Source organism: Arachis ipaensis, chromosome B5 (genome assembly GCF_059453495.1).
Source record: "Arachis ipaensis isolate K30076 ecotype BB chromosome B5, ASM5945349v1, whole genome shotgun sequence".
Classification (NCBI taxonomy): Eukaryota; Viridiplantae; Streptophyta; class Magnoliopsida; order Fabales; family Fabaceae; genus Arachis; species Arachis ipaensis.
The window spans coordinates 142,216,300-142,360,478 of NC_142440.1; the positions used below are offsets into that span (position 1 = coordinate 142,216,300).

General features: G+C 34.4%; 10 protein-coding genes, 1 non-coding gene and 1 pseudogene across 23 annotated transcripts in view; 1 reads left to right on the top strand and 11 right to left on the bottom strand.

Annotated features, from left to right (window-relative positions):
* The window catches only part of LOC107644195 (uncharacterized), a 10,407-nt gene extending 3,654 nt beyond the window's left edge, over nt 1-6,753 (bottom strand). The window contains exons 1-3 of one of the 2 annotated variants that reach the window (XM_088488041.1): nt 6,552-6,753; nt 4,917-6,438; nt 4,385-4,438 (exon numbers count right to left, since the gene is read on the bottom strand). In XM_088488041.1, coding sequence (XP_088344167.1) covers nt 4,919-6,418 — 1,500 coding nt within the window. In that variant the 5' untranslated portion in view covers nt 6,419-6,438; nt 6,552-6,753 and the 3' untranslated portion in view covers nt 4,385-4,438; nt 4,917-4,918. Of the gene's footprint in view, nt 1-4,384; nt 4,439-4,916 lie in introns of both variants that reach the window. The other variant, XM_088488040.1, reaches the window with a different exon arrangement.
* A 10,517-nt stretch (nt 6,754-17,270) lies between these two features.
* LOC107644199 (uncharacterized) lies at nt 17,271-20,574 on the bottom strand. 3 transcript variants are annotated; one of them, XR_015883478.1, is made up of 3 exons: nt 18,758-20,574; nt 18,121-18,267; nt 17,271-17,633 (listed from the first exon to the last, which is right to left on the bottom strand). XR_015883478.1 is itself a non-coding variant. In XM_088488039.1 (2 exons), exon 1 carries the CDS (start codon nt 20,450-20,452, stop codon nt 18,764-18,766), a length of 1,689 nt encoding a protein of 562 aa, XP_088344165.1. In that variant the 5' UTR covers nt 20,453-20,574; the 3' UTR covers nt 17,271-18,267; nt 18,758-18,763. The 3 variants fall into 3 exon arrangements, 1 of the variants encoding a protein (XP_088344165.1); XR_015883479.1 differs by having other exon boundaries at nt 18,121-20,302; nt 20,415-20,501; XM_088488039.1 differs by having other exon boundaries at nt 17,271-18,267.
* A 2,456-nt stretch (nt 20,575-23,030) lies between these two features.
* Nucleotides 23,031-27,279, bottom strand: LOC148566035 (uncharacterized). Of its 7 annotated transcripts, none has more exons than XM_088488045.1 (5): nt 25,445-27,279; nt 25,047-25,145; nt 24,544-24,630; nt 24,063-24,178; nt 23,031-23,478 (listed from the first exon to the last, which is right to left on the bottom strand). In XM_088488045.1, the coding sequence occupies exon 1, from the start codon at nt 27,171-27,173 to the stop codon at nt 25,506-25,508; it is 1,668 nt and encodes a 555-aa protein (XP_088344171.1). In that variant the 5' UTR covers nt 27,174-27,279; the 3' UTR covers nt 23,031-23,478; nt 24,063-24,178; nt 24,544-24,630; nt 25,047-25,145; nt 25,445-25,505. The 7 variants fall into 7 exon arrangements, with proteins under 7 accessions (XP_088344171.1, XP_088344169.1, XP_088344172.1 ...); XM_088488043.1 differs by adding an exon at nt 24,280-24,315 and having other exon boundaries at nt 23,031-24,178; XM_088488046.1 differs by adding an exon at nt 24,280-24,318 and having other exon boundaries at nt 23,031-24,178.
* Nucleotides 27,280-33,247: 5,968 nt separating this feature from the next.
* LOC148566036 (uncharacterized) lies at nt 33,248-34,914 on the bottom strand. The gene has a single exon (XM_088488049.1). The coding sequence runs from the start codon at nt 34,292-34,294 to the stop codon at nt 33,248-33,250; it is 1,047 nt and encodes a 348-aa protein (XP_088344175.1). The 5' UTR covers nt 34,295-34,914.
* Nucleotides 34,915-38,109: 3,195 nt separating this feature from the next.
* Nucleotides 38,110-40,397, bottom strand: LOC148566037 (uncharacterized). Of its 2 annotated transcripts, none has more exons than XM_088486102.1 (2): nt 39,735-40,397; nt 38,110-38,461 (listed from the first exon to the last, which is right to left on the bottom strand). In XM_088486102.1, the coding sequence occupies exon 1, from the start codon at nt 40,383-40,385 to the stop codon at nt 39,741-39,743; it is 645 nt and encodes a 214-aa protein (XP_088342228.1). In that variant the 5' UTR covers nt 40,386-40,397; the 3' UTR covers nt 38,110-38,461; nt 39,735-39,740. The 2 variants fall into 2 exon arrangements, with proteins under 2 accessions (XP_088342228.1, XP_088342227.1); XM_088486101.1 differs by having other exon boundaries at nt 38,110-38,952.
* Nucleotides 40,398-40,463: 66 nt separating this feature from the next.
* LOC148566038 (uncharacterized) lies at nt 40,464-41,404 on the bottom strand (annotated as a pseudogene).
* A 12,197-nt stretch (nt 41,405-53,601) lies between these two features.
* Nucleotides 53,602-55,426, bottom strand: LOC148566039 (uncharacterized). The gene is made up of 3 exons (XM_088487346.1): nt 55,160-55,426; nt 54,132-55,066; nt 53,602-54,019 (listed from the first exon to the last, which is right to left on the bottom strand). Exons 1-3 carry the CDS (start codon nt 55,424-55,426, stop codon nt 53,602-53,604), a joined length of 1,620 nt encoding a protein of 539 aa, XP_088343472.1.
* Nucleotides 55,427-59,084: 3,658 nt separating this feature from the next.
* LOC107644198 (translocon at the outer membrane of chloroplasts 64) lies at nt 59,085-67,541 on the bottom strand. 3 transcript variants are annotated; one of them, XR_015883531.1, is made up of 14 exons: nt 67,138-67,525; nt 66,352-66,504; nt 65,734-65,858; nt 64,521-64,646; nt 64,103-64,285; nt 63,795-63,939; nt 63,330-63,498; nt 63,117-63,251; nt 61,907-62,107; nt 61,535-61,662; nt 61,398-61,449; nt 60,910-60,979; nt 60,599-60,758; nt 59,085-59,199 (listed from the first exon to the last, which is right to left on the bottom strand). XR_015883531.1 is itself a non-coding variant. In XM_088488149.1 (13 exons), exons 1-13 carry the CDS (start codon nt 67,356-67,358, stop codon nt 60,676-60,678), a joined length of 1,791 nt encoding a protein of 596 aa, XP_088344275.1. In that variant the 5' UTR covers nt 67,359-67,541; the 3' UTR covers nt 60,233-60,675. The 3 variants fall into 3 exon arrangements, 1 of the variants encoding a protein (XP_088344275.1); XR_015883530.1 differs by lacking the exon at nt 59,085-59,199 and adding an exon at nt 60,233-60,427 and having other exon boundaries at nt 67,138-67,541; XM_088488149.1 differs by lacking the exon at nt 59,085-59,199 and having other exon boundaries at nt 60,233-60,758; nt 67,138-67,541.
* A 2,213-nt stretch (nt 67,542-69,754) lies between these two features.
* TRNAA-AGC (transfer RNA alanine (anticodon AGC)) lies at nt 69,755-69,827 on the bottom strand. Its single transcript has one exon. It is a non-coding gene; the product is annotated as a tRNA-Ala (tRNA).
* A 3,316-nt stretch (nt 69,828-73,143) lies between these two features.
* Nucleotides 73,144-77,717, bottom strand: LOC107644213 (uncharacterized). Its single transcript, XM_016348022.3, has 6 exons — nt 77,181-77,717; nt 76,224-76,358; nt 76,022-76,100; nt 75,081-75,175; nt 74,126-74,293; nt 73,144-73,652 (listed from the first exon to the last, which is right to left on the bottom strand). Exons 1-6 carry the CDS (start codon nt 77,506-77,508, stop codon nt 73,492-73,494), a joined length of 966 nt encoding a protein of 321 aa, XP_016203508.1. The 5' UTR covers nt 77,509-77,717; the 3' UTR covers nt 73,144-73,491.
* A 54,676-nt stretch (nt 77,718-132,393) lies between these two features.
* LOC107642089 (uncharacterized) lies at nt 132,394-134,375 on the top strand. Its single transcript, XM_088488437.1, has 2 exons — nt 132,394-132,563; nt 132,670-134,375. Exons 1-2 carry the CDS (start codon nt 132,456-132,458, stop codon nt 134,215-134,217), a joined length of 1,656 nt encoding a protein of 551 aa, XP_088344563.1. The 5' UTR covers nt 132,394-132,455; the 3' UTR covers nt 134,218-134,375.
* A 3,967-nt stretch (nt 134,376-138,342) lies between these two features.
* On the bottom strand, nt 138,343-143,210 carry LOC107644214 (zinc finger (Ran-binding) family protein). Its single transcript, XM_016348023.3, has 8 exons — nt 142,715-143,210; nt 142,199-142,316; nt 141,707-142,068; nt 141,113-141,229; nt 140,740-140,856; nt 139,203-139,295; nt 138,967-139,071; nt 138,343-138,689 (listed from the first exon to the last, which is right to left on the bottom strand). The coding sequence occupies exons 1-8, from the start codon at nt 143,077-143,079 to the stop codon at nt 138,575-138,577; spliced, it is 1,392 nt and encodes a 463-aa protein (XP_016203509.1). The 5' UTR covers nt 143,080-143,210; the 3' UTR covers nt 138,343-138,574.
* Between the last annotated feature and the right edge of the window lie 969 nt (nt 143,211-144,179).

Below are 144,179 nucleotides of genomic sequence, written 5' to 3' on the forward strand. Positions count from 1 at the left end.
CCCTACTTCTATATCAAGGCCATCAATCATCTTCTGCCTTACATGTTGCTCCTTTATGTATACCTGCATACGTCTCTCCACGGGCCTCCTCTTTCTGGTAGTTTCTGAGTTGACAGCAAATGATTTGGGTTCAAGCTATTATAGGAGCACACAATCTTCTTCCATAGGGGGCAGTCCTCCTTTGAGAAGCGCCACCACCATTTAAATAGTAAAGCCGCATTACGAATTACCGCATCACCCACGCCCGATCCTCCTAACTTCTTAGGTGCCTAGATCATCTCCCACTTCACAAGAGCCATTCCAGGTCGTCCATCCTCCTTTCCCCAGAAGAACCTCCTCTGTAGAGAGATGATTCTTCGAGTAGTAAAAACTCAAGTAGTAAACAGACAGACTATTGATTACCGACTTAATGAGTACCAGCTTCCCAGCCTTACTTAGAACCTTTACTTTCCATAAGCTGAGTTTCTCTTCTACCTTATATATAACCGGCTTCCAAGTTTTTACCAACCACGGGTTTGCTCCTAAACTAATACCAAGATACCTCACCAGTAGGGCCGCCTCCTGACAACCCAGTAGCTAACACATTCGTCTTATCCACTCCTGGCTGCAGTTCACTGGTATCAAGTTGGATTTCTCAAAGTTAATGTTCAAACCAGACATAATTTCAAAGCACCTCAACAGCCTCTAATAGTTCCTCACTGTCTCCTCCTTCGGCGGACAGAATAATATAGTGTCATCAGCGAATTGTAAGTGTGATAACTCTATATTATCTCTAGGGTTGGCAATGGGTAGGGTAGGGTAGGGTTTGGATAGGGTTTGGACCCTACCCTAACCATACCCGCGGGTTGAAAATTTCATTAAAACTCTACCCGCGGGTTGAGAATCTCTCAACTCTAACCTTACCCACACCCTAAAGTTCTAAATCCTACCCTACCCTACCTTACCCGCAGAAATATCAAATTTTTTCAACGTAAATATAAAATTCAATCATTTCGAATCTTATACATATTAATAACATAAAAAATAAAAAACTAATGCTTTGAATTACTAAATTAACTAACTAGTTTAATGGTTGTTCACTTATTGTAAGTCATTACATAAGGGAGGTTATGGATTCAACTCTCACTTCCTTCACTATATACCCAATTTTTATAAAATATGTGTTATATATGAGGTGCGGGTAGGGTAGGGTAGGGTACACCCTAAACCCGTGCCATATCCTACTAAACCCGTGCCCTAATTATCTCTACCAACTAAGAATGGAGATATTCGACCGCCTCCCCAATCATTCTGTTAAGCACATCCACCACCAGAACAAACAAAAACGATGATAATGGGTCACCTTGACGGAGTCCCCTCTCCATCTTAAAAGGTTTCAATGGTGACCCATTTACCAGAATCGAGATAGATGCAGATCTAATACACTCCCTGATCCATGCCCTCCAAGTTCTACCGAAGCCCATCTTCTCTAGCACAGTATCCACAAAGCACCATTTCACTCTATCATATAAAATTTGGTTTCTTATATAAAGTAACTTCTATTTTGTTTCTTTTTTGGATTCCTACATAGTATAATAAATTTATATAAGGTTGAATAATGTTTTCCCTTTTTGGTTTTTAAGGTTGGATCAATTGATGTAATTTTGCATCTGGCTTTCAAAAATTCTTTCGTGGCTCTGTAGTTTTGCATCATTATCATTGCATATATATATATATATATATCCATAAGTACTGGTAATTGTTGAGATCCAAGATGTGAAAAGTTCCTAAGCTTCAAAGAGAGTTCTAGCAACATTCCACTTTATAAAACCAAAGATTTTTTTTCTTCAAGCCATATTAAAAAGATTTAACATCAGATCTCTGTGTGTTTCATAAAGGGCAAGGAATTAATTAGTTCTATTAAGACACGAATTCAGAATATCCATATGCTACTATTCTGTTTTTCTTGATGAATAATTATGTTCTCTAACATTAAATGTGAACATAGTATTTAACTTGATGATTATGCCTTCTTATTTCCTCCATGTGAAATTAGATGATATAATAATTTTTAATTGTATCATATTGCAGTTACAATTTTTTTTGTATAGAAAATGAAGATGAGGCGGTTCTCTTTGGTGCTGAAGCCAAAGGCATTTGCTAGAGCAAGGCAGTTCTCCCAGGAGCTGAATCGGTTGTTGTGGAGTAATTCCAATATGGGTTTGTGTCAAATTTTTTAGCTTCTCTTTATGTTATCCCAATTTGAAACATTTTTATATAGTTGTGGTTGTTTGGAATATTGGATAATCATTAATAGTTCTGTTTTCATTGAACATGATTAGACCTTTAGTGAACCAAAATGGAAACTGGAAATAGTATCTGTGTTAAATACATGACTAAGGTAATCAGCAATTAGATTGTTTGAAAATTTACTTGCCTAACATTGTGTATTGTTACTTCTGAAATGAAGCTTCAACTGATAGTAAGCTAGAGGTTTCATAATCTCTATTTAATTTTGTTTATTTTATGCATAATTGTGGCCTTCTGGTCGGCAAATGGCTATCCTAATCATGCAACACTTGAAGTGGCTTTAAAATGCTTCTCAAATAAAGTTAGCACTGCAAGCGTTATTAAAAAAATGGTCCAAATGTAATGAAGTTTCTTTTGGCTTATGGTCTTCAGGTATCAGTCTTTAGTCAATGAATTGAAGCACCATATGTATTTTTTTAGTACATCTATTTTTCTTCTGTTTAATCAAAATGGTTGACTTAAATGTGCAAATGGAAAAGTTTACTATTGCAATATTACTTAATAAAAGCATTAAATCTGAGCAATTCATACTACCTATTCTCTTTTGTTTTTCTATAAATTTAACTGAGGGTATTTGTTTTCTGTTTCCAATTTAAAACATTGTGTAGGAAATTTTGGAAAAAGTGGAGACCCTTTTTGTCATCTTTCTATTTAAAATTTCAAAAACAAAAACTAAAAATATATCCTTTTGTTTTTCATGTTCTTGCACAATAAAATCGTTACCTTATTGATTATTTATGGATTCTGTCTTACATACAATTTGAATAACATTATAGGTGATGATGAATTCGATGAAGGTTACTTCCAACAGAAGTACATTGGAGGTAATTTTCCATTATAAATAAATAAATACATAATAAAATTGGATCTTCTAAGTTTCTCCCTCTTATATTCGTGTATTTTTTTGTTCTTACATGTAGATACCAATATCTTGCTCCTCTCTGTGTATGCTTATTAGGATGCTTTTTCTTTTTGTTGATTTTATATTATTGTGTTAAAATTTTATTTATGTAGTTGGTGCAATATTAATCATTTTATACTATTGCCTTTTCTATCTTTGAAGTCTGTAATACTATTACTTTAATTGACATCCACATCATGAAAGGACATACCACTAAACCCAGTTCAATTCAATCTAATCATGCTTGATTTTTTTAATTTTGATTATTTTATATAGGAGAGATTGGTGAAGGAGAATACTTTGCTTTCCAAAACTGTCAGGAAGCTTAGCAAAGATATCTATAAGGTGTAAATATTAGTATATAATTTTGTCTTTGAATGAATAATTCTTGGTTCCTTGGCTTCATTTAGTGATTTTATTAAAAGGTTTAGGACAAATATCCAATTCTAATTATTTTTCACTAAATTTTTAAGTTTTTACTATTTTTGTTTAAACAGTGTTTACCATAGATATATTCTTATTAAATTGTAGGTTTTGTATTCTCATTAAACTCCATGCTTTGTTATTTATGACGACAAATGAAGTATAGAGCATAATTGGGAGATATTGTGTTTCTGAAGTTCTGAATTTGTTGATATTTTTGAAAAAGCTAAGTAGTTTTTTGTTTCTGATTTATCACATTACATGCATGGGTTTGATGTGCTGATTTTAGGTTATTGTCAAGTCATTTTTTTTCTCTTTTTGATGTACTGATGAAAATTATGAACAACTTAAAAGGAAAAAATTTTAGGAGTATGATCCCTCTCAAGCATGGAAAATATCTCGGCGACTTAGCTGAAGGAAATGTAACACAGGAACATAACCTTTCCAAAGAAGATGAAAAGTGGAAGAAAACTATTACTCTAAATTGGCTTTTGCTACACTTTTCTCTTTTCTCAAGTTAATATTGGTTTAGTGCAGTTCACTAACATAAAAAATTTTTGTATGCATTGAGCGATATCCTAAATGCCATTACTTAATTACTTGATTCATGTAGTGAGTTTGCATACTCAAAAAATCTTTCCTTTGTTCCATTATATGCCAAATTGCCAATCAATAGTAGTTCAATCAAGCTTGGTTTTGTTACCCATGGATATTAGTACCTTGAATTAAAAGCAAAATTTGTTTACTCTATATAACAAGAAAATCAGTTACCTTCTTTGTCATGTTAATTGCTTTGGTACATTATGCCTCAGCCCTCAGGTATAACTGCATGAACACAGAAAAATGAGAAGATGTTTGCAAAATAACATTTGAGATTTCATCTAAAGCTACATCAGCCAGTTTGTGCTGCATGGGGGGAAATGAAAAGATTGTAAGACAATAAGAGTGCAGGGAAGCTTCACAACTAACACGTGATTCCCTTTCAATGATGAAATCAGAACCATTTCAGCTTAGTGCTAAATTAACATCAATGCATTTATATAATTACAGAAAAGAAAAAAAGAAATAATGATAGATACCCACAAGAAACGCATGACAACCATCTAGTCACTGCATAAAATAAGCAATGACAAAGAAAACGCTTAGGGTGGATAAAGCAGAATAAAGAGTAACAATCATGTCAAGCCCCAAAAGCATTAATATGTAATGGATAGATGATCCTGAAGAAGGTAACAAAACACAAGTTAAAAAGAAAGAGATACAAACAACATTTGTGATGTCTAACAAGAAGAATCTCATCTACCTTTATCCTTGCAATAGGCCTCTAGATATCATTTCACGAAGAAGTTTCTCAGCTTTATCATTTTCACCGTTTTCAAATAGAGCACAAATGATTGTTTCATAAGTCACAGCATCTGGTAAGCAACCACTGTCTTCCATTTTTGTCATGAGTGCCAATGCTTCGTGAAGCAGACCCTCTTTGCAAAGCCCATTGATCATAATGGTGTATGTCCGCACATTTGGACGATAGCCTTTAATGGAAAGATCTTGAAATATCTCTTCTGCCTTTTTAATTCTTCCACTTTTGCACAGGCCATCTATAAGTATGTTGTATGTATATATATCTGGATCAATGCCACTCTCTTTCATTTCTTTGAATAATATAAGTGCCTTGTCATGTTGTTTGATATTGAACAAAGCATCCAGCAAGGAACTGTAAGTGACTATATCAGCAGGTTGACCTCTATCATGCATCTTTTTAAGAAGCTCCACAGCACAAAGGATTCTCCTTGATTTTCCCAAGCCATCAATTAGAGTATTGTAAGTAACCATGTCCGGAACCAAGTTCCTGCAACGCATCTCTTCAAAGAGATTCAAGGCATCATCGACCATTTTACTTTTGCACAAACCATTAATCATGATATTGTAACTACAAACATTAGGCGACACACTACTTTGGGCCATTGTGTTGAATACATATTTTGCCTTATTTACCTCATTAACCAAACAATATCCATCCATTAAGCTATTATAAATATACACTTCTGGTTTCACACCTTGTTTCATCATGATAACAAACACACTCTTAGCATCTTTGACCCTTCCTTCCTTACATAGCCCATCAATCAAAATACTATAGGTACAAGCAGTTGGAGTAATGTTTTTCAGCATCATATGATTCAGTAAATCAATGGCTTCTTTTAGTTGACCCCCAAGGCACAATCCATAAATTAGAGTGCTGTACGTGATAACATTAGGATAAATTCCTTTAGCAAGCATTTCAGAATATAAATGAAAAGCTTCACTTAGAAGGGTAACCTTGCACAAGCTATCAATAATTGCGTTGTACATGATGACATTAGGAACAATTCCATGTCGTGGGATCTTTCTCAACACTTGAATAGCATCTGATGTGTGTCCGGTCTTACAGAGGCCATTGATCAAGGTCCCATAAGTGACTTGATTAAAGTGAAATCCATGAGCCAGCATTGTGGCATGAAAGTGCAGTGCTTTTTCAACATTACCACAGAGACAGAGGCCTTTCAGGATTGTTGTCAACGTTACGGCATCAGGCTGAAAACCCATCCTGAAAATCTTGGCCAATATAGAGAAAGCAAGCTTCATACGACCCATGCCACAGCAACAATTGATTAAGATATTCAAAGTAAATAAGTTGGGAGCAATTCCCCTGGCTTGCAATTGCTGAAAAAGGGAAATGGCGGTGGGGAAATGGTTGGTCTTGGCAAGAGATCCCAAAATCTTGGTGAATTGGATGATGGACGGAGGGCGACGCATAGAGAGCATGCGAGTGAAGGAATCAACAGCTTCATCAAGTGATTGGGGCAGAGAGTGAGAGTGAGAGTGTAGGGATGAAGTTGAAGGGAAGCAAAGACGGAGAGCGGAGAGGGAAACAGAATTTGGGAATTGAAAAGCATACCTTAATTTGATTGGTGAGGAAGAGAACAATGACAACATTCTTTTCTTGCAATCAAGTGGAGTATCGTAAAAGGGAATGCGTTGAACTGAACAGTGCTTCCACCTGAGAGAGTGAGAGCAGTATCAAGCTTATTTGATTCGTTTAAGTTGTGCGTCTTCTGCCTCATTAATCCTAGCTTTATTCTCATTTTCAATTGCTGAGCACTTTTCTTCAACTCTACTACTACTGTCTTTATTATCCGAAATTAAATGAATTACTTGTCATAGTATTAATTAAAGTTAATAGTCAAAATTAGTCTTTAAAAAATAAGATATTTTTTAAATTTATTTTAATTTTTTTTAAATTAAATTAGTCTTTAAAAAATTACGAATTAATCATATTTATCCTTAGGTCACTTTATTACCAATTTTTTCCAAAGATTGATATTATAAAACGTTAATTAATAATATATATAATACATGATATGTTTAATTGATATTGACCAAATTTATTTATGAAAAGTTATTAATTTAATCATTTTCTGCAATTACAAAAATTTTATTCCTAATATGATTTAATGACAAAATTAATAGATTTTTATAAACATATTTAATTAACATTTTACATCAATAATCGTTGAAAAAAATTATAAGTAGAATAATTGAATGACAGATATAATTAATTCGTAATTTTTAAATAATCAATTTAATTAAAAATATCTTCATAGGACGAATTTAAAAAATGACTTAAAAACAATGCATATATGCTGCTATTTGTTAGTAAATAGGTAGTTCATCCCGTTAATTGGTATATGGACCTTTGTCGTATTGTTTTTTCCTATTGAATTTTTTATTCTGACTTGTCATTTGAAGGTTTGATATTGCATTTAAAATTGTATTAGCATTTAGCAGTGTTTGCTATCTTAACACTGATATGTTTACTTAGATGAGGAATTTTTTATTTTTCTCCAAATAATCATCATTTCTATTCTATGATACATCATTTTATAATTTTTATTTTTTACATTTGTTTCTATTTTTTGTAATTTGAATTTCAAATGACAAATGTCATAACCTTATTCTTAAAACAAAAAAAGGGTTAAAACTTAAAAGTACACTCTTTTTTTTGAATTATACTATTTAAAAATATCATATAATTTTTTAGGTGAAAATTTTATTTGCAAAATATATTGGAACTTCTAGCTAAAATAATTCTTTGGTTTTTATCATTTCCCTTTTTGACAGTGAAATGTACCATTTTAAGACAGAAATATAGGCCCTTTCAACTCTTCACTTTAGTAACTCTAGCTTGGTATTATTTACAATAGGAACCTCTTTAATTACTATGGTACTTGCTCAATTGCTAATTTTGTTGCTTCTCTATTATAATTGCAGCATGGATTTCATCTTGCCGATCCTGTATTTTTTCTAAAGTGTCTTGTAATTTTGCAATCTCTTGTCTTTTAACTTCTTCAAGATCAATTAATATATTGAGAATGGTATAATATTCAATCATGATTGTTAATGAACTCTTATGATGTAAATCTCTTGACTAGACTAATTATTATATAAGTTCTTTGGTGTATTATGATGCGAAAGGAAAAGATGGATTATTTGCTGGATTATCAAGGTAGCAAATCACTGGTTTTATTTACAAAAAAAAAAAAAGAAAAAAAATTTCCACTATAGCATTGAAAGGGATTATTTGATTGTTCATGCTTTTGTTAAATCGCAATTCTATGCTGAAGTTTGAGTTCTTCAAAATTGTAGGAAGTGCAGTATACAGCAACTGAAGAAAAAGAAAGTGTTCGAAAATTTATCAAATTCATTGAGAAAAAGGACGCCGGTGCTTCATGAAAATGTTTCATTAGTTACCAAATGCGTGATGCATTTTCACATTCGTAGTTCGAGGGCTAGCATTCATGAAAGTAAAAACATTTTTATCAATGCCAATAAAGAACAGTTTAGTCTGTTTTGACCATAGTTTATGATTTATTAATTAAAATAGAAAAAAAAAACTCAGCTTGAATTGAAATTGATCCTTCTAAATACTCTCAAATAATTTAGAATTCAAAACCTATATTTTATATTGAATAGTCATGAGCAGAAATTTATCAGTATAATTTTGTGTTACATATTTATGAAGCAAAAAGAAAAAAAAAATGTAGAGGTAACGAGTAACGACACACGAGCTAAATGTTTTAACTAAGTAGGGACCAAAATTCAGATAAAATCCAAACAGGCAACATTATTACAAGTCATAACTCACAAGACATTCATATGGATCGAACATTCACTTATTATAACCGATACAGACGTAATATCAGTGGGTATTGTTAAGCATGATTCTACCATTGGTGATATGCTAATTATGTTGGTGTGGGTGGGTGTTTCATCATTTAGTTTCTTAACTAAAAGGTCAGTAGTTTAAATTCTACCTTAGACATGAAAAAAATTTTGTATTGAATTATGTTTTCAGTGTTTGTTTGGATGTCATTAAATTAAAAAATATTTTTTTATTTTTTATTTTTTTTGTTTCAATAAAATTTTAGTAATAAAAATAAAATAATAAAAAAAATAAAAATATATTTTTTAGAAGCAAAAATAAATTACATATTTTTTTAGAAGATCTTATAAAAAAAGATCATTTAAAAAAAGATATTTTCATAAAATCTTACTCAAATAAATCCTTAAGCAGATGACCATAGCAAAAAGATTAACAATTGAGTTTCATCCTCAAAAAACCAAAAAGAAAATAGTATTAGTTGGAGTGATCTGGAACATATGGTTGGAACGTAATGTCAGAATATTCAATAATAACATCGCCAGTATTGACTTTATTCACACAAAGACAGTGTCAAGCTACAATGAGTGGACTGGAGGTGATTCTTTAGGTGATTGATAGTATAGTTGGAGGTGCCAGGAGATTGTTTCTCGGTCTACAGGGGTCATGTTTTATGTTGTCTGTTTTATGTTCTGTGTTTTATGTTTGTGTGTTTTGCTTCACTGTAATGTGTTGAGCTTCCTATATTTCAAAAAAAAAAAAATAGTATTAGTAATTGTGTTTCAAACTTTTTTATATATAAATAAAAAAATCATATTAACTCTTTTAAGTATTATATGGTAATTTTGCAGGCAGAGACTATTTCGCAATCAATGACTACCAATAGAGAAAGAACGTTATTGCACAATCCATGCCAACGCAATAGAGGTAAAACAACTTCTCCACTATAGCTACGAAATAGTTGGAACCACTATATAACAACACACGCAATCTTTGCGCGTTACATTGCAGCCATTTGTTTAGTTTTGAGTTTGGAGAATTTCAAAGAAAATAGAGAGAGAATGACAGAGAAAAAAAAAAGAAAAAATAAAAGAGCTTTTGTCGCAATGATTCGGAGTAGCGACATCAACCGTTTGAATGAAGGTAGACATGTCACGCGCCACATTGATGATCAGGTTAGAATTTAAATTAATTTTTTTGTTTATTATATTATAGTTATTAGTTGGTTAATTAGTAGTTATAAGTTTAGGATTAGTTTAATATATTAGGGAATAGACATTTATAATATATAAATTAGGGAGACTTTTAAATTTAATGTAAAAATCTTTGGATTTAGACTACACATATTGTAAATTATTATGAATGAGATAAATGTTGATTTATGATTTTTTTTTTTTTTTTTACCAAAGATAGGAGACTCGAATCCGCAACCTCTTAATTGAGTATGGGGAGACTATGCCACTTGAGCTATTACTCATTGGCAAATATTGATTTATGATTGATAGAGTTTTAGAGATACTTTATATAATAGGTGTTATTAGTAGCATTGGTTAAAACTTAATGTAGAAATCTTTGAATTTAAGCTAATTATTGTAGTTTATTATAATTGAGATGAGTGGTGATTTGAATTGAACTTAATGTCGAATTACATAGAGTCAACAAGTCCTATTTCCAAGGAGGAATAGGGACTCAGGAGTGGAGAGACTGCTTGATGTATTGCTACGCTACTTAGAGGATGCTAGTTTTGCCCATGTAGCTCCAGTTATAGATTTTCACTTCGATAACTCGCTCCTGTTGGCATTTGTTGAGAGATGGCGTCTGAAGACCTATTCGTTCCACATGCCGTGGAATGAGTGTACCATCACCCTTCACGATGTCAGTTATTACCTTGGCTTGTAGACACATGGGGAGTCGGTAGGTGGTTGTAGTCGAGATTTTCAGACTTATCATGGTCGTGACACATGGGAGATGATTGAGGAGGCACTTGGAGCATAGTTAGGGGTGGCAAACGGGCCTAAACCCGCTAGACCAGCCCACGTAACCCGTCAAAAAAGATGGACCGGACTGGAAAATTGGAACCACCAAAGAGTAAAAGCTCGCCTAACTCGCACTACTTAAACCGCAAGCTTTGGCAGATTTTGGCGGGGCGAGGTGCGTTTTTTCGCCGGGCTTAGTTTTTTTTTTTTTTTTTTTGTAAGGGGGAATTTTTGCAATTTTTTTTGCCAAAATCCAACTTTTCCCAACCCAACTTACAAGAGTATGAAGATGAAAGTTGAGTGCTTTGGAATATGTTTATGTTTATGTTGCTTTGGAGACAATATTTATAATTATGTTTATTTTGTTTTGGAGACAATATTTATAATTATGTTTTGGATGAAAACTTAGTTTATAATTATGTTTATTAGATACTTATAATTACAAAGACTTTAATATTTGTGAATATAAAAAAATAATTTTATGTCTTTAGAAATTATAAATTTATTAATATGGTTGTGAAATTATATATATTATTTAGTAGTTAATAGTTACAAAAAAAAAAAAAAGATGAGCTTTGGCGGGATTAATCCGCAGTTAGGCGGGGTGGGGTGGAATTCTAGGATTGCCTCACTAGGCGGGGCGGGGCGGGGCGGGCTTCCTCGCTTGCTACCCCTAAGCATAGTCACTGCATCAAGAGCCGTGGCAGGGTGTGCGGTATGCCGAGCCTTTCGCCATTAAGATAACATGGTTGAAGGCTCGTCTGATACAGTTGCCTGCTGACGCTGCACCAGATGTACTCTGGCACTATGCACATTATTACATATTTAGATTGATCGGTGGGTTACCGATGACAGATAAATCTAGTGGCATCGTACATGCTAGATGGATCCTATTGATTGTTGATTTTGAGAGATGCATGCAGTACTCGTGGGGTTCTCCTATGCTCGCTTGGACCTACCACTCTTTATGCATGGCTATCAATGGGTGACTTAGCTTGATGCATCCCACTTATGCCATTTTAGAATTACCACAGATTTTCGGATTGATGCCCTCAAGGTAGGGACTTGGTGGATAATGAAGGTCAAATATCGGTTTAGAATTTTTTAAAAAGAATTGCCCCGTCAATAGTATAGTTCCAAATCAACAAATGACCCTAATCAAAGTTTAAATTATTGTCACAATTCAAATTAATAAAAATCGAAAGTTTTAAGTCCCGAATCGTTCTCCCATGGATAAAGTGAGGTGTGCGTATCATTGGATATGAGGGAAAAGGGGGGTGTAATAGCAATTGACAAAAAGTTAAATTGTAAAAAAATAAAGAAGCAATAAATGTTATTTAATTAAGAAAATGAAAGGAGATTCAAATGTTAAAAAAGGTCTTGACAAGGGTTGAGAGTCAAGGTTTTCTATCCTAGTCATTAACTATAAATATGACAATTATGAAGAGTTAATCTCACTTAGTCAACCTTAACATCAAGGGTAAGTCAAATAGGCATAATTGATCTTCTTCTCGAAATTCTAACCAACTCACTAATTAGCTTAGTGGAAACAAAATCAACTAACAACCTTAAATTACCAATCAATATTGGACATGAATGACTCAAGGTCACCTAAGTCCTTAATCCCAAGCCAAAAGTGTAAAATCAACTCTATAATTAAAAGAGATTTTATCAAACACTTGGAAAGAATAAAAGAAAAACATCATAAATTACATGAATCATAAAAGCTATAACTACCAAACTCAAGAAAGCAAAAACAACAATTCAATTAAGCATCAATAATATGAAAAATATCAAAATTGTATTAAAGGAAACAAAAATTTAACAAGAATTCATAAACTAAAGAGTAGCAAAATAGAGAAATTAACAAGAAAAACTAGACAAATTAAGATGCTAGAACATGAGAATGTAAAGAAAACTAAACTAAAACAAGATTAAAAGCTAAAACTAGAGAGAAATTAAGCTAAGAAACCCTAAATTTTAGAGAGAAGTTGGAGCTTCGCTTTCTAGAATCACCTAAAACATAATAAAAACCTCCACTATCACTCCTTGGTTCATCCCTCTTCAATCCTTGGTTCAATAGCATCAGAAATGAGTTCGATTGAGCCCAAAACGGGCTAGAAATCGCGGGTCATGTGCACAGTTAAATGAGGCATGTGCTCAAACGCGTGCGTACACACACAATGGTGTGTATGCACACTTAAACTCAATGTCCACTATAGACATATGCATATTATTTTGAAGCTCCAGATGTTAGCTTTCTAATGCCACTGAAACTGCTTTATTTGGACCTCTATAGCTCAAGTTATGATCAATTTAGTACAAAGAGGTCAGGATTGACAACTTTACAAATCCGTCATTTTTTCATGAATTCTTCCACTTTGCATACTTTTCCTCTATTTTTTCAAGTTATGCTTACCTTCAAAATCTTAAATCACTCAAAGAAACATATCAAGGCATCGAATGGGAGAAAAGTGAATTAAAAATTTGCAATTCTAAGCATAAAAAACATGTGATTCACAATTAAGCAATACTAGGAAGAGATTCACAAAAACATGCAATTTCAAAGAATAAATGCGAGGTAAGTTGATAAAATCCACTCTTTTCAAACAAAAAAAAATCATAAAATATGGATTTATCAGTGATTTTTCATTAGCTGCGAGGTCTATATGTTTACAATGCTTTTTCTTGTAGCTGCTATTTTTTTATTTTGTGATTGAACATATTGTTTTGTTTTGCATCTGTAGGTTGGTTGGGCCGCCACAACAATATAGAGATGACATGAGTTAGAGGCTATTGCAATGGAGGCAGCAATTGGACTTGGTCCTTTATGATAGGGTACTTAAGTTTACATATAGAGAACTTAGTAAATTATGTTTACTTATGCTCATTACTAATTTGACTTAAATATATATGTGTATGTTCTTTGTAGTTCTGGTGGACACCTTATGACATACAGCTGTTGTACGATATCATTCCTCAATGGGTGCGTAGTAACGAAGAAAAGCTGACACATACTACAGTAGTGTCTTTGATCTGTTTTCATTTTCTCAAGTTCTATCACCCAAATCGAGTTATTCGACAGTTCAGGGATGCACAACATATACCCGAGCTACTAGTAAACATTGATGGGCTACTTACCTTGACCCTCAGACTAAAGGATGAATGGTGGTCGACGGAGCTTGCATTGTGATATTCTTCATGGAGAGACCGTTTCGAGCCTCTGCGATAGACGATAGTGTTACCCACGACGGACCTACGACCTTCGCAAGCCTATTTTACATGGTAGTCCCAAATGTGTTGTAGTCATTTCTTGTCACGACGCAACAGTCACCTATTACATGTGTTGTTGGATGATGCTCCTCAAGAGGCCCCACGGGCATTAGCTTGCTCATTAGGGATAGGTGAAAACTACATTTCATATACCTTGAACAGGCTCTCCATGCGATATGCTAGATGAGCAAACATGGTCTAATCGAGTCTTGCAAAAGTACATGCCACTAGAGCATGATGGCATGGATAATGGATAGCCTGAAAGAGCTAGCAGTCGCAACTATTAGTGTCTAAATAAACCCTAAATGTGGATGGGTAAAATGCATCAACCAACTCCATTTCCTCGACATCAGAAAAGGAAGCAAAAAGATTACATTCACGGCCATCTTGGGAATAGCATCCATGTTTTTTTGAACATTTTTTATCAGGTAATATGAAAGCACGTTACCCCGACTAAGTTTAGCAAATGTTTGTCGGCCATTCCTAACAAACAAGTTTTGCAGCCACATATACGATTATACGTGGACTGAACAATGGTTGCGACGGGAAGGTTACACGTCCCCCTTAGCACAATATTGATGATTCACTTAGATAAGTTGGTAATCATGTGGCCAAATCTTCGGCCAGAATCACAGTGTGCCAGCCATACCTCTTTGCAAAACATATTTGTCCACGTTGCAAATTCCGATTCGAGATCTCTTAGTGCTCTCATGTATGCCAAGTATTGCTCCTCATTTGGGGAATATGCTGCATTAATCAAGGCTCGTTTTTCTTCTTTACACTTGAACTGATTCATGAAATTAGCATCCATATGACAGATACAATAAGCATGATATTCCCCTAGAGGATGCCATCCACTACCCTCTTCTTCCATTGCGGCATGTATGCCTTTAGCTCTATCAGATATGGCAAGACTATCTTCTTAGGGAGTCACATGCTGTCACAAATTCCTTATAAAGAATGACCAAGACTCTATTGACTCTGACTTAACCAATGCAAAAGCAATGGAAAGAATGTTTGAGTTGCCGTCTTGTGCAATGGCCATTAACAACCCTTTCGTATCGCCCATACAAAAGTGTGCCATCAATAGATACTAGAGGTTTAAAATACTTGAAGGCTTCAATGTAGGGAGAAAATGTCCAAAATACCTTATCAAACTGCATAGAACCAAAGTTTCGAAGCATGCCTTCATAATGTGGCACAAGCTTGATATCATGAACTAAACGAGGCAAACATTGCTCAATCACATTTAGCAACCTCGGAAGTTGGTTGTACAACTCTTCCTAATCCCCATTGATTTGAGCAATTGCTTTTTGCTTTGCCATATAAACTTTCCTGTACGACAGCTTAAATCTATAGCTCTATTCCATTATCCCTTGACCCATGTAGTACCCTAATCGGAACGGAAGGATTACTTAATTGATTAATATGTCAATTATTTTTAGAAATCTTACAACAATAACGTGATAAACATGTAACCATTCTTCCAAAAACATATGAAAAATTTTAAAAAATTTACTTTCTATCATGGAAAAGATAAGTCTGCAGATAAGGTTGCTGTTGAAATTTGAATGATCTTGAGAAATTGTTGACATCAAGCACGTGTGCATAGCCTCGTATTTATGAACATCCCAATAACCAAGATTTTATCAATATCCAATCCGAATGCTCCATCGACAACCTACAACATACTCTCTGCACTAACAATGATACTTCAAATAATCATATTCAACCACCTGATACTCTACACTCCAACAAATATTGTAGTTCTTGATGGCAAGGAGAACAGACTCTCTACTGTAAATCTATGGCCAACCCTCAGCTCCATGCTCCCATTTGTTTTATAGTCGTGACCGCCCCCTAACCAAAAGGCATCGGCTTCACTTATATAGCATCTAGGTCCAATGTCGAATAATGGCTTTGGAACTTGGGCTCGGCTAGGAAGTGGTAATGGTGGTGGCAATATATGTTGAGTTTCTGGGACAAACTCTATATCATTGCTATTACTATCAAAATCAGATTGGACTCACTCCTTGTCTTACTTGAACTCTTCAGAAACCAAATTAACATTAGATTCATCATTTGGAGAGAAGACTGAATTCTTGTGTGGAATTCGGTTCTTTCCACCTAACTTGTTCCTACTACACAATCTGTTGGGAGTTGGGACTGCTGCAAGTAAGGAAGAAGAACTATTGCCAACATCCACCAACTCAACGTAAAGTTTCATCACTTGTTCAATCATAATCTTTCCATGACAATCGAACATAACTCGCACATGATGATCATCATCTTTTAAGCACAATACCTTATATTGATTAATCCTTATGGCATCCAATGAAATGTACCGATACCCAATTTTTCGAACATGCTTAATTCCAAGAATTCCTATGTTGACTAATATCGAACTTTTAAGTTCTATCAACGAATGCAATCACCAAGTATGCATAACAATAGAATCACTGCATTCAAAATGTGCACCATCATCTTTACGTGATATTGTTGCATTCAGATAAACAACAACAACTATACATTCAGTAGTCATTTGGAGAATTTGTCTTTATGAGAAAGAAAGAAGAATAGATGAAAGACAATCCTTCGTGACAATTTCACACGCAATAGTAACATCTACCGCCATTGCTCAGTGTGTGCACTATAAGATTTTTAGGTTATACTGCAGTCCATGTCTATAATAAAGCTTGCTTACGAAATTGTTAGTGAATGTTTAAAACGGTAAAAAATTAAAAAAATATTTAAGAGTTAATATGATTTTATTTTATTAAAAAAATCCTTGTGTTTCACCATTTTAAAAAAAAATACCAAAAAGGAAATAGTATTCGTGATCTTACTAAGTTAATGGCACAATCGACTTGTTACATACCTTATTTTAAACGTAAGAACAAGATAGAAGCATAGCATACAAATTGTTAGGCTAGTGAAGACACTATTTAATATTCTTACTATTTCTTTATTTTTTTCATAGTCAAATTACTGAATCATTTCTCATTAATTTATTCAATAATTTATTTTTCTTAAATCAATTCATTTTTATTTTCTCTTTTTCCCCTATTATGCGAAATGTAGATCATTTTGAACCATACTTTTTAACTTCATTCATTTTCTGATTGAAAATATCAAATGTAATTTTTTTAATATATAACGTTTAAATGTTACTAAGATATATATATATAAACCGTACCAAATCATACTTAATCTCCAACATAATTCTTTAACTATAATTTTTTCACAAAAGAGCATTTCGCCTAATAAGCCATCGAGATGAGTGAAAAAGCATTACAAATACAAGAACCAATCAAAGCCGTTGCAGAGACACTACAGAAACACAATACACCTAACAACAACAAATTAAGGCAATGCATCGACTATGAATTATATGTCAATTCCAGCAGCAGCAGCATCAGCATGTGATGTTTAACACTCTTTCAATCTTTGATATCCACCAATGGATTCACATAAACTCCTCATCATTCCTCATCTTTAATGGCATCTGAATAAAATCCAATGGCTTTCTGCTACTCCTTCCCCTTGTAAACTAGTTATTTTCTATTTCCACCTTAAAAAAAATAAAAATAAAAAAAAGACAATGATAATTGATAAATGCCTTTTTTTTCAAAATTTTTAATGTCGATTTTTTTTGTGAAAAAAGAAAACAAACAAACAAATGGAACAATGTTTTTCATGATAATTTCAAGAATGTTTCAAATGAATCATTTGATCTATGGTAGAGCCAGCATAAAGATGAAAGTTATCAAGCCATCAACCTACAAGTTTAGCTCAGCTAACAAATGAAAATACTCTCTACTGAACAATTCCTATCGTATAAAATTACCATAATTGTTTCATTAAAACCAGATTTGATCACATAATTGTTTCTTAACACAATATTTTAACTTTAATGAGATTCGAACTTACAAGCCCGAATATACCACCAAAGTTTCTCATTTTAATTGTAAAGTTTATAGGTTTATTATTTTTCTTAACATGATTATATGGGAACATGCGATTCATGATAGAATATTCCAACTTTTTTGAGCATTAACCTGTGCAAATGTTTCTTGCTACTCTTTGGGGTGCTTGGAGATTGCGCAAGAGGCTAGTGTTTGATCAAAATCCTTTGGCTTTGAAGTTTGAATCAGTAACCTTTTTTATCAAGTTGATTGCTTTGGTACAATATGCTTCAGGTATAACTGCATGAACACAGAAAAAAGACAAGATGTTTGCAAAATAACATTTGAGATTTCATCTAAGGCTACATCAGCTAGTATGCTGCTGCATGGGAGTTTACTTTAAATATGGGGGAAATTAAAAGATCGAAAGACAATAAGAGTGCAGGGAAGCTTCACAACTAACAAGGATTCCCTTTGAATGATGAAAATCACAACCATGTCAGCTTAAGAATAAATTAACATCAATGCACATATATAATTACAAAAATAAAAAAGGAAATAATTATAGATCCGACAAGCCACATATAACAGCCATCTAGTCACCGAAAATGCCATAAAATAAGCAACAACAAAGAAAACACTTAGGTGTGGGTAAAGCAGAATAAAGAATCACAATCATGTGAAGATCTAAAAGCATTAATATGGAATCGAAAGATGATCGAGAACAAAACACAAGTTAAAAAGAAAGATACAAACAACATTTTGTGATGTCTGACAAGAAGAATCTCACCAACTTTTATCCTTGCAACAGGCCTTTAGATATCATTTCACGAAGAAGTTTTTCCGCGTTATCATTTTCACCTCTTTCAAACAGAGCACGAATGATTATTTCATAAGTCACAGCATTTGGTAAGCAACCATTGTCTTCCATTTTTGACAAGAAAGCCAATGCTTCAGGAAGTAGGCCCTGTTTGCAAAGCCCCTTTATCATAATAGTGTATGTCCTCACGTCTGGACGATAGCCTTTAATGGAAAGATCTTGAAAAATCTCTTTTGCATTTTTAAGTCTTCCACTTTTGCACAGGCCATCTATAAGTATGTTGTATGTATACATATCTGGTTCAATGCCACACTCTTTCATTTGATTGAATAACATAAGTGCCTTGTCATGTTGTTTGATATTGAACAAAGCATCCAGCAAAGAACTGTAAGTGACTATATCAGCAGGTTGACCTCCATCATGCATCTTTTCAAGAAGCTCCAAAGCACAAAGGATTCTCCTTGATTTTCCCAAGCCATCAACTAGAGTATTGTATGTTACCGTGTTAGGAACCAAGTTCTTGCGACGCATCTCTTCGAAGAGATTCAAGGCGTCATCGATCATTTTACTTTTGCAAAAGCCATTAATCATGATATTGTAACTCCAAACATTAGGACACACTCTACTCTCGGCCATTGTGTTGAATACATATTTTGCCTTATTTACCTGATTAACCAAACAAAATCCGTCCATGAAGCTGTTATAAGTAACCACATTTGGTTTCACACCATGTTTTGTCATCACAGCCAACACATTCTTGGCATCTTTGATCTTTCCTTCCTTGCATAGCCCATCGATCAAAATACTATAGGTACGAACATTTGGAGTAATGTTTATGAGAATCATATCATTTAGCAAATGAACGGCTTCCTTGAGTTGACCAGCAAGGCACAATCCATAAATTTGAGTGTTGTACGTGATAACATTGGGAGAAATTCCCTTAGCAAGCATTTCAGAGTATAAATGGAAAGCATCATTTACAAGTGTAACCTTGTAAAGGCTATCAATAATTGAGTTGTACATGAAGACATTAGGAACAATCCCATGCCGTGGGATCTTTCTCAGCACTTGAATAGCAGCAGATGTGTGTCCGGTCTTACAGAGCCCAGTAATCAAGGTCCCATAAGTGACTTGATTAAACTGAAATCCATGAACCAGCAGTCTGTCATGAAAGCGCACTGCTTTTTCAACACTACCACAGAGATAGAGACCTTTCAGGATTGTTGTCAATGTGACCGTATTAGGTTGATAATCCATTCTGAAAATCTTGGCCAATACAGAGAAAGCAAGCGTCATACGACCCATGCCGCAACAACAATTAATTACGATGCTCAAAGTAAATAAGTCGGGAGCGATTCCCCTGGCTTGCAATTGCTGAAAAAGGGAAATGGCGGTGGAGAAATGGTTGGTCTTGGCAAGAGATCCCAAAATCTTGGTGAATTGGATGATGGACGGAGGGTGACGCATAGAGAGCATGCGAGAAAAGGAATCAACAGCTTCATCAAGTGATTGGGGCTGAGAGTGAGAGTGAGAGTGAGAGTGTAGGGATGAAGTTGAAGGGAAGCAAAGACGGAGAGGGGAGTAGGGAACACAACAAGGAGAGGGATTTGGGATTTGAAGAGCATACCTTAACATGATTCGTGAGAATGAGAAGAATGACAACATTCTTGCAACCACCAACAGAGTGAGGGTAGAATCAAGCTTGTTCGAGGTTATTTACTTATTTATTTAATTGTTTCTACTTTTGTAGTTTTGTTATCTTATTTAGGCCACGGATTTTAGTAATTTCAAATTGAACCCTCTGTTTTCATTTTTTGTAATTCTACATTTACCCCTACGATTTTTAGTTTCCAAATTTCCCCTCTCCACCCTTAAACATAATTTGTGATTCTGCTAGGGTTCTTGACGTTTTCGGCAGTCTGTCTTCTTCCGTCGTCGCTGTTTGTGCAATGTGTGTCGCTGTCGTCGCCCTGTTTCTCTTTCTCGCCACCAACTCTGACTTTATTCCTTCTCCCTCCGCCTCTGCCTCTGCCACCTACTCCAAACGCATCAAGGTTCCATTCTTTTCGCTTTTTCTATGAAAACTACATGGAGTGTTGATGAAGTTCTTGTAGTTAAAAATTACGTCTTGTTTTTGACGATGTGGATAGGTAGTTGATCGATTGATTTCGTGGTGGCTATAACTAAATGACGATGATAAGTTATAAATTCATTTTGTGTTTGAGGAACAATAGATTCTTAGTTTGGTACATATTTGCATGTATGTAAATGTAGTAGGCAGATACTGAATTTGATATTGTTCATGTTGGATTGGAATTTATATTCTTCTGTAATTCTATTCTTCTGTAAATAATCATCAATTTTATTTAATGGGAAATCCTTTTATAATTTTCATTCCCCACATTTGCTTCTATTTTTTGTAATTTAAATTTCGAGTAACAAATGACATAACATTCTTCTTGGAAACAAAGTTAAAAGTATAATTCCTTTTTTAAATTATACTATTTAAAAATATAATATAATTTCTTGGGTGAAAATTTTATCTGCAAAATGTATTGGAACTTTAAGTTAAAATAATTTTTGTTGTTTTCACCGTTTCTCTCTGAAAATAAAACAAACCATTTTAAGACCGAAGTTTATACTTACCTCTAGCTCCTCACTTTTATTTACTAGCTAGTAACTCTAGCTTAGTATTGTCCAAAACAGAATCCTATTTAGTTACTGTAGTGCTTGCTCAATTGTTAGTTTTGTTGCCTTCATCTAGCTGACCTTGCATTTCTTCTAAAGTGTTTTATAATTTTGCAATATCTTGTCATTTAGCTTCTTCAAGGTCAATTAGTATATTGAGAATGACATAATATCAATTCGTGTTTATTAATGAATTGTTGATGTAAATTTCTTAGCTAGACTAATTGTTATGTAAGTTCTTCTGTGTATTATGATGCGAAAGGAAAAGATAGAGCATTTTCCGGATTAACAAAGTAGGAATTCACTACTTTTATTTACAAAATTCAATTCTTGTTTTATGATTTGTTTGTAACTTCCTATTTTCACTAGCATTAGTATAATTAGCCATCCATTTAGCCATTGCATTCTCTTTACTCAAAATTGAGTTGTGTCATTATTTTAGCTTTTCTGCCCGGTTATCATTTTTAATTCTTTCATTATCACAGCCTTGTGGTTGAATATGATATTTTTTATTTTTTTCTCATAAAGAATTAGAGGTGACAACCTGGATTAAGAATGACCTTACTCATTACAAGAAGTATAAACATACATATAACAATCCTACTCCTTTTTGGTTTTATGTTTTGGGGGGGGAGGGGGGATTGTTTATCAAATCAAGGAAAAGATTTATCATTCTTTGCTGAAATTCACTCAAGAGTGTTGCATATTAAGGTGATTGCTATGGTATTTAAAAGGTGGAGCTTAAATTGCTGAAAAAGGTTAAAAATTAATATTTAATTTGAAAAGTATATAAATAAATAATTTTTTAAAATTTATAATTTGATATAAAAGGCAAGTTTGACAAAAATTAAGTACCAATTTATAGGTGGGAGCCACTAAAATAATGAATCAAATGTTGAACTTGTCTAAATTAATATTATTTTTTATAAAAAATGACTACAATACTCTATTATAAAAAATGACTAAATACTTCTATTATATATATATTAATTTTGAGAATCCTAAATTCTAGTCTTTTATTTTTCTGTTGTCATAGGGTTTGGATTTAGAATGTTCAGAATTAATATATATATATAATAGGAGTATTTTAATCATTTTTTATAATAAGGGTATTGTAATTATTTTTTATAAAAAATAATATTAATTTAGACCAGTTCAAAATTTGATTTACCATTTTCTCGCTCAAATCAATTTGCCTAGTTTAATTTTAACAAAAATAACACGATTTAATCGATTATATGTGTTAAATTTTAATTATTAAAAACCATCTTTAAAAAAAGACATTTTAGTTGTCCTTATCCGAGTGACTCCCATTATGGGTACCATAAAATTCATCTTAAGATAAACTCAGAATTAAGAATTTGACGTTTGAAAAGGTGAATGTACAAGAGAGAATTTCCTCTCTAGCATTGAAGGATTATGATTGTTCATGCTTTTATTAACTGGTAAGTCTAGACTAAAGTTTTAGTCTTTAAAATTGCAGGAGGTGCAGTTTCATCCAGAGAGCATTGTATAACAACTGAAGAAATGGAATTGAGGAAAATGAGGCTGGTAGTTCACAAAAATATTTAATTAGAAACGAATGTTTATCCATTGTAACACTTGTATTTTGCGGGCTAACATACATGAAAGAAAAACATTTTTAGCAAAACCATTAAAGAACAGTTTATTCTATTTAGACCATAGCTTAGGATTTTATTAATTAAATAGTAGAAAACTCAAGATGATGTGAAATTGATCCTAGTGAATACCCCCAAATAATTTAGAATTAAAAGCCTATATTGATATTGAACAATCATGAGAGCCGTTAGATGATTTGACTGATTTGACTAAATTTTCATCTAAATATTGTCAGCTATCAACTTCACGTGAAGTCGATTGCATCTGAGTTTTCACCATGAATTATATGTCAATTGCAACAGCAGGAGCATGTGATGTTTAACACTCTTTCAATCTTTGATATCCACCAATGGATTCACATAAACTCCTCATCATTTCCTCACCTAAATGCACTTAAAATTGTCATTCAGCAACTATCATCATATTTATTAATCAATAAGTACAAAAATAAATGCAAGTGATGGATAAATTAACAATCTCAGCAATAAAGGGTACAAAGATATAAATAGAACGAAACCAAAAGTGCAAAGCTTGATCTTACACAAACAGCTGCACAACACCTGCCTCGAACTACCTTAACACCGCTCAAATGCATATGTGCATGCCAGGGAAATGAACTTGTGAACGTCAAGCCATTTCAAATTTTCAATCCAATATGAACAATAATATCCACATTTTGTGTAGTCTAACCCAGTAATATTCAGTATTTACCTACTACACTTGCATGCTTTCTTATATAGTTATACATAAAGACTAAGAATCTATTCCTCAAACACAAAATGAATTTATAATTTTATATACTGATCATCACCATTTAGTTATAGTCACCATGAAATCAAATAGGTTGAAAATAAAGGGTTTCAAATCATTATTTAAATCTACATAGCAAAAATTAAGCAAAGGGTATCAAATTATGGTATGCAAAGCCATACTAGCAGAATGAAGCAGAAAGGAAAAAGGAAGATACCCTAGATGCAGTTGCCGGATTAAAATAACTAGAGCTACAGCCACCAACTGCCACTTTAGGGAAATCATTGGTATCACATATGCATGTCCATAATGATTCACTACTATCTTCAGCATCTGCATAGTAGGTAAAGCATATATCATAAAGGTTGAACACATAAAAAGCATTGCATGCTTACTAGTCACAATTACAAACTTTCGGAAAGAAGAAAATCTACATTTCCACTTGTTTAGGCAAGTCTCGTTCGGTTCGTCTGCTAACAAAAACAAGAAGAAGCAACAACTAAGTAGAAAACCTATGTAAACTAATAAATCACTAAAACAATGCACTTTTTACTTCTTACTATATCAAAGACAAGTGCCTAAATATCATTAATAACAAGGTATCCTTCTAGTGACACAATTAGGGAGTAAATTACTAATCGGTTTACAAGTTATGATTACTAAACTAAACCAAATGTATTGTGGATGGTGCCACTAACCACAAAATGAGTGCTGAATCCAGAGCAACCTAATAGCAAGAACAGCAGCAACTTTGAGCTGAGACTTCATCAATTCCAACCCATACACTACAAGGAAAGTCCAAGAGTGTTTTAGCAAATCAGACTTCATAATCTAACAGGAAACTTTGAAATACTAGAGAGAAAAAAAAAGCTAAATCCATAAACATGTGTATCAGGTTCTTGCCTCTAATTCTGCATTTTTATCTATAAATGATAAGATGCAGTTATTAGATCCAAATAAATATAGAATAACCGGAATGTGAAAAAGTTAGATGGAGCTTCATATGAAGTGGACACATACTTCAAATATTAAAAAGCAAACTGTTTCATGTATGCCAATCAACAGTAGTTCAATCAAAGCTTAGATTTTCATTATCCATGTATATTTGGACCTTAGATTAAAAGAAAAATTCATTTACTCTATATGACAAGAAAATCAATATCTTGTTTTGTCAAAGTTAATCGCATTTGTATAGCCTTACACGCAACTGCATGAACACAGAAAATGCGAAGATGTTTGCGAAGTAACTTTGGAAACTTGATCCAAAATACATTAGATGGCTACATCACCAAGTATGTTTCTGCATGGGAAAATGAAAAGATTTGAAACACAATAACAAGACTGCAGGGAAGCTTAACAAGTGAGTCCCTTTGAATGATGAAATCAATATCAGTGCACAAATATAATAGAAAAGGATATAACAATAGATCCGCACAAGACACATGACAACCATCTAGACACCGAAAATGCCACAGAAAATATTTAAGTGTGGCTAAAGCAGAACAAAGAATCGCCATCATTTAAAGAAATAAACGCATCAATATGAAACGGATAGATGATCAAGTAGAAGGTAACAAAACACAAGTTAAAAAAAAGGACCTTCTAACACCGGGTAATAACCACATTTTGTGATGTCTAACAAGAAGGATCTCATCTACTTTTATCCTTGCAATAGGCCTCTAGATATCATTTCATGAAGAAGTTTCTCCGCTTTATCATTTTCACCATTTTCAAACAGAGTACGAATGGTTATTTCATAAGTCACCGCATCCGGTAAGCAACCATTATCTTCCATTTTTGACAAGAGTGCCAATGCTTCATGAAGCAAGCCCTCTTTGCAAAATCCATTGATCATAATAGTGTATGTCCACACGTTTGGACGATAGCCTTTCATAGAAAGATCTTGAAAAATCTCTTTTGCATTTTCGAATCTTCCACTTTTGCACAGGCCATCCATAAGTATGTTGTATGCACGTATATCTGGATCAATACCACACTCTTTCATTTGATTGAACAACATAAGTGCCTTGTCATGTTGTTGGTTTTTGAACATCCCATCCAACAAGGAACTGTAACTGACTACATCAGCAGGTTGACCTTTATCATGCATCTCGACAAGAAGCTCCAAAGCACAAGAGATTCTCTTTGATTTGCTCAAGCCATCAATAAGAGTGTTGTAAGTTACCGTGTTTGGAACCAGGTATTTACAACGCATTTCTTCAAAGAGATTCAAGGCTTCATCGACCATTTTACTTTTGCACAAGCCATTAATCATGATACTGTAACTTTGAACATTAAGTGACACTCTACCTTGGACCATTGTGTTGAATACAAATTTTGCCTTATTTACCTCATTAACCAAACAATGCCCATCCATTAAGCTGTTATAAGTAACCACATTTGGTTTCACACCATGTTTTGTCATCAAGCCCAACACATTCTTAGCATCTTTGATCTTTCCTTCCTTACATAGCCCATCGATCAAAGTATTATAGCTATGAACATCTGGAGTAATGTTTTTCAGCATCATATGATTTAGTAAATCAATGGCTTCCTTAAGTTGGCCGGCAAGGCACAATCCATAAATTAGAGTGTTGTACGTGATAACATCGGGAGAGATTCCCTTAGCAAGCATTTCAGAGTATAAATGAAAAGCATCACTTACAAGAGTAACCTTGCACAAGCTATCAATAATTGCGCTGTACATGAAGACATTAGGAGCAATCCCATACCGTGGGATCTTTCTCAACAGTTGAATAGCAGCAGATGTGTGTCCGGTCTTACAGAGTCCATTAATCAAGGTCCCATAAGTGACTTGATTAAACTGAAATCCATGAGCCAGCACTCTGTCATGATAGTGTAGTGCTTTTTCAACATTACCACATAGACAAAGACCTTTAATGAGTGTATTCAACGTTATGGTATCAGGCTGAAAACCCATCCTGAAAATCTTGGCCAATATAGAGAAAGCGAGAGTGATTCGACCCATGCCGCAGCAACAATTGATTAAAATATTCATAGTAAATATGCTGGGCGCAATTCCCCTGGCTTGCAATTGCTGAAAAAGGGAAATGGCGGTGGGGAAATGGTTGGTCTTGGCAAGAGATCCCAAAATCTTGTTAAATTGGATGATGGATGGAGGAGGGCGCATAGAGAGCATGCGAGTGAAGGAATCAACAGCTTCATCAAGTAATTGGGACTGAGAGGAAGAGTGTAGGGATGAAGTGGAAGGGAAGCAAAGACGGAGAGCGGAGTGGGGAACAGAATAAGGAGAGAGCCTTGGGATTTGAAGAGCACACCTTAACATGATTCGTGAGAATGACAACATTATAGCAATCAAAGAGGAGTATGGTGGTAAAATGGAATGCGGAGTTGAAGAGTGCTTCCACCTGAGAGAGTGAGCGTAGTATCAAAGCTTGTTCGAGGTTATTTGTTTAATTGTTTCCACTTTCCACTCTTTTTTGGAAGGATTGAGAATATAAAATGTTTTACGCAAGGATATTATTTTTTTTTAGATAACTATTTATGTAAATATGTTTAGATCTGAACTTTTTACAATGTGAAAAGAAAGGTTTTAGTGTAGAGTGTGGTTTAAACTTTAAAGAAGATTGTGTACCAAATAGATTTAACTATGATGCATGCATATACGGGATACGACACAATATGAGATATATCACATGCGAATTTTAAAATTTTAGATGATACGAGGACACGTATACATATAAAATATAAAGTATTTTTTAGATAAATCGTAATAATATTTTAATATTTTGTTAATATTAAAATATAAATTAAAATTTTTAATGTCTTATTTTAATTATATTAAGTATTTAAAATATTTTTTGTTTTAATAAATAATAATATATATTATATCTAAATTTATTTTAAGAATATATGTTAAGACTAGACAGGCTTATACGTGATGGTATTTAAGTGTGTGTAGGTGTGTCCAAAAAAAAATTTTTTATTTTTTATTAAGACACGTTTAAACACCGCAGACATACATGTCGGTGAGTGTTGTATCCGAAATATATTTAACACGCGAACACGACAACTCAACAAAATATCAGTGCTTCATAAGATTTAAAAAAAAGCATTTATTACGTTTCAAAGTGAGCCTGATGCTTCAAAAGACAGGGAAGATGGAGATCTAGTGGTGCGTAATCATAAAATACTTGGCAAGGAATAGAAGATTTATTTTAGTCTAGTATTTTCAGAGGAAAATAGGGTGAACGATCTGATAGCAAATCTCAGAGCTTCGAGTGAGTACTTTGAGTAGTTTGATCCTCTTCTAAATATTGTTGAAGTTCTTTTCCAAGATCAAAATGTTGTTTGAGTTATCGAGGTTTTCTATATGTCTTTCTTTTGTTATTTAGTTTTTTTAATTTTTGTTCAAACACCAAAAAGAATTGTGAAAATAAATTAATTTTAATGATGTATGTGTAAAATTTTATACTATTAAGACATAAAAAATTAAGGATGGATTTAGTTTGCGTTTTTATTTTTTGTTTTTATTTTTAATGTTTTTTATTTTTTGAATTTTGTAAAAAATAAAGTAAAAACAGAAAGTGAAAATAGAAAATAGAATTTTATTATTTTCATTATTTTTACTTTTTCTCTTCACAAAATCTAAAAAATAAAAAAATTACAAATAAAAATGCATACTAAACACAACTTTAAAATTTTCAAAGTTGCCAAATCATTAGTCTTCTATTATCTTATTTAGGCCACGGATTTTAGTAATAAGATCTCAAATCGAACCCTTTGCTTTTCATTTTTCGTAAGTTTATAATTCTATATTGAGTAAAATTCTATCTCGACCTCTAACTATTTTGCTAGCTCTTATTTCGTTCCTCATCAATTGAAAAATGACATTGTAGCCTCTAACGATTAACCCTTCACAGACACACCCTTTGACGCCATTGATCTTTTCTTGCTTCTTGATTCTCTCTCAATGAGCGTGTTTAATTGGACAAAATCAATTATTTTATTTTCATTAATCCATTCACAATTTCACATTTAAAATTAATGATTTAATTAATTTTAGATTCAAAAATCACAAATCACTAATAAGAAACATTCAAAATTAAAACATTGAAACAGACTCAACAGAACATAAAAGAAAACAGCTAAACAGTGTCACTAACTTTCTATTGGCAGCATGACGACGACGGCGAGACGACGAAGACACGACGGTGACATGACAGCGCAGTAGCTGGATGCCTCGAACAGCGAAGTCACCGGGGGAATGGACGACGTGCTGAGCTAGAAGAGAAGGTCTGGCCGTATGGGTTTGGGAGGAAGGAGGAGGCCACGGAGATGCCGACAACCGTGGACAGCGGCGGCAGTTCCATTGACGAAGCTGGGTTTTTGGTTTGGAAACTTTGGGGAACTTTAGGCTGCGTTTGTTTGCAGAGACAGGACACTAGACAGGGACATAGAAACACAAAATCGTGTTTGACAAAGGAGACATGGACAGAGACAATGTGTTCAGAGATACTGAATTAGTATATTTTGTGTGCATCCTGACAGTAAGGATACAGAGACACTAACAAGGGACACAACTTATTTTTCATTTTTCTTTCATTATTCTTGTTGATTTTTCATAATTATATTTTTTTATTATGATATTTTTCGTCATAAATTTTTTGAATGAAAAAATGTGAATAAATTGGATTTTCATAATTTGTTCTAATTTATTACCTAACAGAATACAAGAACACAAAATTTTGTGTCTATATCCTTTATGTTTTGTTCCCAATGTCTTGTCTTGTCCTGTTTTCATAAACAAATGCAACCTTAGGGCTTGCTGGTGAGTGTGTATTGAAGGAGGGGTGTGGGAGGGGGGGGAGGGGGTTAACCGGGTTAGGGACTCGCATGGGGTGGGGGATTTTGTTTTTTTGTTTTTTGAATAACAAAAACAATGCTGTTTCACAAGAACCAATCGGTTCTTGGTCCGGTCCAATCGACTGATTCAGCGATTTCTGAACAGTTTGGAGATTGGCAATTTTAGGAAAAAGATCAGACCATTTTTCACGTCGGTTTTTGGTTGAACTGGTTCGACCGACCAGTCCGATCCGATTTCTAGAACATTGCTATTATCTTATTTTAGGCCACAAATTTTAGTAGTAAGATTTCAAATTGTACTCTCTGCTTTTCATTTTCATAAGTTTGTAATTCTATATTGAGTAAAATCTCATCTCGACCTCCAACTATTTTGCTAACTCTCATTTGTCCCCTCGTCAATTGAAAAATGATATTGCGATCCCTAACGATTAATTCCGTCCGATATTATATTCCTTCTGTTAATGTGTCTGTCCAGAACTAACATATTTTGCCTACATATCACATTGGTTGATAGGGTATCAAAGAAACCATTTCAATAGAACACCCCTGCTGTCTCAACAATATGCTGCAGTAAAATAGGCCAATATCAATTAAGGCAATGCATCCACTATCAATTATATGTCAATTCCAGCACCAGCATGTGGGAAATGGATCCTCTCCAGTTTTTTCAACACTTGACAAAATACAGTGTAATTTCTCACCTTTGATTTTAATAGTGGGACCAAAAATAAATAAGAGAGAGAATGTGGTGAATGGTTAGATTAAACACTGCACACCATCCAGTTTTTTATTCACTGGAGAGGATCCGCTCCCCCAGCATGTGATGTCCACCAATGGATTCACATAAACACCTCATCATTCCCTCACCTAAATGCACTTAAAATTGTCATTCAGCAACTATCATCATATTTATTAATCAATCTTTAATTACAAAAATAAATGCCACTAATGGACAAATTAACAATCTCAGCAATAAAGGGTACAAAGATATAAATGGAACGAAACTAAAAGTGCAAAGCTTGATCTTACACAAACAGCTGCACAACACCTGCCTCCAACTACCTTAACACCGCTCAACTGCATATGTGCATGCTAGGGAAATGAACAATAATATCCTCATTTTGTGTACTCTAACCCAGTAATATTCAGTATTTACCTACTAAACTTACATGCTTTCTAATACATAAAAACTAAGAATTTATTGTTCCTCAAACACAAAATGAATTTATAACTAAATGATGTGGATAGGTAGTTGATCAATTGATTTCATGGTGACTATAACTAAATGATGATGAAAAGTATATAAATTCATTGTGTTTGAGAAACAATAGATTCTTAGTTTGGTACATATTTGTATGTATGTAAGTGTAGTAGGGTGATACTGAATTTGGAAATTTGAGATTCACAAGTTTGTTTCCCTGTGTCTGCATCAATTTATAATTTTTCTCTTGAAGTTGTGTTGCTTTTAGTTGTCCTTCTTCTGCTACTTTAATTCTAGCTTGATTCTCATTTTCAATTTCTGAGAACTTTTCTTCAAACTCTACTCTTGGTGAACTGGATGATGGATGGAGTACCACACATAGAGAGCATGCGAGTGAAGGAATCAATAGCTTCATCAAGTGATTGGGACTGCGAGTGAGAGTGTAGGGATGAAGTTGAAAGGAAGCAGAGACGGAAAGCAGAATGGGGAACAGAATTTGTGATTTGAAGAGCATACCTTAATTTGATTGGTGAGGATGAGAACAATGACAACATTCTTTTCTTGCAATCAATGGAGTATCACAAAAGGGAATGTGTTGAATTGAAGAGTGCTTCCACCTGAGAGAGTGAGAGTAGTATCAAGCTTATTCGATTTCTTTAATTGTTGATTTGTTTCTACTTGAAAAATTTGCCAAAACTAAAGATTTAGTAATCTTTTTATTATCTTATTTTCGGCCACGAATTTTAGTAATAATATTTCAAATTGAACCCTCTGTTTTCAGTTCTTTATATACTTTATTTTTTATTTTATAGAAAAACTAGTTATTTTCTATTCTACGTTAAAGAAAACCCCTCAAAAAACAAATGATAACTGCCTTTTTTTCAAAATTTTTAATGTCGATTTTTTTTTTCTGAAAAAAGAAAACAAACAAACAAATGGAACAATGTTTTTCATGATAACTTCAAGAACGTTTCAAATGAATCATTTGATCTATGGTAAAGCCAGCATAAAGATGAAAGTTATCAAGCTATCAACCTACAAGTTTAGCTCAGCTAACAAATGAAAATACTTTCTACTGAACAATTCCTATCATATAAAATTACCATGATAAAATCTAATAAGCCATTATTAATCTTGAAACATAATATGCGCATGCAACTTGTCTTTGTAAGATCAGTATGACAAAAAGAAGTGAATAAACTTCATTAAAATCAGATTGATTATATAATTGTTTCTTTACACAATATTTTAACTATAATGAGATTCGAACTTAAAAGCTCGAGTATATCACCAAAATTTCTCATTTTATTGTAAAGTTTATAGGTTTATTATTTTTCATAACATGACTATATGGGAACATGCAATTGATGATGAAGCGTTCCAACTTTTGTGAGCATTAACCTGTGCAAATGTTTCTTGCTACTCTTTGGGGTGCTTGGAGATTGTGCAAGAGGCTGGTGTTTGATCAAAATCCTTTGGCTTTGAAGTTTGAATCGCGGTTCCTTTATATGCATGCTTTCAGACAGGTCTGTTTGACTGCTATTGACCATCTCCTTCTACTTGGCAGGATGGCTGCCCTTTGTGGACGAAACTAAGCAGGTGGTCCCCCTGGCTGATGTGCTACCCTTCTTAGCTGGGGCTTGAGGAGAGCAATTGTTCTGCCTCTTCTTTCCTGTGTTCCATATATGCCAATCAATAGTAGTTCAATCAAGCTTGGTTTTGTTACCCACTGATATTTGCACCTTGAATTAAAAGCAAAATTTATTTACTCTATATAACAAGAAAATCAGTTACCTTTTTTGTCATGTTAATTGCTTTGCTACAATATGCCTCAGGTATAACTGCATGAACACAGAAAAATGAGAAGATGTTTGCAAAATAACATTTGAGATTTCATCTAAGGCTACATCAGCCAGTATGCAGCTGCATGGGAGTTTACTTTAAATGTGGGGGAAATGAAAAGATTGAAAGACAATAAGAGTGCAGGGAAGCTTCACAACTAACATGTGATTCCCTTTGAATGATGAAATCAGAACCATTTCAGCTTAGGGATAAATTACATCTATGCACATATATGATTACAAGAAAAAAAGAAGAAGAAGAAGGAAATAATGATAGATCCGACAAGCCACATATAACGGCCATCTAGTCACCGAAACTGCCACGAAAAAAGCAATGACAAAGAAAACACTTAGGTGTGGGTAGAGCAGAATAAAGATTCACAATCATGTGAAGATCTAAAAGCATTAATATGGAATCGAAAGATGATCGAGAAGATGGTAACAAAACACAAGTTAAAAAGAAAGAGATACAAACAACATTTTGTGGTCTAACAAGAAGAATCTCATCTACTTTTATCGTTGCAATAGGCCTCTAGATATCATTTCACGAAGAAGTTTCTCCGCTTTATCATTTTCACCGTTTTCAAATAAAGCACGAATCATTGTTTCATAAGTCACAGCATCTGGTAAGCAATCATCGTCTTCCATTTTTGCCATGAGTGCCAATGCTTCGTGAAGCAGACCCTCCTTGCAAAGCCCATTGATCATAATGTTGTATGTCCACACATTTGGAAGATAGCCTTTAATGTAAAGATCTTGAAATATCTCTTTTGCCTTTTTAATTCTTCCACTTTTGCACAGGCCATCTATAAGTATGTTGTATGTATATATATCCGGATCAATGCCACTCTCTTTCATTTGATTGAATAACATAAGTGCCTTGTCAAGTTGCTGGTTTTTAAACATCCCATCCAACAAGGAATTGTAAGTGATTACATTAGCAGGTTGACCTCTATCATGCATCTCAACAAGAAGCTCCAAAGCACAAGAGATTCTCTTTGATTTGCTCAAGCCATCAATAAGAGTGGTGTAAGTTACCGTATTTGGAACCAAGTACTCACGACACATTTCTTCAAAGAGATTCAAGGCTTCGTCAACCATTTTACTTTTGCACAAGCCATTAATCATGACACTGTAACTTTGAACATCAAGTGACACTCTACTTTGGACCATTGTGTTGAATACAAATTTTGCCTTATTTACTTCATTAACCAAACAATGCCCATCCATTAAGCTGTTATAAGTAACCACATTTGGTTTCACAGCATGTTTTGTCATCACAGCCAACACATTCTTAGCATCTTTGATCTTTCCTTCCTTGCATAGTCCATCGATCAAAGTATTATAGGTATGAACATCTGGAGTAATGTTTTCCAGCATCATATGATTTAGTAAATCAATGGCTCCCTTAAGTTGGCCCGCAAGGCACAATCCATAAATTAGAGTGTTGTAGGTGATAACATCGGGAGAAATTCCCTTAGCAAGCATTTCGGAGTATAAATGAAAAGCCGGACTTACAAGTTTAACCTTGCAGAGGCTATCAATAATTGCGCTGTACATTACGACATTAGGAACAATCCCATGCCGTGGGATCTTTCTGAACACTTGATGATTGTTGTCAATGTTACGGTATCAGGCTGAAAACCACTCCTGAAAATCTTTGCGAAAGCAAAGAAAGCAAGAGTGATCCAACCCATTCCGCAGCAACAATTGATTAAGATATTCAAAGTAAATAAGTTGCTGAAAAAGGGAAATGGCGGTGGGGAAATGGTTGGTCTTGGCAAGAGATCCCAAAATCTTGGTGAATTGAATGATGGATGGAGGGCGACGCATAGAGAGCATGCGAGTAAAGGAATCAACAGCTTCATCAAGTGATTGGGGCTGAGACTGAGAGTGTAGGGATGAAGTTGAAGGGAAGCAAAGACGGAGAGCGGAGTGGGGAACAGAATTTGGGATTTGAAGAAGAGCATACCTTAACATGATTCGTGAGAATGAGAACAGTGACAACATTCTTGCAATCAAGAGAAGTATGGTAAAATGGAATGCGATGAGTTGAAGAGTGGTCCCACCTGAGAGAGTGAGAATAGCATCAAGCTAGTTCGAGGTTGTTTGTGTCATGTTTCTACTTCTAAATTTTGAATTGGTAATGTTTAAAAATATTTGTAAGTTTATAATTCTACAATTACCCCCCAAGTTTTTACTTTCCAAAACCCTTAAAAGATAATTTGTGCATTGCCGCTCGCTGCGCCCCCTGTTGCCCTTCCTCGCCACCGAGTCAACCTCAGCCTCTTCTGTACTACATTGTGTTTTGGCTTTGCTACCCTGTTGTTTCTCGTCCGTGCCACTATCTTTTAGGGTGTTCAAATCTAAACCAATTTAAATTAAATCGCTCATCTAATTCGATTCAAACCGAAAACCGATTAAAACCGCATTAATTCGGATTTGATTGGATTTTATTTTTTGCAAATCGCTGGATTGGATCAGATTTCGGATCTACTTTTTATAACCGATCCAATCTAATCCAAACCGCACAATATGCTATAATATTATTATTTTATTATTATAGTTACTATTATACTTATAACATGTTCAATTTGTTATACATTTTTCTATTATTCATGTATTATTATTATTTAATAAATGTTTTATGTTGAAAATGTTATTTATTTATTTATTTTAACTAACCTATAATTTTATTTCTATTGTTATGTTATAGTTAGTTTTTTAAGATATTGTTAAGACTTGTTATGTCATTGTTGATTACTTAAAATTTGATGTTGAGACTTGTTATATGTAATTAATTTTTTTTATTTAAAAAACCGCAAATCCAAACCGATCCAAACCGCTTGTAATCGGATCGGATCGGATCGGATTTCCAAAAAAATTCATCCAATCCAAACCGCACCGCACATAAATTAAGCGTTCGGATCGGATGACTTTTTCTCTTAAAACCGAACCAAACCGCACTGCAAACACCCCTACTATCTCTGACTCCATTCCTTCTCCCTCCATCTCTGCCTTCTCTGCCACCAGCTCCAAAGGCATCAAGGTTCCATTCTTCTCGCTTTTTCTATGAAAACTACATGTGAGTTTTGATGAAGTTCTTAGGTAATTGATCGATTGATTTCATGGTGACTATAACTAAATGAGGATGATAAGTATATAAATTCATTTTGTATTTGAAGATTAATAGATTCTTAGTTTGGTACATATTAGCAAGTATGTGAGTATAGTAGGCAGATATTGAATTTATATTATTCATGTTTATCTCTGCGTCAATATATCATTTTTCTGTTTAAAAGTTGTGCTTCTTCTGCCTCTTTAATCCTACCTTAATTCTCATTTTCAATTGCTAAGCACTTTTCTTCAACTCTTCTACTTCAATCTGTGTTATCAGAAATTAAATGAATTGCTTCTCATAGATAATTATGAAATGAAAAACAATGAATATATGCTGCTATTTGTTAGTAACTGAGTAGTTCATCCCATTGGTATATGGACTTTTGACATAATGTTTTCTCCTGTTGAATTTTTTACTCTGACTTGTCACTTGATGGTTTGGCATTGCATCCAAAACTGTGTTAGCACTTAGTAGCATTTGCTATCTTAACACGGATAAGTCTATATGTTTGGTTAGATGACGAATTTTCTACTCTTTTTGTAAATAATCATTAATTCTATTTCATGAAGAATCACTTTATAATTTTTATTTCCCACATTTCTTTTTACTTTTTGTAATTTAAATTTCAAGTGACAGATGGCATAACATTATTCTTGAAACAAAAACAAAAAGGTAAAAGTACACTCCTTTTTTTGACTTGAATATTTAAAAATATCACATAATTTCCTGGGTGAAAATTTTATGTGCAAAATGTATTGGAACTTCTAGCTAAAGTAATTTCTTTTTTTTTTTCATGATTTCACTTTTGACAGTGAAATGTACTATTTTAAGACAAAAGTTTAGACCTACCTCCAGCTCCTCATTTTAGTAACTCTACCTTGGTGTTGTCTACAACATGAACGTCTTTAATTAATTACTATAGCACTTGCTCGATTGCTAGTTTTGTTGCTTCCCTATTATAATTGCAGCGTGGGCTTTATCTTGCTGACCCTAAACTGTTTTGTAGTTTTGCAATCTCTTGTCCTTTAGTTTCTTCAAGGTCAATTAGTATATTGAGAATAGTATAATATTCAATCACGGTTACTACTGAATTCTTATGATGTAAATTTTTTAGCTAGACTAATTATTATGAAAGTTCTTTGGTGTATTATGATGCGAAAGGAAAAAATGGATTATTAGATTATCAAATTAGGAATTCACTGGTTTTATTTACAAAATTCAATTGTTGTTTTATGATTTGTTTGTATTTTTCTATTTTCAGTAGCATTAGTATAGTTGCCCATCAGTTTAGCCACTGCATTCTCTTTACGCATAAAACTTTTTTTGTGTCATTATTTTAGCATCATTGGCCTGTTATTATTTCCAGTTCTTAGCTAGTAGATATCACAGCATTGTGATTAAAATGGAGAGTTTTCCTCATGAAGAACTTGAGGTGGCAGCTTGGATTGTGAATGGTCTTATAATGCCAGCTTGTCACAAGAAGTATAAATATCCACAGGTAACATTTCTATTATTCCTTTTGTGGAAATTTCTTTTCATCAAATAAGGAAAAGATTCATCATCCTTTTGCTTAAATTCAGGAAACATTCAAGAGTGCACATATTAAAATAACTCAGAATTAAGAATGTGATGTTTGAAAAGATGAATCTACAAATAAAGAATTTCCACTATGGTATTGAAGGGATTATTTTGATTGTTCATGCTTTTATTAAAGATGAAACTCCAATGAAGATTTTAAATTATCTTCATGTGAAAATGCTTCTTTTAGCCATTGGACAGTGATTGCAGGGTTTGATTTTAGTATGTTATAAAAGTGTTATCTTTTATTTAAAATGTGACTAAACATATAACTCAAAATTTAATCAAATATCTTTATGAGATGTTTTTGACATCTTTATAATAGGTGTCTTTATTAAATGGCAATTCTATACCAAAATTTGAGTTCTTCAAATTTGCAAAGATGCAGTTTCATCCAGAGCGCATTATATACTGAAGAAGCGAAAAGTGTTTGAAAATTTATCAAACTCATTGAGAAAAAAGACGTCAGTTGTTCATGAAGATGTTAGTACCGAATGCTTAATGCATTTTTAACATTCGTGTATGAGGGCCAACATTCATGAAAGGAAAAACATTTTTAGCAATATCAAATAAAGAACAGTTTATTCTATTTTGACTTTTGACCATGGCTTAGAATTTATTAATTAAATAAAAAAAACAGGTTGAAGTGAAATTGATCCTTGCAAATACTCCAAAATAATTCAGAATCCAAGGCCTATATTTGATATTTTGAACATTCATGCGCAAAAATTTATCAGTATAATTTTGTGTTACAAATTTATGACGAAAAAATACGTGGAGGTAACAAACACGAGCTAAATGCACTGTTTCAACTAAGTGGGTGTTGGAATTCAGATTTTAACCCAAACATTGTTACAAACCATAATTCACAAGACATTATATGGACAAGGCCTTCACTTGTTATAAGCAATGCATCGACTATCAATTATATGTCAATTCCAGCCGCAGCAAAAGCATGTGATGTATAACACTCCCTCAATCTTTGATATCCACCAATGCATTCACATAACTCCTCATCATTCCCTCACCTAAATGCACTTAAAATTGTCATTCAGCAAGTATCATCATATTTAATAATCAATCTTTAAGTACAAAAATAAATGCCAGTGATGGATAAATTAACAATCTCAACAATAAACAAAGATATAAATGGAACAAAACTAAAAGTGCAAAGCTTGATCTTACACAAACAGCTGCACAACACCTGCCTCGAACTACCTTAACACCGCTCAACTGCATATGTGCATGCCAGGAAAATGAACTTGTGAATGTCAAGCCATTTCAAATTTTCAATCCAATATGATCAATGTAATATCTATATCTCGTATAGTCTAAGCCAGTAATATTCAGTATCTACCTACTAGACTTAGATGCTTTCTAATACATAAAGCCTTAGATGCTTGGGCCCTATTACTGTGGTATATTGCATTCTTGCTGCTTAGTTTTATGGCTTCTGACTAAAATCCAATGGCTTTCTGCTACTGCTTGCCCTTGTAAACTAGTTATTTTCTATTTCCACCTTCAAAAAAGAAAAAAAAAACTCAAATAACAAATGATAACTGCCATTTTTTCAAAATTTTTAATGTCATTTTTTTTCTGAAAAAAAAAACAACAAACAAATGAACCAATGTTTTTCATGATAACTCCAGGAACGTTTCAAATAAATCAATTGATCTATAGTAGAGCCAGCATAAAGATGAAAGTTATCAAGCCATCAGCCTACAAGTTTAGCTCAGCTAACAAATGAAAATACTCTCTACTGAACAATTCCTATCATATAAAATTACCATGGTAAAATCTAATAAGCCATTATTAATCTTGTATGTGCATACAACTTATCTTTGAAAGATCAATATGACAAAAAACTCGTATATGACAAAAAGATTCCCACCTAACTTTAAATGTGGGGAAATGAACAGATTGAAAGACAATACGAGTGCAAGGAAGCTTTACAACTAACACGTGATTTCCTTTCAATGATGAAATCAGAACCATTTCAGCTTAGGGATAAATTAACATCAATGCACATATATAATTACAAAAAAGAAAAAAGGAAATAATGATAGATCCGCACGAGAAACATATGAAACCATCTAGTCACTGAAAATGCCATAAAATAAGCAACGACAAAGAAAACACTTAGGTGTGGGTAAAGCAGAATAAAGAATCACAATCATGTGAAGATCTAAAAGCATTAATACGGAATTGAAAGATGATCAAGAAGATGGTAACAAAACACAAGTTAAAATAAAGAAAGAGATACAAACAACATTTTGTGATGTCTAACAAGAAGAATCTCACCAACTTTTATCCTTGCAATAGGCCTCTAGATATCATTTCACGAAGAAGTTTCTCTGCGTTATCATTTTCACCTTTTTCAAACAGAGCACGAATGATTATTTCATAAGTCACAGCATTTGGTAAGCAACCATTGTCTTCCATTTTTGACAAGAAAGCCAATGCTTCATGAAGTAGGCCCTCTTTGCACAGCCCATTTATCATAATAGTGTATGTCCTCACGTCTGGACGATAGCCTTTAATGGAAAGATCTTGAAAAATCTCTTTTGCATTTTTAAGTCTTCCACTTTTGCACAGGCCATCTATAAGTATGTTGTATGTATATATATCTGGATCAATGCCACTCTCTTTCATTTGATTGAATAACATAAGTGCCTTGTCATGTTGTTTGATATTGAACAAAGCATCCATCAAGGAACTGTAAGTGACTATATTAGCAGGTTGACTTCGATCATGCATCTTTTCAAGAAGCTCCAAGGCACAAAGGATTCTCTTTGATTTTCCCAAGCCATCAATTAGAGTACTGTAAGTTATCGTGTTAGGAACCAAGTTTTTGCGACGCATCTCTTCAAAGAGATTCAAGGCATCATCCATCAATTTACTTTTGCACAGGCCATTAATAATAATATTGTAACTTTGGATATCAGGAGCCATTCCCACTGGGCCATTGTGTCAAATATACATTTTGCCTTGTTTAATTCGTTAACCAAGCAATACCCATCCATTAAACAATTATAAGTAACCACAGTTGGTTCCACAGCATCTTTTGTCATCACAGCCAACACACTCTTGGCATCTTTGATATTTCCCTCCTTACATAGTCCATCAATCAAAGTATTATAGGTACGAACATTTGGAGTAATGTTTTTCAGCATCATATGATTTAGTAAATCAATGGCTTCCTTGAGTTGACCCGCAAGGCACAATCCATAAATTAGAGTGTTGTACGTGATAACATTGGGAGAAATTCCCTTAGCAAGCATTTCAGAGAATAAATGAAAAGCATCATTTAAAAGTGTAACCTTGCAGAGGCTATCAATAATTGCATTGTACATGACGACATCAGGAACAATTCCATGCCGTGGGATCTTTCTCAACACTTGAATAGCAGCTGATGTGTGTCCGATCTTACAGAGCCCATTGATCAACGTCCCATAAGTAACTTGATTAAACTGAAATCCTTGAGCCAGCATTGTGTCGTGAAGGTGCAGTGCTTTTTCAACTTTACCACAGAGACAGAGACCTTTCAGGATTGTTGTCAATGTTACCGTATTAGGTTGATAATCCATTCTGAAAATCTTGGCCAATACAGAGAAAGCAAGCTTCATACGATCCATGCCGCAACAACAATTAATTACGATGCTCAAAGTATCTATGCTGGGCGCGATTCCCCTGACTTGCAATTGCTGAAAAAGGGAAACGGCGGCGTGGAAATGCTTCGTCTTGGAAAGGGATCCCAAAATCTTGTTAAATTGGATGATGGGAGGAGTACGACGCATAGAGAGCATGCGAGTGAAGGAATCAACAGCATCGTCAACTTCACGAAGGGATGGAGGCTCAGAATGAAAGTGAAGGCTTGTCCATGAACAGGAACAGGAAGGAGGGAGAGTAGAGAGTGGAACAAGATTAGGGATTTGACGAACAGAATACCTAAACCTTGTTGCATACAGCATTGTTGATTCTCCTTCTGAATTCTGAATAACAGCCACCTCCCAACTCTCAGAAATTTGCTACTGCATTTACATGTCTAGATTTTTATTACTTTTTATAAACTTTTTTTTTTACAGAATTATTTTTTATTTAGTAAAAATTCAATTGATAGTTGTTAAATAATTTAACTGATTTCATCTAACAGCTCTCAATTTTTAACTGTACTTAAATTTCTACACATAAGTACCCAACCACTTGAAAAATTAATACCTGATTACATATTTGACATAGAGGAGTGATATGGTGTAGAACTATAATTCTTTGTTCATATATAAATGTCATTTATGGAGATATAAAAGTGGTATGATATTACTTACGTATAAATGTGACGGAAGACGATTATTAAAATTGTAGGACCCAATACAGTTTAGGATGACAGTGTTACAACTTACAAGTAATCACATCGCTTTGTTTTAGTGCTTAGACATGATCAATAGATAATTAATAGAATAATTAAAAAGAGATTATAATTTAGTAATTTTTGAGAAAGGATTAACTAATATATTTTTAGAATTTTATTATATTTTGGACCTAGATTTTTATTACAATAAACACAAGTAATGGTTTAGTTCATAAAAGAAAGTTAGGGAAAGTTATCTAACAAAAATAAAAATTAGGGATACTCTCTCCAATAATACCAAAATTATGATCATTGTATTTAAATTTTGCGCTAGATTCAATTTAATTCTAAACAAAATATTTAAACTTTATATTTTAAAAACCAAAATTTCAAATTCAAAATTATTATTTTGCAACCCGTCACAAATAACAATCATGAATTTGGATTCTCTAAATTTTGAATTCTCACCTTAGAGGGTAAAGTGTGATCTCTCACCATTTATTTCATAGGTGGGATCAAGAGTAAATATGAGAGAGAAACTATTTAAGGGTAAAAGATCATACTTTACCTTCTAAAGTGAAATTCAAAATTTAGAGAATTCAAATCTAACAATCATAATCATGATGATAATCATAATTTATATTAGTAATGATAATGATAAATTGTATTACTCAATTAGTAGTTTATTGTCCTATTTTACACCTTTCTTAATTTTACATAATCTAAAATATATTTGAACAAATCTATAATATCTCCCCCAAAAAAATTATTCATGTCTATCATTAAATATGACCAATATAATATTTATCCCAATTAACTAATTAAATTAAATTTTAATCATATCGACTAAAAAAATTTACACCATAAACTATCTACATATTAAGTTATCAACAAATATGCAATCAAACAAAAAGTAAAATCTTAACAACACAATCTCAATTTTTAACTACGACAACATATCTCATCAAGTCAATCTTACTTTTTCTTTATTAGAAAAATCATCATCGGACACTACATACATTATCAAATGTCTTTAACTAATGATTTTGCAAGTTCATGGTAAAAAAAAAAAAAAAATTCCTTGCTTAAATAACTACTAGTACAATTTTGTCACTGAATTTTCGAAAAACCTTTGTTACATGAACGTGGGTTATTTTATCTTTATTTTAAAAACCAACCACATATGTTATTAACAATTTCAATTAATTAGAACTAATGTCGTCACGACATTTTTATTCTGATAATATTTTATTACCAACATTAGAAACTAATGCGAAAAAAATTATACAAACAATTTTACAATCTAACATTTCTACAATTAATTACAACCCAACTTAAAAGTAAAAAAAAATGTAAATTATATATTTCATTGTTTTAGCGGTATAATTACCACTTATATTTCACATTATTTTTAGGGATAAGTATGATTTTGGTTCCCAACGTAGGGGCCGAAAATTTATTTCGTCCCTCGTCTTTTTTTTGCTCCAAAATAGTCTCAGGTTTCAGTTTGTTTTAAAATCGTCTTTCGAACCAAAATACCCATATTCCTTCTTCCCCAAAATCATGCCCAGCAGAAACAGAAGCATAAGCACCCCCACCACCACCCACCACCTACCACCACCATCATCATCATCATAATGGAATCATAAGAACTCAGAACCAGAACCACCACCACCACCCCCCACCTACTGCCACTCCATCATCATCTGCATCACACCAACCAAAACTCAGAAAATGAACATCATCATCGTTATCCTCATCAGAACCCAGAACTCAGATCCAGAACTCAAACTCAGACAAACAAAAATTCAACTCAGAAAATCATCATCATCATCAAGAACCCAGAATCAACAACAATACTCCAAATTCAAATTTCAGCAACAACAATATTCCACAACAAATTTCACACAAAATTTACAAAAAATCCAATTCACAGAAGAATAAGAAGAAGAGGCGGTGCGGCGGTGGGGTCGGCGGTAAGAAGAAGAAGAAGCGGCGGGCGGCGGCGGGTGCGGCGGCGGGAAGAAACGGGCGGCGGTGGGAAGAAGAAGAAGAAAAAGAAGAAACGGGCGGCGGCAGAAGGAAGAAGCGGCGGGCGGCGGTGCGGCGGCATAGCGTCCCCCTTCTCTCCCCCCTTTCTCGCCCCCCTTCTCTGTATCCCCCTTTCTTTCTTTTTTTCTTTTTTTTTATTTATTTTATATTTATTTTATTTTATATTTTTTTTAATAAAGAGTAATTTGGTAATAAAAAATATAATTGGTAAAAAGGACGATTTTAAAATAAACTGAAACTTTGGAGACTATTTTGGAGCGAAAAAAGGCGAGGAACGAAATAAATTTTCAGCCCCTACGTTGGGGACCAAAATCATATTTATCCCTTATTTTTATTTCTCTTTTATGTATAATTTTTTTGTCTAAAGAATTGTTAATCACTTGTCTTTAATGTATTTATATTTCTTATCATCATACTTGTTTACTTATTTTCAGGGGTGTTCACAGATACGAATAATTCGATTATCCATTTAAAATTGATCCAACCCGATTATATTATTTCTGAATTTAATGGGTAATCAGGTATAATCGACTCAGACTCGATTAAATCCAACCTTAATTGATTCGGGTATTAGTCTTAAGATCGCATAATCCAAACCAATCCAATTAGTTTAATATTAATTAAAAAAATAAATCTAATAATATATATACATTTTTATTTATTAACCCAAAATTATTATTCTAAATACTACAAATATGTAACAACAACAACAACAACAACAACAACAACAACAATAATAATAATAATAATACATTATCAATTTAAACTTAAATAACTATCATAATTTTTCCTTTTGAAACAAAGGAGCTCAACACCAAAGTGAAAATAACTATCACAATTTAAAATAATTTTAGGTTAATAAATAAAAATGTATATATATTATTAGATTTTTTTTTTAATTAATATTAAATTAATTGGTTTGGTTCGAATTCAGCGATCCTAAAACCAATACTCAAACCAATTAAAGTCGGGTTTAATCGAGTCTGAGTTGATTGTACTCGATTACCCATTGAATTCAGAAACAATATAATTGGGTTGGATCAATTTAAATGGATAATCAAATTATCCGTATCCATAAACACCCCTGAAAACAAGTAAGATGATGAGAAATACAAATACATTAAGGGCAATTGGTTAATAATTTTTTGGGTTAAGTACGATTTTAGTCCCTAATGTAAAGGCTGAAAAACAACAACAATAATAATAATAATACATTATCAATTTAAACTTAAATAACTATCATAATTTTTCCTTTTGAAACAAAGGAGCTCAACACCAAAGTGAAAATAACTATCATAATTTAAAATAATTTTGGGTTAATAAATAAAAATGTATATATATTATTAGATTTTATTTTTTTAATTAATATTAAATTAATTGGTTTGGTTCGAATTCAGCGATCCTAAAACCAATACTCAAACCAATTAAAGTCGGGTTTAATCGAGTCTGAGAGCATCTCCAATGGTGAGTTCCTTTTTGACTTTTTTCTGACATATAGGAACTCTAACCATTGGAGGAGAGAAGGAGTGAGTTCCCGCACAAGGATCAAGGTAAGGGAGTCCCTCTAAGTAGGGACTCAAATTAACCAATAACAACTTGCCATTTGGCAAGTTATTATAAAAAAATAATAATATAAAATCTGAAATAATTAAATAATCAAATAATAATTAAATTAATAATAATTATAATAAAAATTATATTAAATAATTATATTTTTATTTAATTAATAATTTATATTAATTATTTAAATAATAATTAATTAAATAATTAATTAGATTAAATAATTAAGTTTTTATTTAATTAATTATTTATATTATAATTAATATTGAATATTATTTATATTATTATATTAAATTATAATTAATTAAATTTACTTACATTAAAAAATAAATTTAATTTTTATACCTTATAAAATAATTTTTAGTTGAGTTGGTTATTTTTATTTTTAAAATCTAAAATGCTAATGATATTATTAAAATTAGCAGTTGTAAACACAAAACTATAAATTAGTATAATCTTGAATTATATATTGTGTATTATTATTATATATGAATTTATTTAATATTAATATCTTTTAATAATGAATTATTTTTAAATTTATAAATTTAAATAATATTATTAAAAAAATTAATTATATTAATTTTAAATATTTTAATTAATTAATTAAGTGGGACCACAATAGGGACTAAAGTTAGTTCCTCCTAATGGAGAAGAGAGAGATGCTTTGAGTTCCTATTTATTGTTTATGACGCAAAAGCTGATGTGGAGTTACTTTTTATGACAGGTGGGCCATAAACAGGAACTGGAATGAGTTCCCTACTGGAGATGGTCTGAGTTGATTGTACTCGATTACCCATTGAATTCAGAAACAATATAATTGGGTTGGATCAATTTAAATGGATAATCAAATTATCCGTATCCATAAACACCCCTGAAAACAAGTAAGATGATGAGAAATACAAATACATTAAGGGCAATTGGTTAATAATTTTTTGGGTTAAGTACGATTTTAGTCCCTAACGTAAAGACTGAAAATTTATTTCGTCCCTAGCCTTTTTTTCGCTACAAAATTGTTCCAAATGTTTAACTTAGTTTTAGAATCATCCTTTGGACAAAAATATCATTCCCCCTTCTTCCCCAAAATCCACCGGAAGCCGAACCACCACCACCACCACCCTTACTCCCACCAAATTCCAATAATCAGATTCAAGATTATTCAAATGCAGAAATTAACATCAAATTCAGCCACAAAATTAACACACAACAACAATGAAATCAGAAAAATAACAAATTAAAATCAGAACAAAAAAACAGAATCAGAAGTTGAAGCAAAGCAGAAACAAAGCAGAAGCAGAAGCCGAAGCATATGCAGAAACGGCAAAACGGAGAGCGGAGCAGTGGCGGATCACAGGCGGTAGGGCGGCGTTGCAGTGGTGCGGTGGTGTGGCGGTGTGGCGGTGCGGCTTCCTTCCCCCCACTCCCCGATTCTCTTTCTGCAAAACGGCGAGCAGAGCAGTGGCGGATCACAGGCGGCGTTGCGGTGGTGCGGCAGTGCAACTTCCCCCCCCTTCCCCCTGGATTCTCTTTCTCACCTCTCATGGCCTTTCTTTTATTTTATTTTATTTTATAATTTTTTTAATGAGGGTAATTTGGTAATAAAAAAAATGAAATCGGTAAAAAAATGATTTTAAAACAAATTGAAACTTTTGGGACCATTTTGTAGCGAAAAAAAGGTCGGGGACAAAATAAATTTTCAGCCTCTACGTTAGGGACCAAAATCGTACTTAACTCTAATTCTTTAAACAAGAAAAATTATGTATAAAAGACAAATGAAAATAATATAAAATTTATTCGTAAGTGGTAGTTATAAAGCTAAGATAATAGAATATATAATTGACATTTTTTTTATTTTTAAGTTGGATTGTAATTAGATGTAGAAATGTTAAATTGTAAAATTATTCGTACATTTCTTTTCGCATTAGTTCCTAATGTTGGTAATAAGATGTTACCGGGGATGAATAAGTCTGATGACATTAGTTCTAATGAATTGAAATTGTTAGTAGCATACGTGATTGGTTTCTAAAATAAAGATGAAATAACCTCATGGTCATGTAATACGTTGTAAGGATTTTCAGAGAATTAAGTGACAAAATTGTACTAATAGTTGTTTCAGCAAGAGTTTTCTTTGTCACCATGAACTTGCAAAATCATTAGTTGAAGGCATTAGATAATGTTTGTAATGTCCGATGATAGTTTTCCTAATAGAAGAAAAGTAAGATTGATTCGATGAGATACATCTTCATGGTTGAAAATTGAGATTGTGTTATTAAGGTTTTGTTTTGTGTTTGATTGTATATTTGTTAATGATATATAGATGATTTATGGTGTAAACTTTTTTTAGTCGATATGATTAAATTTTAATTGGATTAGTTAATTGAAATTATATTGGTTATATTTAATGATAAACATGAATAATCATTTTTTTTTTTTGGAGATATTGTGGATTTGTTTAAATATATTTTAGATTATGTAAAATTAAAAAAAGTGCAAAATAGGACAATAAACTACTAATTGAGTAATAAAATTTATTATTATCATTACTAATATAAATTATAATTATGATCATGATTATCATTATCATTATTATTTGTGGCGGATTACAAAATAATAATTTTGGATTTGAAGTTTTGGTTTTTGAAATAGAACATCCACATATTTTGTTTAAAATTGAGTTGAATCTAACGTAAAATTTGAATAAAATGATCATGATCATCGTATTGTTAGAGAGACTATCCAATTTTTTTTTGTTAAATGACTTCCGCTAACCTTTTTTTAATAGACTAAACCACTACTTATGTTTATTGTAATTTAGGCCCAAAACATAATAACATTCTAAAAAAATATTAGTTAACCCCATCCAAAAATTTAGCAAATCATAATCTCTTTTCAATTATTTTACTGACTATCTCCTGATAATGTCTCTTAGCACTAAAGTAAAGCGACATCATTACTTACAACACTGCTATTTTAGAATGCATTGAATCACCTAACTCTAGTGATTATCTTCTGGTTCATACATAACATCATATCACTCTCATATCTCTACAGGTGACATCTACATGTGTAGAAAGAATCTTCATCCTACATCATAACATTCGCCTTTAATAAGTCCTCAACCCAAAATAAAACAAATAGATAAAATAGATGAAATTATAAATTGGGTTATTACAAGTTAGTGTGATAATCACAGAAAAGTATAATTCTTTTTATTTTTGATTTTTAAAGTAGAATTTGTTAATAATTTTATGAGTCATGCATTTTTTTAAAAAAGAAAAGGACAAATAAATTCTTGATCTTTTGATCTGTAGACATTTAAGTTCCTAACTTTTTCAAAACTTAGACATATCAATCTCTCATGTTTATTTGGGTGTGTCAGACCCAATAGAAAAATCAAACGAGACTCCCGTTGTACTGACCTGGTCGATACGGATGCACACGTGAGAGAGTTTTTAAAATGAGACAAATTAGACTCATGAATCGATGTGTCCAAATTTAAATGTATTTTTAAATCTTTGGAAACTTAAATGTCCACATACTAAAAAGTCAGAGATTAATTTATCTTTTTTCGTAAATCTTTAATCATCTGATACAAGAGAAAAGACATATGGCCTAAACTCACTTGACTCTAACAGCCTTTTGACATGGGTCCCACCGTTTGGCTGAACCTATTCTCTCACACACATCCCAATGGCAGCGCATCCACATCAGATCTAGATCTCTAGATGTCTCTCGCTATCTACACCATAGAACTCTCCAAAACAATTAACCACTAATCAATACTTTTTCTCAACCAAAAAAAAAAAAATCCTAAAGTCGTTGGTCCAATCAGACTATCTCATATATCGGTTTGTAATTACATTTAATGTTGAGTTAAATCTAACCATACTAACATCTTATGTCCTACAACAATTTAAACCATACATCAGGAATTTCTTACATAGTGCTTTAATGACCATAGACATTACCAATTTACCGAGTTAAATCTTAATTTGACCTCTGAAATTTGGTTCGAGACTTAGAATGATCCCTATAATTTCATTAGCCTCAATTAGAACCCCTAAATTTGCAATCGTAGCTCCGGCTTGTCCCTGCGATCATCTACGTCACCGGAAAGCTGATCTGGCACAGTGTCATGCACAGTGGACTATACTAAAACGACGATGTATGGCTTCGCGCCCAAAACCTATTGAAACTACGTTGTTTCACTTGTTTTGGTGGTTAAAACTCTCCCTCTTCTCACTACGACAATCATAAGTTGCATCTTCTTCTTCTTCAGGGGCGAAGCTACATTGTAGCAAACGGGGGCAATGGCTCCCCTAATTTTAATTTTTTACATGTAAATTATATGTAAATTTCAGTTTAGCCCCCCTTAAAATTTTATTTTAGTCTTATTTTATTATATAAATATTTTTGACCCCCCTCTAATCTTTTATCTAGCTCCGCCCCTTCTTCTCTTCTTCTTCGTTTTTCTTGATGCGTTGCTGTGAAATCCAAAGAAGCTCCTTCTAGCCATTCTGAAAATCTATGCAAACTTAGGGGTTTTGGCAAGAGTGAAGAAACCACAAGCACTAGTTCATACAGAGGTTAGTTACACAACCCATTGCTACCAATGCGCTATCTTCTACTTCTTTAACTTTGGTTGCTGATTATTCATGTATTTTGTGAATAAACTGTTGTGGTTAATGTGCACATGCAATGTAGGACTTAGGGTTTGATGTTTTTTTAGTTTGCTACAAAGTTAGTTTTGTTGATAAGTGACATATTGGTTGTTTGTGGGTCTAGGATTAATATTGTAATGGAAAGATTTAACAGTGGTGCTTTTAGGATGGTTTCCTATGAATGAGTATGCATAAAAATTAGTCTGAATTTGTTTGAAATTTCTTTGCAGATGGATGACCATATAACCATAGTATTTCACCATGGAGGTAGATTTGTTACCAAGGAGGATGGTAATGTAGTATATGTTAGAGACAACACTGGTGAGTTGGTTGGATTAGATGAAGACATGATGGATGTGTTTTCAATTAGGGACTACTACAAAGTGTTAAGATATGATAACATTGTGGAATGTTGGTGGCTGGCTCCTGGAAGACCTCTGGAGACTGGGTTAAGATTTCTTTCACAGGATTCTGAGTTGTTGGAGATGTGTTTTCATGCAAAGAATAACCAAGGAATTGTACATGTTTACTTTGAACATGGAGTATCCCAACCAAAATTTGATGATGAAGAAGAGTGTCCAAACTTGTGTGAGATTTCCCCCAACCCTATTTCCATTCCCACCCCAAACCCAAATACAAGTACCCCCCACACCACCACCAAACAATCCACTATTAAGTCAACACCCACAATCCCATTTCTAAGGCAACCACAAAATCAAATGTTGAGACTACTTCAATTACCGAACCCCACCTAATGCATCAGCTAATGCCCCAACAAAGTCAATAACCACCAATGAAGCTAAACCAACTACATCGAAACCCAACTCATCTAAGCTCACCACTGCCAAGCCCACTTCATCCAAGCCTAACTCATCTAAGTACACCACTGCTAATCCCACTACATCCAAGCCCAACCAATCTAAGCCCACCATTATGAAGCCCATTATCTCCAAGCCCAACTTATGTAAACCCACCATTGTCAAGCAAACCCAACCAAAGTCCCAGTCATCTAAGCCCACAACTAAAAAAGCCACACCAAATTCTAACAAGCCAAAAACTGTCAAAGCAACCACTGTCAAATCCACTCTCTCTGTGACCAGATCAGCTAGTAGATCAACACCTAAAGTTCAATAAAATGAACATAGCAATGAGGATGACAGTAGCAGTACCAGTGATTCATACGAGAGTGCTGAAGACTCTCTTTATAAGCCAGGGGCTATTGAAAGCTCAATTGAAATTGAGACTGATAGTGGAGGATTTAAAGTGACAAAGAAGAATCATAAATTGAAACATGCAGTTTGGAAGACAAATCCTCTCTACAGTTGGCCAGGATGCTAACAACTATGTCTACATCATTGCTTGGGCCATAATGGAGATAGAGAACAAAGAGAACTGGAGCTGATTTTTAGAGCTACTAGTTGATGATGTTGGTGAACCAAATCATGGATGGTGCATAATGTCAGACATGCAGAAGGTAAAAAAAATTCATTCATTTATTTAATTTTCCGAACTTGCTTAAGGGTTTAATAAAGTTCATTAAAATATTTGAGGGAGTCTTATTGAGTTCATTAATATATTTTGATGGGTCTGTTTGAAGCACGATATTAAAAAAATTGAATGATGCAGGGGCTTATACCAGCAGTACGGGAGGTAATGCCGACGGCCCACCACAGGTTCTGTGTCTGGCACTTATGGCGGAACTTTAATAAGAAATGGAAGGAGTCGGGACTTAGGGGTCTTTTATGGGAGTGTGCTAGAGAAAGTACAAGGCATGGATTTCAGCGGAAAATGGAAAGGATTCGGAATCGAAGTGAAGAAGCGTGGGCTTACTTGGACAAATGGCCTAAGGAATCATGGACCAAAGCATTCTTTAGGCATGACCCAAAAATTGATAACATCACAAATAATGCATGTAAGGTTTTTAACTCTAGGATTAAGGAGTATCGGGCAAAGCCAATTATAACACTTTTGGAGGAGGTTAGGATGTTTGTACTGAGATCAATTGCAAAGAACAAAGTGAAATTAGTCAATTACATAAGCAAGTTACCCCAGTTCAACATAGTAGGCTACAAAAGATCAGGAAAGAATCTGGAAAGTGGCTTCCTATTTGAAGTGGAGATGAACACTATGAAAGATTTGAAATTCATGGGTGGCCGACTAACATGGCAGTTGATTTGGGAAAGAGCATCTGTACGTACAGATTTTGGCAAATAACAGGTTCATCTTTCATTAATATATATTTGTTTATATTGTTGAGCTAACTTTAACTACTTTGGCAAATTTAATTAAGGGATAAGTATGATTTTGGTCCCTAGAGTAGGGGCCAAAAATTTATTTCGTCCCTCGGCTTTTTTTCGCAACAAAAAGGTCCCTTAGGTTCCGGTTTGTTTTAAAATCGTCCCTCTAACGATTTTACTCCTGTGGTTGTTGGATTTCATTACGACCGTTTTTAACGGATATGGGAAACGTTAATTAATATAAATAAATAATAATAGAAGGATTAAATCAAGAAAGTGAATGAAAATGAGGTGCAGTGGAGGGAGGAATAACGACGAGAGTTGCTGCTGAAGGTCGACGGCTAGGGTTTAGGAGTCAGTGGCGTCTATGGCTTCCCAGAGCTCAAGAGCCTCACGTTTTCGTTCAGATGCAAAGGAGTTGCTCTGTGGCCATGGTGAGAGGCCGGTTTTGCAAACTTCATCGACGAAGGATAACCCTGGACGAAGATTTTGGGGTTGTGTATACTATGAGGTAAAGTGTTCTTCCTATTTTGCTATTGTGGGTCTGAGAATTTGAGATTTCTTCATATGTTTCTGTGGCTTGTACTAGGTTCAGGAAGAGGTTGAATTTGCAAGAAATAGGAGAAAGATAACGAAATTAAAGGCAAGATTGAAAGAGTTGGAGACGAAGCTTTGGGTTGTGGCTGCTCTATGTTTTGCTGGGTGGGTGGGGTTTCTGTTCTTATTCCTGCAGAATCATTACAACTTGAAGCAGCCGAATGGAATGCACTTAGGTTATAGATGATTTGGTAGGGAATGTTATGAGGTTTACTGTGTTGTGTGGGTAGAGTTTGAGGGTATTCTTTGATGTTACAGTGGTTTAGGTTTGTAGCAACTTTGAAAATGTTTTTTTTTTTTTTGGTCTTCAACTTTGAAAGCGTTTGAACTAATGAAGAAAAGTGTTGTGTAATGTTGCCCAAATTGTCACTTTCTTTGATAGTGGACCTGTTTTATTTTGTAATGTAAAAGTAGTTTATGAGCAAAGCAGAAAAGCATTCAATAGAAGATCTGAAAATTCAGTAATTAGTAATGGAATATTTCATTTGATGACTAGTTAAAACATACACAAATATTTTGTCTTTGGCTCCACATGCCTAGTACCAAAAAATAGAGAAGCAACACTGTAAGTGTCCTCAGGCACTTAATACCAAAATACAGTACTCAAACCAATGTAACTAAGGTAAAGTTCTTAATGTAAATATCCAATACCAAAATTAAAAACACTTCTTGCAAAACATTAACACAAGAGTCACAAAAAATTTCACACTTAAATCCTAAAGATTTCCCCACTGAGATGGGGGTAACTTGGCCATCAACCTCAGCTTCTGCATGGGTAGATGAGGTGCACTGCATTGAATGATAGAAAAGGGCCTCTTCTTCACAGATGGCTGGCTAGGAGGCTGTTTGTTGCTGGTGGAGGTTGCAGAAGATGCAGCCTTGTTCTTGGGCTGGGCCAGGATGTTGGGCTGAGTGGAAGCTTTCTTGGGCTTGGTGGAAGCCTTCTTGGGCTGAGGTGCTTCTGTGGTGGGCCGGGCTTCACGTTTCTTGGGCCTTGTGGGGGGTTTTCCTGGTATGAGATGCTGGTAGATTGGATGGTGATGGTGTAGTAGTCCTCTTTCTCCCTCCCCAAGCTGTCTGACCAGGTGCCAGCTTAGCTGCATTCTTCTTAGCTCTGTTGGTTGAACTTTGGGCCTACAATAGTTATGTAAATCATATAGAAAGTAACACACATATCATATAGTAGTAAACTTATATAGTTGGCAATCATGATGCTAGTTGAACCCTAGAATAGCATATCACAAACCCTCTTACCCTCTTCTTAGGAAGGCTGCAGCCGCTTTTCTTGTGTCCAACTCCACCACAGTTGGAGCATCTTTGGACTTCTCCCCTCCGTGACATATGAGTCTGGCTTCTAATGTCTTCCTCTATAGCCCCTCTTTTCCTCTTCTTCACCGGTCTGTGGCTTGGCCTCCTATAAGGAGGTGGGATGACATCATCATATTGAGTCCTCTCCCATAGCTCCGAGCCGTTTACAGGGTGTATCACCGCCTCGTAGCACCTGATGTAAGCCTCCTTCTTGTAGCATTCATCCACATATGACTCCAAATTAAGGCCCTTGAAGGTGATGCAGCTGATGGCATGAGGACAAGGAATCCCACTAAGTTGCCAATTCCTGCAAGAACATTCACCAGCTGCCAGATCCACAACATACTTATCTAGACCACTCATAACCTCGTATTGGCTAGCAGATGACCAGTAAGGCCTCCAGTCCCTAGCTAAGCTTGCCCGTTTCTCTAATTTCTTACTAATCATTGGCATAATGTTTCCTGGATAATTAAGAACCCTTTCCCTATTTGCAGCCCATCTAGTCATCATGTAAATCCTAATATCCTCTAACATGCTCACAATTGGTTTCTCTCTTGCTTCTACTAACACAGAATTGAAACTCTCACTCATATTATTAACAAGATTGTCACATTTAGATAGGAAGGTAAACCTGGATCTTGACCAGAACCTTGGTGGAATGCCATTCAGATGTCTAAATGCTCCCTCATTCAGAAGTCGCAAAGTTTTCATTTCCTTCTCCCAGATCTGCCAATGACTTGCTTTAGCACACCTCCACATCTTGTTCTTTAGCTCTAAACCAGGAAACTTCTTCCTAAAGTTGCTGTAGAGATGCCTGACACAGAACCTGTTATCCACACCTGGAATGACCTCTTCAAACGCCGGCAATAAGCCCTGTTTACAGTTAGGTAAGATTTCAAATTGTTACTTCATTTATTAAAATAAATTCAAGGACAACTTGTGAAAGGCTGATATATTGTGAGTTACCTTTTGCTGATCGGACATAAACGTGCACTTTGCAACATTGTGTGGGCCTAAGTCATCGGACAGGTGACGCAGAAACCAGACCCAAGAGTCCTTAGTCTCCGCCTCCACAACCGCATACGCTAAGGGGAAAATCTGGTCATTTGGGTCTCTTCCGACTGCAGTCAACAGTTGTCCACCTTGGGGGGTTTTCAAGAAGCAACCGTCCAGCCCAATGAACCTTCTGCAGTGTTGAAAACCTTTCTTGCAAGCCTCAAAGCATACATACATTCTTTGGAAGACACAATAGTTCATCAGTTCTGCATTCTGTCTCTCTTGAGCAAAATCTGGTGATCTAATAACCTTGAGAATCACTGTGGAACCTGGGTTTGTTCTTAGGAGTTCATGGCAGTAGTCGTTTATTCGCTTGTACTGCTCCCTAAAGGCCCCCTATATCTGACTCAAAGCTTCCTGTTTTGTCTTAGCTGCCATTGCCTTGGTAACGGTCAAGTTCCATTTTTTGTGAGCCTTTGCAACTAGCTCCTTCACCTTGATCTTTGGGTTGGATTCAACTTTCTTCTTAAACTGGGTACCCAACCATTTGCTGTGCATAATCCCAACCCGGTGTGTCTGCATGCAGGTATGTTGGAGATTCATGCTTCTTAGTTGCCAAGTGGACTCCTCACCCACCCTGTGTGCATATAACCAAAATGGGCAGCCTTTCTGACAAACAGCTCGGACCCTCACCAAGTCGCACTTGCTGAATTTAATGTTTCTAGCTGTGTTGACTGCATAGGCCGCCACTGTGTCCTTGAACTCCTGCCGAGATTCATACAATGTGCTAACCTTCCATTGGTACTTTCCCATTTCCTTTTGTGTCTTATGCACTGGAAACCTCTGCCCCCCCTCCTCAGCATGATCCTCCCCATCATCATCACCCATCCCTACTCCTGCAATTACATAATCCTGCTCCAATTCATCACTGTCAACTGCATCCTCATCATCCAAATCACTTGTAACAACTTTTTTGCCCTTCTCCACATTGCAGTCCTTCGGCACAGCATTATCTTCACCAAATCCACTTTCATAGTCGTACACCTCATCACTGTCAGTGAAGTGGATGTCTTCCACACTGTTTTCCTCTTCATCAGATGGCAAGTATGTTGGGTCATCACTGTCTTCGCCACTGCTAGCATCATCACCATCCGCCTCATCTCCCTCTTGGCCTAATTCCACTCCACCATCCTTATTATCGCACTCTTGTTGATCTGCAACCCTAGCTCCATCACTGTTATCTACATTGCCTTCGAACAACACTAAATCCATACCACCACCTAAGGGTTTCTCATTCTGGCCACCAACCGTTTGTCCCCCCACGTCCAGAAAACCCACCTCCGGAAATCCCTCGGCATCCTCAACCTCATGCACCACAAACAGATCAACAAAGCCTCTCCTCCCTGCTATGGTACACATTTCAATTGCCTCTGTGTCACCTACCAATAGCCTCAAATGACGCTCATAATCATCCTTAGTTGGGTCTATGTACCATAACGCTGAAATGTTGGATTTCAGGTATCCAAGGTGTCTCAGTTCCTCGTATGCCTCAAACACACTCCACCGATCGCCGTCAATGTCCTCCATAACTGTAGATTGACCCTTCAAGTACCTCAGCACACCATTATCATATCCAAATAACCCACCATGGTGCACCCGCATGTTGAACAGCGCCATCTCCTTCCCGAAAAACCCTATTAATCAACATAGGGAGTTACTCAACCAACTATGAACAACAACAACTACAATCAGTTCAAACCCTACCCTTCCACACACCTTCGCACAATCCACATTAAGAAACGAGAAATTACGTTCACATAATGCTTACCTTGCCGAGGGATTTTTGTTGGAACGAAGCCAAGTTAACAAACCACGAAGTTTTCCGGCAACCTCTCTCAAGCTACCAACGCCGGACGTCGTAGGAAGGCCTTCCAAGGGTTTCGCACAATCGTTTCACACAAACGTTTCACTCTCTACTCCTATTCTCAGTCGAAGCGTTGCTTGGGAAAGGAAATTTGATCTCGCGGGAAGTAATACCAACCAACAAGGGCATTTTCGTATTAAAAATTTATTTTTGGAGGCAAAGGACGTTTTTAAAACAAACCGGAACCTAAGGGACCTTTTTGTTGCGAAAAAAAGCCGAGGGACGAAATAAATTTTTGGCCCCTACTTTAGGGACCAAAATCATACTTATCCCTTTAATTAATATATGTGTTTGTTTATGTCACGGTATAAATTTGATTAATATATATATAGAAAGTAAAGAGAAAGCCTGGAACTTTGAAAAAGAAGAGAAGAAAAGATACCGATAAAGAACCTTCAGGAAGTAAAAAGCAAAAAAGTACAACTAAGTTAAACAGAAAGTACAAGCAGCTTACTTGTACCTATTGTGGGACAAAAGGCCACACTAAAAGAAGCTGCAGTCATAGAAAGGCTGACGATGAAGCCATTGCTGAAGCTACTACTGCTGCTAAAGCTGCTACTGTTGAAGCTGCTGCTGTTGCAAATACTAGTGATGCTGCCGCCAATGTTGGTGCTGATGGACATAATGGGAATACTGCTAGCAATGATGGACATGTTGTTGCTAATGATATTGGAAATGATGCCGGTAATAATGCTAATAATGATACTGCAGTTTCAGAGGTTGAAATCACACAACCCATTTATTCACAACTATTGATTAATAAAGGAGTATGACTTCCCAACTCACTCCAAAACAATAAACAATAATTATTGCTTACACATTTCTACAGCAGAACTGACTCATTATCTTGCATTTATTCCACTTGTTCCAATTCAAATTACAAGGCCAAAGAAGTTGCTCCCAAAGAGAAAATCTCCTCAATACTCAACTGCTGCAAATATGGACCCAATGTAGAGAGCAAGTTCCAGGACAACAGCAAGATTGGCAGGGGTCATGAGGTTTGTCCCTACGCCAGGCTTCATACCCCAAGAAAGAAGTGATGAGAAGCTTTCTGTTTTGTAGTATTTAATTATGCTAAACTTGGGTTCATCTTGATAATTGTATTTTGGGATTAGTTTATGTACAAGTCAAAATCAATAAAATTGATATAGAATGTTTAAGTTTGGATTTGAATAGGTGGTTCTATTTTGAATGATTTTAATATTTTGTATAATGATAATACTAGATAGACATCAATGTTGATGACTGCTATAAATGTCAGTGCTAGTATCACCTTATTATCAATTTGGAAATGAAACTTGCCTATTAGTTACTATAATCATTTATCTTAAATTAGGTGTTGTTTTTAATTGTAATTTGATATGTGCACGTTGAAGACTCTGATAATATTTAACATCACCATGTTAGCCAAGTTGAAATTGAAACTTGCATATTATAATAATTTATGTTCAATTAGGTGCTGTTTTTTACTGCAACTTCATACCACTACATTGCAAAAATTGATAATATTCAACATTACCATATTAGCCAACTTGAAAATAAAACTGGCAAAAAGTGATGTTTAACATATCTATTGCTACAACAAAGCCATAACCAATACACAAAGCCACAATCGAAAATACAAACAAACTTAAAACACAGTTCCATATTTTTAAAATCCTAACATCAGCTTCCAAGTCCCTAATTGTCCAACTTAAATTCATTTTCCAATAGTCAACATTTTTTGCAGAATCAACTCTTCCAACAATGGCTTCATCCTCTTCATCTGCCCATACGAAAAGCCCGCACCATCTCTTTCCTGCGGTCTGCAACGATACCAGGAAAAAAAATTAACATAAAATACAATTAATAAGGAGGTTCCAATAAGCTCCTAGGATTCAACAACTCACATTGTAGTTTGGGCAACCAAAAAAATGTCGCTCAGGATTGGCGTCTGTACCAGATCAACGAAGAACAAGGCGCATCCCGCATCCACACCATTGAGGAAGCTTCCCTGCTCTGATGCGATTGGTAGTCCTCGCCCACGTTCCATGTGAACGTGACCTACTTGAGTTCCCTGAATCTTGACTGCTGCTCCTAATCATCCCTATGAAGACGATGATGAATTATCAGTTTAGGGGTTTTGAGCCATTGTCTAGGGATTTATTTCAATCGAAGGGACTAGATTGAGATATAAAATTCTATCTCCAGGTCATGTAACTATTAGCAATCCCATTCAGCACTTAACAGGCCACATGTAGTCCACTGTGTCATGACACTGTGCCAGATCAGCTTTCCGGTGGCGGAGATGATCGCAGAGACAAATCGGAGCCACGAATGTAAATTTGGAAATTCTAATTGAGGTTAATGAAATTATAGGGATCATTCTAAATCTCGAACAAAATTTTAGGGCCAAATTGAGATTTAACTCCCAATTTACCATGTCCTAAACTTACATTTTCGGAAAATCCTTCTAATCTGAAAAGAAATTGACCAAAAAGATTCATGAAAATTGCTATAGTGGAAAATGGATACTTAAGCGTGTATCAAAAGATTCAAAAGGCTAGATTCTCTTGATCTTCGCCATTTATCATATCCGTTTTCTATTTATAAGTTTATTTTTGTAACAAACTATTGCAAAATTGTTAGAACTTTGATAAGACTACTTCACTTAAAAAATTTTATAATATAAAATTTATTGTTATTACTGCTGAATTATAAGAATTCATAAAACAGATAATTTAATACCAAATTTTGTTAAAATTGGATATGAATAAATGTGTAATTGAACAAGTCAGTATATGTAAATTAATAAATTTCAAACAATTATATTTCATTGATTTTATTTATACTAGTGTATCCATTTTTTTTTATCTATAATAATAATAATAATAATAATAATAATAATAATAATAATAATAGCTAAAATTGGCTAAAATGATAAATACTTATATTCTAAATTCGAACTAAAGAGCTCAAGTTTTATAAACAGCACAAGGTATTTTTATGAATATATATGATAAAAGAGCCTTTTTTTTCTCCCCGGGGGGGGGGGGGGTACATCGTTTGCAATTCACATTATATATTCAAATGATTTTTAAATAGCATGACATTTTATAGAGACGTCTACAAGATCAAAATTAGTAAAATAAAAATGAGGTATTTGAGATCTTACCACAAGGTAGTAAGATACCTTCAGACACCAATGGTGAGTGCTTTTATTAGAAAATTCAAAGACCAATGATCCCAAAATCAAAATATTGAGCTTTAGTCATGACCACTATACCTCACAATCTCACATCACTTGTAGTACGTTACAATCGTAATGTATTTACCTAAAGCAAAATTGGACATTAAATTACTTTTGGCAGTAACACTAGTGATGTAGAACTTGAATAATACTAGCTTTCATTGCCTTAAAGGACAAAGAATAAGTATAATTTTGCTGACACCACCTAACACAATATTGTATGAATACTATAACAAGAAATGAGTAGGTTCAAAACCTTCATGTTTCTGGAACCCTTCGGCAGCCAGCGACGACTTATCGAAGCCATCACATATAGTGGACAGAATGATATATCTACTGGAATAGTTTCCTCAATCTTTCAGCAGCGGAGGATGCCATTTTGTTGGTTGGTTCAAGTACCAAGGCATGTTGAAAATCTGCAAAGAAAAATAGTTCACCTATGATTTGGAAAATTCTGAAACTTTCATATGAAAATGGAGCAACAATGAAACAAAGATGTACACAAGGAAATATAGTAGCATGCAGATACTTGTCGCACGCAAGTCTGAACTGAGTGAAAGATCCTACCATCGATTGCATCAGTATAGTAGCCAAGCATCTCTCTTGCTCTACCTCTTCGAAAATACGCTTTGACATTCTGCAGGGAAAAAGACTGGGAATTAATACCAATATATAATAAAATTCTGCACAGCTACTAGACTTTGACATTCTGCAGGAAAAAAGACAGGGAATTAATACCAATATATAATAAAATTTGCACAGCTACTAGATCCAAGGAAGTATAGAATATGCAAGAATAAACAAAGTGCTTCCCTTGAATAAGCCCAAGTCCAAGATCTAAAGAGGAGCCGAAGGGAGAAGGCTAATAGATTGACTTGCTTTTTACCTTTCGTATTTTGCGTGAACAAAGTTAGATAAAGTTTCATATGAAGTGGACTCATGATATTTGGACTTCGGATTGTAAGAAATAATTATTTGTCTGTACGTCAAGAAAATCAATCACACAGAACTTTTATTACTATCCAAGTTCAGGATTATTTATAGATGTAAATCACCTTTTTGTCAAGGCTAATTGCTTTTGTACAATCCGACTCAGCTTGGAGGTAACTGCATAAAAATAAAATAAAATAAAAAATTATGATGTTTGCTAAATAACTTTTGAGAAGTGAAACCATCAAGAATGATATGCTACCTTCCAAGTTCTAGAGATGCTTGGGCCCTATTACTGTAGTATGTTGCATTGTCGCTGCTCAGTTTTATGGCTTCCGAATAAAATCCAATGGCTTTCTGCCACTGCTTGTCTTTGTAAGCTTGATTTCCCTGACTCATTGAGTAACGAACCGGAAAAAAAATGGTTAAAAATAGTAACAATAATACAAGAAAAAGAAAGGAAGAAAGAAAGAAATCCAGTGTTTAATATACATGGATTCAAACGAAAGATAAGTATGGTTTATAGCAGCTGAGTTGTAGTCAAAGATGATGTCATAAAATGTGCAGGCCATGTTGCACAATGAAAGCAGAATTCATAAAGTGCTGAATTTATCTAACACAGTTGCAGAAATACCCTTTCTTTCGCAATTTCAGCAGCTTCTTCCTTAGTGACAACATTTCTTGGTGATTTACTTTTGGCAGCAATATCAACCTGCTCTTGGAGCGTAGAATACATGGTCTGTAGTGTGTCCAGTAGAAAGCAATCATTACCATGCCGAGCTATTAAGGACACCGAAACAGGACACTTTTCGTAAATTCCTAATGGTATTGTGACCTGAAAAGACAATCAGCAAAATGTGGATGAGAAAATAATCACAAGGGTGTGTATTTTTGCAATGCGACTCGCATTGCTACTTTTATAATCCACCCAAAGTAGCTTTTATTTAGCCACCAGTGGGATGAAATGATTATGTTGCTGTTAAGCCCATAACCATAAATAGAGAGCTCATTGGCAACTCTTAAAGCACCAAACACAACCATGCAAAATCCCAGAAGAAGCAAATCACTTTGCTCTCTGATTCAACACATTCTTCCCTTATATTCAATTGTGAGAATATTAAGTTTGTTTAAGTTTCTCTCCCTCATTTGTGACTTGTGAGGATAGTGTGTATACACTAGTGAGATAAATATTATAATGTATTTGGGATTCGGGTTTGAGTGAAGTGTTGCTATTTACCACTTTGTATCTCATCGGAAATTTGACTCGGCTAGTGTGGTTGTCCAAGTTGTATCTCTTTTTTAGTGTCACCTATCTTCTATCCTCTTCATATTTCACTGCAAAATTCATTGTTGTTACCTTTGTTGGTGGACATAGACTTTAAGCTAAACCACATTAATTCTTGTCTCATTTCTTATTACTCTTCCTCTCAGTTATTTCTGTTACTACATTACCCGGGGGCCCACCCATTTCCAAACAATATTGTGATTCCATTATTTACAATAATGTAATATTTTTTTTTTTTTTTTGCAAAAAAGTGCTATACATGTCTGTCTATGTGCTATATATTATTTTTCTTTTGCAAACAATTATTTCGTGTTGTATGAAGACTAGGAAAAGGAAAATTTGAGCCTGTTTGGTTTTTCATTTTTAATGTTTTCTAGTTTTAGGATTTTCTAAAGTAAAAAGCGAAAACAAGAAATAAAAACAGAAAACAGGAGTTCACTGTTTTCATTTTTCTCTTCGCAAAATCCTAAGGATGGATAACACTAAAAATAAAATAGAAACGAAACATGCACTAAAAGGAACGTGAGATACCAGTTTCCAGCAGGGGAGAGAACTATACCTGACAGCATCCTGATATGCTAGCAATACTTAGCAAACTAAATGCATGACTCCAATAGTCCTTTGATGAGATCTCTTTGCCACCCAACTTTGGAGGAGGATCAGCTCCAGTAGGAATAACCAATATTCCTTCATTCTTAAAAGCATAAACCGTATTAAAATTAATCAGAAAGATTTATGAGAGTTGAGATGCATAGTGATGCAAAATCATTACCTTCAAAAGAGATCTGACAGCAGCACGCATTTCATTTCTAATGGATTTGAAGTGTTCAACCTCTACATCAGATACCTCAAACTTTTCATATAAATCTGCTGAAACAGCTGGATGAAGATCAGGCTTTACTGTGTTTATCCACTCCTCATGCACAAGTCTAAATTCATGTCTGTTGACACAGGATAATAAAATAATCATTCTATATTATTAAAATTTGCATAGATGACGAGGATCAAGTCAAACTTAAAAGATAATGAACAAATTGCAGAATCGTTGAGGATTAAAACGAGAAAATTCAAAAGATAAAATAAACTATTTCCTGAAAGTTGTTTGATAATTGATGTAGCATGCTCAATTTGTGATAATGGCCTTTGCATGGCCGTCTAGGTGCGGGGAGCCCCATTCTGCCCAATACAATGTTATTGCATTGTATGACTTTTCAACATCAGAAAAAAATCAACTAACCTTTGTAGAAACTGCATAACATTTGCAAGTGATTTCAATGACGAAACTTTAAGTTCACCATTTGTTTTGAGACTGGAGAGCTCTTTCAAAGTAGGAACATTAGAACTTAAATAGTCCTCAAGATTTATATGCTTCAATACTTGCCCTGAAGAGTGAAGAAAATTGGTGTAGAGAACTCAAGAAAATAGCTAAGTAATATTCATTTACAAAAGAAAAGAATAATTAAAAAATATAGAAAGAAAAAGGACATGTTAACAATGACCTTAAGATGACATAATGGAAATTTAGCACATAGTAATAGAACATACTTCCAAAAAGCTTCTCAGCAGATTTGATGACCAACTGAGAACTTCTGTCGAGAGGGACATTTAGTTGCTGAAAACAATCATCAGCTATAATTATTTGTCGTGGATTGCGTTGAAATATATATGGTACTTGCATAAGTATATGCCCAACAAGTCGCAAAATATTAGGATCCCTTGCAAACCAGCCTGCAAAAGCCATTTCATTGTTAAAAGTTAAAAAGAACTTCAACAAAATGCATTTGATGACATAATACTAGCTTCCACAGAAAAATCATGATAATGGAGCCAGGGATTCAATTCTGGGGTCAAGCAGCCCCTAAAGGAACTTAGTGCCATTTGGGATAACGCTCTCATCATTGATCTTTTAGACTGAAGAAGTATACTAGTCAATAAAACAAATAACAAATCAAATCATGCATACCAATAGTGTCCAGGCTTTTTGAAACAGGTATGCTTCCAACATGAGAGACTGCCCCATATGAAGGTCGAAATCCTAAAATGCCACAAAATCCAGCAGGCACTCTTACCCCTCCAACGGTATCAACACCTGTTGTACATGATTATGGAAAGTGTGATTATATCAGAAACAAATTCACATATCAGCATATTATATTTGGTTAATTAATAAAAAACAATAAAATAAATAAATAAAAACACTAGCAAGAATTGGAATAGAACCATAAACTCCTAAAATGATAGAGCACAAGAGTTTGCCAAAACCAAAAAAAAAAAAGGTAAATATAAAAAATTCAACGATTTGAGTTAATACTATGCCTTCAAGATTTAAGTTTACATCAGCATTGTGTTGCCCATAAACTAAAGGCTTTGGTAGTTAATCCATCAAATGTCTAGATATGTCTTGAATCGGAAAATACAATTTTTGAATTTTGGTTTCAACTCCCAATCAATATAAACTTCACCAAAGCATGAGAAATCTCCATGAGAACGTTTCCGGGGACAGGGACAAGGACACAACTTTCCGTGTTTTGTCTCTCTCACAACATGCCCCTGGTGGCAACTATAGTAGCTAGAATTTCAATTATCCCTTATAATCTTCCGATATTAAAATTTTGAATGAGTTAACCGATTCTATAAAATTTTCATTGGGTCAGACGATTTTATAATTTAAATCTTGTTATGATTTCATGTTTTATTTATTTCATTTACTCTTCCAATTTTACGTAAAATCTCGATTTCCTCTGCCTTACTGGCAACAAGCATACCTCTCACCCCCATCCAATCAACCAACTATCCATTAGATGTCCTACATACCAAATTCATGATCCAGCATTTCCCATGTGGGAAAAAATTTATTTTATATATATAAAAAAGGGCCCAAATTGAGACAGGAATCAACTCTATTACTATAGGCTAATTATTGTACAACTCAACAATCTTCAATATGCAGAAGTCAAAACAAAGTCGCCTTTTCTATACAACATCATATTGGTCTTGTTATTTAGATATGAATAAACTCAAACACAAACACAAACACAAACACATACACTCTTCTTTTATAAATATGTCATCTAGAATGAAACTGAGCATGTCTTACAAAACAAGTATCGGCTATACCAAGAAAGCAAACAAGTAATGACTAGGATAAACTACTTTAAATGTATCATGATGCTCACCAAGGGCAAAATCAACCAAATTGGCAGCCACAGCAACAGCAGCACCGCTGGAGGAGCCGCCTGGTACTCGAGCAGGCAAAGCAGGATTGGTTGGCGTTCCATAATGTTTATTTTCACCACTAAGACTGCAAACCAGAGATTGCAAACAGAAAATGTATTTACTAAAAATCCAGAAGATAAAAAAATAGGAAAAGCTTTCATTCTAAAAATCCCCAAGTAAACTATTGAATATCATTTACTATCTACTACACCATATGATGGACATAAGGCAAAAATATATTCAGTCATTCTTTGATCTCCTTAGCCAAATCCCTAGACAGGAAGAAATTTTTAGGTCAACATGGTCTATAATATCATTTCTTAGACATTCAAATCATTTTTTAACTTATGTAAGATCATTCTCGATGACCCGCACATTTGTTACATTTCATTTTTTTTTTTTTTACTCATGGCCAGGTGCCTATTTTTCTATACTCCATTTGGTTAACATCATAATTCAGCATAACTTTCCTGAGTATATACCTAGTTAACAAAACCTAGCCCATATGTCCCCACCAAGACATGGCTGAGGGGAATCGAAAAGAAACAAATAAATAAACAATGGAATATGAAACCAACCCTAAAGCTAGTTCATCAACAACAGTAGTCCCAATGCAGGTTGCACCACCTTCGACCAGCGCAGATACCACAGGACATGTCTGAGAGGCAGCTTCGTGTGTCCTCGCCCACTCTGGATGCCCAAATGTAGTAACATGTCCATCTATGTCAAATCTGGTAACCATCATGACAAGACAACAATCTGATTCATTAATTTATTGCAAAAAAAAAAATGAAAAATAAAATAAAGTTTTGATACTGCAACGGCTTAAATAATCATCGTGAATATTCAGAAAAAATATATACTGGTTGACCTAAAATGTTACTTGTTCCTGTAAAATAACTTACTAATATGAGAGAATCATGTTTATTATGAAATATAATAGGCTAACAGTATTTATATCTATCCAACAATTTCATTTGCACATCTTTCTCTCATACAAGTCATTACACGTTATTAAGAACATATAAGAGAATTCTAATACACAATTACATATACATGGTAGTACGGTACATTATTAAGTTAACTACCAAGAATAGAAGTGCTTGAGCACAAACAAGAAAAGCTTGAAATAAAGAGCTGATAACAAATCCAATCGGATAGAGAGGTATACTCCAAGTTATGAAAACTAAAAATGTCCAAAAACATAGCTTTTTTTAAAAAATATTCAAATAAAGCCCGGAAAAAAGAAAAGGAACCTTAGATGAAAAACAAAAGCATGGGAATTGATGAAGTATAGATGAAAATAGGAACGAAGCACAAAGCAAAAGCAGAAAAAGGAATGAAATTAGGAGAGAGAAGCTTACAGGTCAGAGAGGGCGAAGGTGAGTGGAGAGAGAGGGAGAGGTGCTTTGGGAGGTGGAGGAGGAGGCGGAGGAAGAAGCTGAAGGTTATGGATGAAAGCGCCAAAATTGTTGTTGTTGACGCTCTTCTTCTTCTTCTTGAGCTTTGCAGTAATGAGAAAGATTCCAGCAAAACCAAGACCAAGTATGACCCATACGTGATTCGCGGGTTGTGGGGTCCCCATACTGCTATGTAGCTTCTTCTTCCACAATCACCGAGAGAGAGAGAGGGAGAGAGATATGAAGCGCCACCAATGGTGAGAACCAAGAGAAGAAGAAGAAGAATGGGATAGAGCTATGGCTATATTCACGAGCAGCTGAAAAGTAGTTAACTACTCTCAGTCTCTCTTGCTTTTTCTTCCTTTTTTATTTTTTATTTTTTTTATATTCAATCAAATTTATATTTTTTAAATTTTAAATTTTATTTTAAAAAATAAAATATAATCTCTCATCATTTATTTTATAGATAAACAAAAAAAATTTAAAAATAAAAAATCACATTTTATTCTCTAAAATAAAAATTTAAAATTTAGAGATCCAAATTTTATTAAATTAGTTGTTAATTTCTTACTTCTTACTTCTTAGCCTTATAAAATGCTGAATTTTGGTTTATTTTTTTTGTAATTTTTCTTTTATTTATTATTTATTTTGTTCTTGTTCCTAAAACGTATAAAACCGTTTAGTTTCTATTCTTTTCACTCTTTTTTTTAATGTTTAGTATAGATAAAAAAAAATCACCAATGAGCATTATATATTTGTGTAAAAATATATATTATTTAATTTATTTTTAATATATATTTTATTATTTTTTTAATTTAATAATTAATTTTTTGTTATTTTTTTCATCTAATTTTTTTCTCCATCATAGAAATTTTTCAATATTGATGTTTTCTATTTTAGTATATAAATACTAAATTTGTCACATCATTATTTTAGTATTACATTAGTATTTTTTTAATAATTTAATTTTGATATATTGATAATATAAAAATATTTTATAAAATTATTTAATTATATCTATTTTTTCTGACATGGCGTTACGTAATTAAATACATAAATAAAATTTTATATCAAAATTAAATTATTTTTTAATGGTAGAGATAAAAACTAAATATTTTGAATATTAGTCGGATTAAAATTAAAAATATATTACAAGAACCAAAACAATAAATTTACACAAACTAAAATTTTATTTAAATGTTTTATAAATATTATTTATATAATCATACAAAAGTTACCTACATTAGATCATTTTTAAAAATAAGTATACCTTCCGTTGAAAATATTAGTCATATGAAATAATAATATTTAAAAAAAACAAGTGAAACCCATAATTACATGTTGGAACATTTTATTATTGTAATTAATCTAAAAAAACTTTTAGATATGTTGGTACATTGGTATTTTAGTTAATTTTAATTGTATATTATATATTTTTTATAATTAAAACTATAATTAAAATTAACAGTTAAAAATGATTGAAACATCAGTAAATTGATACCATTAAAAATTTTCAATAATCTAAATATTATTCCTCATGTTTCCAACTTGTCCCATTGCTATTAGAGGCAATAAGTGAGACAGAGGTTCGAGTCATTTTTATTATTAAAAGAAGAATGTTTTGTTTTCAATTAGGTTGGAAGTGAGACAAATCAGCTCATGAGTCAGCTTGAGTTCGACTCATTAATAGCTTAATAAGCTAAATTCGTGAGTTGGTAAGTCGAGTTTGAATTTGGATTTGAGCTCATAAATTAAATGAGCCGGGTATATATATATAGTGTGTTTTTTTAAATGTTTAAAATTTTATAGTTATTTTTTATATATACTTTTGATGTATGACATAAATAAAAAATTTATAATTGATAGATAGATAATATATTAAATTTATTTTTTTAATATTTTTTAATATATATATAAGTTATAATTTATTGATATAGAATTATAGATTATGTTCTTATTATTTGAATCAGTTCGTGAGTTTTCGTTGAGCTGAACTTGAGCTTACAAAATAGGCTCGATTGTTAATGAGTCGAGCCGTGAGTCAAGCTTAATTTTCATGAGTCAAATTTAAACTTGGTTTAACTCGACTCAACTCGGCTCACTTCGAACCCTATTTTCAATGATATTACATTTTTTAATTAAAAGAATTATATTTGTATTTTTTTATGAGTGTTTTTAGAATAATTTTAAGATAATCATTAACACAATCTATATATTTTAACTTGAATTGATGGAGTATTTAATTCTGAATCCTACTTTGTAGAAGCAATAAGTCTTTGACCAATAAATAAAAATCAAGTAGATGATTTTGAGTTATTAATAATTTTTTTTATTTTTAATAATCCAAAACATTTGAGTCATCTAATACAAATAAAAATATGCTATAAATTATAATATCAGCGATAAAAGATAAGTATTTTTTTCTTATATATATATATATATATATATATTTGTTTTTGACTGGAGAAAATACTCAAAATATGTATAAGAATTTAGGATATTTATTTTTAACAAGGGCCAACACGGTAGATGGTCTCCAGTCCCAAAAATAGAATTTTATATTTTTACCAAAAGAGAAAAATGGAGATGCGGGGTATCGATCCCCGTACCTCTCGCATGCTAAGCGAGCGCTCTACCATCTGAGCTACATCCCCACGCTGACATCTCTTCGATGGTTTAATATGTTCTCACAATTTTTGTTCCTTTAGTGGATCCAACTTATGTGAAAAATCAAGTATACATACAAACTATTTAGATCTTAATGCAATTGAAAGCTTTGATTCAATTCTCACCTCCCCCACTCCCCCAAAATAGAAAAGAAAAAAGACATGAGTAATGGAGATTATGTTGAATTGTTATATCTATATAAGCAATGACAAATCTAAAAATCTTATAAAAAGGGGGTTAGAAATAAAAAATAAAAAATGCCATATTAAACTAATAAAAAAATAATTTATATCAAAGTTTGTTTTCATAAAATTCTAATTTTTATCTTTATTATAAAAGATATAACATAAATAATATAAATTTGTTTCTCTAATACTTTTAATATACGTATTTAAAATAAATTAATAAATATAATATATAAAATATATTTATATTAATAAATAATTCACTTAATATATTTTGATTTTAATATCATAAAAAATAAAATTTAATCTAATTTATTTTTATATATATATTTTCTTATTACATTCAATTAGGAATTATTATAGAAACTAAAGTATTTTTATATAATAATAGATAGAAGAATTACAAAAAAGGAAAAAAATTGAAAGAACAAAAGAAAATAAATTTAAAATGCATGAAATGAAATTTGAACTCATATTTTAGAGTATGAAATGTTTTTCTTTGACCATTAAACTAGAAGGTATATTGTTAAAAATTTTAAATATTATATTAAATATATTTTAAATTTTAAAAATTTAGAGAGCCATAGCCCATGCTAGTGCCCACTAAATCCGCCTCTATATACAAGGGCATTAAAACTTGATGACACAAGTCTAACACACTTATACACATGATTTTGTTGTGTATGCGTTTTGATAATATATATATATATATATATATATATATATATATATATATATATATATATATATATATATATATATACCAATCTTATTTTTTACTTGTATTCTTGTAACAAATTTTAGAACTATATATTATTGATTATTAATATAAAATTTATAAAAAATAGTATTTATTTATCTATTTTATTTATATAAAATTCGACATATAAATTTTTAGAATTTTACCATGTCAACATAGTAGTATAGATGTAATTCTATTATGAAATTAAATATATTTTTTCTTTCAACCTTAATGTTAATTCTTGTAACGATTTCTATAATAATAAACAAAATAACTCTTATAATTAATTTTTTTTTAGTCAAAAAATTATAGTTCAAATAGCATAATTTTTCCATACTCACTTAAAAGATTACGGGCTTGAGTCTCACTCTTAACTTTAAAAAAAAATTCTCCTTTTAATTAATATTAAATGTCATCTTCACTATTCAATTCATATTTTATAATAGATCTCACAATAATTAACAAGATTCTCCTATTTAAAGCATCACATGTGTTGAATTCTAAATTGTAGATTAAAGTATCTTCCATTTTTTTTAAGAAAAACATGAAACAAATTGATTATTCATTTGTTTTTACAATTGCATTCTTTTAAAGATAATTTATTGGAGATGGGTGTGCTAGACTATTTCAAAATATAAAAACCAATGAGCGCTTTATACTATAGTCGAAAGACGTCAAACTACTCTCATATAATTTGATTTATAGGAAAAGAAATACTATCTCTAATTTTTAATTTTAGACTATTACGATTAATTTTATGCCTAATAAGTAATAACTCAATACACTTTTGCATTCACTTTAATAGTATTATAAAATCCACAAATAACTATAATAATGTTGGATAAAATTATAATTTGTGTTCGATCTTTACAACGTTTTCTTTTGAATTAATTCAAGCTAAGATAATTAGTCAATATTATTTAATTTTAATGTAATATTTATGTTTTAATCATATCCAATAAAAAAATGCAGTTTAGTTGTACTTATTAAAATAGTTGATAATATAGATATATTAAATTTTAATTTTTGAAATATAAATTAGTAAAGATAACTTTAGAGATTATACAAATAACTATCTTGCATAAAATCTTGAAATGTTTACAACCTATATTTTCATGTAATTAAACTTCTATATTTCAATAAATATACTTTTCAAAAAATAATTTATTATTTATATTTATATTTATGTATTTAAAATTATTTTTATAATATTTATGAATCACTTCTATTATTTATTTAAATTCTCGCAACGTACGGTCTCATTCTAGTTTTATATAAATTAAAAACAAAGACATAACGAACACTAAAAATTGTTAGTTTGCAGTTCAGTGTAATAAAAATAACACTATAATCTATCTTCAAAATTTTATGTTATACACTCAACACGTAGACCTTATGTTTAAAATAAAAATTTGTCTGTTACTTTATCAGTATCATGATTTGTAAAAGGTTAAGGAAATGCATAGTTGTATACTTGTAGGAGGAAGAGGAGTTGTTTAAAAAATATATATAAAATAAAAATATAATACCAAAATTTTTTAATTATAATACAAAAATTTTTTAATTTTAATATAACACAGAATAGAATGCTATAAATTTTTTGTTGTTTCTTTTTTTTTCCTCTTTTCGTGTAGAATTTTTTGTATTTTTATTATAAAGATGTGTTTTTTTTTTCCAAAAATTTGTGTTTATTATCTAAAGATAAACCAAAAAGCAGAATAAAGTCACATAATTCCTTCTTTATATTCCTTTGTGTTTTTTTGTTTACTTTTTTAATTCTTCTAAAAAGGTGAAACAATAAAAATTACGCAGAGTGCGAAACAAGAAAACTACAAAAACAAGAAGGAAGAAGGAAAAAGAGGAAGAGGAGGAGAAAGAATTGTTTAAAAAAATATATAAAAGAAAAATAGTACTAAATTTTCTTAGTTATGACATAAAAAATTTTAATTCTGACACCGGAATATTTTAAATGTGACGCTTAAAATAGAGTGCTGCAGTTTTTTCTTATTCTTTTTTGAAAGAAGTCGATGACGACAACGTTAAAAAAGAATTGCGTAGAGGATGACACATAAAATAGAATACTTCAATTTTTTTTTCAAGAAGGCGACAACAATGACGACGACGACGAAGAAGAAAAAAAAGATGATGACGATGACATGATGAAGGATCATGAGGAGGAAAAAGAGAAGGTGAAAGAAGAGGAAGTGATAATGATGAAGATGATAACGGAGGAGGGGGAAAAGAGGAGGAAGAAGAAGAACGTACAAAGTACGTAAATTTGATTTGGTTGTCTAGAAATTCCATCATATAATATATATTATAATATTCAGGTCTCATTATTTGTGGTATATTAATTGACTAACATCAAACTAAATATTTACTTGATGTCCCTTTGCGTATTATGATCAGTACCGAAGTTTCAATCTCGGGTACAACAGATAATTGCCTTATTCCCTGATACAGCTAGATCTTTACAATAATAGCAACTATAACAGATGAAATTATGAATCAGTTTTCTAAAGAATCAATACTCCAGCAAAAAATTTGCTTTACATTCTTTTTAGTTTTTAACTATCACCACATTGCAGTATCTTCCTGACGAGCCAAAAAATGTTCACTGAGAAACCCAAATGTCTTCACTTCAAACAAGTTGAGGTAAAACCAAGACGGTAGTAATAGAAGCAAGGAAAATTAAGTATTTGAATCCGAGATTACGAACCTAGTTTAGGCGTTAACCCTGGCAGACTCTCCCACAACACTCTCCATTCTCGAGTACCAGTCACCAATCCGCGTGTGTTCCACCATATCCTTTCCCGACCTCAGATACCGAATGGGTCTTAAAACCCCGAACACTGCCAGGTCAGCTAAGTTAGGCTTAGACCCTCCTGAAGAAAAAGAAAGAAAAGTAGTCATGGGGTCATATCTAAATAATGCAATAATGATTAATCACCAAAGGCAAAACAGTATATTCAAGTACATGCTGGAGACTTAAATTTGTGGTATAATATAAAAAAAGGTATACAAGGGTTTCATTTTAACTTTTGAGTTATATACAAGTCCCGGACCATGTTAGTGTTGAGGAGTTTTATATCAATAACGCATAGAAATGAAACTTGTATATAAATAAGTTCATGATCAATGTTTTGGCACGACAAGGATATATATTATGAAGCCATAACCAATCTGGTACACTTTTTCTTGTTGACGCTAAAATATTAGAGAAGAAATTTAAAACTAAAAATTTTGAGATAGAAAGGGATCTCTGGCTTCAGTTTAACATGCACAGATACACTGTGATCTGTGAATGCTTGCTCTTGCATTATAATAGGTTTCTGTGACACAAAAGTTGAGTACATACCGAGAAATTCCCGGCCATTCAGAGCATCTACCCATGTTTCTGCTGCCTCGTAAAGAGCAGCACGTTCATCAGTGATGTTATATTTCTTCTTCAGATTCTTGGACACAAAATACATAGCTGCAGCTCCAGCATACTTAACAGTAATTTTCTCTGTAAAGCTGAAATTTCCTACAATATACATAAAATTGAAATAAATTACTACACATTAGGCAATCAGAAATCAGGGGCTTGAATAGAGCATGGCCAAAGATAGAACTTTGAATAATTTGCATGCATAATGTGCAGAAGCAGAAAGCAGACAGAACATTTGCAAAGAGTTATCCAAAAACAAATTATTTCCTTGATATAGTGTTATGTGTGGAAGGTACATGCAGAGGCAAAGGGATTTAAAAAGTAAAAGGGAAAATCTTCAGCTGTGATCATTTTAGCCACAATCGAAGACACCTGATCAATGAACTGTTGTAAAAGTCAACACCAGAGAGAGATGATGCATCTCTTTGTAACTTTGTATTATTGTATGCATCTCCTTATTTTATCTACATCTCATATTTTTCTATATCATCCGAGTCTTTTTAAAGCCGCATGCTCAATCATAAAAAGCATCCCAGTTTATAAAAATTGCACAATTACATCTAAAAAATGACTTGCCCAAAACCCTAAACCCTAAACCCTAAACCCTAAGTTCAAATAAAATTGCCACATTTTCGAGAGAAGCAGGGTAATGAAAGTAGCAAATAATTTCATTTCTTATAGAAGCATCCTGTCATGCTTGGTATTGGATTTCTGCACTCCATATGATGTCCACATCTTACAAGTACCAACTATAGACTTTGACTGAAATTCATGCTTTATTGAGATATCGATAACTTTATATAACAAAATTTAGTGGTGAGATATACAACTTTTTGAAATATGTTCAACTGAATACCAATTATGTAACTAGATCAACACAAACCATTGCTCGTGATGTAGTCAAAGGACTCGAGTGCTTCAGAAGTATTTCGGTATATGTTTGGTGACAGAACATGTACTAAATGATTATCAACCCACCTGTATCAGAAACAGGAAAAGATAATTAGTATAGTAGACTCATGCCAAGTAAAAATACGATTTAATCATTTCCATATATTTTTTCTCCCTGTATGAGTCTCCTATAGCAGGTTCAATTTAGCAATAATGACCAAAGTTGCCTATACTGATGTATATTGCAATTTATCGACTACAGACACTGGATGCTAAATTGATCATCTTACTAAAAAGAAGTGCAACCGAGAAACAAGTTCGTAGGAACTAATGCCTAAATCCCACACCTGACCTTTCTTACATAAAAGAATGAGACTGATCAGGATACTAAACCAACTACACTAATCAGGGGAACCAAAAAGAAAAGTTCAAATCCTAGATCTTGACTCATATATGACCCCTAAAGAGATTTAATAAATTGTAAGCACGCACAACCCTAAGAAACAAGTACAATGACTGAAATCAAACTACCAATTTGAGAAAAAATCTTAAGAATTAGAAGCATACAAGGAAAGAGAACAACACATTCATCTATATTCTATATTGTCTTCACATAATAAGTGCCCAGAATTTCTTACACTTGTTAGCAGAACAAATTTGCATTGAGATAATAAGTGCAATGTTATAAATTACTACATGTTTTTACATCAACCCTATAGCATATGGAAGGAAAGGAAGGTAGAAAGCTTTCTCTTTCAGTCATCACTTCCATATTCTAGGCAAATGAAAGTGTCATAAACAACCTCCTAAAATAGGGGAAAACATTATTCAATCGAACTACTGAAAATGGTGCTTGTTACTTCACCACTTATGATTCATTAGAGACATGTTTGATTGGAAACTAAAACGGGATGAAGAGGAGGAAAATCATACCGCCTCCATTTTGTCTCTTCGTCATCCTCACCTGCCTTTTTCTTTGACATAATCTTCTCTCCCAGCATGTCAATTATAGCTGCCAAAATGACAGGTACAAAACAACTTAGTGAAAAAACCCGAAGTGTCTCATTCAGTGGGCATAGCCGCATAGGTCAATGAGAAAACTTAACAGCCAATTTTCAGGGGAAATGTCCAATACCTGAAGAGTCATTTAGCTGCTCACCATCTACCATCAATATTGGCACCTTCTTATACTCAGACCATTTAATTTCTTTCTTACTGAGCGGGTTGACCTCCACAACTTTGTAAGGTATATCATAGTAATCCAAATATGCTGGCCAAGCAAGCAAAGCATCAGCAACGGTAACTAAGAAAATGCTGTGAAAGCTCAATGATAGGAAACTACAATGATAAAGAAATAAGGATGCCGGGAAGAATAAGGACCAATATCGTAGCACATATTCACAATTATATGTGAGATAAATCAATCTAGAAAGTAACTTCATTTATCAAAGGTCTTAATAGGCAAGTAATGCTCCTTTGCAATGTGACTTAAGTAGTGTATGGATTTGATTGTTTCCGAAGAAATGATTAACTTCCCCCTCTAAAACTCAGGAAACATTTTATAATAAACTTGTATAAAAAAGTTTCGAAGATGAATGCAGTATCCAAACATACATTTAATGGTTCCAGCAAAAAATTTCCAGACAGGTAAGTTTTCAATTCCTGCTTCTCCAGTTCATCAGCAACCAAAACAAATATTGTTTTCTTATGAATTAAAACTCCATAAAATGAAAATCACTGGAACCCAAAAATGCGAGGGATCCACCATCGTATCAATAATTTACATTGGATGTGGATTTCACTAAATAACCCAATAGCGGAGAACAGCTCATTGTTTCACCGTACAATGATCCTCACTTTAGATGATCCAAATCCAGTTTCCATAATTTCGAATCAGATCAACGAGATGCAGTTTTATCGAAGCCAAAAAAATGATTATTTGCAATTCACAGCAAGCAATGCAAGTAATGGCTACAATTACAGCCACCTAAACTCCTAAAACCCAACGCTACCCAACTGAACAAACACCAAGTCAGCATTCTAATCCCTAAAAACATTTCAAGACACGAAAAAAAGAAAAAAGTGTAGAGACCTTTGACTTTATTGCAGAAAGGGCAAGCCTCGTATTGGTAGAGAACGACGTCGTTCGGGAGAGCCTCAGGCGGCGGCGGCTCCTTGGCAAAGACTTCCTGATAAGCCGAGGTGGTGGCCACCGCCGTCGCCAGAGCCCCGGCGACGCCGAGCGATGCCCCGGCGAAAGGTCCGTAGGTGAACCACCAGCGGCGGTGAGCTCTGGCGCCGCCGGCACTGCTGCCATAGAGAGCTACCTGGAGGAAACGGTTGGGGACGGAGAAGGAGACGGCTTCGCCTCGAGCGGCGGATAAGGTCCGGAGGAGTACGGAGGAGGTAATCCTTCTCATAGCGATGAGTTTGGGATTCGGAGATAAGATCTGTGATTTTTCGTTATTTTGTTTTCCTTTTTCTTTTCTTAATTGAGTACTGAGAAATGAGAACTGAGGAAAGGGTTTATGTGTTTGGAACAGATCGTAAGATTCGAGAGGGTTTATGGCTTTTGGCTGCTACAGTGTGTTAGTTAACACTAGGCGTGCCAAAATTTCTTCCACTAATTTTTCTTAGAGAAAATGACAAATAGGTCCTTACTATTTTTTTCGCAAACATTTTAATTTCCAAGAATTAAAAAATACATTTATATTTATAATCCCTCTAAAATGCGAACAAATTTATCTCTCTGTTGAAATGATTCTGTTGGACTTGACAGAAAAATCTGATGTGGCACTGACCTGACCGTTACGAAAGCACACATGACATGTAACTTTTTAAAACAGGACTTTTTAGTCCTTCCACACTAAAACGACGCCGTTTCACCCAGACCCCCAATCTTTTAAATTTATGAGTCCTAATTCTTCGAATGCACAGAAACGGTGAAGTAGGTGAAGTGGGTCATTGTTCTCAGCCACCTCCAACTCCTTCCTCAGCCTCTAACCATCTCCCCGCCATCTTCACATCCCTCAACAGCCTCCTCTCCTTCTCCAACACTGCTCTCCAAGTTACTCCTCCCTCTCCTGACCTCATCACATGCCCCTTTAACCCCAACCACCTCCTACCCCCTGACTCCCTCTTCCACCACCACCTACGCTGTCCCTCCTCTCTTTGCCACACCATCCCCCTCCCTTTCCACTCCCTCGCTTACCCTAACACACTCTAGTCCCTCCCAATCGCACTCTCTCACTCCTTCGCGCCGTTTTAGGTTTAGGATTTGCGAAGGAGCGTGACCTGGTGCCGTGGATAATAGCGAACTCACCTCGATACAACGTCGTAATAGACTTGCCTATGTAGAAGGAGACGGTGTTTGTGATGGCTCACATGAGGAGGTAGAAGAAAGAATCGGCATTCTTCAAAAAAGCGAAGAAGCTCTTCGTTATTGACGTTTTGCACACTTGTGCTCTCTCCGATGGTGTTAGGGTTGGTGTTCTTGTTTATCGCTTTGTTTCCAAGGGTTTGATTGCTCTTTCAGAAGTGTGAAGTTTCAACTATAATTCCATGTTTCATTTCAAAGTTTCATATTTTTTATATAGCTTCTGCAACTGTTGATTGAGTTCAACTTAGCTTCTTTTTTTACTTTGTTTTAAGGTGGTTAAGCATTTGGTTAAAATTTCTTGAAATAGTTCTGGTAGCTTTTGATGTTTGTTTCTGCCAATTAGTGAAGCTTGATATTGGGTAAATTCTGCTTTAATTGGTTGAACTGTATTAGTCTTTGGCATTTGATAATTTGTTGAGGAAGCAACTGTATTAGTCTTCTCAAATCAGATTCTTCCTTTGTGGGGTTAGTTAGAAATTGTTAACAGAGATTAGTAACTGAGTTGTGATTGGCTGATTGGTTATAGTTTTATTGCTGTATAAAATATCTATTGTATCAAATTGTATTCACCTTTTAATTGTTCTCTCAATATGTAACCTTCTCTGGTTTTGTCTCAATTCTCAAAATTCTGGACTAAAGTCTGGTTGGTTTGATATCGCATTTGACCTTATGAAAACACAACTTTATACTTCTATGAAGAGGTTTTGATAGCTCATGGTACGATCTGGGAGTATGTCATAAGTAAAAAAGCTTTCTTTGCTTTGAAGATATACAAAAGGTTCTAATTGGAGTGCAAATCCATCAGTTATTTACATAAAGAGAATCAGGTACAAAGAATACAATGCACAATGCCAGCATAAAAATAACGGGATCGTTTTGGTGTGGGAGGACTAATATGTCCTGTTTTAAAAAGCTACACATTTTGGTGTGAGAGGACTAATATGTCCTATTTTGAAAAGTTACATGCCGCGTGTGCTCCCGTAACGGCCAGGTCAGTGCCACGGGAGCCACATCAGACTTTCCGTCGGGTCTAACAGAGTCACTTCAACGGAGGGGTAAATTTCTCCGCATTTTGGAAGGGTTAGAGACATAAATGTATTTCCAATTCTTGGAGACTAAAATGTCCATGGAAAAAAAGGTCAGGAACTTATTTGTCATTTTCTCTTTTTCTTACTACCTTTTCTCTCATGAAATATTTGCATAACACCACCCAAAAAAAATTGAAATATGCACAATAAGTTTTTATAATTTTATGCGTATTAATAATTCAGAAGTACTACACATACAAGTCATTTTGGTTTACAAGTCATACAAGTTGGGCCAAACTCAACAAAAAAGACGTTCACCCATACGAGCGTGTTAACACGCGCGCTACTCAACGGTATCCATAGCGCGCTTCGCGTTCCTCCGCCTCCTCTCCCTTCTTCTTCTCCTTCTTCTTTGCGTTTTTCCTCCTTTTTCTTTGCATGTTTCATCTTCATCGTCGTTTTTTTATTACTGTTGTTGTTGCTGCATTTTTTCCTCCTTCTCTTTCTACTGATTTTCCAACATTATGTACTTTTTTCTTCTTTGTTTGATTTTTTCCTCCCAAGAAGAATTATGATAATATGAAACAAGAACATGAAGAAGAAAAAACAGTAGAAGATGAGGAGGAGGAGGAAGAAGAAGAAGAGTTTTGAATTATGCAGAACTTATTAGCACACATACACCGAAAATTCTTAAATAATACACCCAAATATCTTCGTGCTATACCCAAATATCTTCGTGTTACACCCAAATTTGCTGCAAATACAGAAAAATGTTTCCTTTAATGCTGTAATTTTTTTTTCTTCTTTTTTTCCTTATTTCTTTCTTTCTTTTAGTTGAACGAATGTAAGTTCATCCTCTTCTAAGTAATTTTGTACTATTATGTGTTTCTTCTTTTTCTTTGTTTGATTTTTTTGTTTTTATTCTTATTAAAAAAGTAAAACAAGAAGAAACTTGAGAAGATAAAACAAGAAAAAAAAGATGAATAAGAAAAAAAAAGAAGATGATGATGATGATGATGATGAAAAAGAAGAAGAAGAAGAAGTAGAAGATGAGGAGAAGGGAGAAGAAGAGTTTTGAATTATGCAGAACTTATCAGCACACATACACAAAAAATTCTTAAATAATACACACAAATATCTTCGTGTTACACCTAAATATCTTCGTGTTATACCCAAATACAGAAAAATATTTTCTTTAATGCAGAACTTTTTCATTACATTCAATTCAAACCATCAACGATGAACAACAATTTTCACAAACAAAAACAACATTATTCACCTACAGAATCACAAACTACCAACGAAAATATTAACTACAATCGAACCACACCTCAGCCACTTGATTGGATTCAAAATAATCAATTTCATTCTGGTTTAATTGACAATCTAAACTTGAATTATTCATTATCTTCAACAACAAGATAACTGATGATGGAGGAGAAGGAGAAAAGGGAAGGAGGAGAAGAAATTTCAATAAAAAAAGAAGGAGAAAGACGAGGAAGAGGAGGAGGTGGTATTGGTGAGAGAGTAAAACAAGAAGAAACTTGAAAAGGTGAAACAAAAAGGAAAAGATGAATAAGAAAAAAAGAAGAAGAAGATGGTGATGATGATGAAAAAAAGAAGAAGAAGCAGCAGCAGAAGATGAGGAGGAGGAAGAGGAAGAGTTTTGAATTATGCAAAACTTATCAGCACACATATACAAAAAATTCTTAAATAATACACCCAAATATCTTCGTGTTATATCCAAATATCTTCATGTTACAACCAAATTTCTGTAAATACAGAAAAATGTTTCCTCTAATGCTGTATTTTTTTGTTCTTCTTTTTTTCCTTATTTCTTTCTTTCTTTTAGTTGAACGAATGTAACTTCATCATCTTCCAAGTAATTTTGTACCATTATATGCTTCTTCTTCTTCTTTGTTTGATTTTTTTTTATTTTTATTCTTGTTAAAAGAGTAAAACAAGAAGAAACTTAAGAAGATAAAACAAGAAAAAAAAAGATGAATAAGAAAAAGAAGATAATAATGATGATGATGAAGAAGAAGAAGAAGAACGAAGAAGAAAAAGCAGAAGATGAGGAGGAGGGAGAAGAAGAGATTTGAATTATACAGAATTTATCAGCACACATACACAGAAAATTCTTAAAGAATACACCCAAATATCTTCGTGTTACACCCAAATATTTTCGTGTTACACCCAAATTTACTGCAAATACAGAAAAATATTTTCTTCAATGCAGAAATTTTACATTACATTCAATTCAGAACATCAACGATGAAACATTATTCACCTACAAAATCATAAACTACTAATAAAAAAATTAACTAGAATCGAAGAACACCTCAACTACTTGATTGAATTTAAAACAATAATCAATTTCTTTTTGGTTCAATTGATAATCTAAACTTGAATTATTTCATTATTTTTAACAACAAGATAAGGAGGAGAAGGAGGAAAAGAAAGGAGGAGAAGAAATTCCAATGAAAAAAGGAGGAGGAGGAGGAGGAGGAGGAGGAGGAGGAGGAGGAGGAGGAGGAGAAGAAGAAGAAGAAGAAGTTTCTTTTTGGTTCAATTGATAATCTAAACTTGAATTATTCATTATCGTTAACAACAAGATAAGGAGGAAAAGGAAGAAGGAGAAGAAATTCCAATGAAAAAAGGAGGAGGAGGAGGAGGAGGAGGAGGAGGAGGAACGTGTAGTAACGGCACAAAGAAAAACGTGCACGCGTTGATTGAAAAATCTGTTAAATTAGGAGGCGCGTGAAATTGACGTGCTAGAAGACGCACGTCTGACGTGAAATAGAATATATGGACTTGTATGAATTGTATGGGTAAAATACTTGTATGTGGAGAATAATTATTAATAATTTTAAGAATTTAATTTGATGTAATGATAATATAAAATATTTTAGATAATTGTCTAATTATATTATTTTTTATAATCATTCATGCAATCAATGTAAAATATAATTAAGGGTTAAGTACTTTTTTTGTCCCTAAGGTATGATGCCAAAATTAAAATCGTTCCCGACCTTTTTTTTTATTAAAATCATCTTCAACGTTATAAAATTGTCCTTTTGTCCATAAACAATATTTTTTGGACAATTTTTCCCTTAAACAAAAATGGAAAAACCCTCCCTACCCTCACCACTAACCTCTAACATCATCACTATTGCTACACATCTCTTCCTCCCTTTCTTTATTGCCATCACCACTTCCACCATAACCAGCACATCTTCTTTCTCTCTATTTTCAATTCATCATTCTAAATCACTACCACCCACCCACTACCCCTAATCCTTTTTTTTCCACCTGAACCGTTTTCTTTGTGCAACAATTCAACAACAACAACAATCACAATAAATCCACAGAAATTTCAAATTAAGGTGATTTTTCAACAGTCACCCCCAAGCCCCACACATCACATAAAACTTCACTTCCACATTCTAAAATAATCAAACTTCAATAGAGTGAATTGAAGAAATCCAAGTTCAGAAACAAAAAACACCACACCTCAACCGTGGAGGACAAAATTGAAAGGCATCAAACATTGGAGAGGAAATTGATTATCAAGAACATAGACTTAGTGTAGGTTTTGTACCAAGATAACCCAATCATAGCTTTCACCAAATGATTCAAATTAAATTGAACTTCTCCGGGCATAAACGGGTCCTCCACATGCATTGCTGTAGGTTGATTCTAACACTAATTTATCAAGAATAGGGCACCTAGCGAAAAGCATCACTATATACTCATGGCACCCAAACAAAACCTTATTCCCAACGCGCAGCACCTTTAGCGAAGGGAGGGACACAGTGAAGGGAGCCCAGAGCTCTGTTGACTAAGTGTCGCACGTTCTCTAGGCCTCTTCGCCGGCGACGACGACAACGACCCCAACGAACAGAATTTCGAGCACCCCATTACACTACGCAACCCAAGCGCCCGACTCTGACCTGTTGCCATCCCCCTAACGAAGCAACTGCTGACGTCTCCTCGCCGTAGAAGGCCGCCCTCTTCTCCGCCGTCGCCTCCCTCTTCTTCCTTTCCTTTTCTTTTTTCTCCTTCTTTTGTTCATTTTTTTTGTTTCAGTTTGTCTGTTTTAGGTGCTGTGGGAAAGGGGTGGGGGTAACGGGTGGATGGGACTGGGGTAATTAGTAATAATAGGAAAAGGGTATTTGTGTCATTTCAAAAATTATTATGTTCAAAAGAACGATTTTATAATGTTTTGTAATGTTGAGGATGATTTTAATAACAAAAAAAAGTCGGGGACGATTTTGATTTTGGCCTCGGACCTTAAGAACGAAAAAAGTACTTAACCCTATACTTAATTTTACAATAAATTAGACGTTTAAGCATTTTTTTTGACCAAGTCACGTCTTTTCTCCTTCTCACATACGTGGTGTTGCTGCTGCTGCTGCTTCTTCTTCTTCCTCCACTTTTGTTATCATTGTCGTCGTCTTGTTGTTGTTTAATTTATTCTCCTCAATTTTTTTCTCGTATTTTTTTTATTATCATCATCATCATTATCATCAACGTCTTCATATTCTTTTTCTCCTATATATGTTCAAGAAATTAGAGTATAAAAAGTTTTTGAAAAATAAAATATCTAGAACATTGGCACTCAACCAACAAAATACACAAAATATAGAATTTTTGGTACATAGAATAGAAATTTTGGTGGCACCCAACCAACAAAATACGCACAGCACATAAATTTTAGTGTATAGTACAGAAATCTTAGTACATAGCACAGAAATTTTAGTGTGTAGCACATAAATTTTTTAAGAACCACATATTCAAAAACATTGACTCGTCCAACTAACAAAATACATTCGTAACAAGAATTTCTAAGTTATATGCAAATATGTGGTATATACAAAAATTTTTATATTATTTTGTATTATGTATAAATTTTTTTGTATTGTATGTATCAATAAATTTATGTGTTTTTCACAAAAAATGTGTGTTGCAAAAGTGCGAAAAAGGAGAAGTGGTGACATAAGTACGCATTTTTTTCGTTAGACTTGAGCCAACTTGGTTGGATTTGGTTGCAAAAATATTTGTACATGTAGCATTACCGTTATTTTTATTGATGTTGTAACACCCTACCACACAGAGCTTTACGCTTAAATTGTAAATCAATGGTAGTGAGACATTACGACACCTAAAAGAAAGATACATACATAATACTTTGAAGAATAATAATATAACTAGGAGCCTTTAAAGAAAATTTTTAAACAATTGACAGCCGTTAATCACAATCAAACCATGTTAATGCAAGAAAACGTCGTATACAGAAACAAAACAGATATATATAAGTTCGGAAATAGGATACATAGTAGTTACTAGTCTCGAATTGCGAAAAAAATACCGGCTAGAATATTACAAAACCAGAAAGTATACAAAATAGCATCCTGTTTCTCCAAAAATACAAGCCTTTAAGAGGAATATACAATAATATGTTCCAAAAGTGGAGAATAATACAAAGTATCAAAATAAATCCAAAAGAGTCTTCTTCACTTCATCAAAGAGAATCCCGCACACACAGTGAGGTGCATTTACGCCCTGTATTTGAAAAACAGAAATTTTCACAATGGGTGAGAACCCGAAGGTTTCCAATAGGGTAGCAATTCCAAATAAAAGACTATGTAAAGAAACATGAACCCACTCTACAATCCTAAATCTCCAACTTCACAGAAGTTCAAGCCTAGAGTTTAACTAATTTGTTTAAGGAAAAACTTTACTAGGTACTTTAAGTTTAATTATAATTCAGTTAATCATCTTACTTGTTCATTAACAAAATTCTTAATGTAACAATAATTTTCTCACAATTACAGACTAAGAACTCTAAATCAAACAACTTACTCATCGGCATTAAAATGACACCACCATAATACATTTCCTATTCTCCAATCATCTCAATCTCTAACATTTACCACTCGCTAAACTTGGCCACGATTTGAAATCATCAATCTCAACACATCATCCATCTTATATTTCCAGTCTCAAGTTCTCAATAAAATCAAATATAAACAAAACATCCAAGTCAATCACAATCGAGTGCAATTAGTTCAAGTAGTACATGTAGCAGATAGATAAACAAGTAGGCAAACTAAACAATTATGCACACTCAAATAAAAATAAATAAATACACATGATGCATGTTTGTCCTACTAGCTGTGAGCTCACTTGTCGGTTAAACTGGCAGACCCGACACATTCGGTAGCAAAATTAGACATGGTCTCTCGGTTGTGCATCCCCAAGAGAAATATAAATGAAGGAGAGTGTTGCCTTTCCACCTTATCCAGGAAGAATTACAAAAGAGTGTGCCTTTCTACCTTACAACCAGAGAGAAATGTGCTATCAGGGATATAGTGTCTGGCACACTTTTTGGATATAGTATCCGACACACTTTTCAATCATAATCACAATCAATTATAATCAAAATTGAAATCGGAATCATAATTCTTTATATTTACATTTATCACAAGGATAATTATCCTCTAGCCGTGAGCGAAATGAAACCACTGTCCTCACCACAGTTGGGAATAAATCGAAGAGAATTCTCAACCTTCTATCTAATCCCCTGATGCAACAAGAGAAAAAATCTTCAACCTCAAACTTGTCCACCGCAAGAAAAAAGGGAATCCTTCATCCTCAACTTGTCTATCGCAGTAAGAGAGGAATCATTTATCCTCAACTTGTCTATTTGCTCTGGGATATAGTGTCCACTACACTTTTGGGATATAGTGCCCACTACACTTTTCAATGATAGTTTTTATCTTAAGCCTCTAATAAATTCCATTCAATCCTAGTCATAATCTTAACTAGCCTCGTAGAGCATAATTCATCATAACCCCATTCACATACATACATACATACATATATATATATATATATAATCGGAGAGAATCTTCAACCTTATCAATTCGTGAGCGGGACTTTGCCACTGTCCTCACCATGGGCGAGACGAATCACCATCCCCACATCACACCGCAACCACAAACAAACGGGATAGAACCATCATCCTTACTCGGTGCTGGTGCCAAATCAATACGTAAGCGGGACAAAATTCACGATCTTGCCATGCAAGCAGGACAAACCTCCGACCTTGCCAATTAATAATCATTATCAATCATAAACGCGTAAGCAGGATAAGACCTCCGTCCTTGCCAATTCAGTCGTTCAAACCACATTCAATCAAATCATTGACCTAAATCATTATAATATTCATTAACCCCAATTCTTTATCAATTTATCAATTTCATTATCTCGTAAGCGGGACAGCATCATCGTCCTCACCGTGGGCGGGACGAACCACCATCCCCACAACATTATCATCCGATTAACCAAATGTTTATCTGGGAATTACTCAATTTAATCCCTTAAATTTATTCACACTCTATTCATAGCTTGAAAATTGATTATCGGGTGTCATACGGAGGCTACAGGGGGTCACAAGCTTGTCAGCAAGCTTTCCCACCACTCTGTGCGTGTGCACAAATTTTTTTTCTTCGTGTGCGCACGCACACCCCTGTGCACATGCACACATTAGAACGTTTTCTAGTGTGCTGCATAATCTATAATTTTTAATTTTCGACACTGATTTTCAAATACTCATAACTTTTGTTACAAAATTTATTTTTCCTTCGTCCTTAGACGGTTTTAAAACTCTCATCACCAATTTTAACTTAAGATAAGTTTCACTCAATTCTAAAATACGAACGCCAAGTTATGGGTCATCGAAGTTGGCCAAAATCTCACTTTTACCCAAAATTCTGCATAATTTAAAACCTAATTTTCTCAAATCCTTCCCTTTGAAATCAACACCACAACCTCCTTTCATCTTAACCTCCGTATCAATCAATCTTTTCCATCATTTATACCTTCTCAACTTACCCAAATACTCAATTCTTTGCCAAACATAATTCTCATGACCAAAACCATAATTTCTCACATGCATCAAATCAACAAATTTCCATCAATACCTCAACCTTACTTCATCATTAATCCTCTATTCATACAACTCCCAAACAATATCGATAAATCAACACAACACAATTTCATGCTTTATTTGCTATATGTCAATCTCAATAACATATTTCAACATAAACATTCACACTAAGCTAATGTCCCTCAACAACTCCAATCAATGCATGTCCATAACTTATATAACTCAAATGAATTCGGCCAAACTTTCCAAGAATCCGAGACTTACCCAATCACAACCTCCGGCCCAAAAATTTATTCAATATGGGTGTAACTCACCTAATCAAAGCCTTCGATCCAATTTTCATTCACTAATCATTATATATATATATATATATATATATATATATATATATATATATATATATATATATATATATATATATATATATATATATATATATACATATACATATTACTTATCAAACCCAATTTCGCATAAACACACTACAACACATTATCATTCAACATTAATTATTATTCACACTAAACAATTATCATCAACGACATCAATTATTTCAATTCAACACTAGTTTAGGGGTATATAGACTAAGTTTTCACATGGCGTTATATAATGTTTACCTGAAACTAAAATTGGTACCTTAATTGACGGCGGTTTTCACATTCTTTGAATCTCATCTCCAATTACACCCAAGCTTTAATCAACGCAATCAAGCCTCACCCGATCCTCCTCCAATCAAATAGCACACCCAAATTCGTACCAAATCAAACCAAGCATTCAAGCTACTCCATTTAATCTATTTATATCAATTTCTCAATTTTTTATACTAGGTTTTCGTATATAATTGAAAAATATCAAAAGAAAAAAGTTTATTTACCTTGTACCACATAATATTGGGTCAAAATTTTACTAGAGATTGTGCTTGAGCTTCTCCTAAAACATCAAAATCACAAACTTCAATCCAACATGTACTAAAATTCAAATTTGATAGAAAATAGAGAAATAGGCTAAGATTCTCGTGAATGCTCATCGCAAAAGTTAGATAGAAATGTAGAGGATGTCAAGGTGGTCGCATGGCTACAAACCAGTCTTCGATCAGAGCTCCGGATTGAGAGAAAAATAAAATTGAATGGATGGGTGAATAATGTTAATGCTTCTCTCTTCTCTTCATCTTCGTGACTCTCTCTCACTCTCAAAGGAAATGAATGAAATTTTGATTGAATGGGGGGTGAGTCACACTGTTATATTAAGTGGGTGAAGGACTGAGAACTTTCATATGCCAATTGGTCCAATTACAAGAGCAACAACTAAGAAAATAAAAGAAGGTTTTGCAAAGATGGCTAAATCATTTGTTCAGGAGATGCATCAAGAATTGGACAAGACAATGATTAACGATTATGGAAAGTCAAACGTCTTACTATTTACAAGATGCATTGAAGACTCTCATTAATCAAGATGAATTAAATAGGCATTACGTCCTTAGTATTTATTTTATGTTTATATTTTAGTTTGTTTTTGTTTGTTATAGGCCCAGTTATGATTTGACCATTTTTATTTTAGTGAACTTATGAGTTAGGGTTTTAAACTTAAGAGGTATAAAAACCTTCTAAAACCTGGTAGCCATTTTCTTTCCTTAATTTTTATGAATAAAAATTCTTTGAGTTTCTTTGAGAAACTTGGGTGTGAACAGGTGAGGTAGAATGATTCCTTTAACTGTTGCATCAGGAAATCAAATTGAGGTAGAGGAGTCCCTTTCTTTGATTTTCTATCTTACTCTGAGTTACGTTCCGTATCATTTGGTATCAAATTCCAGGTATTAGATTAATCCTTATTAATCTAGATTTATACTTCTTTGACCTTGTTTAAAAAAAAAAAGTTTCCCCTAAACGGTCGCCGTCATCATCATTCACTGCGTCATTCATTATTTCTTGTTGATTCCTTTTCGTGCCTTGTCTTTTGTCTTTTCTTATTGTTACTTTGCTATAATTAGTTAAGGGAGCTACTCAAATGAAGATGCAAAAAACATCTTTTTATGAAGATGCTTTGTATAAAAGTGTGATTTATTAATTTGGCCACACTTCAAATAAAAACAATACTTTTATAACATATCAAAATCTAACCCTACACTCCATCATCTAAGGGTCAAAAAGAAAAATCATCACATGAAGACAATTATAATATCTTCATGGGAGTACCACCATTAGTTAATTGCTGTTCCTTTTCACATTATTGGTTTCTATCTTCTTTCTTTCCTTTTTTTATTGTGTCCCGTGATGTCTTTTATTTTTCTCTTTTCCTTTTCTTCTTGCATTGTTCCCGTACAGTTTAGGTTTTTTTTTTTTTTTTTACAAAAAAAAAAAAACAAATTGCCCAGTAGTATTTACGTCAAAAAAAGCAGCAAAAAAAAAATACAAAACAATTACAAGAAAAAAAAGAGTTGTATTACCCAAAAAAAAAAAAACCAAAAGCACACCAATCTCAAACAAACAAATTTCTAAAATAAAAAATTATTATTATTATTATTATTATTATTATTATTATTATTATTGTATTCTGTATCTTTTGCCTTTTGTTTTGGTCATTTTTCCTCTTATCGTTGTGTCGAATTTCTCTACTTTTTTTATTTTATTTGATTTCTAAAGTACAACAATCAAAGAGATTCAAGAGTGGTAAAAGACAGGAGTGGTAAGTTCAATAGAGGGTAAAAGTCAATTTTAAAAATAAACACGAGTGCCCATCCTTGAGTGAAACACGTGAGAGAGTGATTGTGAGGTCCTTTCTATAACATTTTTGTTACAGGTTCATTGTTATGACGGCTCATTCCGAAGATACTTTAGTTGACATGGAGTTGATGCAAAGGGCCATTCAACACTTAACTAATCGCTTGACTAAATTGGAATCATGGAGGCAAGAGGTGACACAGACATTGTCCAAGAATACTAAATCAGGAACTTTTTGGAATCGGCGTCAGAATCATGTACCTTCGGATGATGACTCTGATGGGATTATAACACCTCGACACAAAAGTTAAGATAGCAATATCAATGCCATCAAGATGCAAATATCACCATTCAAAAGAAAAAATGAACTAGTGAAGACAAGACGACAAAATGATTATCACCCTATAGAAACTTGGAATCTTATGAAGCTCCTCATGAAGAAGAGATTTGTGCCTTCATACTACTACAGGGAAGTGCATTTGAAATTACATCAGCTGACTCAAGGCTCCAAATCCGTTGAAGACTACCATAAATAAATGGAGATGCTTATGATCACTGCTAACATAAAAGAGAACACTAAAGTTACTATGGCACAATTTGTAGGTGGTTTGAATAGAGTAATTGCTGATGTGGTGGAGTTACTTCATTATGTGGAGATGGAGGATTTAGCTAGTATGGCAATGAAGGTGGAGAGGCAACAACAAAGAAGAGCACCAAGGGGATTATCTCATGCTAATCTAAAGTGGGAGTCTCATAGTGCTAACACAACAAAGCCTAAGGGTGCTTGATGTTACAAAGAAGAAAGATAATTCTAACTCTTCTTCTGCTACTTCTAGGCACCGAGATATTAAATGCTTTAAGTGTCATGGTATGAGTCATTATGCTAGTGATTACCTAAACAGGAGATTGATGGTTATTAGAGGGGATGATATTGTGTCTGATTCTGATCATGGTGATAATTCTGATCATAATAGTTTGCCACCTTTGGAGGATTGTTCTGATAGTGATGTGGAGTATGCAATCCATGGTGAATCTCTTGTTGTTAGACGTGCTTTGAATTTACAGGTGAAAGAAGATAGCCTAGAGCAATGCCAAAATCTTTTTCACACTAGATGCTTGGTGAGTGGAAATGTGTGTAGTCTGATTATTGATGGCGTGAGTTTGACTAATCTTTTTCTGATCATACACAGTACCGGACAATCCCAAGCGTGTACAATTAACTTCGACGCCGGTATGCGTTTTTTCACAAATAATTATATTTTTGCGCTCCAAATAATTTTTTGAGTTAAATTTTTATCTATAAATTCCCAAATTATAAATTTTGGATTTTCATCCCAAACCGGACAGTTTAAATCCTCTTAGCTCACTTTTAATTAATTAATTGATTATTTATTATTTTTTCAGGTCTTACAGATATAGCGTTATATAATTGGATGTACGTATCAAATTGTTCAACACTGACAGTGCATTAAAATTAAATTTTAATTTTAATTATTTGAATTTATTAATTTGAATAAATTAGTAGTTTATGTGTATAAAGAGTCAAATCATTATCACTAGGGAGAGGACCACTAGTAAAGGTTAATTTAAAAGAGAGTCCAAATATATTAAAATTATTAAAAGACCATAATAAAATTTAGGGTTAAGTACGATTTTGGTTCCTAAGGTATAGATCAAAAATTTTTTTGTCCCCAATCTCTTTTTTGTTTTACATATAAAATCGTCCCTAAGATTTAACTTGGTTTTAAAATTGTCCTTCGAACTAAAATATTCTTCTCCTTCTTTCCCAAAATACTCAGGTTCTATTCTTCTTTTTCTTCTTCTTCATCACAGCTTCATCAGTAATAATAAAATTAGAAGCAGAACCAATGTAATAAACATAAAAAATAGAATCAAAAATAGAAAAAACAGAACCAGAAAGAGAAACCATCTGAAGAATTGGAATAAACATAAAATTAGAAAGATAAATAGAAGAAACAAAAGCAAAAGAATCATATCAGAAGCAGAAGAAATAGAAACAGAAGAACAATGGAATCATAATAGAATCAGAATCAATAACAACAATAGAATCAGAATCAGAAATAATGTAATTAAGAAAATTAACAAATTAACAATGTAATTAACAAAAAAAAATAGAAGCAGAAGAATCAACAATATAATTAATAAATCAACAAATCAAAAGCAGAATTGGAACCCTAGGGAGGAACAGCAGTGAAGAGCAGCAGCGAGGACGCGAAGCAGCGGCAGGTGACATGCGAGGAGCAGTGGTGACCTGCGAGCTAGCAAGGAAGTTGTGTAGAACGGCGACGCGGCGGACATCCTCTCTCGCTGGCATCGTCGGCACCTTCCCTTCTCCCTTCTTCTTCTTTCCTTCCTTGTGTTGTCTTTCTCCCTCTCATCCATTCTCTTTCTCTTTTTTTTTTCTTTTTTTTTTCAATTTTATAATTACTTTAGTTAGGAGTAATTTTGTCATAAATTTTAAGATTTAAGTAAAAATAACGATTTTAAAATTAAGTTAAACTTTAGAGACGATTTTGTACACACAAAAAAAGGTTGAAGATGGAAAATTTTTTTGACTTATACCTTAAAAACCAAAATCGTACTTAACTTTAAAATTTATCTTTAAAAAATGACCATGTTATTTTCATTAAGTGACAATGTTACCTTCAATATTATATTCTCCTTTGATTTATCTTTCTTCAGTTAAAGTTTTCAAATTTACAATAACACTACTTATCATAGTTCGGAAATGACTTTGAGTTGAAAAAATCAAATCGTGATTTGAGAACTGTCGAAGACAGCGTGCCACCAAAGAAAGGAATGTAAAGATTACGGTTGAGTAACGTTTGATGCGAAAGTCGGAGATGAGTGCAAAATCGTCATTTTTGCGTATTTGGAGGTTGTTGGAGATAAACAAATGCTACTGAAAAATGAAGATGCCATAATTATCTTCAATTGCAAACTTGAGGTGATAGAGTGTAGTGGAGTTAGGATTTATGTCTAATGCTAGAGTTCTGTGATTGAGTGGCACGATTAACACTATGGTTAGGTATTTTTAAAAAATCGAATGAGAAAAGATGATAAATGAGAATTATAATAATGATGGGATTATATACATAAATTTTTTCCAACCTCATTAATGAGATTTTAGAATCTTTTTGTTGCAACTCTTTGATATTTTGAAAGCTAAAATAGATTTTGGAAAAATCATAGATGAGTGGTGTTGGGCATAAAGTAAAAAAAAAAAAAAAAAAAAACTAAATTAAAATAAAAAAGGATGATACTATTAAAAAATATTATTGTCATCTTATAATAATTTTTTTGTCTTTATTCTTAAATTTTTTTGTTATGTCCTTTATAATAATTTTAGTTTAATTGATCATTTTTACTAATTAATATGTGTTAACGGTTCTTTATGATAAATTTCTCAATTTATTAGTGTATCAATCTTTTATAATTAAAAAAGTAGCTATTTATTCGAAAACAGAATATATAAATTAAAGCAGAATGAGTTAATGAGAAGGAAAATAAAATAAAATTAGTTGTCAAAAAAGCTTATAATGTAATTTGGAAAGGAGAGTAAAAAACTAAGAATATAAATAGAGGAATGTTAGAAGATTATTAGAATATTTAATGGTTTTGGTTATTAGGTAGTCATAAATATTTAAAAGTATATTATTAGATTATTAAACTAAAAGAATTAAGTTAATGAGTTAATAATTAAATAATAATAAAAAATAATAAATTTTAATATCTAACATTTCTCATATAAATATATGAAAGAACAAAAATATAAAAAGGAAGAATGGCCAAAACATAAGTAAATAATTGTTTTATTTTAAGATGGACAATTTGAAATTTGATTTGAACTAAAAGAGAAATTATGAATTGATTTATTTGAGACCGTAAAATATAAAAATAAAATTATGATAGATATAGAGCATATTGTTTTTTATTTTATTTGAAAGTTAGGAATAAAACTCAAACCCAAGATATGAGAAAACTATGTTATTTGAACTATAACTCGTTGACATATAGAGCATATTGTTATAAATAAGAGAATAATTAAAAAAAATAAAAATAAATTATTTTAATTAAATTAATTATACATACTTAATTTTGGAGGAAAGGAGAGTATATGAAAAATGGATTTACCATTATATAACAGACAAAATTCACTTTTAGTATATTAAAATTTAATTTGGAAAAGTTTTTTGTATTACAAACATTTCGTTTCGTTTTTGATAAATCAAACTTGCTTGCATTTTTTAAAAGTTATGTATGTTTGTAAAAGCACTTAAAAAGAAGTTTTTTAAAGTTGGCTTACATTTATTAAGATTAAAAAGTCTAATATTATATAATCTTATACATTAATTAATTTTAAATTTAACTCTTACTGTCTATTATAGTATCTTTAAATTTTAAAAACTATTTTACTAAACATAATAATTGTTGCTTGTATATGTTGAAAATTATTTTTAATTTAATTGACCAAATATAAATATTATAACTTTTAAAAAAATATTTTTTAAAAGCTAGCTTTTATAAGCTATTTTTAAAAAGTAAAAACTTTATCAAACTAAACCTAAAAAAAATACAAATATTATCCATATATAAATCATTTCTCCATACAAGTCATTTTAGCCTAATTCACCTCATGTGCCTCTTAATTTAACTAAATTTTCGATCTAACACGTGAATATATAACTGCCTTTTTCAAAAGGATTTTATTTCCTTTTTCGAATTTCGTCAGCATTTTCTGCATTCTTTGTGTTTTTTTTCTTCATTTTTGTGTGTTCTCTCTTCATTCTCTTTTGTCGTTTTCGTGCGTTCTCTTTCTTCGTTTTTCTTGATTTTCTTTGTTCTCTGTGTTCGTTTTTGAAATCAATGTCTGAAATCGTTTTGAAGATAATGAATAATTTAAGTTCAGATTGTCAACTGAACCAGAGCGAAGTGGATTATTGTTTTGAATCCAATGAAGTGGCTGAGGTGTGGTTCAATTCTAGTTAATATTTTCATTAGTAGTTTATGATTATGTAGGTAAATAATATTGTGAAAATTGCTTGTGAAAATTACTATTCATTATTGATTGTTTGAATTGAATGTAATGTAAGAGTTCTAATGAAGTTGCTGCATTGTATATCAGAACTATTTTGGTGTATTGTGAGGGATTTTTCGGTATATTTACAGGTTCACATATTTTCAATTGAACAAGGGTGAATTGTATTATTGTTTTGAATTGAATTAAGTAGTGAGGTGTGGTTTGAATCTAGATAATGTAGTTTGTTTGTAGTTTATGATTCTATAACGTGGTTTTGAATCGAATCAAATAGCGAGGTGTGGTTTGAATCTAAATAATGTAGTTCATTTTAGTTTCTGTTTAACGATGAGTTCTGAATCTGATTTTATTATTTTTTATGATAAGTTTCGGTGTAGGCTAGCTTTTAACACTGTGTATTATGGACTATTTTTGGCGTATTTTACAGTTTCTCTGCGATGTTGATTAGTAGTTTGTTCCGAAGATTGGAATGACTTTTAACACGTTTGAAGATGCTGCCAAATTCTATAAAGATTATTCGAAAGTTGCAGGTTTTCCTACAAGAGTTCGGAACACAAATAAGAAAGGAAATGAAATTAAGAACCAATTGATTACATGTAGCAGAGAGGAAAAATAGAAATTGAAAATATCTCCAACTGAGAAGACAAATCCCTCAGCCAGATTAAATTGGCTTACAAGAATTTATATACACATATTGAAGGACATTAGTGTTTGGATCGTTTCGAATGTTGTATTGCATCATTCACATCCCTGCCGTGCAAATCAAGCAGAGATGCTTAAACAGCACAGTTAACTAAGCATGTCCGTTCGACGTACAATAGAGAATAACGAGAAGGCAGAATCAAACCAAGCAAAATATACCAATCATTTGTTGCAACAGCGGGGGATCATCGTGAGTTAAGTTTTATCGAAAAAGATGTGAGAAATTACATCACAAGAAAAGTGCGGAATGTTTCAGAACTAGAGGATGCAAGAGAATTTGAGAAATACTTATTAAGAATAAAAGAGAAGAATCATAATTTCTTTTTCGAGCTTGAACTCGAGGTTGATCAGTCGATTAAGATTGCTTTTTGGGCGGACGCAAGAAGCAGGGCTGCCTGTGAATATTTTGGAGATGTTATTTCATTCGATACCACTTACAAACAGGTAATATGTTGTTCTGGTTTATGTGTATTTGGACCCGTTTTCGGTGTAAAGAGATATTATTTTTGTGGATTTAACGATTTTGTTTCTGTTTCGTCATATTCAAGTATAATCTGGTTTTTGGTTCTTTTGTCCAGATGAATCACCACGATCAGTCGACACTTCTGGGATGTGTTTTGATGAAAAACGAGGATATTCAAACATTCAAATGGTTATTTGAATGTTGGCTTCATTGCATGGGAGGAAATGCTTCAAAAGGCATTCTTACCGATCAATGTGAATCGATGCAGAGGACTATTGAGGCTTGTATGCCCACAACAATTCACTGGTGGTGTACTTGGCACATTATGAAGAAGATTCCAAGTAAATTAAATAGCTACAAGAGACACGAAGAAATTGAACACGAGATGAGTCATGTTGTTTGGAACTCTCTTACAAAAGAATCATTTGATAGGAATTATAATGATTTTTTGATGAAGTATGGTCTTGGGGACAACAAGTGACTTTCAGGTAATGTTGTTTTTTATTAGGATTAAGTGATATTGTTAATTTCAGTATGTTGTTAATTGTAGCAGAGGTGTAAAATGCATGTTTTTTGGTGTATGTCAATTCTGATTTAGGTGTTTTTGCAGAGCTTTTCGAAGACCATCATTTATGGATTCTAGTTTATCTCGATCACCACTTCTGGTCCGGGATGAGAAGCACACAAAGAAGTGAAAGCATGCATGCTTTTTTTTACATGACATAATATTAGTTCAAAAAGAATAGATTACAAAGAATAGATTACATGACATAATATACACCAAAAAATCAACCATACACCTCTATTATTACATGACATAATATTAGTTCAAAAGAATAGATTACAAAGAATGTAAGTCTAACAGTTTGTATAATCGGTTACAAGATGTATTCAAGCCAAGGGCAACTCCTATATTTTCCGGATTGATGGTCAATACACCGTACTGGGTGTCCAATTTATTTGTTATCACATTAAAGGAATATACCAACTCCATCAAGAGTTTATGCGGTACATTCATTGGAGGGATGTGCATCAAACCATCAAATTCCAATTCCTGGATGATGGCCTTCTTTTCTTCGCTCATGTTTTGGAACTTTTCATTCAGGAGTCTTGTCGAGCATCTCAAATCACGAGTTTTCTGTAAACAAATGAAACGACGATCATTTAAATAAGTTATATTTATACAAGAAAAACTTTAGTTGGTCTAAGATATATGTTCTTACATTGTATTTTGGTGCAGCAGGGTTCTTGCTTATCATTTTTACTGTAAGGAATAAAAAACATGGTTAATAGATAACCACATCACCATTTACAGTCAAATTCGTTTGATATACACCGAAATACCAGCCATATACATCTCTATTATTTTTTTAGATTACATGACATAATATGAGTTCAAAATGATATTCAAGTTAACCAAACATACATAAAATGACACCAGAAGCACAAGGACAATATTCTGTTTCTAGTTACAGTAGGGAAAGGACAACATCACCATTTACAGTCGAATTCGCTTGATATACACCGAAATACTAGCCATATACATCTGTATTATTTTTTAGATTACATGACATAATATGAGTTCAAAATGATATTCAAGTCAACCAAACATGTATAAAATGACACCAGAAGTACAATGACACTATTTTGTATCTAGTTACACTAGGGATAGGACAACATTACTAGTTACAATCGAATTCACTTGATATACACTGAAATACCATCCATATACACCTCTATTATTTTGTTGATTACATGACATAATATGAGTTTAAAAAGATATTCAAGTCAACCAAACATGCATAAAATGACACAAGAAGCACAAGGACAATATTCAAGAACAACAACACCAGTTATAGTCGAATTTACTTGAAATACAGCGAAAGTTTCTATTTATAGAAACTCAGTTCTAAACATGCAAACATTCACAAAACACATGAAAATATACGTTAAACTATACGTCAAACATTATGTAAAATGGTTGTCACCGACTGAACAGTATGATGAGAACAGTAATATCTATTTTAAACCAAGAACACATAATGAATCTACTTAATAAATCGAAATACAACTATATAGTGTTTTGCGTTCGAAATGAGAAAGAGAAAAGTGAAAAACCTCGACGATTAGTGAAACAGTACCTTGAATAGTATTTCTTCTTTTGTTTGTGTATTTTTTGATGGAGATTTTGAAGTTTTCTTGTTGATTTTCTTGAGTTTTGGCGACGATTTTGACAATTTATTGAGAGATTTTGAGCGTCGTTTGAATCTTGAGAGTTGACATTTTGATCGAGGAAGAAGAAGAACTGTCTTTCATAATCATGAGTGAGCGCGCTATTGAAACGGTCGAGTGAGCGCGTGTTTATCACGCTCGTATATGTGAACGTTGTTTTTGTTGGACTTGGCCCAACATGTATAACTTGTACGGTTGAGTGAGCGCGTGTTTATCACGCTCGTATATGTGACCGTTGTTTTTGTTGGACTTGGCCCAACTTGTAAGCCAAAAGACTTGTATGTGTAGTAGACCTGTATTTATAAATAAACTAATCAGTTGACCAATTCACTGAGTCACTTATGCTTTTTGTAGAATAAATGATCATTTGTATTCATGAAAGATCCAAATCATGACAAATGTACCCATGGAAGAAGGAAACTCACCTTATAACCATGGAAAATAGCCTCCGTATGGCAGAAGTACCTTGACGTTGGTTACACACTCGGTCCGTTAGTATCCGAACCTACGTGGCAACAAAATCCTTCCAAACCTATCTACGTGTAACCCAATATTTTTTTGTTAAGAAATGGGGAAAAACACTCTCTGTGCCCTATCAGAGCTCCGTTGCCACCGCCACTGCCATCCCGAATTGGAGAATAAGACCAGAGCACCTCCATTCCACGACAGAGACATTTTCCCAATTTAATCAAGTCGTTGCTTCACTACTCGTAGGCCGCCTTCGTCACATCTTGCCCTCCACTGCCCGCATGTAGCCCACCATCGTTGAAATCATCTTGCCGTCCACTACCCATAGCCCACCATCGTTGTAAGCATCTCATCGTCCACTACCCATAGCCGACCATTATCGCTCCACAAAGAACAGAGGTATGTCATTACTAGTTTTTCCATCTTAGAATGTTTCTGAGAATTTGTCGGATATTCTGATTATGTTCTATGGGCTTGAGAAATGTTTTTATAATTTTTGGGTTAGGGTTAGATTTTCAGTTGCTATGTTGTTATCCGTAATTACATGGGATGGTACCTTAGATTATACTGTATTGCTTGCTAGGATGACCACTGTCCATATTACTTTTTGTATTAATCATGGTCTCATAGAGGAAGATTTGAGCGAGGTCCATGTGGAAAGCTTGTGTATGTTGGTAGGGAAGTAACAAAAATTGAGAGAGTTAATGTGGATACCCTCAATGGATTTTTCATAAATGATTTTCTGAAGGACATTGGGTATACATCTATTATTGATTTTTATTGGATAGAACCTAGTAAGGAGATTGATAATAGGATGAAATTGTTAAGGGTTGATATGGACATAATTAAGCTGTATGAGGCTGCTATGAAGAATGGTAACATAATTCACTCATACACAGAACACCCTGTAAATGATCTTATTATGATTGAAGAGAATATTACTCCAACAAAGATGAGAATGAAGACTTGCGATAAGAGAAATCTAACTCCAAAGAAGACTCCAAGAAGAAGATTTATAGTTGTTAATGATGACGATGATGATGCTGAAATAGTGGGTCATGTATAATTTTTTATGGAGGTCCATGGTAGGGGTGAGGCTCAGAATAGAAAGAGGCCTATGAAGCAAACAACCAGGTTAAAGTTGAGGCCCAAAAAGAGGATGGGGTTAATGTGGCCCAACAAAGATCTCCAGCAAAACAGATGTCTGAGTCTCTCATAACACCTGTGCAACCAGATGAGCCACCTTCCAATTAATCACAGCCTTCACAACATTGCATTGAGCAAGAGCAGCAACCAATACATACTGCTGGTTCAACATCTCCAAGTGTAATTTTTGTCTCAGTATCCAGTGAGAATGAAGCTCAAGCAGCTGAACAAGTAACCCAATACATTCTACAACCATATAGAAATCCGCTTTCATAATCAAATCCTAAATCATACCCAATCCTATCCTCTGATGCTAATAGTACTCCTCAGAACAACCAGACCACCCCAGATGAGCAGGCTGAGGGAAGGCCTAAGTTGAGCAAGAGAAGATTAGCAAAGAGGCCTCCCTCAACTTGACAATCTTTCATACCCAATCCTGATCCTAACAACCCTCCATCCATCTATGTCCCTGTTGACGTGGAAGAATTTTCGGATGAAAAATGCTAGATATCATTGTTATGAATTAGAAGAATTGAGAAGCATAGCAAGTGATGAAGATGCTGATCAGCCTCTAGTCTTTCCTAGAAGCAATGCTGATGCTCCTGTTATCCAAGTTCGGTTGGAGTTGGGGATGGAGTTTGAAATACTCAGCCATTTCAAAAAGGTAGTTCGAAAGTTTAACATCAACATTGGAATGAGCATATTATTCCCTCGATGTGATTCAACCAGAAGCAAGGCAATCTGCTATGATAAAGAATGCCCATGGCAAATATACTGTGCTAAGAAGTCCTTTCCCCTGAGTTATCAGGTCAAGACGTTTGTCAATGAACACACCTGCAGCAAAAAACAACCATTGTAAGTCAGCTGATAAAAAATGGGTTGTAGATGAATTAGGAGAGAATAAGAGTCCAACCAAATCTAACAGTGAAAGAGGCTGACCAATTCTTCAAAAATGAGTATGATGTGCTGATTAATAAAAGAAAAATCTACAGATTGATGGGAAAAGAAAAGGAGAGGATAGAGGATTTTGAGATTGCTCAATATGCTAGGCTCCGTGATTAGCGAATGAGATACTAAAGACTAACCTGGGGTCCACAGTGAGGATACACACTAATCCACAGCTTGATTCAAACCCTCTATTTCTCAAAACTTGTGTATGTTTTGATGCTTGTAAAAAGGAATTTCTTGGAGGATGTAGACCATTTATAGGGTTAGATGAGACTTTTCTCAGAGGGTACTTCGGGGGTCAACTGCTTACAGCCATAGGACAAGATGCAAATAACCATATATATCCTATTGCTTATGCCATTGTTGAATCCGAGAACAAAGCCAGCTGGAAATGATTTTTAGAGATAGTGGAAGAGGACCTTGGAGATTTTAGAGCAAGCGGGTTTAACTTCATGTCAGATATGTAAAAGGTACCTATTATATTTAATGATTTTAGTGAGTTAATATATTCTGGATATTGATATGGATTCTATGTATATTTGCATGATTAGTGAGTCCTGTTAGTGACATGCTCTGTTAGCGATTAGGGAACCATGTTAGTGACTAGTGATAAATGAATGTTGTTCTTAAATTGGTTTGTTAGTGATTATTTTGAGTTGGGAACCCTGTTAGTGATTAGTGATTAGTGAATTTTGTTCAAGAATTGGTTTGTTAGTGATTATTTTGAGTTGGTTTGTTAGTGAATGTTGTTTTATTCTTGAATTGGTTTGTTTGTGATTATTTTGATCTGTTAATGATTAGGGAACACTGTTTTTGAGTTACTTGCATAGTGGTTATTTTTCATCTGTTGGTGATTGGTGATATAAGTTAGTATAAATAGAGATTTCATATAAAACTAAAAGAATAAAATATTATTACATGGTATAATTAATTGAGTCATTTAAAATTGTACTATTTTAAATTTTGAAATAAAGTTAATTTGCTTAAGTGACAATTGACAACTGTTCTTGAAAGGAATGTCTTGAGATAGTCATAGCAACAATGTATGAATTTTTGTGTTTGCATCAAGATCATATAATCACATGAATTTATAGGAATTCTCAAGCGATTAATACTTCTTTCATGACAATCCCCAAGATTTTAATGTTGCCATGGAAAGGCTTAAAAAAGTCAATGCTCGGACTTGGAAATACCTAGACAAGATTAAACCCAAGCAATGGAGTAGATCCCATTTCAGTGAATATCCAAAGGTAGACAACTACACGAATAATAATTGTGAGGTGTTTAATGGGAAGATTAAGAAGATGAGAGGAAAATCCATCATCACCATGCTTGAAGAAGTTAGATGCTATGTCATAAGGGAGAAGAGGATACAACGGAAGGTTAACCCCTACACAACAGAGCATACTTGAGAGGGAGAAGAGGACAAGCAATAAATGGAGGCCTCGCTTAACCAAAGACGATGCTGGAAATGTGTACGAGCAGTGTTTACTTGTAAAAGTTAGTGTGAATTTGGGCAAGGGAACTTGCAGTTGTAAACTGTGACAATTGACTGGCCTCCCTTGCAGGCATATATGTGCTACCCTAGCTTATCAAAATAGAAAACCTGAAGAGTTTGCCCATAACTGGCCAACAATGGGCGCATACAATACAACTTATCAATATTCAATACTTCCAGTTCCAGGCCAAGAGTTTTGGGAGAAGGTAGACACTTTGCCTATTCTGCCACCTCGCTATAAGAAACCTATTGGGAGACCTTCCGTCAAGAGAGACAAGAGGAATGATGGTCCTACTGAGGTCTTCGACCCTCATAGAATGAAGAGGAGATACGAAACTATTTTTTGTAAATACTGTCTTCAGGTACCTTAAATCAATGTACAAATTAGATGATTACAATTTCCTATTTTCTCTGCATGTAACTATATTGTTTGCAATTAAAATTATATTATTACAATTTCCTATTTTGATTGCAGCCGGGTCACAATAAGAGGAGTTAGAAGAAGAGGAAAGAAGCAATGACTGGTGGGAGTGGTGCACCTCAGGAGCATGTAGATGCGGGGGATGAAGATCCTGATGTTTTGGCCAAAATGTATTGGGAGAAAACCTTAGAAGCTGCAGATGCTGAAGCAGCAGCAGCAAGCACTGGTGGGGGAAGTGGTTTAGCAGCCCCACAAGCTGTATTTGTAAGTGTCATTTCATTTGATGCACATTATATTTGTCATTAACTACATAACATTCTGCAAATATGTAATCTATTGCTTCTTGTATCAACTCCAGAAAACTCAACCAAATTTCCCACCGAGTTCTGCAATAACTAAAAAGCCTGTTAAAAGGAGAAATATTAAGAGATCTCCTCCAAATGCTACGTCATATTCCAGACCTCCCTCTACAAACCCTCCCACAACCAACTCAAAAATAACACCCATGGTTACACCTTAAACAATGAGAGGTGCTGGTGCTGGGACTACCACATGTTTTATACAGTTTATGCCTACACTTGGTGCAATATCAACTGTTAGAGGCAGAGGAACAATAGTCAGAGGTAGAGAAACATCCATGCAGTGGGCCCAGTAATACTATATCAAGTGGGAGCAACAACTCAACTCCAATACCATAGTTGTTTAGTTGATGAAAACTATGTTGTTTGGTGTATTAGTTTAATCTTATTTTAATCTAAATTAGACTTTTGTGCTTGTTTTGTTGGTATTTTTCATGTGATCAACAGAGATAGTAGACTTTTTTGTTTCATTCTGTTGTTATGAGGTTCTAAGCACAGTCCCTAGACTCTTTAATTTCATTTTGCTAATATGAGGTACTCTTTAAGAGATACTAGACTCTTGTGTTTCTCTATGAATCCACAATGCATCATATGTTGTATGTTGTTTTAACCTTTAAAGACAGTGTTATAGAATTAGAGCTTTGTGTTTCAGTTATGTATGATAGGAATTAATACATGACGAATGCATATTTTAGACATCATCTCATTACTCTTACATGACCTATTTAGTCAAATAAAGCAAATATACATGGTTAGCTATGCCATCTGATTAATCATTCATGGGTACTTCTGTTAAATATAACAAATTGCATTGGTTCAGACTGGTTTGTCATTGTTAACAAGAAAAAATGATCATAAGCAACAACTATCTCCAGATTACATCAATCCTATATTTTCATCACTAAATACAAGTTATAAGCTAAACAAAACACAACTCCCAATGCCATGGTTACAAGCAACACTCTACTTATCCTAACTTCATCCCTGAGTTTTCCCATTTTCCTTGCGATCATGGAGAAGCTTTCATGATTCTCCCCTTCAACTGCAGTGATTGTCAGTTCATCTTCACATCTTGCATGAGAATGCTCCATATTCCTTTTAACTAACGATCTTGCCAGACCTTCCCAACCTTCTTCGACCTCATCCATCCACAAAAAGTATTTGCAGTTTCTTGTCTAGAAAATCAAAATACCCACACCCATCCAACTGTCAATGAAAAAAGAATGGAACCTTCACAAAAAATGAAAAATGCTAAGCCATTACCTTCTAGAGGGGACATCGGATGAACCATCTATTTGGGTTTGTTATCGTGCCAAATTCCATCAATGCAACCTCCAACCTACAGAAGTATCTCCCATCAAGCTTCTTTTCCTTCTTTTTCCTCGAACTCGAAGCATTGCTACAACTTGCATTACTCATAGCAGAGTGAAATCTGCATAGAAACATGGCCAGGGGTTAGAGAATTTTTCTTTGTCAGTAGTCGTATTTAAGAAAGGTGAAGATTTCTGAGTTAGGAGAAAAATTGGAGAAAAAGGAAGAAAGACATATAGGGTTTCAATTTTTGTAGAGTTATACGTTGGGTTACACATAAATAGGTTTGGAGGGGTTTTGTTGCCACGTAGATTCGGAACTAACGGACCAATTGCGTAACCAACGTCAGGGTACTTCCGGCACACAGAGGTCATTTTCAGTAGTTATAAGATGAGTTTTCTTCTTTCATGAATACATTTGTCACTGTTTATATATTTTATGGATACAAATGGCCGCCATTTACTTGCTTTTCGTACATTAACCTAACTGAAAAAGCCATTAGTCCATTACTAAATAGGAGTATACTCCTACAACCCACCTAACTTTGGTTCACTATCACATTAAGCCAACCCAACCCAAACTCTCGGCTCGACTCGAGTAGAGTCGTGGCGTGCCTTCTCTGTTCTCTCCATCACCCTCTCACCCGACGGTAAGTTCTCTGTCTCTCACACCCGCTCGGTCAGCCAATCATATCCCTCCTCGTATCTCTGTCTATTTCCACACACCTTCTGGTCTTGTTCTGCTTTTTAATTTTGTAATTTTCCTATGTTAGTCATTTAATTTCTAGGTTTTGGTTCATGTCATACTTATTCATGATATTTGTGGTGTGTTGCTAAGATGTGGTTGTCAAATACTCGAATTGTGCTCCATGTTTAGGTGTGTTCTGTTGAAGTGCATTATGATGTATGCTATTGTTTTGGTATCATTTTAATTGAAGCTTGTAGGTTTCAATAGCTTGATGAAGAATCTTGATGAACGAGTCAACATTCTCTACATTTTTTAATTTTTTATTTTTTGATAATAATTGCATACATTTTATGGAAAGATTTGGGTAATATCTAATTAATTTGCTACCGATAGATATATCAAATGAATTGATAGATGTCTCTCTTAATGTTATTTATGTGCTAAATCGATTTTAGATAATGGAGAGTGGGTTCTGGGGTTTGAAGTTGATGGTAATCGGTGGCTAAGAGAAGGGAGGGTTGAATCTTAGCTTCCTTTTTCACAGAGTATTACTTTTACTTTTTCAACAAACTTCAGGAGATATTTTCACTTTTGTCTCATAACAAATTGAGAGATATGTTTAGTTTTGTCTCCTGAGAACCAAAAACAGAAAAGAAGTAGAGAAGAAGAATTGACACAAGATATATCCTGGTTCAGCTACTAGGTGCAATGTAGCCTACATCTAGTCCCATCACAATAATGATAAAATTTCACTATCTTTTCAAGATTACAAACACCAATTCTTCCCTAGGATCTACCAAATCCTATCTGGGACAAATCCAGATTCTAACTCCAATCTGAATTTGACTTGGACTCAAACCAAGCTTTCAATAGCAAAGTGCTAACCCAACTTGCAAGGGAATCCCCACAGGATCATGACACACAATAGAAAGATGTACAAAGAAACTCTTAGACATCTATGGCTTTTTCTCTAATTTTGCTCACTACTTTTTCCTCTTATTAGCTTTTTCTTATAAATCTCACCATGTTTGCCTTTTACCATGAAACTCAGACAGACAAAACTAAGAAAAAGAAACTAAATGAACTTCATTGAAGGAGAAGAACTCAGAAAGCTTTAGGGTAGCTATAAGAACTCTGTGCTTTTTCACTTACTCTCCTTACCTCAACCCTTGGCCGTTCACCCTTAATATAGAAGAGTGAAACTTCCAAGGTTGAAGCCAGTTGCACCCTCACAGCATCTTTCTTCTCCAACATCAGTGTAGCGTCGGCTTGAACAAAGGAGGGGGAGAGAAACTGAATCTTTTTGCATGCATCTCACTCATCCTTTTTCATCCAACTTCTTCAATCTTGGCCATTGATCTTGACTTTGGCCCTAAGAATTGATTCTGAGCATTGATGAGCATCTGACCCAAGATGGCTTTATGCTTTCCATTTTTACTTCTTCTAGCTAGAGACTCTGAGGCTTACATCTTCTTTGAAGCACAAAAATGGAAATAAATTTTTGCTGTGCCTTCAAGATAGATTTGCTTCATGAACTAAGGTCTTTCTTTCTTTCTATGGCAAAGAAATCTTTTGGCCCTTCTTCACATATTTTCCTTCTGTGGAAAAAATCTTTCTTAGCCTTTCTTCATAGGCTTTTCTCTGTGGCTTCCATTTTTTTTCTATCTTCTTCTTTGAGTGATTGACCGAAGCAAGAAAAAGAGGAGAGAGAAGAGAGGAAGCAAGAAAGCTTTCAGTGGAAGCTTTCAATAAAATTAAATCACATTGAATTTGGAGTTTCGGTTACCAAGGAGTGTAATTAATTGAATTGAAATTTGAGTTCCAGTAACCAAGGCATGAAGCCTTTGACAATTTGAATCCCCTTTGGTTTGTGATCACTGAACCGGTTACTAAGGCTTTGGGCCATCTTTCCTTAATTTGTTTAGCCACTTGAAGTAAATAATTATTGTTGGGATAAACTTGTTTGTCAACCAAAACGGGATTGTATTGACTGGCCCAATAGAAAATTAAGAGTAAATAGCCAAATTGGTCCCCGAAAGATAGCCCTATCTCCAAATTAGTCCCCGTAAAAAAAATTTAATCAAGAATGTCCCCGAAAAATTTAAAATTGGTAACGTTAGTCCTTCCGTCAACCTTCTGTGAATTCCATCATTGACGCCATTAACTGTTGCTTATATGGCTGTCAGTGTGGCATATCAGCATGCCAGCTTGGCGCATAGTGGCTGGTGACAAGATATGTTTCGATATGTATGTCAAAGTAGTCCTAGGTCTGTAAACCCTAATCCCTTCTTCGTCTGCAATGCCATTATTGTTGCAGCTTTAGATTGATTCTGCAGAGGCCGAAAATTCTTGAGCAACTGCACGATGGGTAGCGTAGGTGGGGGTCGCAGTCGACAAGTGTTGTAATCACAGGGAAGCCATGCTTCGAGCTCGTCGCTGCGGTGGCGGAGGAAGAACCCCGACCAAGTGTGCTTTTGTGGGCTGAAGACAGTGATCAAGAAGTTTGGGACAAAAGAAAATTCAGATAGATTGTTCCATGCTTTTCCAAGATACCGGGTGAGTTATGAATGTAGTCTTGTTGAAGCTTCTAATTTTTTGAGTGGGATTTTGATATTTTTGTACCCTAATGTTGTGTAGAAGGGCAGCCACTACAATTACTTTAGGTGGGCTGAGGATGATGAGTATGAAGGATTAGAGCACTTAGGAGATGTTAAAACTGATACAGAAATGGAGAGTGATGTTGTTGTCTTGAACCATAACCTATCATGGAGAATGATGAGCTTAGAAGCTGAAGTTAGAGCACTTAGGATGCAACTGTATTTTGGATTAATAGTTGTGATTGTGGTTTTTATGATTATGTGTATGTTCTTTAGTGGCAAGTGAAGCAGTTATTGTGAAAATGTGGATGTTGTGAACCTTGATAGTTTGCTGTTATTGTGAAAACCTTGTATGTTCATATTTCTTTACTAGTAAAAAGGTTATCTACATGCAACATTTTTGTTGATCATAACATAATGTAAGCAAATCAGAAGAAGCAGAATTAAAATTAACTGAACTAGAAATAGAATAACATCACCAATGGTGTACTAGTTTCCATTATCTCAGATTCAAGTAACAACATTGTTTTAACATGATAATAACACAAAGGTAGAAGCTGATAGTCTAATACTAATATACCATAATGGGCCTTACAAAAAACAGGGCTATTGAAGATACCACAACTACCACATTGTTTATAAATGGCAAAATTTGGCCCTAACAAAATAACAGATACTAATTGCCCTATATTTCATGTCTTCAAGTCTTGAAGTCATTCCATGTCTTTTTTTCTGGGAGGTTTAAACCCGGAGTTGGAACAAATTTCATGAAGCTAGCAAGCTTCTTGGCTATTGCGAAGCTGCTACCCTTGATCGTTTTAGTAGATACAGCAACTGGTTCTGGAGCAACAGGCTTTGGAGAGGCATTTCCCTTTGCCCTGGCCCTGGTGACATGGAGTTTTGGAGGCCTTCCTCTACCTCTAGTTTGCATCAAATAGTTATCATCATTGTCTCAAATAAGAACAGCTACAAGTAACTAATGTTCTATTTGAAACTGAATAGAAGATAACCTGAGTAACATTGGTTGAGGTCTGTGATTGTTGTGTCAGTGGAAGCTGAGCATGCTGAGTAACAGGAATTTTAGTCTGTTCATCTGGAGCAGCTGGTGCTATTGCAGGTAGTGTCTGTATGGGCTGAGTGTCATCTACCTTTTCTGCTTCTGGACCAGGTGCAGCTTGTGGTGGTGGCACAATTGCAAGTTGCAATTGCATTATCCTTGCTTTTTCTTGAGCATCGTCTTGCTTTTTCTTGCTGCAAGTTCTCTTGTTGTGGCCCACGTCTCCACAGTACATGTACCGAATTGGAGCATACTTCCTTTTCATCTTTGTCTTCGTGCCAGTGGGTCCTTCAGCCTTGTCCTTCCTTCTATTTGTTGTTGGTCTGCCTGATTTAGGTTTGATTGGAGGTGGAACAGGTGCAGGAGAACCAGTTTTCTCCCATAGATCTTGTCCCTTGACATGATTCACATTGAATTGGTATGTTCTTCTGTACGCCTCCATAGTCAACCATTCGTGGCAATACTCCTCAGGCCTCTTATCATTTTTTTTCTTGAATGGCTGATATTGCGTGCATACAAGGCATTCCTATATATTTCACAAAAAACAATTTCATTTAGTGAAGTACGAAACATGGTATGTATCTAAAAGAAGAAATGAGTTATGAATTCAACCTGTCAACTGCCAAAACCTGCAGGAGAAAGTATGGTTACCCAAATCTACCACCATATTAGTTGGCCATCCTTGAACTTTGTACACTTCCTCTTTGGCATCACCTGACCAGTAGGGAGCCCAGTTTCTGGATAACTTAATAAGAGATTCTAGCCTACTTTGCTGAACTGGAGTAAGTATTCCTTGATAAGTCAGAAGCTTCAGTCTATTGTCAGATATGCTTTTCATAACCATTCTTCGTACCTCCTCCGCCAGGCTCAGAATAGGCTTTCCTCTGTCATGCTTGGTCTTTGCATTGAAGGATTTAGTCTATTATCAGATATGCTTTTCATAACCATTCTTCGTACCTCCTCCGCCAGGCTCAGAATAGGCTTTCCTCTGTCATGCTTGGTCTTTGCATTGAAGGATTCACAAACGCTGTTGCATATGTTTTCTACCTTTGGCCCTTCACTGAAAGAGGCTTTGGTCCAACCTTCCTTCGGCCACTTGGCTAAATATTCCCAAGCTTGTTGATTAATCCTCTTGATTCTAGTCATATTCCTTTCGAACTCAACTGGGGTCCTCGATCTTGCACACTCCCAGACCAAGTACTTAAGCTCGACGCTGCCCCACTGTTTAGAGAAGTTCCTCCACAAATGCCAGAAACAAAATCTGTGTGGAACTGCTGGCACGAGTTCTTTGACAGCAGGTATTAACCCCTGCACAAACAGTCAAACCCGAAAAGATTTATAGTCATTTTAGTCCTTGAAAGAATCATCATTAAATCAGACATGTCCTTAAAAATTAAATCGCGATTCAAATTGGTCCTCACCTTTTGCATATCTGAGATGAAACACAAGTTCTTTGCCTCATATTCTCCTAGGTCTAAGAGGAGCAGCTCCAAAAACCATTTCCAGTTCTCTTTGTTCTCAACATCAACAATTGCATATGTAATCACAAAAATGTGATTGTTTGCATCTTGTCTGCATGCAGTGAGAAGCTGTCCTCCATGTAATGTTTTCAGGAATGCCCCATCTAACCCTATCAATGGCCTACACCCTACCTTGAAACCCTTCTTACAAGCATCTAGACAGACATAAATATTCTCGAACTGAGGCAGATTATCAGTAATGGGAATGACACCCACATGAACGGTGGAACCTGGGTTGGTAGTTAGCAATTCATGTGCATAATCCCATATCAACCCGTATTGTGCAATCTCATCCCCTTCAACTATCTTCCTAGATGCCTTAAGAGCTCTGGTAATGCATGAACTATTCAGCTTCACGTTGCACTTCCTAACAAACCACTCATACACCTCCCTATGCTTCATCTTAGGGTGCTTCCTAAGTTTTGGGTATAACTTATTCACAGTCCATTCCAATGTCGCAGCTCTATTTTTTTGCTTTCTTGCGCAAATGTGATTGTCAACTAGTGTTTTTATCTGCCAGGAATCATCACTGGGGTTGTGTGCACAATATACTACCTATGGACAGTCTTCACACTTACAAACAGCCCTGACTCTAACCTTGTCATTTTTAGAGAACCTTATATTCCTACCCCATTGTATAGTATAATCTCTAGTGGCAGTCATAAAATGTTGCTTGGATTTGAAAACCATACTTACCTCAAACTTCAGATCACCAAATTTGGCCTTGTCATTATAATGTGGATACATAGCTGGCCCTTCGTCTTCAGAGTCTAACTCCTGGACAGAATCTTCTGACTTCCATTCATCTCCATCTGATGATTCTTCATACAAAAATTCCTCATCTGACTCTGAAATTACATGAATTCACCACAAAATTGTAATACAAAAAAAAGTAATTCACACAGATCTATGAAACAAGCAAATTCAATAACTCATACACAATTAATTATACAATACCTCCATCAGAGCATTCATCAGATTCGATATCCTCATAGCTGGAGTCATCAGTGTCAATAGCTTTGTCCCTTGTTCTATCAGCAGCAGGCCTATGCTTCTCTCTGTGATCTACTTTCTTGGTCCTAGAAGACTCTACTCCATCAACTCCACTGTCACTGTCATTACTGTATATAGAATCCCCTGCAACTTTTGGAGGCTTATACAAACTGTCTTCAGCACTCTCATATGAATCATGAGAGTCACTATCATTATCAACCGGAGTTGCCTTAACTTGCCTTCCAGATCTTGTACTGGTTGTAGCTTTCACCTTCTTGTTGATCTTATCAGCTGTTGTAGCCTTGCTAGAAATTTTAGCAGCCTGGAGTTTAGTCTAAGGTTTGGGCTGCTGGATGGGCTTTTCCATGGGCTTAGTTTTGAGCTTTGGAGTGGGCTTAGGTGTGGGCGTACATGTGGGTTGAGGGGTGGGTTGAAGAGTGGGCTTAGGTGTGGGCTCAAGAGTGGGCTGAGGAGTTGGCTCAGGTGTGGCTTTAGGTGTGGGCTTAGGTGTGGGCTGAGGAGTGGGCTTAGGTGTGGGTAACTTGGTGTGCTGAGTTTTGGCTCTTTTTGGCTAAAGTGATTTTTTTGTTGTCTTACAATAAGGTTGGCACATTGCATCATTGTGGTCCTTGTTTATTTTCTCTACGAGTTCAGGGATGGTTGGCAACTGTAGTACATCATCACCATCCTCGCTCATGCAGTCAACCACGTGTGGCTTAGACACCACATGTTCAAAATAGATGTTTATGAAGTGATGATTCCTCCTGTAATCCTTAACCAATGCCAACAGATCAGCGTCATTTTCTAGCCTCCTCAAGCCATTATCCAGCAGTGTTCCAGGCACTTTCCACAAGCAATTGTTCATCTCAGCATATCCTAGCTCCTTATAGTATCCCTTCACAAAGAAAACGTCTAGAGTGTTTGCTTCTACACCCATTAATACTTCAGTATTATCTGGTTCATAACACAGATAACCTGATTCATTTGTTTTGAACTTCCCACCATGGTGAAATACAAAGGTCATAGGGGGACCTTCCATCTAAAACCAAAACAGCAACACATACAACTAATGAAAATTTTTTTCATAAAGAGGCAAAGCAGATTCAACATCAACTACCAAAATGAATCTAAAATACACACACATGCAGCTACACAGAACACAAACATTGTTCTCAAGACTCGAAAAACAGGGTCATTCATGGATCATCACCAAAGCCCTAAGCCTGAACACATTCTCCTAAACCCTAACATTGCAAACAGTAACAATGGATTTCCAACGATAATACAAGCACACTCATCAGGAGATAAAACCACAATCAATCTCAGAAAATAACAAAAGAAAGGTAACCTACCTCTCACACAAGGCGATGGAGTGCCCTTTTCGGTTGACCAATGTTGTCGCAAACCGGTCACCTGCAACTCCAGCACAATGTCGCCGTCGGTCTAGCCTGGTAGTCGCCATTCAATGCTTCATCTTCGTGGAGGTAACAACTAAGAGGAAGGGATTACAGAGGTTTTTTCTTTCCAGAAGAAGGATGTAACTAGAGAGATGTAAGGAAACAGGGATGGAAACCCAAGCGTTGTAATGGGAAGGAAAGAAAATGACGCCGTTTAAGGTTTCGCTGAGGTGTCACACTAACGGCCAGGTCAGCAGATGTTCATGCCGTTACTCAAACATTTGACGGAAGGACTAACGTTACCAATTTTAAATTTTTCGGGGACATTCTTGATTAAATTTTTCTTACAGGGACTAATTTGGAGATCGGGCTATCTTTTGGGGACCAATTTGACTATTTACTCATAAAATTAAATTTTTCTTCCTGCACACAAGCAGCAACATCAAATAACTAATTAGAAAAAATTAAATAAACACTTAATAATTTTAATTTTTTAATTTATATATTAATAATGTTTGATCATCATTTCAATTTTTCAAACTAAACAGAAGTCATGTAATCCTATGGTATGCAACACAGTTTTGAAGATGGTCACAAGAGGACTTGTGATATTTTAGCTGTAAGGGATCTTTGTTATTTAGAATTGCTATGATGATTTTGTAACATACAGAAGCGGATTCTATTGGTAGTGTGGAAGTATGTTTTTACGCTCTAAACCTTTGATGGATTTTTGTGTGTTTATGATTTATTCCTTTAAGTTGAGCTTGTCATTTTATTTATCAAAGACAATAATAAAATGAAATGATACCGTTCTTATTAGATGAATGTCCAATCCTTCATCTGTGCTTATTATAGAATCAAAATGTTTGATGTTTATTTTATGAAAATCTCACATTACTTAAGTTTTCTCCTAATACTTGTAAAAAATCTAGCTACACATACATGTAATTTTCATCTTCTTTATAAGACTACTTATTTATGATATATTATCCAATAAACGACTAATGGCCATTGAATATTTCTTCCTGATATTTGTTAAGAATATTTCGGAGTAAGTTTTGATTGGTTTACTCGTCAATTAGGTGAATAAGCCGGGTTTGGAAACTTGAATGCAAAGTTCCTAATCCTTGGTTGAGGCATATCAACAGGGCCGATGGTTTACTCGTCAAAAAAAGTTTGTATTCTTTTGTAGGATTGATTTCAGCTAACATTGATTATGTGAAAATTTCTTTTGAAGTAAAGTCATATATGTTTGGTAAATTTTTATAATTGACAATTAAAATCAACAAACATTTTAACTGGAGAAGTGATAAATTTTCACATATGATATAATTAATTTTGACCCATAATCAATTACAAAATTTTGGTTAATTGGAAATCTAATGTCATTTATGATGATGTACATAATTGATTTTGATCCACTATAATTGATTATGGGTGCTGCAAACTGGGGGAACCCAAACATGCACTAATTAATGTTGAGAAACAAAAATGAATGACACTTTGGTATGTTATTCCTGCTCTGAACTTGCTGGAATTGAGATACTCCTGGTTTCTTTATGAGACGTTTATGTCTGTAGTTCTATCTGTGTCCCCGTTTAAATTACAAAATGGTTACGTTGATTTCGGTCTTTTTGTGGCTATTCCTTTGCAAAATTGTAAAATAAAAAGATTTGTAATTAGTTAATGTTGAAAACAAATATAATGTCATTTCGGTATCCGATTAATCACTTTGCTACTGAATACTGTTACTGTAGTTTCTGTTCTGAAGTTGCTGGAACACCATGGTTTCCGTAGAAGAAACATTTTGTATCTCTACTGCAATCTATGCCCCTATTTTAATTACAAATTGTTACTTTGATTCATTATGTAGGGGTTTGTGGTGATTCCTTTGCAAAATCATAAAAGAAGCTTTGTGATTAATCATTGTTGAAAATGAAAATGAATGTCACTTTTGTATCTCATTAATGATTTTTCTGCTCAACATAGTTGTTTCTGTTAACAAATTTTTGGGATTGAATTACAGGTTTCTTATAGGAGTTAGTTTTTGCAATAGCATGATTGTGCATGATGAAAAGAAAAATGTTCTAAGGGTTTAACCTTGTTGCTATTGGAAATTTCACAAGTGGAGTTATCTCCTTAGCTTATCTTTCAATCTGTTTGGTTTTCGGTGAGCCAGTTGTGGCTTTCAATTGCAAGTTAAAAATGTTTGTTAGGATTTGGTTTCTTTAGTTACAAGTTTGGTTACCATGAAATTAGAGATGTTGTAAGGGTATGCATATAAGCAATAGGGTTAAGCATGGTGGTAAACAAGTTGGTCTTTAGGGTGAAGACCAAAGGTTGAACCTTCAAGGCGCCTTCCTATTTACAACAATGCATAGTTGATTGTTCATACTTCATACCATCTTTGTGAATACTACTGTCAAAGATAAAAATAATCTTTGCTTTGTAAATTTTGGTTTAATAAAATATTTTTTCACTTTTTTTCTCCCTTTCTTTGCAGCTTCAGTTAGCAAGTTATTCATGTTCAATTACAAGTTTATTAGATGTTGGATTCTGTAATCACTAGTTAGCTTTACAAAGGGGCTTGGTATCTGAATGACTAATTGTATTTACCAAATGTGACATAGGTGTTTGGTGCTGAGTATGTCTCCCTACATGTTAGAAAGAGCAATCGTGTTGCATTTAATTTGTACACGGAGACATTGGGTTACAAGATTCATGATGTGGAGGCGAAGTATTATGTAGATGGGGAGAATGCTTATGACATGAGGAACCAGCTCAAGGGGAAGCAGACGCATCAGCATCCTCATAGTGGGGGTCATCACCACCACCACTACAATCATCATCGTGAGCATGGTGGTGGTTGTTGTTCTAGTGAAGCAAAGGCAGAGAAGACAGAGACGAGAAATGCGAAGCGCACCTGATTGTAAGAGCAATTTTCCTCCATTGTGTTTCTCTGTAAATGAAATTTTCTTTTCTTTTTTTGTTGTTGTTATGAAAGAAACTGGGTATTGACTTGGGCACTCTGAGAGGATAAAAGACTCAATAGATGTTGGTACTGTGTCTGTGTCATTGGTGGATCAGAAATTGTTGGTGATAGAGGAGGTACGTTTGTATTGGTCGAAGCAAGATTTGCAACACCTTTAACAGGACCTTTGTTTTTGAATTTTCCATATCCTGGAGAAAAGCCATGAATACAAAAGCATCGATCAATCGTATGTCCAAGAACCCCGCAATGAGAGCACAAAGGTCTTCACGATCTTTCTTGGTTGATTTTGGCTTAAATTCACCCTTAGCAGCAAAAGTAAGAGGATCAGAGGCAAGGGGTTTGACACAGAGCTCCTTCTGTTTTTCTTCTTGGAGGATTAATGAAAGAACACAATTAATAGGAGGGAGAGGCTCCATTAGCAACAATTGACCTCGAATTACAGAGAAGTGTTCATTGAGTCCCATTAAGAATGACATTGTATATTCACTATCATGAAAATCTTGCAAAGGTCTAAGGCCACCACAATCGCATTGAACAATAGGACGATATGCACTCAATTCATCCCAAATAGACTTCAATTTGGTAAAATAAACTGACGCAGGAGCAAGTAGAGTTAGTAGGTTAATTATATTAGTTAATTGTAATAAGGGAATACAAGTCCCATATTGTTTAGGATAGTGAACTCTGTGTTATGTTTTAGTCCCACATCGTCCAAGTCATGAAGGCTTTTCCTTCCCCCACTAGTATAAATAACTCATGTACCTTTCGTTTATGAAATAGAGTTGAAGTTTATTTAAATATGAAATAAGTTGTGTGCTTATTTTCCTCTAGGCTCTTTAAGAGTAAGAGGTGCATCCTTGGCTTAGCCAACCAAGGTGAGTTTATGGCTATTTTTGCCAATACAAGATTGGTGAGTCTAAACTATGTCACCATAGTGGGGTTGTTAACCTCGCCAAGATTGGTGGCTCAAGCGGACGTCCCGGCGTCAGTTTGGTATCAGAGCAAGGTCGGTCCTTGTGGCCTTCACCTTGCTTTAGTGGAATTTTATTTGATTTGTGGGTGTAGGTTTTTGGCGTGGATTCGCCAATGGAATCTTTTTGGTGTGGATTCATCAATGCGATCGTCTGCTGCCACAGATCTTGTAAAATTTTATCTAATTTGTGAGTGTGGGTCTTTGGTGTGGACTCATCAGGGAGATCTTTTGGTGTGGATTCATCAAGGATATCATCTGCTATCACAAGTCTTTTCACGCAAGAGTTCTTTCAAGCCAGGGAGAATGACGCAGGAGCAAGTAGAGTTAGTAGGTTAATTATATTAGTTAATTGTAATAAGGGAATACAAATCCCATATTGTTTAGGATAGTGAACTCTGTGTTATGTTTTAGTCCCACATCGTCCAAGTCATGAAGGCTTTTCCTTCCTCCACTAGTATAAATAACTCATGTACCTTTCGTTTATGAAATAGAGTTGAAGTTTATTTAAATATGAAATAAGCTGTATGCTTATTTTCCTCTAGGCTCTTTAAGAGTAAGAGGTGCATCATTGGCTTAGCCAATCAAGGTGGGTTTATGGCTATTTTCGCCAATACAAGGTTGGTGAGTCTAAACTATGTCACCATAGTGGGGTTGTTAACCTCGCCAAGATTGGTGGCTCAAGCGGACGTCCCGGCGTCATAAACACTCACCGAGTCAGAGCCTTGATACAGCACCATAAGAGCGCGTCGAAGTTGGAAAATTCGTGGACCATTACGCTGTTGAAAGCGCTCACGAAGGTCTTGCCAAACCTCCCAAGCTACTCGCGACCTCATAACACTACCAACAATATCCTTGGCAAGCGAATTGAAAATCCAAGAAAGTACCACATTGTCCTACGTGTCCAAAGAGCAATATGTTGAGGATTATCAGCAGTCGGACGGGGCAATGAACCATTAACAAAGCCAAGTTTGTTCTTGACAAAAAGAGCGAGCTCCATGGAATAGCTCCAAGAATCATAGTTATCACCGGTTAGGGGTTGTGAGACGAGAATGAGTCCAGGACCATCAGCTTGATGGAGAAAATATAGATTGGTGAGATCATCCATGATGATGAAGGAATCATGCTAGAATCGTGAAAGAGAAGCACAAGAGGAAAAAACGTTTCCCTAGAAATAGAAATTTTTCTGGAAAGTAAGAGAAAAGAAAGAAAGAGAAGTAGCGGAAGTGATTATTCATCTAATACCATATTGAAAGAAATGAAAAGTGATTGGTCATTAACATTAACTTGGTGTTCATATATACAATAACCGGTATCACCAGTAAAAGTACTCAATTGACTTACAATAGCAAGTCATAACTAACTGTACTCTATTTATCTAATTCAACAAAAAATTATCATTAACCAAAAAGCTTTATCCTCTAATATTGGGACATGGCTAGTTTTGAATTGTAGAAATGGGTTGTAATTATTTTGTGCACTTATAAATTTATTGGTGTTTGCTGACAGTTTTGTTTCAATATGAGCTTTTATTACGTTTACATCATGCTGCTTGCTTGAATAGACATGCTGCTTTTTGATAAACCCCGATTTTGTGGTTTATCTTGTGCTTATTTTGGGGGATTTTATCACCTTTTCTCACATTTATTCAATGAAATAGCATGGTTTTGTAATTCTCCCTTAAATTGTGCTTAAATGTGAAAACATGCTTTTTAGGCCCTAAAATTGGTGATTTTAATTCACTTTAATTCCATTTGATGCCTTGATATGTTTGTTGAGTAATTTCAGGTTCATAAGGTAAGTATTTGATGGAAAAAGTGAGGAGAAAAGCATGTAAAGTGGGAGAACTCATGAAGAAATGAAGGAACCGTAAAGCTGTCAAGCCTGACCTCTTCGCACTCAAACGACCATAACTTGAGCTACAGAGGTCTAAATGAGGTGGTTCCAGTTGCGTTGGAAAGCTAACATTCGGGGCTTCGAAATGATATAAATTTTGCCATATGTTGTTTCGCGTTCAGGGGCGCGCACGCGCACTTTGCGCGCGCGCGCCGATGCTGTCCGTGGCCCACTTTAATGAAATCGCCCCCAGCAATTTTGTAGCTCCTTTTGGGCCCAATCCAACCCATTTCTGATGCTATTGAACCCAAGGATTGAAGGGGGAAGGAACCAAGTAGTCATAGTTTTAGTTTTCATCATGTTTTAGGGTAGAATTCTAGAGAGAGAGCTTCTCTCTAGAATTTAGGGTAGTTTAGGTTTAATTTTCTTAAATCCAACTTTTAGTTCTTGTTTTGATTTAGCTTTCCTTTTAATTTCTTGTTGCTACTACTCTAATCTTCTTAGTTTCTCTTGTTCATTTCCTTTATTTTGTTACTTTTATGTTGATGAACCCTTGTTGGATTTCCATTTACTTTTAATGCAATTTAATGTTTGATGTCTTTTTATTGATGAATTGAGTTGTTGATTTACTTTTCTTGCAAATTGTAGTTGGTAGATTTTATTATTCTTGCACTTTTATTATGCTTTCCTTTTATGCCTTCCAAATGTTTGATAAAATGCTTGGAAGGATGTTAGAGTAGATTTTGAGCATTCTTGGCTTGGAAAGAGTGATTGGTTAATCTTGAGTCATAAAAACCCAACTTATGTTGGTGATCTAGAGTTGTTAGCTAGTATTGTTTCCATTGACGCTAACCTTTTGCTAATTAAAGTAGTGAGTTGATTAGGACTTTTGGAATATTATTTCCATTGACGCTAATCTTTTGCTATTTTAATTAGTAAGTTGGTTAGGACTTTTGGATTGAGATTAGCTAGTCTCGTTAGACTTTCTCCCTATTTGTTGGAGATGACGTAATGAGATAAATTCTTATTTATATTTGTGACATGATTAATTAGTCTTGTTTGACATTCTTCCGATGTGTGAGTTAACTAAATAAGATGAATTAATCATGCATGACTAGGATAGAAAGCCTATGATCTCAATCCATTGCCATGAATGTCTCTCTTTATTACTTGCTTTCTTTAATTGCTCTCTTTACTTTTCTTGCCATTTATTTTCTTGTCCTCTTATCAACCAAACCCCCCTTGCATCTTCATAGCCAATAATTGACCACTTCATTGTAACTCTTTGTGAGACGACCCGGAGTCTAAATACTTCGGTTATTTTTCATTGGGGTTTGTTACTTGTGACAACCTAAATTTTTGCATGAAAGGATTATTGATTGGTTTGGAAACTATACTTTACAACGAGACTTCATTAGTTAAATTCTAAACCGTCAAGAGTCCGCTCATCAAAATGGCGCCGTTGCCGGGGAGTTGCAATGGTGTTATGTTATTGGTTATTGTATATATGTGAATATCGTGAATAGCTTGATTTTTGGATTGCTTGTTAGTTTTTGCTAGTTTTAGGACTTTGTTTCATTATTTTTTGTTAGCTTTTGTTTCTTATTTTCACTTTTCACTATGAATTCTCACCTTGGCTATGAGTTTGGTTCTAATTGTGTTGTAGAAAATGTGAACTTCAATGATGACACTCATTATGGATGGAACCAACAAAGATGGGAGGAGCCTCAAGGAATTGATCACTCCTATTGGCAACAACCTCCGGATACTTATAGGTATAATTACCATCCTAATACATGTCAATTCAATGGCTATGGTGACTCCTTTTGTGATAATCAAGCACCACCACCATATGCTTATGATTCTTATCCTCAACATGAACCTCAACCCTACTCACAAGCCCCTTTTCACCAAACACCTCCATATGACCCCAACCCATATCTACCATACCAACCACCTTATGATCCATATGAACCATATGAAGAACCACCCCAATTCCACCACCAATACCCTCAAGAACCACCACCTCACTACCCTTACCAAGATGAATCACCTCCCATGTATGATAACTTTCAACCACAAAATGAATTTTCCTTTCCACCACAACCCTCCAAGGAAGAACACCCACATCCATCCATCCAAGAGTCAATAGATCGTCTCAAGGAAGAAATGGATCGGCTTCAAGCAATAATCCGTCAAAAGGAGCAAGAGGAAGCCCAAAGGAGGAATTATGAAGCTATTGAGGCTAACCTTGCCAAAGTTAAAGCCAACTTGGACTCATGGGACTCATGTAACAAGCAAAGCATCTCCACGGATGAGCGTGAGAAATCAACCGAAGAAAGGAGCATGAAGGAGATTTTAGAATCTCAACATGAGGACAAGGAGATGGGGTATGTCTTACAACAAGTGGAGGAGGGAGAGATTGTTAAAGAAGAAAAAGTGGTTGAAGAGTTAGAGAAAGTTGAACAAGAGGTGAATTTCAAACTTGAGAGCACTTCCACACCAAGTGACATTATTGATGATTTTGTGAAGTTGTTGAACCTTCTTCCAATGAGCTTGAATTTGATGTTGAGGAGGATAATGCGCAACCTCCAAGTCATAGTATGAATGATAAAAGATTGGAAGAGGGTGATCAAGAGGCAAGCTCCACCAATGAAGAATGTGTGGAAGAAGTTGGTGGGCAAAGAATTGAAGTTGAAAAAGCTTGCCAAGAGGTAGAGGTAGTCAAAGAAGAGCACAAGGGAATGGAACTTACAAGACCATTGGAGATGTCCCTTCCTAAGTCACCATCCAACATAACATTCAAGTGGGTAAAATCCTTATCTCTAATCTTTACTTTCCCACTTGAGTATGGTTTGATTGAGACGGATGGGCAACTTAGAGCTCTTTGTGGGGTTAAGAACAAAAGAAAATTGAGTAGTGGGTGGAAATGTCAATCAAGGTTCTTTATGGTTGGAAATTCAAAGTTCAAGTGCAATGGTTGGTATAATTCTCAACTAAAAGGGTCTAGGAGAATGCTTTGGTGCTCACATGAGAATTCGGATCACTTGCCACCCAAATGGAATTGTCTTGATCAACTTGAAGACGGGTGTAGAAACAAGATTTGGGATCCAGGTATATATGAGGATGAATTTTGGGAACCCTTAGCTTGTGAAGGACTCCATCAAGACTTGTTGCAACTCATTGGAAATTTTGGAGCACAATGGAAAACCAAGCATTGGTGGAAGTTTCAAGATGAATTCAAGCACAAGCCACCATAACAAGGAGCTTCCCAAATGTCCAACTTAAGGACTTAAACTAAAAGTGCTAGGTGGGAGACACCCCACCATGGTAAACTCTTTCTACTCTCTTTTAGATTTGGTTAATAAGTGATTGGAGTTGCCATTGTAGGTAGTTTTTGTTATTTTCTATACTCTTATGCATTTTGCTTTTATTGATAGGTTGTTTGTTGCATTCATGCTTTGATTAGAGTAGTTGTAGTTAGATTGCATTTTGCTTGTAGTATAAGTTTTGTTTTTAGTGTATTTGAAAATTTTTCAAAAAAAACCAAAAAGATTTGTTGTTAAATTTGAATTTTGCTTGCTTTAGAATGTTTATAGATTAGGAGAGTATTAAATTCTGTGTTTGTGCTTCTTAAAAAAAAAAAAACGGGAATTGGCGCCCAAGCGCGCAGTGCGCGCGCGCGCGGGTGGTGCATATCACACTCCTGGTACAAAAACCAGAGAGTTGTGCCCACTTTATGCCTACTTTGTGCCAGGCGATCCGCACGTAAGCACGCATGGCGCGCGCGCGCCGATTGTCCCTGTCGCATCCGCGCGTAAGCACGCATGGCGCGCGCGCGCGGATAGTACCTGCTGCATCCGTGCTTAAGCACGCATGGCGCATATGCACGGATTTGCACCCTGTTTTCCTCCTTTCTCTTTTCTCCTTATCTTCTTCTTTCTTTCTATTTTTTTTTCTTTTTCTTTTTCTTCCTCTCTTAAAAAAAAATTTTTTTTCTTAAAAAAAAAAAAAAAATAAATAAATAAATAATATATATAAAAATAAAAAAATTTAAAAAAAAAAATTTTTTTTTCTTTTCTCTTCCAATTTCTTTTATTGCATTTGCCTATTTTCATTTATTGCATTTTAATTTTGTTTTTATAGCTTGTTCATATTTTCTTTTCTAAGTTCTTATTTTAATAATGGTGTTGAATTTTCTTACTCAATTGTTGAGAATTTTTTGGTTAATCTTGGTGCTATTTAACTTGTTTGATATTGTTGGGTGATGAAATTTCTAATTCAATGCTTAACCCTTGATGATCCTTGTATCCTTTGTGCATTGATATGAGCTTGCATATTTTTCATAACCCACTATTTCTTGTTTAAGCTTGATGCATCATGCTCTTCATGTCATTTGCCTATGCTTTGACTTTATTCTTGCATCAAGTATTAGGTTATATGCCCCTTGCCTATATTGCTTTCTCACTTACATGCGTAGCTAACATGTAGTGAGAACCTTACTCTTATTTGGCATTAGCCCCCGCCTATGTTTTATTGCTTTGATATCTTTGTTGTAGGCTTAATTTCCTTTCTTTCTCTTTCCTTTTAGGTTGGCCACCAAGAAGGAAAGGGATGGAAAAGTGTCTAAATGGGGCAACAAACAAGTTCACCCGCACAACCTTTTGAATGAGCTCATCAATTGTAGCAACCCGTCCACCTTGCTCTTCTTTGCATGCACCGAGGACGGTGCAAATTTCTAAGTGTGGGGAGGTCGTCCGACCGACCTCCGTGGGTAACAACTTCCTTTTTCAACACCAAATTCTTAATTTTTGTCTTTGTTAGTTAGTTGTTGCATTGCATGATAGGTTGCATGCTAGTTAGAATTTGTACATATTTTACCACTTCTTTTTATGTTAGGACTACTTGGTTAGGGTGATGATTTCTTTTCCAAGAAAACGGTTTTTAGGGCACCCTACCAATTTGAAAAAAAATATTTTTTTTTGAACTTGCTTGAAGAATTTATTTTGGAACATGGTTTTTGAGTTAAGAACACAAGCATGTGAGTTTTGAGCCTTATGGTGTGGTTACATCTTATAACCACTTATTTTCATTCTTGTGTGCATTATTCTCTTTCTATGATTGTAATCTTTGATTTGTTTGATTCTTTATGTCCATTATTCCATGTATACATGTATTTATATGATTGAGGCCATCATTTCATTTAGCTCACTTACCCAAATAGCCTACCTTTTATCAACCATTGTTAGCTAAATTTGAGCCTATTTAATCCCGTTTGTTCTTAATTTTAACACATCACTACCCCTAAGTGAAAAACAATAAATGTCCTTAATTTGGAATCTTTGATTAGCTTAGGCTAGTGAGAGTGTTTATCATTTGGGTATGGGAAACTTGGGACATTGGTTGAGGTAAAAGTGTAATTTTTATTTATGTTAAAAATATTGGGAATTGGGTACATATTCATGCACTATATGTAAAACCATATGCATTGATATGTTTGTATATACTAAAAAAAAAATTTGATAAAAAAATATATAAAAAAAATAGAAAAAAAAAGAAAAATATATAGAAAAAGAATGCAATAAAAAGGGGACAAAAATGCCTCAAAGTAAAGTTCAATAAAAATCAATGCATATGGAATGTGAATTAAAAAGAATGCATGAGTATGTGAAAAAAGTGGGAATCATGGGTAGCTAGGTTGTGTATTAGAATTGTATAGGTTGTCATGTGTTAGGTGAGAGCTTAGGCTAATCAAAGATACAAATTTCAAGCTCACTTGACCATATGCATCCTACCTTGACCCTAACCCCATTACAACCTATGAACAAGACCTCATGATGAATGTATGCATGCATTGAATAATTGTTGATTGTTAGATGAAAAACAAATCATGGAAAGCATGAGTAGAAGAGAATTGAGTGATCGACCCTATACACTTGAGCGATTAGAGCGGATACACTTCCGGTGAGGGTTCGATGCTCAATTCCTTGTTCCTGGCTTTCATGAGCTTTCTTCTTGCAAGTCTATTTGAACTTCATTTTGATATTTGAATTGGTAGAGTTTGTGAGTTATCATATGACCTTTGTCCTACTTGCTTATATATGTTCTTGGAGATTGATTTACTTTTAACCAAGTAGGTAGAATCATTTTGCATTTAGTTGCATGCATGTGGATAGGTTGCACATAGTTTATTTGCATTGAATAAATGTTCATACCCTTTTCTTGTCCTTCTTTATTCTTGGCATGAGGACATGCTTGGTTTAAGTGTGGGGAGATTTGATAAACTCCGATTTTGTGGTTTATCTTGTGCTTATTTTGGAGAATTTTATCACCTTTTCTCACATTTATTCAATGAAATAGCATGGTTTTGTAATTCTCCCTTGAATTGTGCTTAAATGTGAAAACATGCTTTTTAGGCCCTAAAATTGGTGATTTTAATTCACTTTAATTCCATTTGATGCCTTGATATGTTTGTTGAGTAATTTCAGGTTCATAAGGTAAGTATTGGATGGAAAAAGTGAGGAGAAAAGCATGTAAAGTGGGAGAACTCATGAAGAAATGAAGGAACCGTAAAGCTGTCAAGCCTGACCTCTTCGCACTCAAACGACCATAACTTGAGCTACAAAGGTCCAAATGAGGCGGTTTCAGTTGCGTTGGAAAGCTAACATCCGGGGCTTCGAAATGATATAATTTTTTTCATATGTTGTTTCGCGTTCAGGGGCGCGCACGCGCACTTTGCGCGCGCACGCCGATGCTGTCCGTGGCCCACTTTAATGAAATCGCCCCCAGCGATTTTGCAGCTCCTTTTGGGCCCAATCCAACTCATTTCTGATGCTATTGAACCCAAGGATTGAAGGGGGAAGGAACCAAGTAGTCATAGTTTTAGTTTTCATAATGTTTTAGGGTAGAATTCTAGAGAGAGAAGCTCTCTCTTCTCTCTAGAATTTAGGGTAGTTTAGGTTTAATTTTCTTAAATCCAACTTTTAATTCTTGTTTTGATTTAGCTTTCCTTTTAATTTCTTGTTGCTACTACTCTAATCTTCTTAGTTTCTCTTGTTCATTTCCTTTATTTTGTTACTTTTATATTGATGAACCCTTGTTGGATTTCCATTTACTTTTAATGCAATTTAATGTTTGATGTCTTTTTATTGATGAATTGAGTTGTTGATTTACTTTTCTTGCAAATTGTAGTTGGTAGATTTTATTATGCTTTCCTTTTATGCCTTCCAAGTGTTTGATAAAATGCTTGGAAGGATGTTAGAGTAGATTTTGAGCATTCTTGGCTTGGAAAGAGTGATTGGGTAATCTTGAGTCATGAAAACCCAACTTATGTTGGTGATCTAGAGTTGTTAGCTAGTATTGTTTCCATTGACGCTAACCTTTTGCTAATTAAATTAGTGAGTTGATTAGGACTTTTGGAATATTGTTTCCATTGACGCTAATCTTTTGCTATTTTAATTAGTAAGTTGGTTAGGACTTTTGGATTGAGATTAGCTAGTCTCGTTAGACTTTCTCCCTATTTGTTGGAGATGACGTAATGAGATAAATTCTTATTTATATTTGTGACATGATTAATTAGTCTTGTTTGACATTCTCCCGATGTGTGAGTTAACTAAATAAGATGAATTAATCATGCATGACTAGGATAGAAAGCCTATGATCTCAATCCATTGCCATGAATGTCTCTCTTTATTACTTGCTTTCTTTAATTGCTCTCTTTACTTTTCTTGCCATTTATTTTCTTGTCCTCTTATCAACCAAACCCCCCCTTGCATCTTCATAGCCAATAATTGACCACTTCATTGTAACTCTTTATGAGACGACCCAGAGTCTAAATACTTCAGTTATTTTTCATTGGGGTTTGTTACTTGTGACAACCTAAATTTTTGCATGAAAGGATTATTGATTGGTTTGGAAACTATACTTTACAACGAGACTTCATTAGTTAAATTCTAAACCGTCAAGAGTCCGCTCATCACTTTTGTATATAACTCATAACTCATAGTTATAAAATCGAACCGGACCGATTAGTTCAACTAAAAAACTGGATCTCTATCCGATTCGGTTTGATATTTTGACCGTTTAAGATAACAAACCAGTCAAAACCGGTACAAATCACAACTAAACCGATCAAACTCATTTTAGACCGGTCAACTACAGCTAGTTTGCAAAAATGCCAAAAGCAAGGTTTAAACCTGGAACCTCAGCATTGCTTGCACATAATTACACCACTAGGCCAACTATCTTCCTACTACATAATGTGTTTATAATTATATATAATCAATATCTAGTGCAACTTACATTACAATATAATTCTATATAATTCTATATCTTCTTACTTTTAATATGTTTATATATTTGTTCATATAATATATATAAACTTATATTATATTATAATTTATATATAATTTAATTAAGTCAAATTTAATTTATATCAAATATTAATTTTATATTTCAATAATAATATTGTATTTTTAATTTTTATTATTAATATTTTTGTTTTATTATAATTTAAATATATATTTACATATTAAAATGTTAGTAAATGTATGTATTTTAAATTTTAATTTTACGTTTTTTGTTATTTTATATTTTTTATTTACGTGCGACTGATTTTATCAATTCAACTAATAACTTTTTGGGCAATTTACCCAAATAAATAAACTAGGAGAAATGTTTACCCAAATACAAAAAACTGAATCATCATACGTGCATGTGCAAAAACCATTTCTATGTAATCCGTGGCAACCAACCACGGTTTCTGAGTTGTACATAAACCGTGGGAGGTTCTAGCGGTTTATGGGGAAATTTGGTTGTGTATAAACCGTGGGAGGTTCCAGCAGTTTATGAAGTGGGCATGCAAGGTATAAAACGTGGTAGGCTACCACGGTTTATGAAGCAAATGCAATGGTCATAAACCCTTGTGGTCTATAGCGGTTTATGAAGGATCAATTACGGCGAGAAAACCTTGTAAGTTCCCACGGTTTACAATAAGGGGAACTCTATATATATGTGGGTGATTCAAGCTCCATTAGAGATCATTCTCACAATGGCAAGTGAGGAAGAGAGTTTTCTTGCCTTAGTGCATTGCTCTGGGAAAATTAAAAAAAGCAAAAGCTATGGTGTGAAGTTCACTGACAGAGAACCACTGAGTATTTTTATCAGTTCGTCAATGAGTTTGTCAGATTTGAAGAACAGCATCTTGCAGAAGCTTGGCGTGTTGGGTAGCAAGTGGGTGAAGAAACTATTCTACAAGATTTCCATCGCAGTTGTCTCGACCGGTGTTCAGTATGATACCTTTGCGGTTAAGGCTGATGAAGATATTAGGGTTTTGTTCTATTGTGTAAGGAGTTTTCCGGAGATCAGAATCCATGAGTTGTTCGCGAAGTTGGAGGTCGATGTCGATAGTTCTGGGGCATCCGCTCCAGTTCCTAGCTCTACTGCCGCGGGAGGTGCATCTAGTTCAATGCCTGCGGTCAGACCGTATCTTCCGCCAGTTCCATCACCTTCATTCGCTGCTGATTTAGACCGAACAGAGGTTGTTGGTTCTGTACCTTTGGAGAATGCAGCAGTCTTTGAGCCTCCTACGTTGTGGGCACCGGTGGTGGCCTGTTACCTTATATGGAAGGGTTTGGTGGACCTGATCAAGTAGAGAATGCAATGTGTGACGATGACTCTGACCAGGAGCCTGTTGATATCGTAGGTGACAGCGACGATGATGCAGGTGCCGATCCACATGCGCAGCATCGGCCTTCAAGTTCTGCTTCTCAGAAGTACCCTCCACACTTCTCCACACTAAACTTGGATGCTCTTGGTCAACAGGAAGACGGTGGTAACACAGTGGGGGGCTCTTCTACAGAATTTCAGATTGGGCAATCATTCCAGAATAAAGATGAAGCTGTGCTGAGTGTCAAGGACTATAGCATCCGGCGAGGTGTTGAGTACAGAGTCATCGAATCAGATCATTTGAAGTATCATGGAAAATGCAAGGAATTCGGCAAGGGTTGTAGTTGGTTGATTCGTGTAGCGCTGCGTGCACGAAAGGGCACTTGGGAGGTTAGGAGGTACAACGGGCCACACACATGCTTGGCAACCTCTATTTCAAGTGATCACCGTCAGCTGGATTACCACGTTATCTGTGCGAGGATTCTTCCTTTGGTTAGGGCAGATGCTGCGGTTACGGTAAAGGTACTACAACAAGCGACAGAAGCCTACGGTGCTGGTCAACTAGTATCTCCGGATGAATGACATCAGCAACCTCAACAGAAGAATAAGGCTCCCACACAAACTATATCGAAACAGTAAGAGTTTCATCAGACAATGACATTTAACAAAAACCAGTTCAAGTATCAGCAATAAATAAATGACTCACATCGTGGACACGCAATCGATCCAATGCAAGGCGTGCGGAAACTAATCTTTGTGCCCCTGCATCGTTCCTCGGCATAAAATTGGCCCACCTACAATTTTAATTGAAATGATGTCAAAACAAAGCATAACACATGATGTTCAACAATTTATGAATCGAAAATAATAAACCCTACCTGGAAGCAAGGGGAAACCCGAATCGGTCAAACCCAGTGGGCCTCAGAGTGGAAAACCTCAAGAAAATCCAAGACTGTAGCAGCTGTAGCGGCCCAGCCAAGTTGACAACGTTTCGATTTGTCCCACGACAAAGACATCTATACAAGCAGGCCAGTGCAGCCGAGCCCCAGCTATATCTACCCAAGTCGTCCAACGATGCCAAATAAGGCAACCAGCGAAGGTGGACCCGGTTTGCATTCTTGTCCGCAAACAGCTGAGACGACAACAGCATCAGAATATAAGCACGTGCGTATATACGCACGGTCTCATCACTAGCATCTGCTGGGAGAACCCGGAACCTCTCATGGAACCATGTGTAGCACACTGTCATCTGCTTTACTTTACTCTATGGAGGTAACTCCCCAAACAACTCCCGGAACCACACCCATGCTGGTCTACCGTGTTCCATCAGATTCTCAAACTCAGTCAGGCACCCACTAACGGGCGCACCATCGATCGGCAAACCCAGCTGATATGCCACATCCTGCAAAGTAATGGTGCACTCACCAAAGGGCATGTGGAAGGTGTGGGTCTCAGGACGCCACCGCTCAATAAATGCGCTAAGGAGAGGCTCATCAACCCAGAACCACTGACTGTTTAGCCTAGCCAAATGATACAAGCCCGCGGTCTCAAGATACGGTATAATCCGGTCATGTAAGGGCATATTCTGTTGTCTCCTAAGGGCGCTAATAACCCTACTAGGCTGCAAGATGTGGGTAACAAAATCACTCAACATACAACCATTACTAATAACATCAAATATAATTTAAAAAAAATTATTAGAATACTCACATTAGTTTTATTGATTCTCTTATTATGATATTAACAATGAAACTACGAGTACTATGTACTCATGATTACAATAAAAATAAAGTAATAAAATATTTTAACTAACAATAACCATAATAATAGCGATATTTACAAAAATACTATTAATCAGAATAACAAAATAAATAAACATAATAAAATATTTTTACTAACAATACCGATAATAATATCAACATTTATATAAACAATATTAATAACAACAACAATAAAAATAAAAATAATAAAATATTTTTACTAAGAATAACCATAAAAATATTGATTTTTATATAAACAATAAAATTTTAATTTACAGTAACCATAATAATATCAATATTTATATAAATAATATTAATCAAAATAACAATAAAAATAAACATCATAAATTATTTTTACTAACAATAATCCTAATAATATCAATATTTATATTTATAAGAATTTTAATAATAATAATAATAACAATAATAATAACTAACCTCTTCGTCGATATATCTTGCCACGTGAGCAACGCCATTTAGTCGGTACAAGCGATCCTCACCCTCTATTGGCTCCACCACCCACGCCTCGTTCAAACCTTCTAAGCTTTTCCCAAATCCTCTCAACACAACAAGCTTCAGAATTTTTTTGCTGGGACAAATGATCTGTGCCGAGCTTCAACGGATTAGGTATTTATAACCCCTAACACATAAATCGTGGGAGGCTATAGGGGTTTCTGTTTATTGCGCAGTATTCATAAACCGCGGTGGGTTACAGGGTTTTATATTTAATTCGTTTTTTTCATAAACCGTGGTAGCCTACCACGGTTTATGCCTTCCATTCCAACTTCATAAACCGCTGGAACCTCCCACGATTTACAAAGAACAAAATTTTCTCATAAACCGTCCCTTGCAGCCACGGATTATGTATAATTCAAAAACCGTGGTGGGTTGCCACGGATTACATAGAAGTGATTTTTGCACATACAAATAACATGATTCAGATTTGTGTATTTGGGTAAACATTTCAAGTACTTTATTTATTTGGGTGAATTGCCCTAACTTTTTGGTTGAACTAATAAATCAATAAATCAATAATTTAACCAATTCGACTACCGATTCGGTTCTAACAACTAAAGTATAACTCCTTCACCCTTAGCCGTTTTAGAGTATATAGGGTATAGGGGGAAGGAATATAATAATATTATATTATTATTACTTCTAAATCACGTAAGTAAAAATTATTTTTTACATTAATACACATTTATTTTGTGCAATTGTGCATAATCATTGTAAAAACAAAGTAAAAATTCACGTGCAGTACTTTAATAGCAACTGAAAATTATTACATAATTTTACATATTTAATTAAATTATTATTTAATAATTTTTAATTATTAATTTTATATAAAAAGTAACTACATATAAATTTTTGTCTTGTAAAACACATACGATTAGATGTTTGAATTTTTTTAATAAAAAATTCAATATTTATATATTTGCTAAAGTTTAGAAATTAGAATGATTTATGTTCTAGGTTCCTATGTATTTTTCCTAAATTTTGCAGGTTTCTTGAAAATGTTTTAAATGCGAAAATGACCAAAATATTTGACTGGAGTTTCTTTACATAGTCTAGGATTATTATATAAAAAGTGGTCCACGGTTATATAAAATATTTTTTATTTTATTAAAATTAAATTAAAAATTAATTATTGTCACAATCCACAACAGTAGTGCTCACATATGAACCAATGAACCATATATTAAAGAGGTGATAGTTTTGTAATTAAAAAAATATTATAAACTATCAAAATTTATTAATTTTTGTTATTATTTAATTATTAATTTAATTTTTTAATTTAATTCTTTTAATTTAATAATTTAACAATATATTTTATTTTATATTTTTAGAACTAATAAATTTTAATAATATTTTAATATATCTCTTGTAATTGTATTAATTTATTTTAATATACATATAAACCATATTCTTAATCAATTTATATATCTATAAGATTTTTTTTTTTAATTTAGCGTCTCTTTTGAAAAACTTTTGTGTGTTTTTACTTTTTTTTCTTGTGTTTACTCGAGAATTTAATTAAATTCCTTAATTTGAAAGTATAATAAGATTTTTAAATATTTTTATATAATTATCTAACTTTTAGATAATCGGCTATGCTGTTAGAAAAATAATAGAAATCAACTCCAATCTCATTATCATGGTTCTTTGCTTTGGTGTCAACTATCAAGTCTCAACCAACCTTTGTTTCCATGACAGTGATTGTTTCCACCATTCAATTCGCTCTTTTCTCTTCCAAATCCTTCTTCTCATTTGATCGGATTTTACACAAACATGTTGCGAGCAGCATCATTCTCGAGGTTCAGCTTCTCTCTTCATATCCCCTCTTTTCTTGTGCCCTATGTTTTCCCTTTTCGCTTTCCTTCCTGTTCATGTTCAATGTCAAGCCTTCACTCTCATTCTGAGCTCACATCCCCTCGCCATGTTGATGAAGCTGTTGATTCCTTCACTCGCATGCTCTCTATGCGTCGCCCTCCATCCATCATCCAATTTAACCAGATTTTGGGGTCTCTTGCCAAGACGCACCATTTCCCCACCGCCATTTCCCTTTTTCAGCAATTGCAAGCCAGGGGAGTTGCGCCCAGCATAGTTACTATGAATATTTTAATCAATTGTTACTGCGGCATGGGTCGGACCACTCTCGCTTTCTCTGTATTCGCCATGATTTTCAGGATGGGTTTTCAGCCAAATACAATAACATTGACTACACTCATTAAAGGTCTCTGTCTATGTGGTAAGGTTGAAAAAGCACTGCACTTTCACGACAGAATGCTGGCTCAAGGATTTCAGTTTAATCAAATCACTTATACCACCTTGATTGATGGGCTCTGTAAGACCGGACACACAGCAGCTGCTATTCAAGTGTTGAGAAAGATCCCACAGTATGGCATTGTTCCTGATGTCTTCATGTATAGCGCAATTATTGATAGCCTGTGCAAGGATACACTTGTAAGTCAGGCTTTTCATTTCTATTCTGAAATGCTTGCTAAGGGAATTTCTCCTAATGTTATCACCTATACCACTCTAATTTTTGGATTGTGCCTTGTGGGTCAACTTAAGGAAGCCATTGATTTACTAAATCATATGATGCTGAACAACATTACTCCAAATGTTCATACCTATAATACTTTGATTGATGGACTATGTAAGGAGGGAAATATCAAAGATGCTAAGAGTGTGTTGGCTGTGATGACAAAAGATGGTGTGAAAAGAGATGTGGTTACTTATCATTGTTTAATGGACGGGTATTGCTTGGTTAACGAATTAAACAAGGCAAAATGTATATTCGACACAATGACCCAGATAGGAATGGCTCCTGATATCCGAAGTTACAATATTATTATTAATGGCTTGTGCAAAAGTAAATTGATGGACGATGCCTTGAATCTCTTTGACGAGATGCGTCGCAAGAACTTGGTTCCTGACACGGTAACTTACAATACTCTAATTGATGGCTTGGGAAAATCAAGGAGAATCTCTTGTGCTTCAAAGCTTCTTGTTGAGATGCATAATAAAGGTCAACCTGCTAATATAATCACTTACAATTCCTTGTTGGATGGGATGTTCAATATCAAACAACTTGACAAGGCACTTGTGTTATTTAATCAAATGAAAGAGAGTGGCATTGATCCAGATATATGCACGTATAATATACTTATTGATGGCCTATGCAAATGTGGAAGACTTACAGATGCAAAAGAGATTTTTCAAGATCTCTCCATTAAAAACTATCATCCAAATGTGAGGACATACAATATTATGATCAATGGGCTCTGCAAAGAGGGCTTATCTAAAGAAGCATTGGCCCTGCTGTCAGAAATGGAAGACAACGGTTGCTTACCAAATGCTATGACTTTTGAAATCATTATTCGTGCTTTGTTTGGAAAAGGTGAGAATGACAGAGCGGAGAAACTTCTTCGGGAAATGATTGCTAGAGGCTTATTGAATGGATGAAAGAAAGGAAGATACATCAACTCAAATTGAAATCACATCTCTATTATTGCTGAATATGTATCATAGTTCTGTAAATTCTGTATCTGTTGGGTCAGAGAACTTTGGCAATGCCATAACATCAATACCACTGATGTCTTGACTATCTCATTTTTATTCAATTAATTTTGAGCTTTCAATTTTTGTAATTGTTATCATCCTTTTTAATCCCACTATGCTTTATTGATTCTTTAGAGGATATTCCTAGTTGTAGCTTACAGGTTTAGTGTTTAAGATCTCTTTATAGTAAGAGTAATACCCCAAATAGGTCCCCAAGAAATTTATCATCCGACAGTTTTGTCCCCCACAAAATTTAACTAAGATTTCGATCTTGAGGTTCTCAGATATCCCCCAGATACGCCCCCAAAACCGTTTGATTCGGTTAAAGTGGTGACGTGTCAGGTTAACCGTGACATGTTACCTTTAGGACATTTTGGTCCCCATCTACGCTGGATAAAACGACGTCGTATTGGAACCAGGGGCAAAACGACGTCGTATTGGAACCAGGGGCAAAACGACGTCGTTTCGGGAAGGACAAATTCGTCCCCACTTAGACAGAAAATGCAAACGGCGCCGTTTTCATGTGGGGGACCTATTTGCCTTATAATAGTATCTTAGGAGACCTATTTGACCTATAATTCGTGATGTCAAAAGAAGTTATATTTACTTCAACGCAAACCTTAAAAACACATTGACATTGATCTGTTCATTTATCAAAATGGTAACATAAACCTGAGAACCCAAACATGTTAACCACACAAATATTTGGCTTCAATAGCAACACAAACCAAATCAAGTCAAAAGAAGGTTTATTTTCTTCAACACAAACTAAACGAAACCATTCTAAATAACATAACATCTTCGTCCTCCAACATAACAAAAGGTGGTAATATAACTAAGACAACAACTTTCACACTAATTCTTAGAAGCATCATTTCTTAAAAGACTGGTTCAACCCTCGTGTTGGAATGAATTTAAACAACTTAGATACTGTGCCACTAGTTGCAGGTGATATTGTCTCAACACTAACACTCCCCGAATTCTCGGCCCTAATTACTGTCTCCTTTGAACGTCTAAAAGAAAGCTAAGCTTGGAATAAATAGTATTATTATCACCATGTTTCACACAAAATTTCAGTATTGCTAAAACATGGTGATAACAATACTGTTTATTCCAAGTTCAGCTTTCTTTTAGACGTCCAAAGGAGACAGTAATTAGGGCCGAGAATTCAGGGAGTGTTAGTGCTGAGACAATATCAGCTGCAACCAGTGGCACAGTATTTAAGTTGTTCAAATTCATTCCAACACGAGGGTTGAACCAGTCTTTCAAAAAATGATGCTTCTAATAATTAGTGTGAAAGTTGTTGTCTTAGTTATGTTACCACCTTTTGTTCTGTTGGAGGAAGAAGACGTTATGTTATTTAGAATGGTTTCGTTTAGTTTGTGTTGAAGAAAATAAACCTTCTTTTGACTTGATTTGGTTTGTGTTGCTATTGAAGCCAAATATTTGTGTGATTAACATGTTTGGGTTCTCAGGTTTATGTTACCATTTTGATAAATGAACGGACCAATGTCAATGTGTTTTTAAGGTTTGCGTTGAAGTAAATATAGCTTCTTTTAACATCACGAATTATAGGTCAAATAGGTCCCCTAAGATACTATTATAAGGAAAATAGGTCCCCCACATGAAAACGGCGCCGTTTGCATTCTCTGTCTAAGTGGGAGACGAATTTGTCCTCCCCGAAACGACGTTGTTTTGCCCCTGGTTCCAATACGACGTCGTTTTGTCCAACGTGGATGGGGACCAAAATGTCCTAAAGGTGACATGTCACAGTTAACCTAACACGTCACCACTTTAACCGAATCAAACGGTTTTGGAGAAGTATTTGGGGGATATCTGAGAACCTCAGGGTCGAAATCTTAGTTAAATTTTGTGGGGGACAAAACTGTCGGATGGTAAATTTCTTGGGGACCTATTTGAGGTATTACTCTTATAGTAATTAATAGTTCTTTACTGTTATCCTATGTGATCATATATCTTAACTATTATCATGCTACAAACTAAGAAAAACAAAAAAGAGTGCTATAAACATTTGCAAATCCGTTGCATTCTGTATAAGGAAAATTACATTATTATGAAAAATATGTGGTTCTAAAATATGAGTGTGTTAATAATTCGGTTATGGTTTCCCAACTTCAAATTTTATGTTAGTTTGCTTGTTGATCAATGACTTCTCTATGGAGATTGGCAATATTTGCTTTACACTGGATTTTGACCTGCTTAAATGAGTGTGGTTTGGCCACCTAAGTATTTCAAAGCAGATACATTTCTGTATCAATATTTCTCTTGCCTTGATTTTAGTTTGTAGTTTTGTACATCTAAACTTGTGTCGCAAGAACTTAATTCCTAACACGGTAACTTACAACACTCTTATTGATGGCTTGGGCAAATCAAAGAGAATCTCCGGTGCTTTGGAGCTTTTTATTGAGATGCATGATAAAGGTCAACCTTCTATATTCATTTACAATTTCTTGATAGATGCCTTGTGCAAAAACCGACTACTTGACAAGGCACTTGTGTTATTCAGTAAAATGGAAGAGATTGGCATTAACCAAATATACACTCATACAACATACTTATTGATGGCCTATGTAAAAGTGGAAAACTTAAACATGCTGAGGAGATTTTTCAGGATCTTCCCGTTAGAGGCTATTGTCTAGACGTCCAGACATACAATATTATGATCAATAGTCTTTCTAGAGAGGGTCTGTTTGAAGATGCATTGGCCCTGTTGTCAAAAAAGGAACATGATGATTGCATTCCTGATGCTGTGACTTTTGAAACCATTATTTGAGCTTTGTTTGAAAAAGATGAGAATGATACGGCAGAAAAACTCCTTCGGGAAATAATTGCTAGAGGCTTATTGAATAGATAAAAGGTAAAATACATCTCAAATTAAAATTACATTTCTATTGTTGTTGAATATTTAGAATAGTTATATAAATTCTCTATATGCTGGGGCAGAGGACTTTGGCATTGCCATGACCTCACTATCACTAATGTTTTGACTATCTCAATTTTATTCAATTAAGTTTGCACTTTTGATTTTCACAATTGTTAATAATTTTGTTATGGTTTCCCTGCTATTCCTAAACTGTGCAACTTGTTTTTCTTTATTTATGTAGGTGGAGTATCTAACTAATTCCCATGACTGTTGACATTTATCATTAGCAACCGTGAACTGTTGTTTATTTGACCGAATTCTCCAAGAGCTGTAGTAAAACGAATTTAAGTGGGGATTAAGGATGTATTCATAAGCTATACGGTTTTCTATTCCACCTTAAAAACAAATCCAACTTCTAAAATGTGTGTCGCCTCTTCTGATTTTCCTTTTTATCTTTATTTCCTTTTCAGATTACAACCTAAGCGAAATCGATTTAGGTTATCCATCTAAAGTTTAAACTTCCCAATTTATCTCGTTATCTTTTTTTTTTTTTTGGTAATTATTATTTATCTCGTTATCTATTAGAAGCAGTTCCACACATCAAAAATTCAAAATTGTCTTTTTTATGCTAAAGCGTGTGATGATGACACTTGATGTCAAAACAAAAGATATCGCGTGTGAAGAAAAGATAGAGAACATGGAGAAGAAGAAGAAAATGAAAGAGGCCATGATTCTTGTTACTATTGTATTTCTGTGGCAATAATTATTGATAGGAGTCGGAGCTGTAATTACTTTTGATGGCTGCCAAATAGCCGAAGGGAGTTTTGGATTTATTTTGTTGAATGCATCTGCTGACTCAGGTTGATTCTTATAGTGGATTTTGGAATGCTGGTTTTTTGTTACTATTATTTTCAAGATAAATATTCCTCCATATTAGTTAGAGTTTAAGGGTTCGACTAATGTGCTCCCTTTTATTTGCTATATTCCTCAATTATCATATTGGGAATATAGCAAGACTAAAACATAACGAGAGAAATAAAAATACTACTCTTTTGCTTGATCTTACAATTGCTCGAATTGATACTTCAATTGACATGAATTTTCGTCTTCGTATATTTCTTCCTTATTAAGTTGGAACATTCACATTTCACGAGATTCAATCCAACTCCAGATATATTAGTGATGGTACATTACACATCGTTAAATTTGCTTCTAGATCTGTACATGATCATATTAAACATCTTCAATTACATTCAAATAACTCTCTCTGATTATATTGCAGATGTGTATCTTTCTAATGAAATGACTATAAAATAAACTGGAAAGAAAACCCACATTTGACTCCACCATGCAAATGCCGCCCTATGGATCTCTTCATCAATATGATCTTTTCCAAACATGCTCCTCATGCTCATTGGTTGGTTGCTCTTTAGGTCGTTCAATGTTGCACTTCAGACAATTCTTATTTCTTGCATAATTGTAGAAATTACACCTAACCAAGTAATATGAAACAACAAACTTTAGCATGCTAGGAAAAGAGAAGAGACAACAGGATCAGGTGGACTTGTATGCTCCTTAAACACGTTTAATATGTAATTCAAAAACATCTATAGCCACTTATTTTCATTTATGCTGTTTCAAAATTATATAACACAAAATGAGTAGCCATGAATGTTCCTGGAGCACACATTAAGTATGTAAGAGCATACTAGAAAATTCTTGACGATAAAAGAGAAGGAAAGGAGAAGAAGAAGAAACAATAAACTCACTTAGGACAACTCCAATCCCCGGGATGTTGATATTTGTTGGAACTAGGACTTGGCTCTTGACAATGCAAGCACTTCACTTTACTAGCAAAATTCATGAAACCACACCTACATACAATAGAAATCCTATTAACAATTTTTTAAACCAAACTTTGAAAGTCAATATGAATTTCCACATAATACACAAAGCAACATATAAAACAAGAAACTCGAGGGTCAGGTGGAGAAAGAGAACTTACTTGGAGCAACTCCAGTCCCCGGGATGTTTCTTGGGTCTTTGCTCAGAGCAACGCAAACACTTCGATTTACTAGCGAAATTCATGAACCCGCACCTATATAAACGAGAAAATTCTTGAAACTATTGCTTATAAGTCAACATTCACGAATTCTGTTCCTAATCTGTTAGTGCTATGAATCCAGCCTTTGCTGGTACTCAAGCCAAAGCTCCTTTAAGCTTTAAGTTAAAGGATGCTTGCGAATGAGAGCTGTGTGATTACAGATTAGCAATGTTGGTAGCTAGTATGATACCAAATGCAATAGTAGGCAAATGCAGGGCATGGTTTTGTCAATTAAAACAATAATATATATAACAATCCATTCATCCACAAGCTCAAAAGGACAAAACCATCATCCCAACATTATAAAACAAAGACAGCTGAAAAATGCATATAATAAATTACACAGCACAACAATAGAGGATCCACAGAGCTTATAGAAACACACAATTCTACTGTATACTAAAATATTTACATAACATGAGATTGTGTGTATGTATTCTAGCGATTGGACGAGTATATCATATGAACAAGCTTAATAGATGATAACTTTTGACATCTAAGTTGTATGTTTCACCATTTTAGTGCAAAGAAAGACCGCATCCTAAAATAGTGCCAACTGCAGCTGTTCGATAGGGTTTAGACAATTCAAGAATCCTGGGTTATAAAATATAATAAATAGCATTCTTTGTGGAGTTCTTTGTTCAGCGTGTTCCGAGAATTGTGGGTGCGTCTCATATCACTAGCTCAGTTTCTTTTGATGATGTTTGCAGGTTTTGGGAGAAAGAAAGAGGCTAAATTTTTGTGGCAATGTGCAATATATTCCACTATTTGGAGCATTTGGCTAGAACAGTCTTCGTACATTTCATGACAGATTCACAGGAAAAGTTGTTTGTTTGGGTTAGAAAAAGGTGTTTAGCATCTATGTGTCTAAAATATATTATTTTTTCAGATGACTTTCCCTCTCAAACATGATGAGAGATTGGAAGTTGCAGTTCATTGAAGCTTCCGAACTTGTTTGTATTTCCAATGGTTTGTAGAAACTCTTTCCTCCACCCATTTGTACTTTTCTCTCAATATAGTAATGATATTCTTTCTTTTGTTATCAATTAAAAAATATATAAAATAAATAGCTAGAATGATGGTATTGAGAACTCCGAAATAAATGTTTGTAACATTTATCGGTGGATTTATCTATCTATAAAAAAATAGAGTTGTGTTTAGTTTCAAAATGATCCCAACCAAAATGAGAAACAGATGAAGCATGAAAAACTCTAGAAGAAATTAAATGCAATATATATTATCAAAAGGGTTAATGAGTGCAAAGTTATCAATGTGCCCAAGTTATAGTGTTGCTATCAATATGATTTATTCACCTTTGATCCAGGAAAGAGATAATGATTCATTTTCTATCACAAAGGTATCCTAAGGTATAAACAATTCCCTGGAAATGTAACAGTTAGCAAAAATAGTAAAGCAATATAAAAGATAGGAGACTCACTGTGGACAATTCCAATCTCCTTTTTTCATTTCAACTTCATCTAGATTGATCCTCTTGGGCCCGGTTGTCTTACATTTTAGACACTGAAAATTTCTGGAAAAATTCATAAAACTGCATCTGCAGCAAAACCAACAAGAATATGTCAGCAGATCATAAGGAGCAAGTGAAACAGTTACACATGCATAATTGCATATGGTCAACTACAAAAGTTAGAGAAAAAAAGATCATAGAACAGGGTAATTCATATAATGCTATTGTTATGAACCAAAATTATATGACTTCAGAAAAGGAACCTTCATAAATAAATGGAAAACGTGACCATGCCCTGGGATAAAAGCTAGTAAAAAGCAAGTAAAGCAGCTAGAGGACTTACTCTGGACATATCCAATCTCCTTTACTCATTTGATTAGTAGGCAGATCAACATCCTTTGGCTTATTTTTTTTACAATTTAAGCATTCTGTATTCCTAGAGAAGTTCATAAAATTGCATCTGCGGGAAACATGGAAGCAAACAAAAATGAGAGAATCAACTGTTACAAATGAATTATTAGGTGGCCAATAGGTAAATTGCAGATGTCAAAAAGTCATGGAAATATGCACCAAGATTTTGAAAGCTCTTCATCTTGATTCATGTATAGCATTATTAACAAAGGTAGAGTAAAGTATCTACAGGCCTAAATTACTTCAGCTTTCTTCAGAATGAACAATATCTCTTAAAGCAATTTGCTTGAGAGAAACCTAATTAGACAGGTAAAATAGGTAATCATCTGACAACAGATTTTGAAAGAGTCAAAGAGATGACGTTGCTTTAATATATAAAAAAAATAGTAGATAGATCACTTGCTTGAATTCATGAGCAACATGCTTATGAACAAAGAATATCTTCCAAATTTCATGTGGAACTGTGGAAGTGGAGAAAAACTATAAATTCACTGAAGATATGACTGCATCAGCTAGTATGACTCACTTTTGGCAAATCCAGTCATGTTTCTTCATCTCCGCTTCTTTTGAAAATTTACTAGTTGTTGAAGTTAGTGGTTGGCCTTCTGCCACAGCATTTTGGGCAGTGGGCTTTGATCGAGCAGGAGCATGAGGAGCTGGAGCAGGAGATGACTCACTCAACTCAATCAGCTGGGAGAGAAGTTTTCGCACAGATGATTCAACAAGTTCTCTCCCCGAGGGTTTCTCTCCACCAGAAAGAACAACTGGATCTAGTGCGTAGAACAAAAGTATTCTAACTACATCCACAGTTCGAGCATCAACTCCAAGGGTCTCCATAATCACATAAGCCCTATCACAGGAGCCTCGCAGGTGGCAAGCACTACAGACCTGAACAAAAACAATAAACTTGAGTGAAGAATAAAGAACTAAATCGTATGGATTAACAGGAACATTTGAACGTCATGCATTTTAAAAGCTTAAAGCTTGAAACAAAAAATCAAAAAATGAACTGACATACATCCCCTTCATCTAATTGCAGGTGGGCTCTCAACCTTTTAGCCGAATTTACAGCTTTTCGGAGAAGATTAGGACATCCTCCCTCCACGATTGCTTGAAGATCACTCGAGGACAGCAACCTGCATGCATAAGAAGCAAAAGAACTTGATGCTAATTCTAAACTCTAACTCTAACATACCATGATGCTAAATTGCTGATGCTTGAATGTAGTGTGTGTGTTAACATTAGCTTATTTGGAGTTTGAAATAGCTAAATAACCTCCCCTTTAGACCCTCCTCAATGTGCATTTTTCTCAGTTCTTACATAACCAACTTCAGAAACAAATAGAAAACTTCCATTGTCACCAAACAAGTAAAGAAAACTACTCATGAACTCAAGCTAGTTATGAAAAATGTGCTTCCCGCTGCAAACTCAACTTAAAAATTAAGTACTTTCTCGCATTCCAATAATCTAATGAGACGCAAATATATAAATGAGAGAGAGAGAGAGAGAGAGAGAGAGAGAGAAGAAAACGCACCTGAAAAGATCGTAGCGGTCACGACCGAAGCTGAGACAGGCATCCTTCAAGAGGTTCATGTTGACGTAAACGGCGTCGTCTCCATCATCGCCAGAAGAAGAGGATTTGGTTAGATAGCCTTTGGTACTCAAACGGTCGACGAAAGAGATCCATTCGGGCCAAGGATGGTGGATTTGGAGGCGGTTGTCCTGGTCGACAGAGGTGACGGCGGTAGCGGCGGATGAAGAAAAAGCGCGGCGGCGTGGCGGGGGTTTGAGAGGGAAAAGGATTGGTTTAGAGAAGGGAAGAAAGGAAGAAGAGAGGAATCGATGGGTACGGAACAGGGTGGTTCCGAATCCGTACAGTGCGAGCTTTGAAGCTGACATGGTTAGTGGTAAGTGGTAACTACTTCTTCCTCTTCTTCCTCAGCTATGCTTAGCTGAGAGGGTTTATCTTAAAGTTGGAGTTCACACTCAGGGTTTTGCAATGCACCAACCCCCCAAATCCCAACGTTTTTGTTTCAGTTAAAAATAAAATCAGAAATTTATGGACAATAATTATTGGAATAATACTATATATTTAAATTTTTTTGTTAAATTTTTTTTTTACCAAAAATAGGAAAACTTGAATCTGACACCTATAAAAAGATTATGCCATTTGAGTTATAACTCATTAGTTAATTAAGTTGGTTTAACATAACCAAATCAATTATAATTAATATTATTCTAAATTTTATTATTTAATTTAGTTAAACTTAGTTCATAAAAGACTTGAATATATAGTATTATTCTTGTAAATAATACTGCACATTAAAATTTGTTTACTAACCGAGTCTAATTAAGTTGATCGAATATCAATAAAAATTAATTATGAATAACATTATTCCAAATTTTATTGTTTAACTTAGTTTATAAAAAAACTTAAATGCATAATATTATTATTTTATTTATTCGTTTAAATAAGTGTTAGAGACTCAAATCTTATGTATGTAATAATTTATTGGTAAAATTTAGATATAATGTATATACACAAATAGGTCCTGAAAAATTTTGCATCAGACATTTTGTCTTTAAAAATTTTTTATTACATTTAGATTCTTGAATTTTATAAAAGTAAAATATATGAGTCCTGACTTTAGTTATATATGTTATTTTTATTTGGACAAATAGATCTTTAAAAGTATGACGCAAAGACCTATATATCTTATTTTTATAAAGTTTAAAGATTTCAACATAATTACCTTTTTTTAAAACAAAAATATCCAATGCAAAATTTTTTTAAAAACTTATTTGAATGTATATTCTAAAATTTTTTTTTGGTGACAATGTATATTCTAAAATTTAAATTCATAATAAATTAGTCTTTAATTTATCAAATTAAATAATATTATAATATATTTTTTACGTAAACTTTTGGTATTGTATTATATATAAATTTATAAAAAAAATAACATTATCAAAATAAAAAAGACATTATCATTTTTATG

What these genes read in the sequence shown, in the direction of transcription:
- LOC107644199 (XM_088488039.1), bottom strand. Translation starts at nt 20,452, where the DNA reads ATGTTGTCATTCTTCTCATTCTCACGAATCATGTTAAGGTATGCTCTT.
- LOC148566035 (XM_088488044.1), bottom strand. Translation starts at nt 27,173, where the DNA reads ATGTTGTCATTCTCACGAATCATGTTAAGGTGTGCTCTTCAAATCCCA.
- LOC148566036 (XM_088488049.1), bottom strand. Translation starts at nt 34,294, where the DNA reads ATGTACAGCGCAATTATTGATAGCCTCTGCAAGGTTAAACTTGTAAGT.
- LOC148566037 (XM_088486102.1), bottom strand. Translation starts at nt 40,385, where the DNA reads ATGGCTCCTGATATCCAAAGTTACAATATTATTATTAATGGCCTGTGC.
- LOC148566039 (XM_088487346.1), bottom strand. Translation starts at nt 55,426, where the DNA reads ATGTATGTATGCTTTGAGGCTTGCAAGAAAGGTTTTCAACACTGCAGA. An exon ending in TTATGTCCGATCAGCAAAAG is followed by an intron (nt 55,067 to 55,159) that starts GTAACTCACAAT and finishes AACTGTAAACAG; the next exon opens with GGCTTATTGCCGGCGTTTGA. An exon ending in CCTAAGAAGAGGGTAAGAGG is followed by an intron (nt 54,020 to 54,131) that starts GTTTGTGATATG and finishes TAACTATTGTAG; the next exon opens with GCCCAAAGTTCAACCAACAG.
- LOC107644198 (XM_088488149.1), bottom strand. Translation starts at nt 67,358, where the DNA reads ATGGGGACCCCACAACCCGCGAATCACGTATGGGTCATACTTGGTCTT. An exon ending in GCATCTCTAGAACTTGGAAG is followed by an intron (nt 61,450 to 61,534) that starts GTAGCATATCAT and finishes ATTTTTATGCAG; the next exon opens with TTACCTCCAAGCTGAGTCGG. An exon ending in CAATTAGCCTTGACAAAAAG is followed by an intron (nt 60,980 to 61,397) that starts GTGATTTACATC and finishes TTTTCCCTGCAG; the next exon opens with AATGTCAAAGCGTATTTTCG.
- LOC107644213 (XM_016348022.3), bottom strand. Translation starts at nt 77,508, where the DNA reads ATGAGAAGGATTACCTCCTCCGTACTCCTCCGGACCTTATCCGCCGCT. An exon ending in TTTCTGCAATAAAGTCAAAG is followed by an intron (nt 76,359 to 77,180) that starts GTCTCTACACTT and finishes TTGCTTGGCCAG; the next exon opens with CATATTTGGATTACTATGAT. An exon ending in TGACTACATCACGAGCAATG is followed by an intron (nt 74,294 to 75,080) that starts GTTTGTGTTGAT and finishes TGTATATTGTAG; the next exon opens with GAAATTTCAGCTTTACAGAG.
- LOC107642089 (XM_088488437.1), top strand. Translation starts at nt 132,456, where the DNA reads ATGACAGTGATTGTTTCCACCATTCAATTCGCTCTTTTCTCTTCCAAA. An exon ending in CGAGCAGCATCATTCTCGAG is followed by an intron (nt 132,564 to 132,669) that starts GTTCAGCTTCTC and finishes TCTCATTCTGAG; the next exon opens with CTCACATCCCCTCGCCATGT.
- LOC107644214 (XM_016348023.3), bottom strand. Translation starts at nt 143,079, where the DNA reads ATGTCAGCTTCAAAGCTCGCACTGTACGGATTCGGAACCACCCTGTTC. An exon ending in GGAGATTGGAATTGTCCACA is followed by an intron (nt 139,296 to 140,739) that starts GTGAGTCTCCTA and finishes TCGTTTATATAG; the next exon opens with GTGCGGGTTCATGAATTTCG. An exon ending in GGGGACTGGAGTTGCTCCAA is followed by an intron (nt 139,072 to 139,202) that starts GTAAGTTCTCTT and finishes TATTGTATGTAG; the next exon opens with GTGTGGTTTCATGAATTTTG.